At 35.6% G+C, this 135,230-nt stretch overlaps 3 protein-coding genes across 3 annotated transcripts; 2 read left to right on the forward strand and 1 right to left on the reverse strand.

Annotated features, from left to right (window-relative positions):
- Positions 1 to 8,304: 8,304 nt before the first annotated feature.
- LOC106078141 (dual serine/threonine and tyrosine protein kinase-like) lies at positions 8,305 to 55,392 on the reverse strand. The gene is made up of 13 exons (XM_056028235.1): positions 55,083 to 55,392; positions 41,847 to 42,361; positions 24,389 to 25,076; positions 23,843 to 23,995; positions 23,000 to 23,085; positions 20,670 to 20,753; positions 19,876 to 19,973; positions 19,279 to 19,487; positions 18,852 to 19,008; positions 17,045 to 17,200; positions 13,586 to 13,676; positions 12,084 to 12,333; positions 8,305 to 11,078 (listed from the first exon to the last, which is right to left on the reverse strand). The coding sequence occupies exons 1-13, from the start codon at positions 55,237 to 55,239 to the stop codon at positions 10,831 to 10,833; spliced, it is 2,892 nt and encodes a 963-aa protein (XP_055884210.1). The 5' UTR covers positions 55,240 to 55,392; the 3' UTR covers positions 8,305 to 10,830.
- Positions 55,393 to 68,889: 13,497 nt separating this feature from the next.
- Positions 68,890 to 81,483, forward strand: LOC129925819 (interferon-related developmental regulator 1-like). The gene is made up of 11 exons (XM_056026649.1): positions 68,890 to 69,094; positions 72,087 to 72,215; positions 72,604 to 72,694; positions 73,046 to 73,126; positions 75,170 to 75,416; positions 76,771 to 76,946; positions 77,134 to 77,242; positions 77,518 to 77,652; positions 77,738 to 77,869; positions 78,226 to 78,315; positions 78,469 to 81,483. Exons 1-11 carry the CDS (start codon positions 69,061 to 69,063, stop codon positions 78,556 to 78,558), a joined length of 1,314 nt encoding a protein of 437 aa, XP_055882624.1. The 5' UTR covers positions 68,890 to 69,060; the 3' UTR covers positions 78,559 to 81,483.
- A 3,672-nt stretch (positions 81,484 to 85,155) lies between these two features.
- On the forward strand, positions 85,156 to 112,061 carry LOC106078307 (uncharacterized). The gene is made up of 6 exons (XM_056026084.1): positions 85,156 to 85,209; positions 102,068 to 102,212; positions 103,102 to 103,229; positions 104,865 to 104,976; positions 107,265 to 107,401; positions 111,433 to 112,061. Coding segments are annotated over exons 1-6 (738 nt in total). The 5' UTR covers positions 85,156 to 85,208; the 3' UTR covers positions 111,648 to 112,061.
- Positions 112,062 to 135,230: the final 23,169 nt, after the last annotated feature.

Genomic DNA, 135,230 nt, shown 5'->3' on the forward strand with positions numbered 1-135,230 from the left:
GGGAGTAGCACTAAGGTACTGAGGGTATAAGGTTGTGAAAAGTAAACAAAATATGGAGAGACTTAGATAAGCCCCGAGGAGGACTCGAACCTCGTCCATCGTATCGCGTAGTAGCGACCAGGTACCACAGTCTAAAATACACAATTGACGTTCTTTAAAACTATTATCAAAAGCGTGGGCAAAGCACTTGCATTGGTAGGGCAAAATGTTTTTTAGCTTTAGGGCGAGTCAGTAGGAATGTGTGCTACTTTAGGGTGAGTCAGTAGGAATGTGTGCTACTTTAGGGTGAGTCAGTAGGAATGTGTGCTACTTTAGGGCGAGTCAGTAGGAATGTGTGCTACTTTAGGGTGAGTCAGTAGGAATGTGTGCTACTTTAGGGTGAGTCAGTAGGAATGTGTGCTACTTAAGGGCGAGTCAGTAGGAATGTGTGCTACTTTAGGGTGAGTCAATATAAAACGTGTGCACCCTGTGCTACTTTAGGGCGAGTCAGTATGGAACTTTTGCTACTTTAAAGTGAGTCAGTATGAAACGTGTGCTACTTTAGGGTGAGTCAATATGAAACGTGTGCTACTTTAGGGCGAGTCAATATGAAACGTGTGCTACTTTAGGGTGAGTCAATATGAAACGTGTGCTACTTTAGGGTGAGTCAATATGAAACGTGTGCTACTTTAGGGCGAGTCAGTATGAAACGTGTGCTACTTTAGGGCGAGTCAGTATGAAACGTGTGCTACTTTAGGGCGAGTCAGTATGAAACGTGTGCTACTTTAGGATGAGTCAATATGAACGTGTGCTACTTTAGGGTGAGTCAGTAGGAATGTGTGCTACTTTAGGGTGAGTCAATATGAAACGTGTGCTACTTTAGGGCGAGTCAGTATGAAACGTGTGCTACTTTAGGGTGAGTCAGTATGAAACGTGTGCTACTTTAGGGTGAGTCAATATGAAACGTGTGCTACTTAGGGTGAGTCAATATGAAACGTGTGCTACTTTTGGGTTAGCCAGTATGAAACGTGTGCTACTTTAGGGTGAGTCAATATGATACGTGTGCTACTTTAGGGTGAGTCAGTATGAAACATGTGCTACTTTAGGGCGAGTCAGTATGGAACGTGTACTACTTTAGGGTGAGTCAGTATAAACGTGTACTACTTTAAAGCGAGTCAGTATAAACGTGTTCTACTTTAGGGTGAGTCAGTATGAAACGTGTGCTACTTTAGGGTGAGTCAGTATGAAACGTGTGCTACTTTAGGGCGAGTCAGTATGAAACGTGTGCTACTTTAGGGCGAGTCAGTATGAAACGTGTGCTACTTTAGGATGAGTCAATATAAACGTGTGCTACTTTAGGGTGAGTCAGTAGGAATGTGTGCTACTTTAGGGTGAGTCAATATGAAACGTGTGCTACTTTAGGGCGAGTCAGTATGAAACGTGTGCTACTTTTGGGTGAGTCAGTATGAAACGTGTGCTACTTTAGGGTGAGTCAATATGAAACGTGTGCTACTTTAGGGTAAGTCAGTGTGGAACGTGTGCTACTTTAGGGCGAGTCAATATGAAACGTGTGCTACTTTAGGGTGAGTCAGTATGAACGTGTGCTACTTTAGGGTGAGTCAATATGAAACGTGTGCTACTTAGGGTGAGTCAATATGAAACGTGTGCTACTTTTGGGTGAGTCAGTATGAAACGTGTGCTACTTTAGGGTGAGTCAATATGAAACGTGTGCTACTTTAGGGTGAGTCAGTGTGGAACGTGTGCTACTTTAGGGCGAGTCAATATGAAACGTGTGCTACTTTAGGGTGAGTCAGTATGAACGTGTCCTACTTTAGGGCGAGTCAGTACGAACGTGAACTACTTTAGGGCGAGTCAGTATGAACGTGTGCTACTTTAGGGCGAGTCAGTATGAACGTGTACTACTTTAGGGCGAGTTAGTATGAACATGTGCTACTTTAGGGCGAGTCAGTATGAATATGTGCTACTTTAGGGTGAGTCAGTATGGAACGTGTGCTACTTTAGATGGAGTCAGTACGGAACTTGTGCTACTTTAGGCTGAGTCAGTATGAAACGTGTACTAGTTTAGGGCGAGTCAGTATGGAACGTGTACTACTTTAGGGCGAGTCAGTATGAACATGTGCTACTTTAGGGCGAGTCAGTATGAACATGTGCTATTTTAGGGTGAGTCAGTATGGAACGTGTGCTACTTTAGATGGAGTCAGTACGGAACTTGTGCTACTTTAGGGTGAGTCAGTATGAAACGTGTACTACTTTAAAGCGAGTCAGTATAAACGTGTTCTACTTTAGGGTGAGTCAGTATGGAACGTGTACTACTTTAGGGTGAGTCAGTATGGAACGTGTACTACTTTAGGGTGAGTCAGTATGGAACGTGAACTACTTTAGGGTGAGTCAGTATGGGACGTGTACTACTTTAGGGCGAGTCAGTATGAAACGTGTGCTACTTTAGGGTGAGTCAGTATGAAACGTGTGCTACTTTAGGGTGAGTCAGTATGAAACGTGTGCTACTTTAGGGTGAGTCAGTATGAAACGTGTGCTACTTTAGGGTAAGTCAGTATGGAACGTGTACTACTTTAGGGTGAGTCAGTATGGAACGTGAACTACTTTAGGGTGAGTCAGTATGGGACGTGTACTACTTTAGGGCGAGTCAGTATGAAACGTGTGCTACTTTAGGGTGAGTCAGTATGAAACGTGTGCTACTTTAGGGTGAGTCAGTATGAAACGTGTGCTACTTTAGGGTGAGTCAGTATGAAACGTGTGCTACTTTAGGGTGAGTCAGTATGAAACGTGTGCTACTTTAGGGTGAGTCAGTATGAAACGTGTTCTACTTTAGGGTGAGTCAGTATGAAACATGTGCTACTTTAGGGTGAGTCAGTATGAAACGTGTACTAGTTTAGGGCGAGTCAGTATGGAACGTGTACTACTTTAGGGCGAGTCAGTATGAACATGTGCTACTTTAGGGTGAGTCAGTATGAAACGTGTGCTACTTTAGATGGAGTCAGTTCGGAACTTGTGCTACTTTAGGGTGAGTCAGTATGAAACGTGTGCTACTTTAGATGGAGTCAGTACGGAACTTGTGCTACTTTAGGGTGAGTCAGTATGAAACGTGTGCTACTTTAGGGTGAGTCAGTATGAAACGTGTGCTACTTTAGGGTGAGTCAGTATGAAACGTGTGCTACTTTAGGGTGAGTCAGTATGAAACGTGTACTAGTTTAGGGCGAGTCAGTATGGAACGTGTACTACTTTAGGGTGAGTCAGTATGGAACGTGTACTACTTTAGGGTGAGTCAGTATGAAACGTGTGCTACTTTAGATGGAGTCAGTACGGAACTTGTGCTACTTTAGGGTGAGTCAGTATGAAACGTGTGCTACTTTAGATGGAGTCAGTACGGAACTTGTGCTACTTTAGGGCGAGTCAGTATGAAACGTGTGCTACTTTAGGGCGAGTCAGTATGGAACTTGTGCTACTTTAGGGCGAGTCAGTATGGAACGTGTGCTACTTTAGGGCGAGTCAGTATGGAACGTGTGCTACTTTAGGGTGATTCAGTATGGAACGTGTGCTACTTTAGGGTGAGTCAGTATGAAACGTGTGCTAATTTAGGGCGAGTCAGTATGGAACGTGTGCTACTTTAGGGTGATTCAGTATGGAACGTGTGCTACTTTAGGGTGAGTTAGTATGGAACTTTTGCTACTTTAGGGTGAGTCAGTATGAAACGTGTGCTACTTTAGGGCGAGTCAGTATGGAACGTGTGCTACTTTAGGGTGAGTCAGTATGGAACGTGTGCTACTTTAGGGTGAGTCAGTATGAAACGTGTGCTACTTTAGGGTGAGTCAGTATGGAACTTTTGCTACTTTAGGGTGAGTCAGTATGAAACGTGTGCTACTTTAGGGCGAGTCAGTATGGAACGTGTGCTACTTTAGGGTGAGTCAGTATGGAACGTGTGCTACTTTAGGGTGAGTCAGTATGAAACGTGTGCTACTTTAGGGTGAGTCAGTATGGAACTTTTGCTACTTTAGGGTGAGTCAGTATGGAACTTGTGCTACTTTAGGGTGAGTCAATATGGAACTTGTGCTACTTTAGGGTGAGTCAGTATGAAACGTGTACTACTTTAGGGTGAGTCAGTATGAAACGTGTGCTACTTTAGGGTGAGTCAGTATGAAACGTGTGCTACTTTAGGGTGAGTCAGTATGAAACGTGTAGAACATCATCTCATTTGGCTGTACAGCCCAAAGAGAGACATGTGAAGCGTATGAACATCTCTTTCTGTTAACCTTCCTTACAAAGAAGTATCGAATTGGTCTGGAACTAAATCTGAATGTCCAAAATACATGTTCACAGGGCTCACAGAAACCTTTCTTTATCTAACAATACCTGGAAACGAAAGAGGCAAACAGAGAAAGCGATGGAATGACGACATGAATGACAGTCTTATCATTTAAAGAGATTCCAATACAAAAGACTGAGAGGAATGATCAGCATGTTCATGTTGATTAGTAGTAGTGCCCCGATGGTTCAACAGACAAAGCTTATTATAAAGTGCGTTAATATTTGTTGGTTAAAAAATAGGATTTTGTCTTTCATATTTGACACAAATTTTAAAACTATATTTGAAAACTAAAAAAATATCTTCAATTTTGCTTATACCGGTATATTAAATCCAATTCATCTTTATATTATGTTATGAGGGTATGAAAATTATATCGAGAAAGAGATTTTTTTTTTCACAGTTTTATAATGACATTTATTTAGTAAGTTATTTTTTTTTTTTAAGGAAACCTCAGAATTTGCGCTATTCAGTTTTAGCTTTATCATCATAGGAATCCTTGTTGCTTTTTTTCTAACCCACCCACACAGACGTAACAGTAAGGCACTTCAAATAAATACTGGATCGGACTTCAAAGAAAACATCTTTTATTTTAGAATCTAAATATGCTATTTTACACAATTAACATTTTTAAAACTATTAGAAAAGGCTTCGGCAAACCACTTGCATTTCTGGGGAGAAATTTATTAAAACTTTATGGTGGGTCAGTATGGACATGTGCTACATATATGAAAAAAAGAAATACGCTATTTTTAATATTCTTTCCATGGGCGTAGCCGGGATTTTTTTTTGGGAGGTGGGGTTGGGGGGGGGATTTTTTTCGCTCCCCCCTTGAAAAAAAATATACATGTATGTATGTATGTAGCCTATGCATGCATGTATGTATGTATGTATGTATGTATGTATGTATGTATGTATGCATGTATGTATAAATGTATGTATGTATGTATGTATGTATATATGTATGTATGTATGTATGTATGTATGTATGTATGTATGTATGTACATAATTAATCTTTATGTACATTCTGACCATTCATTCCTTCGGAAGACGCTTATTGTGCCCTAGAATATGTTCAACCTGTAGTTAGTGGGAAAACTGTAGACTCCCTGCCACATTATTGTTTGTGACATGAATTAGTGGGAATCACGAAGTAGAACGTTTTGTTGTGTATCACGTGAAAGTGAAACCTTATCGAGAATTATGGTCAGGAAATCTCGTTCTGAGAGTTAACCCCATGGTTAGAAATCAGTAGACACCATTTTCTTGAAGCGTATGAATGTGTAATACAGTTAGATGTCATAAGTAGTTACCATGATTTTGAAAAGAGAGGAGTGAGAGGACGCATAAAGATTTAATGTAAGAAGTATAAACAGATGTACTTATTGTGCTTAATATATTATTGGATTATTATTGGAGAATTTCTTGTACTCATTGATGGCTGGACTTGCCAGTATGTTATTATTTTATGTCAAAAAATGCCATCTGCTATTCAAGCGTCTATTTCTGAATCTCTGTTTGTTGTGCTATTATAGACGCAGAACTCATTTAGTAACCATACGCGACAACAAGTAATACAACAGTATTCAAGTGAATGAGAACATCTTTAATTTCTGCATAGTAGACATCTAAATGTCTTATAAATAAATAAATGTAACACACTCTTGCCAGCCCCGCCGCTAAGCACTATTTCCGGTATTGAAAGCCAACAAAATGCATATTCTGAGGTATCTACAGTGCATTATCCTGCTATTAAAAAGTTTTATTTCAAAAACCTAATGTGCTATTCTTACTGACATAGACCCTCTCGCGCCGTTTGGCGCATTAGGCGGCAAGCTGTTTCCACAAAAATCTATCACTGGCAATGTCTGAAGCCTCTTCCCACCTGCTCTGAGGACCTCCATGAAAGTGTGGCGCCAAGTTGTAGGCCTACTAGTATGTCATCGCAACTCTTATTATGCGTAATTCATTTTGTCGGAGAACATGTTCCGCAAACCTCATGCGACGCTCTTTCACAACCTTACTATGGGGTCGACTCCCAGTTCGGCATAGGATTTTCTTGATTTCGACCCGATGTCTATAACTGACTCCTAAAGTCTGTCTTAACCATTTTGTCGAGCCACATTTAGTGTTTTTCAATTTCGGCAGATGACTATTAACTGCACTTTATTAATGGAGCCCAACCACTGGTAGAAATGTGTAACTCAACCCCCCCCCCCCATTGGTTTTGCTACGCTTAAAGAATTTTAGTGTGTAATTTGCTTTTATTTTTTATATTGAAGAGGTATTTTTTAGCATCAAACCCCTCTAAAAGGGGGTTTAAACTCAAAACCCCTTTGGCTACGCTCATTGCATTTTGAGTGCGTAATTTGCTTTTTTTATATTGAAGAGGGGGGGGGGGTTATCGCTTTAAACCCTGCTTGCTGGGGGTTTAAACTCAAAACCCGTTTGGCTACGCTCATAGAATTTTGAGTTTGTAATTTGCTTTTTTTATATTGAAGAGGGGGGTTATCGTAAATTTTGGAGGAGGGGGGGGGGTTTAGAACATCATCTCATTTGGCTGTACAGCCCAAAGAGAGACAAGTGAAGAGTATGAATATCTTTTTCTGTTACCTTCATTACAAAGAAGTATCTAATTGGTCTGGAACTAAATCTTAATTTCCAAAACACATGACGAAATAAATAATTTGATTCTACACTACTAGTTGCTTGTAGAGTGTAGAGGAACAACATTTAGCACAGAAATCCCAAATGCATTTTTCTTGTTAAAGAACCTATTATGTTTAACTTCAGAAAGATTAAGCATGTTAGACTGCTGGGGAGTGCATTGGATGCTGTCTAATCAGGGGATGGGTTCTCAATGTAAATATACACTCTGGATCTCCTTTTTGTGTGGAGAAATGCTTAGGAGAGAACTGATGTGTGGGTGACATTGTTTCGACTGTGGCTACTGCCCAGGCATTCATCTCATTTCCGTGAGATGATCCATAATCGTTTTATATGGACCTAAATTTATAATGTTAATTTGTAAAAGATCTATTTCACTGACATTTTTTTTTAATATTGGAAGAAATGGTATTTAATGTTGCCCTCTGTAGGTGCTTTTTCAAAGCTGTCATATAATTAAATTGTTGTGTGAAATAATCAATTAATTTATTAAAAAATTAATTAATTTTGTAATATTTACACAGGGACTCCACTTCTTTAAGGTCTAAGAATCTACTAACGATAACTCACAAGAAGATGTGTAACAGACAACTAAACAAGCAAATTTCTTTTATCCACTTGCAAGAGAACAAATATTTTCATGTCAAATCAGCACCTAAGTTTTTTTTAAACCTTAACTCTCTAACTAAACCTTTTCCTAACTTTCCTATTTTTGTCTTTTCTCATTCAAAGTGTCTTCTGCTTGGGAAGTTTCAGAGATGTGCTTTTATTTGGGAAACTAACGCCCTCTGCAAGCCACTATAAAATGTGAAATGACTTACAAGTGAGAAAAAAAAAATTCGGTTTATAAAATAAAAAAAGGAGGTCAGAGTGCAAGCTATTTTCTACCCACAGTTTTACCATTTGTGCAATTCTGTCAAAATGTAGGATACAATCAATGTAAAAAAGGAAAGTTTCCCTTTCAGACCTTGTGATCTATAGGGCATATGATGTAAACGTCATCTGTGTCAAGTGGCCAGCATAACGACCAACTGCCTTTACTTTTCCCCAACTAATGTTAGGTACCCATTAGAGCTGGAGGCACCCAAAAATCTCAAACCCTAAACCTAACTCTAAAAATCCCAGTCTTCATAGGATTAGAACCTGGGACCCCAAGTTCAGAAACCAAGCATTGTACCGCTCAGCCATGGCTCCACACTAAATGTAATCTATAACATTCTGTTTGTACCTTTTAACATTTAGTTTCAGTTGAAGATAAAAACATCAGGAAACAATTACTCAATGAAAATAGGGACAACACAAAATAAGACATGGCAATTGTTTCCAATAAACTTTAATGGCAAATGATGAGAAATATTCCAGTCCTCTCAAATATTGTTTCTGTAGTGAACGTTAGTTTTGTTTCATGTTAAGACCTTATTGCTGACTATGTAAAGCAGGTATTCTTGATCCTCTCTCAGCAGGGCCTCACATTGTAACTATAGATAGGGTCAACACATTATTAGCTTGAGAGTCATTATCAAAGGAATTATGATCCACTGATTTAAAAGTTTGTTTCTGAAATAAAATTCACAAATGACAACACTTAAGTGCCATAAGGCCCACATTCTCTACCAAGATTATAGAAAGATTAGAAAAGAAGAAAATAAAACAATGACAATCTGAATGAATGCTGCGAAACGTTGACCTACAAACATTCTTGATATCAGAACATAAAGTAGAAAACTAACAGAAGATACTAATGCTTTGATCTTGTTGGGGACAAAACAATTGAACCATTTCTTATAAGTATGAACAACTTCATAAAAAAACAACAAAACCTCTAGATTTGAGGACAAATAGCTATCTAAAATTGTACACAAAAATCTAATACAATACTCTAAACATTTACTACTGAATTAACTTTAAAAACTTAAGTTACAAAGTGTTATATCCAAAGCAAATTTACAGTTATTAAATGTATATTTCAATAATTAGCTTATCAACAAAAAGTTTGGAAAGAACTATAGTAATAGCATTTTTAACTTAATTGTCTTCAATAAGGTCAAGTGCACTCTTGTTCATAACGCAAACATTTTATCCATTTGAAACATTGAACAAGAGGAAAGAAAGATCAATAAAATAAAAGACTGTCCTAATAATAGATTTACTAGATAAAAAAAAAGAAACATTTCCTAACATTAGATGGTTAAACACTTTGACTGTTATTATCACCAATAAGCTCATTTTTCTGGTTAACAAAATTCAACTTTAAATTCTTATTCACTGCAAGATAGGAAGAGTTACAATACTAATTCAATAGGATATCATAAATACTGCCTTGTATCACAATAGCAGTGAATGGGTTAAAAATCAAACAGAAAATGTATTGAATTTAAAATTTGACACAAAACTAAACAAAATGTTTTTATTAAAATGTGAATTTTCTTATGTGCACATTTTTAATATTAAATTCTGTAGGATGAGCATTACAACAGAATTTTTTTTTTTTTCCTGCCATATCTTGACCTACAAAACAACTTAATCTTGACCTACAAATGTAAACATGAACTTTGTTTTCACTCACAGCAAAGGAAAGAACTAAGCCACAGGTTGAGTTGAATGAAACTTAACTGTAAACAAACAAAGTTTTGCTCCAAACAGAAGAGGATCAGAGTTACTGGATAAACAAGAGAAAGAACAATCCATTTCAAAAGAGCTATTACTTCACACTCAATATTACATGAAGACACAGACAGTAAACAAAAAACATTTCAGAATAGTTCTTTAATATCTGACTTAACAAAGTGAAATGTTTTATCTTTAATGCCTCAATCACAGACACCTCACCAGCCTTGTGATTATATAATATCTTTAAAATATAAACAAAGAAATGAACCCTCCTGTGTGTGAACATTCCAACAATTCTAGAATTTTTATGTGACAAGAGTAACCGGATACAGCAGTTGAAATAGTTTTTTAAATCATTAAAAATCTAAATTTCCATTTTGTTTATTAAAAAAAAAACAAAAAAAAAAACATAGATCTCCAACTAACAAGCTAGATTTCAAAACATCAAAGTTTGAAAAAAAAAAGTGTTTAAACATCACAATGCTAAACAAGTTTTTAAAAACATATTTTACATTGACACTAGTAAAAAAAAAATCTTAAAAATCTTTACTGATAAACATTTTTTTTTAAGCTTTCTATCTAAAAAAGCTTAAGATAATCTCACCCAACTTACATGTGGCATAATACTGCTAAGGCCTTGCTAATCCAGGACCATATGCTATATTTAATCTAAGGAGTACAGACTGTTAGTATAAAACAGATTTGTTCTAACTGAAAGATAATTGAGGAATATCACTCACTTCTATTGTAGATCGATATAAATATATACAAGCTTTAAGCACATTCTTCATCCATCATTTCATATATACACTTTTAAAAATATAATATCACTTGTATGGTAACTATTGTCTGGCATTATGTCCAGACTGGATCTACCAAGAACTATATACATTGAAACAAGGGATCTAAAGAGGAAAAAAACAAACATTATATGCAGTAAAATGATGGAAGATAACAGCAGGAAGAACCAAAACGCTCAAAGCCTGTGCCTTGAAAAAATATGTTTCACACGTAATGGTGATAAGGCATGACAATAGATCCTTACAACAGATGAAGTACATACCAAGTGGAGATCACACATTTTCAAAATACTGAAAATCCTTTATTTCCTCTTATATAGAGGTAAATTTTCACCATGAGAAATAGTGAAGTTTCAAAGCAGTTATCACAAAAAGACTAGCTTGGCAACAGTCCTAAAATAAACAGCAGAGATTCAAAGTGGGCCAATTTTTTATCTGTTAGGAAGAATCTGTTTGCTGTGGCGAGGGGATACATGTGGGGTGCGGTTCTTCTTTTCAGGAGTTCCCATTTTTTTCTCTGCTGATGCAGCCACTTTAGCCTTGTACCTTTCTAGAATCCTTTTCAAAGAATCCTCCACATCTCCAAAGAAAGGTCTTTTTGCTGGTTCACCTTCCCAGCAGCCCTGCATCAATTCCCAGCATTCTTGTGAAGAATTTGGAGGCATCTCTGGTCTTAAACCTAATTAAAAAATAAAAACATTTCTAAATTAGCATTAACGATAAAAAAAAAGAAGATATAAAGGTTATCAGAATAGAGAGCATTGTTAGAAAGCAGTATTTTTTATATAACTACAAAGAGTTCTGTTTACAAAAATTACCCACTATATAATAAAGCAAAACAGTTTTTGAGAGCTTTAAATTAGATTGTTTTGTATCTCTCATCTACTTAAGCTAATTCACTAGATCAGATGCATCTGATGTAAATGTATATTTTGGTTTTCTATAGTTATAATGCTTTGTTTGGTGTAATGCACAAATTGTAAGACAAATTTCCTAATGGATAATAAAGATAATCATTATTATTATCTAGTGAAAACAATGACTTGTGCAACATATATAAGCATTGCCCTTTATTTCCGCTCATTCTAACAAAACTGTACCCTCTCTAACATTACAAATCCCTGACCTGGCATTAACCTTTTAAATTTTTTTTTGGATACTGAAAAAAAAACAACATAAGACTACTTAAGAATGTTTTTTTTTTTTAAATTGATCCAAATGTTAAAAGAAAAAGATTTCTAGGTCATTAAAATAATTAACATATTAATTGTTTTGGAATGTTCTAAAAACTAAATGGGAGGGAGTTTGATGGCACTTTAAAACTCATTTTTAAAATTTAATCATTACATTTTTAAACATTCTGGTTTTCAAATTTACAAAATTTGTATCCGAAAAAGAATTTAAAAAAAAAAATAATTGGGTCTCACTAATTCACTGTAGAAAAAGATATTCATATAAGCTGTGAAACTATGCAACCATCTAAGAAGTTGTGAACACACTGTATGTTATTTTGTTTTAGTGGAAGTTATATATTAATTTTCTTGTTTTTTACCTACTGAATTCATTAAAAGCACTAAATAGTGCTAAACTTAATGCTTTCAAAGTTACCAAACCAAAGGTGTTGATGTGACCACTAATTAAAGTTAGCAATAGAGAAGATACATCTGAACAATTTCATTCTAACCTTTTTTAACTGCCTGAAACAGGTGGTCCTTATTAGTACACTGATCAAAAGCATTGGGCAGCCTAACATGTCCAGCACAGACATACCAAAAGAGAATGCCAAAGGCGTAAACATCCACGCTGTTATCATAGTGGCCAGTGAAAAGTTCTGGGGCCATGTGTATAGGTGTGCCCACAATGCTACCACTCATCATGGCTTCAGGCTTACAGAAACCAAGGTCTGTGATTTTTCCTCTATTCTCACGATCAAGCTATGAATAATAACATTCATAATAAAAAGGTTGAACGATTACTGAGTTTTTACATTGGAACCGTTTACAATGATTTTATATTACAATAATATTATTCAACTAACATCATAAAATGCTCAGAAAGACAAGAAGAAAAAGCACATTCCATGCTCTAGGTTTATAGAATCAGCCAAGGAAAAACAATTAATTAGTAAGGCAAAAATCTCTAATTAACAAGAAAAAAGAAAAACAAAAATAAAATACAATGTTTTTAAAAGTATGTTTGTAATTTATATATGTATCCTTATATATATATAATAAGGCTAGTCTTCGAGTCCGAAGATTAGTGAGGAATGCAGTATTTCCCATGGCTGCGCAGTACCAGCTGTGACCTAAATATTTTGCCACATCCAGGGCAAGCATAACCATTGTCCGCAGGCGGTCAATTTAGATTTTCTTTTCGCCGTCTGTGTTTGTCCACTGCAGCAGATTTTCTTTTGGTCTCAAATGTGTATCCCGCGGCCTTCGTGAGTGACCTCCAGCTGTCTCGTTCTGAGGCTGCATGCAACCAGGTGCTCTCTTCTATGTCAGTCAAGGAAAGTTGACACCTAAGCTGGTCTTTGAAGCGTTTCCGTGGGGCGCCTATGTTACGTCGACCACCTTTTAGCTCACAAAAAAAGACTGCCTTTGGCATACGTTTGTCTCCCATACGAGATACGTGCCCTACCCAGCGCAACTGTCGGACCAAAAGAAGTCCCTCTATACTGTCCATATCAGCGTTCGCAAGGACATCCATGATGGAGCGCAAGCATCTTTGGTGGAAGCGCTCAAGAAGTCTTAGATGTTTCTTGTATAGTGTCCATGTCTCAGAGCCATACAGAGGGGTTGAGAGAACCACCGCCTGGTAGACACTGATTTTTGTAGGCAGGTGGAGCGATCTGTTCTGCCAAACTGTCGCCTGAAGACGTCCAAAAGCGCTACTGGCCCTTATATAAATATATATCAGTTTATACTTATCAATTAAAAATATACAAAGTTATAAAGAAGGTATCAGTAAAAAGTAAAGTTAGATGGACATTCTAAAAGGTTTAGTCTTCAACATGGTTAGGCCTAGAGATCCTTCACTAGATAGCGATAAGTTTAATCCAATCAGCTAGGGCTACTCACAGATAGAAAAACACAGACACCATGGACAAAACCAGACAATAAAGAAACTTAGAACAGATGTAGATTTTCAGTAAAACAATAAAGAAATGAAAGACAAATCACTTACCAGGACATTCTTCAATTTCACATCTCTATGAACAAGTCCTTGGCTATGTAAGTAACGGAGACCCTCCACTACATCAATAGAAACTTGAAGTCTGTAAGTTCATAAACAGAGACCAATGAATGGTGCATGGTACAGTGACAACTAAGAGAATAATTGAACTTCAATAATTGTTATTCCTTGTCTTTATGTAGTGCCTTTGTGTCCAAAGAGTAAGCCTGCCTATGTAGTGCCTATGTGTTCAAAGAGTAAGCCTACCTATGTAGTGCCTAGGTGTTCAAAGAGTAAGCCTACCTATGTAGTGCCTATGTGTTCAAAGAGTAAGCCTACCTATGTAGTGCCTATGTGTTCAAAGAGTAAGCCTACCTATGTAGTGCCTATGTGTTCAAAGAGTAAGCCTACCTATGTAGTGCCTTTGTGTCCAAAGAGTAAGCCTACATAGTGCTTTTGTGTCCAAAGAGTAAGCCTGCCTATGTAGTGCCTTTGTGTTCAAAGAGTAAGCCTACATAGTGCTTTTGTGTCCAAAGAGTAAGCCTGCCTATGTGTTCAAAGAGTAAGCCTGCCTAGGTAGTGCCTATGTGTTCAAAGAGTAAGCCTGCCTATGTAGTGCCTATGTAGTGCCTTTGTGTCCAAACAGTAAGCCTACATAGTGCTTTTGTGTCCAAAGAGAAAGCCTGCCTATGTAGTGCCTTTGTGTTCAAAGAGTAAGCCTACATAGTGCTTTTGTGTCCAAAGAGTAAGCCTGCCTATGTAGTGCCTATGTGTTCAAAGAGTAAGCCTGCCTATGTAGTGCCTATGTGTTCAAAGAGTAAGCCTGCATATGTAGTGCCTATGTAGTGCCTTTGTGTCCAAAGAGTAAGCCTACATAGTGCTTTTGTGTCCAAAGAGTAAGCCTGCCTATGTAGTGCCTATGTGTTCAAAGAGTAAGCCTGCCTAGGTAGTGCCTATGTGTTCAAAGAGTAAGCCTGCCTTTGTAGTGCCTATGTAGTGCCTTTGTGTCCAAACAGTAAGCCTACATAGTGCTTTTGTGTCCAAAGAGAAAGCCTGCCTATGTAGTGCCTATGTAGTGCCTTTGTGTCCAAACAGTAAGCCTACATAGTGCTTTTGTGTCCAAAGAGAAAGCCTGCCTATGTAGTGCCATTGTGTTCAAAGAGTAAGCCTACATAGTGCTTTTGTGTCCAAAGAGAAAGCCTGCCTATGTAGTGCCTTTGTGTCCAAACAGTAAGCCTACATAGTGCTTTTGTGTCCAAAGAGTAAGCCTGCCTATGTAGTGCCTATGTGTTCAAAGAGTAAGCCTGCCTATGTAGTGCCTATGTGTTCAAAGAGTAAGCCTGCATATGTAGTGCCTTATTGTTCAAAGAGTAAGCCTGCCTATGTAGTGCCTATGTAGTGCCTTTGTGTCCAAACAGTAAGCCTACATAGTGCTTTTGTGTCCAAAGAGTAAGCCTGCCTATGTAGTGCCTTTGTGTCCAAACAGTAAGTCTACATAGTGCTTTAAAGAGTAAGCCTGCCTATGTAGTACCTTTGTGTCCAAACAGTAAGCCTACATAGTGCTTTTGTGTCCAAAGAGTAAGCCTGCCTATGTAGTACCTTTGTGTCCAATGAGTAAGCCTACATAGTGCTTTAACGGAGGACAAAGATTTTCATCTAATGATGATACCGTTACCTTAGTAAATAACTATTTTATGAAGAAAGATGCTAATTAGTAATTAATTACGTATGATTGGTCTCAACTCAAACTCTGTGTCTATATAGAGCAATTTTTAAAACATATTGAAGCTAAAGGTTTATGTTGATCAGTTCTTTAACAAAGTCATTCCTTTTTTTTTTATCATTTAAAATTTATTTAGTCTACATAATGTTTCTAGATAAAAAAAATGCATGTTGAGCATAGGGTTTATATGTACAATGTTAAAAAATGTCAGTTATTAAGAGTAACAAAAAAGCTTAAACAAATTAATTCCACTTATCTTATTCATGGTAAACCAGTAACACAAACTAAAAACGCAAAATACCTAGGTGTTATAATAAATGAAAAACTGTCATGGAATCCCCATATTGATGAAACTATCAAAAAATCAAACAAAGCATTAGGGTTGATTAGAAGAAATTTCTATAAATCAAATAAGAACATAAAACTAAAAAGTTATTTAACCTTGGTTAGGCCAATAATAGAATATGCATCCTCTGTTTGGGACCCCTCAACTCAAGAGAACATTAAGAAACTGGAACAGACACAAAATAGAGCAGTAAGATTCATAACAAACGAATATTCACATTTGACTAGAGTAACACCTTTAGTTAAATCACTAAATTTAGAAAGCCTTCAGGACAGAAGACTCAAAAGTAAAGTAGCAATTATACATAAAACACTGAACCATAATCTTCAAATACAAAAACAAAATTTAATAAAATACTCGACACAAAGATAAAGGCACATTCCTCATCCCATATGCTAGGACAAATTTGTACAAATACTCCTTCTTCCCTAGTGCTATTAGAGCATGGAATGGGTTGCCTGGGCTAGCCAGGAAAACCAGTGACTTGGCAGAATTTAAGTCATTGGTTAATATGCATGACTGAATGCATGACGCATAGGACGTTATCATCTTCTTTTTTGAAGTAACGTCTGTATTATATAAGATAAGAAGATGTTCACATTGACAAGATTTTTTTTTTTAAACTTAAAACATCTCATTCACTATTAAAATATAGAACTAGTCTCTATGTAAATATATATTAATGTGAGGGGTGCTGAAAGGTGTGTGACCTAACAATGAAATGTGTAGTTGTTGTTTTTTTTTCTAATAATTAATTTATTTCTCTCCCAGACACTCCCACCTCTGCAACCTGTCCAAAGAGTAAGCCTATGTGGTGCCTTTGTGTTCAAAGAGTAAACCTATGTAGTGCCTTTGTGTCCAAAGAGTAAGCCTATGTAGTGCCTTTGTGTCCAAAGAGTAAGCCTATGTAGTGCCTTTGTGTCCAAAGAGTAAGCCTATGTAGTGCCTTTGTGTCCAAAGAGTAAGCCTATGTAGTGCCTTTGTGTCCAGTCCAAAGAGTAAGCATATGTAGTGCCTTTGTGTCCAAAGAGTAAGCATATGTAGTGCCTTTGTGTCCAAAGAGTAAGCCTATGTAGTGCCTTTGTGTCCAAAGAGTAAGCCTATGTAGTGCCTATGCGTTCAAAGAGTAAGCCTATGTAGTGCCTTTGTGTCCAAAGAGTAAGCCTATGTAGTGCTTTAACGGAGGACCAAGATTTCCATCTAACAATGATACTGTAAATAACTATTTTATGAAGAAAGATGCTAATTAGAAATTAATTACGTATAATTGGTCTCAACTCAAACTCTGTGTCTATGTAGAGCAATTTTAAAAACATATTGAAGCTAAAGGTTTATTCAGACTAAAAGATTATATTACCATAATGCTTTCTACTGTACTAGATGGACACTGAAATAAACTGACCTACTTATCCAATCCAGACCTTGTTTGATAGCAGTGTACAAGTCTCTCTGCAGTCTCTCCATGACTAGAAGCACTGCCGGAGATGTCCCTCCTCCATAGTTGTAGTCTATGACAGAGCCACGAAGCATCACAATGCGATCATGCTCAGCAATGTTTCTGAAGGACAGATAATACAATTATTGTTTCTTTTACATGTCTCAGATGTTACTTCAGAGTTGAAAATAATTTATTTCCTAGGACGACGGGAGATGGGAGCAGGCAGGGTGTGAGCCCGGGACAATTGATAAGTCTGAATGACAGTCCAGCACGCAAACCACATGACCAGGCAGCCATCCATTTGATGTCAACTGTAACTCGAGAAGCATTATGGTTGATGTTTCTATGGGATACATGGAAGTATGTCTATGCAGCATATTGATAAACTCATCTTACATGCTAGGCAATGACTGGCTTTGTCTACCAACAAGTCAGTGGATACAAAATACTTTCTACACTGGCCACAAATTATTTTGTTGCTCATGCTCCCTGTGGTACATTACTTGGCTTCTGAACAGAGGTGAAGACAGGGATTTTTAATTTCAGGATTTTTAGGGTACCCTTGAGTTCACCGAATTCTAATGTGTACCTGACATTGGTTGGGGAAAAGTACAGGTGGTTGGTCGTTGTGCTGGCCACATGACACCCTCATTAACCCTGGACCACAGAAACAGATGACCTTTTACATCATCTGACCCATAGATAGCAAGATCTGAAAGAAATACTTTACTTTTTTTTACTTGTCATCGGCAATGTTCTCATAAGAAATGAATTTATTATAATGTATATATAGAATATACATAGAAAATATAAAGAAAAGCTTTTCTCAATGCCTTTTATTCCTTTAGACAAATTTTGAGAGGCATGACACTCCTAAAATGAGATTTACACTTGTCATTGATGGAATTTTTTGATGTACAACTTTCCTTGAACAAACACTTTGGTCTTACTATGAAACTGCACTAAATAAGTCACTTGTTACTATATGGAGTCTATGGACTTAACCAAAATGCTTGTTCACTACAGCGGTGTGCTGCCTGGCTATGCCAGATGGAAAATGTAGCAAAGTTCTAGTGAATTGAGAAAAACACTGCAGGATGATGTAAAAACAAACTTCACAGTGTACACACCACAGGCTCCAGGTGCATACTAAGTTTGAGTATAAGTCTGCAACCCTCCAGGTGAGTACTAAGTTTGAGTACAAGGCTGCAACCCTCCAGGTGAGTACTAAGTTTGAGTACAAGGCTGCAACCCTCCAGGTGAGTACTAAGTTTGAGTATAAGGCTGCAACCCTCCAGGTGAGTACTAAGTTTGAGTACAAGGCTGCAACCTTTTTAATCAGTTCGTAAAGAGGGATGAAATACCCAAGTACAAGAAAGACCATTGCAGTCTGCTAGCTTCATATCTGTTGGTAGCCATGAACATAAGCCTATTTTTTAATTCATTATTATGGTTGACCTCTTCAATTCTATGGTTACCCCGGTAATTTCATTAAGTATTTGTATATAATATTATGAACACCAGTACACAATGAAATAAATCCAGCATCAAACTAAGCTCAAACCTGATTGGGAAATAAATCCCTCTTTAATCACAAAGACGGGAACAATTATAGGTCTCTTTTAGTTCAATTCTTCAACTCATTGGTACTTATACAATATTTATTTAGTGTGTGGGTTTATAAAAATAAATAGAATTTATAAAATTTATTTTAAAAATTTAACTAATTCAACAAACTAAATAATACACTGCCCACAAATGTGCTACTTACTTAGTGTAGAAAAACTCTAGAGCCAAGTCATTCCAATGTTTGTCATCAGGGGGGACAACTGACTTGATGGCACAGGGAGAATACTTGCCCCAGTTGTCACAAGAGTAGACAACTCCATACTGACCTCGCCCTATCTCTCTACCCATAACAGGCATACCTTCATTGGAAAAGAAACATTACAAATGTTGAATTTGACTTTGCAGATTTGAGATTTCACTAGGTGAATTTTCAGTCATTCTATCATAATTTTTTACTGTTTTAACAACTCTTATTTTTACATACAAATTCCTCAACATTCTAATTATATTATGTGGAAATACTTTACCACTTGGACAGTGAAGCCTGAGTGTTACCAATAAATTAGCAATCTCTATTTAAAATATATACTTTGCATTTAGTGGACCCAGAAAAATGTCCAGCTGCTCACCATGAAGAATGAGATCTTTCAGAGATGTGCTTTCTAGCGCCAACTTGGCCAAGCGTGGAGCATGAACTTTTCTAAGCTTGAGACGATGCTCCTCTATTTTGTCTAACCTCCCGCTGTGCCTTTGTTCTAACTGCTTCAGGGCATTGCTGAATGACTCATGAGATTTATTTAAACGCTCTTTGATTTGGGATGAAATACTTTTTGCTAATCTGAGGAAAGAAAAAATACATCAAATCATTAAGTAACAAACATTTTTCAACAACTCCATGACTGAATGCTAAAGGGCTAAAATGTTTTGATCTAGAAAATTCTAATAAATATCTTTGAGAGGCCAATGCTTATTAAAAAAATTAATATTTTTATTATACATTTCAATTTCCAGCTAACAATTCCTGTGCTTAGAATTAAAAGTATTTTTTTTTCTGACCCGGGACTAACTAACCAATTGTATTTCATCTGAAAAAAAGTCATCTAGCAATGGCAGCTTATCATGAGAGACAGATACTTTATGTCATATTTATTGTTTAGATCATATGATAAATTGAGCTTTAAAGACATCTTAACATCAATCGCAACTAATATGGCAGCAAAACTAACCTTGATTCACTCAGGTTATTTAACATTTCCCAAGCCACTTTCTTCTTCCAGTCACTGTCTATAACAGGTGAGGACTTCCATGGCATGGATTGAACCAGCTGTTGGCAGACACACACACAACTACTTAGCTTTGTAATAAATAGGGGTTACAAGGTAAAGGAATAAAAAGGTGCTGACATTTTCAAAGTACACTTTGTTGCAGTATAACTATTGCATTTTGTATAAAACTGGCACAAAATTTCAACCCAAAGGGGAATATTCTTATTTCTCATAGAAGTTAATAGTAAATGAATTAATAAATATTCAATGACACTGGAACATTTAACTCTATTAGTTATTGTAAAATTTTATGAAACAAAAAAAATAAGAGACTTGTACATTGAATATTTCTTGATCTTAGGTGTTCAAAACTAATAGATAGAAATTCAAACAAAAGAGCACTTTATCTGTTGTAATAGGTTTTAATATTTACATGTGAAAAGAAGTCTTTTAAGAATACAGTCTGATGAAACAAGCCTACATCATTTTTCCCATTTACTAAAGCATTAATGACTGCCATACTAGTTAATTGTTTAACATCTTTTTTAAAATGTCAATTTGAGAGAATAAACCAGTAAGTAACTTTTAAACAATAAGTGAGTGAGTTAGTAAGATGTCTGTTTTAATTGGTAGATTGAACACATTTTTTAAACTAATTAAATCGAAAGATGACAGGCTAACTATATGTTTGAAATAGTTTGTTTTTTCATTTCCTGAAAATTGAAAAAGTAATTCGCCTAATGTGATAAACTTACTTGTTTCATTTTCTCCAGAATATTTTTAATGAATGAAGAGCTGGATCTGACTGTAATCTCTACAGCATAGGCTGCATTCAATATCTGAAAAATGGACAGGACGAATGATTAGACTTGCTACCAGCAAGTTTTGACACTGATTCAAATACTCAACCTAAATAATAATACAAAGAAGAACAATATTTTTAAGAAATCGTTTTAGTGTAGCATGTGTTTCAAACTCAATGAGTCCTGATCCAACCTCTTGTGTGGACACATAGTGGGAGAGGGTGTCTGGGAGAAGCTTTTTGTGCTGCCTTTGGGTGCTTGGCAAACATAACTCATCTCAAGTCAACTCACAAATTAAGAATTCTTGGTCTACGTTGGGATTGGAACTCTTATGCCCTCTTGTTTATGTCACTCTGCTATATATCCTATGATTTAATCATCGATTTAGGTAATAGACAAAGGCTGTAAAATAATAATAAAACCAGATAATATCATTTTTTAAATGCTTTTTTGAATGTGTTAAAGCCAATTTAACACATAAAAATGATTGAAATTCTTGAGCTTAGACTGAGGATTGAGAGATGTGTTACAGCTGTTTGAAAGTGTCTTTACTTCTTTGATAGGGCAAAGAAACAATCAAAAGAGAGTGATTTGTACACTTTATCTAATTTGACAACTGCACCAGGATATTAGATGATTTAAGTCAGAGTTTCCAAATCCTAGACTACCTGTCGATCATGGCAATTTAAAAAAAAAAAATTTTTTGTATCTATCAATTTTTTCATTTTAAGAAGTTTCTCTATACTGTCTATACAGACAGTTAATCTGGGCAGGGCAGGTATTCTATATGGGGGTGAACTTACGCTAAAGGCAGTCTTTTTTGATGATCTAAAAGGTGGTAGGCTTAACAGAGGTGCCCTACCCGAACACTTTAAAGACCAGCTTAGTCATCAACTTGCTTTAACTGACATAGACGGCTTTGGAGTGAGAAAGTGGAGATCGCAGGATAACCCTCTGAAATCATTAAGAAAATCCACTGCCGAGTACAGGCGTAGATGGCAAAAAGAGAATCTAAATCGACTACCGACAGAAAACAATTATGGTGGGAAGCATAGTCGAGAGGCTAAGTGCGCTTGAACTTGGCTTGTCTTGGCTACCTAGAAGGGGCTCGAGGTTCGACACCCGACTCGGACTGATTTGCGTTTACTGAGCGCCTAAAGGTAGCACGGAAAACTAACTCCTAAATGCCCCCTCCCCCCACTGGTCCACAAATGAGATTGGACCAAAGCGCTCTGAGCATGCTATAAGCATGAAAGTAGCGCTATATAAAAGCTATAATAATACTAATAATACTAATACTACTAATGTCTGCGCTGGATGTGACAAGGTGCAACTGGGGCTGTGTAGCCACATGAAATACTGCACTCCCTAAGGACTTATTTTTCTTTTTAAAGAAAAGGTTAAAGCAATAATCAAGGGTTTATTTGTATAGTTTATCAACCTATAGCTTTTACTATCACCAACAGACATCAAGTGGGCAACCCTTTAAAGCAGTTTTAATAAGCTTTGCAATCTACAATCTGCCTTGATTACCAATGAACTCTGTATTAACAGTCACCTTTCTTAAGACAAAATGAAGCAATACATGAAACAGTTTAAAAACTGCAACAAATATAAAACTACTCTCACAGAAAATTAGAAAAGGGCATTTTCATTTCTAATTATCAAATTTTCCCTCCAGCTAAAGATTTAAATAACTAACCATCAAGTTTATGAATTGCAGATCATTTGTGTTTGTCCATATTCATAGACAGATACTTTTGTTTTATATTTATGTGACTTGTCATTTTTGAGCTCATAGGACATGAGAAATGTGCTCTTCTTCGACTACAAAGGAGAAGCTATATATGTATATCTAATAAATAACACACAAAGTAAGGTGTATGTATGTACATATGAATGTATGTATATCCCGCATAGAAATCAAAACCATTAGACCAATCTTGATCAAACTTGGCAAAAATGTTCCTTAGGTCATGGCAGAGACAGTAGCATATCTCTAATGTCCTCCCACACCGGAGGGCCCTAAAAATAGAAGAAAATACCTAAATTTATCTCTTTTAAAGAGCGAACCTTTAGACAAATCGGGTAAACCTGGCCCCCAGTCCGCAAGTCATATTTGGCTAGCATATATATAAATGACTTAAAGAGATATATTTTTGTTGATAACTTTATCATGACAAAAAAAAACACTAAATCTGAAAAGTTTCCAAAGATGACTGATGCTATTAATGCTTTAAGGCATTTATTTTTCTAAACTGTTTTTTTTTTATTTTTCTTACCTGTTTTAATGCATCTGTAGTTTTGGATCCCTCAGGATTTTCTTTGTCCATTGTTTCAAGACTTTCTAGACATCTAGTTAAAGTACCTGGAATGGATACAAATGGTTGTTCTTTAAAAGTAGGTGTTCTCCTAAGTTTTGAAATTTAGTTAGAATTAAATCAAATTATCCAATTTATGTCTAATTTTAGTATTATTGTTTTGTGGGATTGAGCTAGTTTTAGGGTAAAATGGAATAAGTAGTGTTTTTGCTAAGATAAGAATGGGGAAAACTTTTAAACAAGTTCATACTATTATTAGAAATAATAAATTTAATTAAAGTAAGTAATTAAAATAGCCTCTTTGTGTTGTGACCAAGAGAAGACTCTGTTGTTTTATTGGTATTGGACAACAAGTACTTCCTTCCCTAAGAGATGCCATGAACCTAAGAAGTAGACTATGGAACATTTACCAATACTAAAAATCATTATTCTTAAACCAAAGCCTTTTTATTCAACAGCTTCAACACTTCTGCTCATTTACCATTCACTCCAGCTATGAAACCATGCTAATATATATCAAGGAATTAGATTTATGAAACAACATATAAGTCCTCAGCCTGGTCCAACTTTATTGTAATCAATAGTGATTAACTATGAATTTATGAATATGCTGAACATTAGATAGATCAAACATATGTTCCCAGGAAGTCTATTGTAATGAAGTTTAATTGCATTTTAAAATTTATTCTGTCTGACTGCATTTTAAAACTTACAAACAAAATTTGTGTCTTACTATCAAAATAAATATTTTTTTAAAAATAAATCTAGCAAAAGGTATACAAAAAAAATACAAAACTAACCAACCTGTGTATGAATCTCTCAGTATATCAACAGAACTGACCAGTTTACCAGCCACAGCATGATTTAGTCGACTAAGTACCATTTCTCTGATCTGTTCTGTACATGCCTGCAAATCTCTGGCAGAACGAACACCTCCATTTCTATCTAGCTCAATGCCTGAACAAAACAAAATGATCCAATAATAATTTTAAGGTTAAGCGTTGTTTAATTGCTAAAAAATAATGATTTTATCATTGCTTATTTCATTATAACTCATTTCAATTCAAACGATACAATTGACTTCTGGCTTAGAACTAATAGCAGCAGTATCTTCTGAGCTTGTTGCATGTAACAAACACAGTCTTTTAGCTTCAAAAAGGTGTAGGGGTCCTGTAGCTTCAAAACATTAGTTCTATTTTCAAGGTAAGTAATATGGTTTGAAAAATACAACTGAAGCCCTTAATGATGTCTCTCAAATGAGGAATAGGTTACCCATTCTGCAGAATAAAATAAAGCTACAATAACTAATTAAATTATATACATAAGTATAAGTATTATAAATATAGTCACCAATAAACTGAAACTCAGCAGCCTCCTCAATGAGACAGCTCCTGATGAAAGAGATTGTTGTGGAGATGAGTTCTTTGATCTCATCAAGTTTGGACACAGAGATCTTTAACAGTGACTTGTAGAGCTCCTCTTCTTTCTCTCTGGCAAACTCCAGTTTCTTGGGTGTTATCAGCATGTCCCTGGCCATGTCAAAGGCTGACAGAATAAACATTTGAAGGCAACGTGTGTGGGAGTGATTCAACACCGAGGCAGCGTTCACACTATAACACTGCAGCATACTCTTGGTGAAAGCAGTGAAACCAGGGTGAAAGTCTGTGAAATTCTCCACTAGGACACACTCGACATCTACGTAAGGTTTCCTGTAAGCATGCAAATCAGGGCTGCACTCTAAATAGCCGAGTCTTATGAGATGCTCGCGGATGACACTAGGGGATTTGGGAGAAAGGTTGGTTGCTGAGTGAGAAGTCACTGAAGATGTGGAAGTATGTGAGTGTTGAGATGATTCAAAAGATGACTGATTGGCGTTGTTGTTATATTGACTTGTCTGGCCAGACAGAATCGGTGGATCTCTTGGCGCCCCATCTGGCGGATCTGTATCCACTGTGCGGGACCCAGGGGGAGGAACTCTAACAAAGAAGATGGGAGCATTATTTGTGAGCTCTCTAAGCTGACTAATTTCTAGAACATCCTGTAAAATAGAGTGTCAGATATTTAAATCATCCTTCAATTACTCTAATTGATCTAATATATATCCTATGTGAAATGATTTTAGCAAAAATGCTTTGAAATGTCCTTCATATTTTAGACAAGCAATTATAATTTATTATACTGACTACTGACTAGTAGTCATATGGTTAACCGTGAATGCATCTCTCTCACAATATGTAGACTCTAGTCTAGAGCAGTGATGCTTAACCTTATTCGGCTGGGCGGCCATTTAAATTTCCGAAAATCTTGTCGCGGGCCACATAAAAAAAAAGATAAAAACAAAATAGACAATGAACCAATGTTATTAGAAACCCATGAATCTAGTACTTACATTAACAAATTAGTTTCATAAAACTGTTTAATATTATGTTCTTTAAAAAGAGTCACTTTTTCTTTATAAAACAAATATGTTGGCTTATCGGTACCAATCCATTTACCCTAATGTAGGGAAAGATTTGTTTTTCAAACTTCTTTATTTTTTTTTTTGTGGAGAGGGGAATTTTTACACTTTGAGCCAACGTTTTGGCAGGCCGGAATGAATCATATGGCGGGCCGGATGTGGCCCATGGGCCATATTTAGGGCATCACTGGTCTAATATCCTCTAATAGGAAATGGGGGAAAATAGCAAACAGGAAGAGATAAAAGAAAATAGTGGAAGGACAAGAAAATAGGGAATGCAAAAAATATTTTTAAAAATGTAAAATCTATGTAAGTTATATATTATATTACTATTAGTTAAACACACCAAAAGACTGGAAGATCAATCCCTAAAAAAATATTTTGCACTGGTTGACCGGCAGCCTAGCCTACGCCGCTATTTTGCATGGCTGGCATTAGGCCACTGCAACCTATGCGACCGCAGTGGGCCCCGCACTTTCATAGGACCCGCGCTAATTCTAGGGTGTATAAATTATTAAATTAAACCATTTTATAACTTATAACAGATTTCCCGCCGCCTCCTGTCAATTTACCAGGTGCTCCTGGAAATCTCCTGTTATTGCAAAATATACAAAAGTCCTGGAAATCTCCGGAAATTATTAAAATCTTTAGAAAACCCATACAAATCTCCTGAAATATATAGACAAAAATTGTCATTTTGGGGTGTCATTCAATATGGTAAACAATTCTCAAAGATAGATTGAAACATTTGGTAATTCTTGCTATTGAGCGTGATCTATGTAGGAAACATAATTCTTATGACATACTATATGACTTCACTACACGCAAAGCTCGTGTAGTAATTCTGTGCGTAGTAAAGAAAGAATAAAATGCAAAGACCAATATATTTTCTAATACAAACTCTTAATTTTCACTTATTACCCTACCCAAACTGGGCCTCACGAAATCCGGTTCGCATTGGGCCCACAATGGTTAAGTCCGGCCCTGCTATTTAGTGATGGGTGAATACAGAGTAGATTACTTTTTCTCTATTCCATGACTTCTTGGTCACAATGGTTAAGTCCGGCCCTGCTATTTATTGTCGGGTGAATACTACTTGTTCTCTCCCCTCCCCCTTTTTTTTCACCTCTAAAATTATGTGGGGTAACTCTAGTCTGTCCGACTTGCAGAAATAAAAGAGTGATCTTTTCATTACTTGGTGTCCAAACTCTTGAACCATGAAGAGAATCATATATATTATATAACCAAACTGGGCCCTGCGAAATACGCTTTGCATTGGGCCCCTCAATGGTTAGGTCCGGCCCTGCTATTTAGTGATGGGTGAATACAGAGTAAATTACTTGTTCTCTTTCAATAACTTCTTGGTCACAATGGTTAAGTCTGGCCCTGCTATTTAGTGACTGTGAATACTACTTGTTCTCCCCCCCCCCCCCCCATTTTTTTTCGCCTCTAAAATTACGTGGTGTAACTGTAATCCGTCCAACTTGCAGAAATAAAAGAGTGATCTTTCCTTTACTAGGTGTCCAAACTCCTGAGCCAATGAGAGAATTATATATATAAATTATTTATATCATTGGAAACTTTGAACATTTTAATAACTTTGATAACTACGTGTAATTATTGTTTATATATGTTCTTCTTCTTCTTCTAGCCAACTTTATTGCTGCTGAGCTATCAGCTCTTTTGCAGACTGTGCCAAGGAAGAAAGGTGTGCTGGTTTTTAAATATGTAAGATAATGAAATGAAATATATTTCGCACTATAAATATGGCTGTATATACTTATATAAGTTCGTAACCTATATATGTTTTAGACACGATATCTTTACTAATTCAAAGCATACAAAGGCCGCTACTAATGTAACTGTCACAGATTTACACTATGTCAATAGATAAGTGGGTCTGTGTGTGCGTAGAGGTATATATTGTGTCTGCCTGCTGGCATGTGTGAGTGTGTGTGCATAAAATTAACTGAGTTCCCCCGTGTCCCCTGGATCCAGAAAACAGACACTTGAGGCACAAGTGGACCTAACTGGGCCAGGGTGTCCCAGGCTGATAACGTTACACGTTGACCTTCTGTTGAAGGTAGATATCAGCTGGGATGACGAGGCGTGGTGTAACAGTATCATACACAGCACGCCTGTTCACTGTCATACCGGATGGGGGGGGGGGCATGTAAACACCTTTATTAAGCTTGTCACTTAAAAGGAGAAACATGGTCCTCTCTTCATGCCAGATCAGGCTAGGTCAAACTGTTCACAATGAATTAATCGTTTTCTCCATTTGCCTTAGCGACATGCTCTATTATAAAATAGCTTTTATCGGTCAGCTTTTAATCACGACATATCAATAAACACACTAGGAAAAGACTTTCTCCGATCAAGGATAAGATTCACATAATCGATAAACGATCAATATGCAACCTTCGATGTGCGCATCCCTCAGCTTTCATTAAAAAAAACTCAGCAAGGCCAATAACTCCAATGCCTTTTCTCGACAATTTAGCAGTAAATATAGACTTAACCCTTGCAGTTGGAATAACTATTCAGAGAGGCTAAATGACGGCAACTCCTTATTGAAGCAATTCATATTTGGGGCGATATAATTAACATGTATACACGGAGCACATAGCATACGTTGGAAATGTTGAAACTTGCTGCTAACGTCACAGCTCTATGCTTTCCTTACGTGTCCAATAGTCATGATCACAATGTCCACACATTTCCGAAGACAATCTCTTCATACCGACTAACTACATATCGGGATATAAACTAGACTTGGTGACGAAACAAAGTATAACTCTATGAATTTCACCTGAACATAATGTCGAGTACAACATCCCTAGATATAATAACATTTATATGCTACAGGGGGGGGAGGCAGAGGTGGAATGGTGGCGGCGGTGCAGACACCAAACACCAGGTTACAACGACCCTAACTGCGGGCCTAGCGAAACTGCTACATTTTTTTTTTTCAAACAATTAGTTCTTTAATAGTCAGAGCCAATGGTGCAAAGAGAACTAAGAACTACTTAGAGCACTGCGTTAAGTTGGGAAAGACGAATGTTCAAACAGCAGTATGAGAACTTTCTTGAAGTCTTCGTTACAGCAAACCAGTAACTAACGTTTTCAAGAGCATAACAATCAAACGTTTTCAAACAAAACCCAGTCAGTTGAAAAAACAAAAACAAAATACAAACTATTCCAAACGTGGCCCAGTGGGTTCAAAAGATAGTATAATACTATCAACCATTCCCGGCTGTAACTCAGTTGTTTTCTTTTCTATCTTAGAAAGCTAAGGAAGTTTAACATTGATAAAACAATCATTAAATTTTTTTATACAGCAACCATCAGCAGTCTAACTTTGCCATCACCTGCTGGTATGGTAATACTTTCCAAAACACTCACGATTCTTAAAGATAACCTTCACCCATTAAACTACTATTACTTAAGATCTGAACGAAGTGGTCGTCTCCTTTCCATTAGAACTAAAACAGAAAGATTTTAAAATTCCTTCATCCCACTGTCGGTCAGAGTGTTACAAGATCATCTGTCATCATCGAGAAGAACATAGAAGTCTAATAAAGCGCTGATTGTGAGTGTGTATGTGTTTCGTGTGTGAATGTTGTTCGTATCTGCATCAATAATGTTATTGTTACAGTAGTTACGCTGAGGTTGTCAATTGTTGACAAACTGAATTTTGATTCGATTGAATCAATAAAAATTATCTTATCTTAATGATTGAAGTCTTAGAAAGACAGTAGTGGTCTTTGGTTCACTGTGGTGAATGCGACTTAATTTTTGTGACAGGATTGACCCGTATGGGCCACCTATGAGTTTATTTGTTTTATAATTAACTCCCTTCGCCATATTGCTTTTAATGGAATTATATTAGTCTCAGGCTGTGATTACTTATACAAGTCCAATATGCTTAGCTGCCCGGCTAACATGTTTGTAGTTCGTCCATCGCAAGTGCGTTGTATCCTGATTGCCACTTTTACTCATTGTCAATGGGGGGAGGTATGGTGGTAGGGAAGGGAAGTTACGCGTGCGTCACACCTTGTATTTAGATTACCACTTGAACAAGGCAGACTGTCAATGGAGAGTGGTCATCGGAGTGAACCAAGCAATTCAATCCAAGCGATTCCCTCCCGCCGAACTCCCAAAGACAAACACCTCAACATCACGTGTCTTTCAATTCTATCGCTATAACCTTTTCAAAAGTCCTAGTAGTGACATAAAGAACTTAATGTTTTATGTGAGCGACGACAAAAGAAAATAGACTGGTGATATGGTGTGTTGGGAAGCTACTTACACTACACAAAATAGACTGGTGATATGGTGTGTTGGGAAGCTACTTACACTACACAAAATAGACTGGCGATATGGTGTGATAGGAAGCTACTTACACTACACAAAATAGACTGGTGATATGGTGTGTTGGGAAGCTACTTACACTACACAAAATAGACTGGTGATATGCTGTGTTGGGAAGCTACTTACACTACACAAAATAGACTGGTGATATAGTGTGATGGGAAGCTACTTACACTACACAAAATAGACTGGTGATATGGTGTGTTGGGAAGCTACTTACACTACACAAAATAGACTGGTGATATGGTGTGATAGGAAGCTACTTACACTACACATAATAGACTGGTGATATGGTGTGTTGGGAAGCTACTTACACTACACAAAATAGACTGGTGATATGCTGTGTTGGGAAGCTACTTACACTACACAAAATAGACTGGTGATATAGTGTGATGGGAAGCTACTTACACTACACAAAATAGACTGGTGATATGGTGTGTTGGGAAGCTACTTACACTACACAAAATAGACTGGTGATATAGTGTGATGGGAAGCTACTTACACTACACAAAATAGACTGGTGATATGGTGTGATGGGAAGCTACTTACACTACACAAAATAGACTGGTGATATGGTGTGATGGGAAGCTACTTACACTACACAAAATAGACTGGTCTACTTTTGTGACAAATATGGCTGTATATTTATCGAGACACAATCTCTGGTAATGAAAACGCACATTTGAACGAGTTTTCATGTCCAAAAAATCTGCTTCATCTTAATATCGCGATGTTTCGTTTTCAGGGTTGGACATGTACGTTTTATTCGTAGTGTTTGCGAAGAGTTTCTGGTTAACAACGTGTGGTTGTAAAGTGCCTGACTTCCGTAACAAAGAGTGTCGGGTTCGAATCCTGAGGGAACAGATTTGAAATTCGTTTTTTTTTAAGACACCTTGTGCCCACCTGATGTTTGTGTAAGAAAGAAAGCTTGAAGAAATGTGAGCACCGTGCCGCAGATACTCTACAATCAGAGATGACCCGCCACAACGTTACTGAATGTTTTATTTGAATTATGAAAGTGAAATAATCACTTAGCCCCAAAATGTACAAATAATTCGAAAGTCATAAAGACGTTATTTTATTTCCTTGAGTGTCTAAATTGACTTGTTGAACTTCTTGTAGCTTTAGTCATAGAACTGAAGGACAGCATCTAGACAACATGCTCAACTTCCACTTTGTCTTCACTCTGGTCATTCTTAATTCTACAATCTTGGAACTTGATTTAACATGTTTTATATTGTTATTCATGTGTTTGGTGTATCCCTGAGTGCAGCATGCTCCAGCTCAATAAAGCTCCTGCCTAAATGTTAAGGGTTGGCGAAAATAAACATTTCCAAATGATCAAAGAGATCATCGGTTGAGTTGACTTAGACTACTTCATCTAGGTTCTTGCTTGATAACAACAATATCACAAAACTTCTGCAAGCTTGCATTTACACAACCATCAAGCAATTATTTAGGATTCGAAATCCGTTTTGTCAGACATGCAGTTGTCTCGAGATTTTTTTTTTCCTTTTTTTTTTTTAATTTCTGGCAGCGGATGGCTTTGAAAGAGTTAGCTAGATTTGATTTTATTTAGCTCATCAGCACATTTTAGGCCACGTCGTGCCCTACTTTTTAATGTATTCTTTTCTCTACTCGGTAAATACAGGCGGGATAGAAAGCAATACAGACGGACATGCGAAGACGACGAAAAGACAACTTAAGTAGACCCTGCGCTTACAACGGTTTGGTCTGCAATAGATGTGGCAAAATATGCAAATCGCAACTGGGCTTACGTGGTAATCTAAAATACGGCATTTTCCCTTAATGTGCAGAATCGAAGACTATGCCTTATAATTATTTGTTATTTTGTGATTTCTGTTGAGTTTCATTACTTTCACGTAACAGTTGTAGAGGAGACACCTTGACAAACACACACACACAATAATACAAATATTCACCAATGCGTTAAAAAAATATTTTTAAACAATTTGATGGTCAATAAGAGTTAGTTGACAAAAGTCAAAAAAGTAACTTTTAAGCCCAAGGTATAAGTAGTAAGAAAAAAAGGCCAATGGACCAAAGATCTCAAAAAATGAGTGGAATGACAAAGCACTTTTCGATAAATAACTTATCTTTTTTAGTACACTATTTACAAATACAAAAAGTGTAACTCAAACAGAACTTTCTCATGTGACTTTTGTCTTCACATAATCGAAATTTCGTATTTTTCTATCTCTCTTAGCCGTTGACTATCTGTATTAAATTGCTTGGAGCATGTTTGAAAGAAGGTTGATTAGAAGTTGTCTGTTATTTCATCAGTAACATCCACATAAGAGCAGGTAATGATCTGTGCGAGGACTAATGGAAGTAATACATAATCAGGGCCTGTGCAATACGAGGTAGGAGACAATCGAGGCGTCCAGATTGATTGATTGTACAGAGAATCATGTTTATATTTTGTAAAGCTATAAGGTTTGTTTGTTTTGTTTTAAACGATGACCTAAAAATAGATTTCTCACACATCGAACCCACTCAACATTTCCTAGCAAAAAAAAAACAAAAAACAATGTTACATATGACTATGACTCAATTGGCACGTTGCAAGAAACTAACGAAAGTGACCGCGCCCGGCCTCCCCTCTCTCTCTTCTAACGGCTTTGTACAATCATTAAAGAGTGACCGCCGTGTGTCCTTGCACCCAGACACTAATGCACTTAGAGAGTGGATGACATTAAATCACGAGGTGGTAACAACAACAATGAAAGAACCGGGAATGTTTGAAGAGAATTGTTCGCAGCGAAGTTTTCACCACTCCAGGCGACACACACTGTACAGTGAGTCTATGAACAGCAGGGATTTCGTCTTACAACGATTAGATTTGACCGAACTAGTTATAAATAATGTTGAACAAATTGACCTACTCCTCTTCGACAGACTAAATCAGTGATGTGGGTCAAACAACATCCGTTTCTATATTTATTCAAGTGTTTATGCGTTAGGAAATAATCATTAACAGATGTAATGTTCAATACAGTGGGGCCTCGTTATCAATAGTATGGCTTAAAACAGTGATGCCCAACCTAATTCGACCTGCGGGCCATTTTAATTTCTGACACTCGTGTCGCGGGCCATATGAACGAAAATGTACACACACATACACAAAAAAACGAAATGAAATTTACCTGAATTTGAAACTATTAGATAAGAAAACTGTGGAGCAGTTTAAGGAATTGGATATCTGAAGTGATTTTTTTTCACGCGTCAGAAAATGGCTTAATTTCTGTACTTAAAAAAAGAACAACATTGTAGCTAGCTTTGACGTCGACTCATTTTCTTGTCGCTTTTTGGTAAATATTTCCATCAATCCTCCAATCTCTAGGCGTAGTTTAACAATCTTTTTATTCGCGGCTCAAACCAAGAATGACGCCATATTTGTTTCATAATGACGTTTATATGTTGTTCTTTTTGGAAACAGCCACACTTTTTTAAAGATCACATAAGTTGGCTAATTATCATGATCCACAAAAAAAAAGTTCAGATCCGTTCTCTTTTTCTGGTAGATTCTCATTTCATAAACACACTAATGTTAAATGTCATGGTACCAATCAATTAAAGAAAAATTAAGGGACCTAACGTAGGTAAAGATACATAAGTCAGCTTTTTTTTCGATGGGGTTGTCTACACTTTGTGCCGACATTTCGGCGGGCCGGATGGAACCACGTCGCGGGGCGTATTTTGGGCATCACTGGCTTAAAACAATTCCTGACAGGGCAGACTATCTCCAGAAAAGTCAATTTCTTTTGAATGCAAATGTGACTGAAGAATTAGGTCGATCATGAAGAACGAATTGAGCTGCTATAGAAGGACCCCCTAGGTATCATAAAAAATCGCACCACAAATGAAATTCGCAACAGGATCGTAATGGCCATTGGGTCCCACGATGACCTGTTGACCACCGCCCAAGCAAAACAAAAACGAAAACTAATACTGTAGGGTCAGATCACGAGGGGAACTGATCAAAACTTTCCTGCGGGGAACAAGACAACATCTAAGAATAGACGGGCCTGTCACTGAAACAGATTCTAGTCAAGGCAAACGACAGCGAGAAGAGGAGAATGATGGTCGACAGATCATATGTGGTGCCCAAACGGTCCAACAGACTAAGGGATGTGTGGTGGTGGAGGCACATGCAGTAGTGTAACACTCTGATGAGGTCGGTACGAAGGGTATGTGTGTTATACAGGTTACATAGTACGTCACTAAAGCATATACTTATCTACTAAGCTATAAGACAGTGGTCTTCAACGGGGGCGATATCGCCCCCTAGGGGGCGTTTTCAAGATTTTGGGGGGCGCTGAGAGCCAAAGGGGCGGTAGGGGGGCGCTGGGCACAAAATGGGGCGGTAAGGGGGCGCTGGGCATAAAGGCGGAAAGAAGAAACTAAAGGTGCTCTGAAACAGAACAAATTAAAAAATTCTTCAACATTAAAGCTGGGAAACTAAATATAGACAAATTATAGTAAACTTGCTTCTAATTTAAGAACAGAAACAGCGTTAGAAAATGAGTTCGGGAATCCCATTTTCTATTTTTAAATTCTTACGTCTTTTACTGTGATCGGAGAGTATTTATTGTCCTTGAATCTTGCGCGTATAAACGTTTAAGATTTGATCAACAAACTAGGTAATACGCCTTTTAGATTATATCTAGATATGTTAATATATTGATATTAAAATATTAATTGCAAAAAACATTAAAGGTAACATTTCAAAGAATATTTTAACTTTTTAAAAACAAAAAACATTGATAAAATGTTGTTACAAAAACTCACTGGTATGTCATGTAATATCTCCTTGAGATTTGGGGAATTGCCACTAGAACAAAAGTAAGTTCAAATTTGATGGCATTTTCAGATGATAATAAACGACAATTATTAAACATCTATTACTGACGTTCAAATTGAGTTGCATGAAAAAATAGATTTACAAAACTATGTCTTCAGTAAAAAGAATACAAAAATAGGAGACACACATTGGCGTAGCTAGGGTGAGGGGGGGGAAGGGGGAAATTGAAAATCCCCCGGGCCCCCATTTAAGGGGGGCCCAAATTAGTGATTTTTTAATTAATTTAATTAAATATTACGCAAAATGCAGCGGCCCCCAAAGATGCCAAGCCCCCTGGACCCCAAATCATGGAAATTCCTAGCTACGCCCCTGGAGGCACAACAGAGATGTGGCTGCATTTAAATGTTTCAGTAAGATTCCAAAACTGTGATCGAAATTGGAATTATGTTTTAGCTTTTCAACATACATTGGTAACCTAGATTTAGTGCGTAACAAAGTTAATGAATAAGCAAAGAAAGAGACTGGATGTACCCACTAGAGAAGACCTTCGCCTTGCTTTGGCTAACTTAAAGCTTGAAATTTCTAATATTGTCAGACTGCATGGGGCACAAGGTTCCCATTAGCTTAGAATTCAGCAATAATAATATTTATATTAAAAAGTAAAACTAAATTTACAATTAAACCTAAAACAGTAGGCCCTAATATTCCAAAATTTTAACGGAGACTATTCTTAGGATTTGAAAAAAAGTCTTTACAATTAATTTTTGTGTGTAATCACTGCAAATTATTTGACATAATTTTTGCATAATGATAATATTGCCTGTTTTTGCCTTTAATCCCGAAGATTACGGCTGAGTCCAGTGTTTCACATAACTACGGAAACCCAACTGCGACCTACATATTTTTCCGAATTTATGCAGACAAAGCCGTTGTATGCTGGCTTTTCGTTGAGTATCAAATGTTTGTCCCGCAGTTTTTTGTAAGAGCTCTCGAACTGTTTCTCTCAGAGGCTATCTGCTGCCAGAGAATGCTGCCAGGTACTTTCCTCTATGCCAGTGAGAGTGAAATGGCGCCTGAATAAATCTTTATAGTGCTCACGGGGGAGGGGTGCACCTCTGTAACTCAGTCCTCCTCAGAGCTCGTCAGTCATAGGCCAAGGAGTTCACAACAATCGCCTTTGGCATGCGGTCGTCTCCCAAGCGGGATAAGTGTTATTGACAACATAAAACTTAATAGATAGATGATATTTTGTTCAAATTTGCCTTCTCACGCTTCTTTATAACTGTTTTTCTTAGAGGGGGGCGCTGGCGAATTTTTGTAAAGAAAAAAATCGAAAAGGGGGCGGTAGGCAAAAAAAGGTTGAAGACCACTGCTATAAGATATCCCTCACCAGATACATTGTCATGACTAGGGGTATTTCCAAATCCAATTTAATTCGTGTGTCTGATAAGAAATGATGTCGTCCTACGTGTAACTGGCTTGAATTCATTCAGAGTAAACTGGTATTTACACTAGACAGGTTTTACGGTGTTGCAAAGGGAAAACAAAAATCTTCGGTAATCAGTGTTACTGACCTTTAAACATGATAGATTTGAAAAAGTACTATGAGCAAGCCATACATTCTAATTAACTTGTGTCTCCTCAACGCACAGCCGACGTGAATGGTAGTAGAGTGCAAAGGAAGTTGTACAGGAAAGCTATTTATTTTCAGCCTCTAAGAAAGGGGAGGGAGAAAAAGGGGGAGAGGAGGGTCAGGTGACAAACTTTTTTTTTTCAAGAAAACAGTTGCACTTTTTTTTAAGCAAAAGTTTTCATCCTGTCGGACATACTGGCACATATAACATGTGCAATGGCCAGGTAACAATAAGCAGCCATTTTCAAGAAAATGAATATTTTCAATTTAGCTATGGACTTATTCTAAACGAATTAAAAGTACATTCTTGTAAAAAATAAATATTTGGGGGAATGTCACAAAATCTCGAAATTCCCTCATAAAAAAAAAAAAAAGTGTTTGGCCTTGTTTGCACAGAGGTCACTGGCAACAAGACGCGTGTAATCTGTGCTAGATAATGACCTGTTATCACCCTATTACGTCAATGGAAATCGCGAAACAGAACTAATGACTAAATCTCTCAGCCAGCAGGTATTTAAACAAACGACACCCAATGTTTGACATAATGATATAGATATAACTTGCTTTTCGTTGGTGGTGCTTTCTATTATTCTTCATTAACATAAATAATGTTCGTCTTCAGATTATATGTTTTACAAATGATCTACATAATTAATATAAAAGCCGTCCAGGTACGAAGATTAGGTAAAACATTAAAAAAAAAAAATACACATGTCTGTGACCATCATAACTGCAATTAATGAAGATGGATGGACGCGACGGCTTCGGCTCTCTTTTCATAAGCCATGCTAGCATTCCTGTCTTTGTTCCAAGAGATTTCACTGAATGGGTTTTTCACTTATCAAGATCTTGGCTTTTAAAAAGAAAGTCTTGGGAGAGAACATCCACTTCAGAAAGTCCATATTTGTTTGTGTTACAAACTGGCCCGCTAATTGTCCTGACTTAAAATAATAAAAATTATGTATTGAAATTAGTCTCAGAAAGTGTGTATTAGAACTTACAGAGAGGCCATGGAGCAGGCGATCTGAGCTGCAAATAGTCAAGTGTTTATAACGACATGGCTTTACATGGTCGCACAAAAGAGGTCGAATTGGGAAACCCGCCAACTATCTAAATGTATACAAAGTTAACGAGAGAAACTAATCCCTACATTAGAACTGACTTTTTATTTTATAGCATTAAAAAATGAATAAATTAGTTTTAAAAAAATCTTTGACTATCCCAAGAAACTGTTCTACAAGTGATTATAAAAACTGCAGTGTAGCCTGTGCAACTGATTGAGAACCTCTTAATGGACTAGACGGCTTAAGATTCCGCGGCCTAAATAAAAATGATGATAACAGTGGCTATAGGTAATAATGGGTCACCTCTATCAGACATTGACATAACAACGGATGACGAGTGATTATGTACTGACTGGAATAAAGGACAAACACACACACATCGACTTTGGGAAATTCTCGGTTGTTTTATTTTTAACAGAAATATGAAAGCCTAATTTTAAAACATTACGGAAGAATTTCAAGGCACAAAGAGTGAGACTGCATCAGCCAATGAAGCAATAACATCAGCATGTAAAATATTTTGGATATTTGGCACATCGGCAAAATTTAGGCCACGTCGTGTCCCTAATCACTCAATGATTCCTTATATTTGAAGTCTCAAAGTTTCATAATTGGCATACAGAGATTATCGCCAGACCAGGAGTAGCATTTAGATAAAGATGGGGAAACTAGAACACAATTAATTCTTCACACAAAGGAAAGACATTCACATTCAACCCTTGGTGTAGACCAGCGCGTCAACTCGCAAAATTTTAAAATGAGTCAACTTTTTCAACGGGATTTTAAAATCAGTGAATACAGATACTGACCAATGGGAAGACATAGCCCTTAGATCACACTAGTTGGAGAGAGACGGTGACCAAGAAAGTTATGGACAGCGAGAAAATATGGGCCTCAGCTCTGGAAGAAAAGCGTGCCATACGAAAAATGACCGGCTCCTCTACCACCAAAACCAAAGTCAGCTTGACCTGCAATATATGTGGACTGGAGTATATATATATATATGCTTGTCAATTGTTTGAAATGAATTCATTTACTTACACGTGCGACCAACACAAATGTATGGCTTGGCCATGACCTCAGTGGTGAGCACAAAAGTTAAGACTCCACCACTTACAAATCATGTCATCGTTAAGTACACACAACGAAATGCATGAGTCATCAAGTGAAAACGTAATCGACCCCATGACAACAGATCACAAGCAGACATTGTACCATATTATCACCATTGTTAGGCTAACTGAAAGTACCCTTAAAATTTTTTTTTGAAACTTCTGTTTATTAGTAATGAGGTTTAAAATGTTCTCCAAGAAATGACAAAAGTTGAAGAGCATGCATCGAGCTGTCTAGTAGCTTTCATCTGACCAGAATGCCATTCCAAAACCTGGAAGAAGGCTATGCGAGCCCCATTACAACAGACAACTACTTAGGACTTGTAACCGCAGCCTGGAAAAGAGTCACTCACTGGAACATTTTTTTCTAGACTATACTCTCGAAAGACCATTGACAGGTTAAGTTAATTTTGTGAGAAGATGGGGTGGAGGGGGGGGAGCATAGATTGTTTTGTGTGTGTGTGTGTGAGAGAGAGAGAGAGAGAGAGAGAGAGAGAGAGAGAGAGAGAGAAAAAAGGGGGGGGGGTGGCAGCAGAGTTTAAACCCAAAACAAGTACTTAAATGTCGTCATTATGTCTGCAGACCTATTAGGGATTATGCGATGCTTCTAATTGATATATTCGGAGAAAACTTCTCACCATCATCATGACTATACTTTTTGAAATGTTAGTGTTTGTTAAGAGAAAACATGTCGAGAGACAAAAAATTACATCTGATGGTAAGAGAAGAGTTCATAACATTTATACAATGGATTCGGCAGTAGCCCTATAGTGTTGTTTTTTCCTGTTCATTTTATTCCAAGTGTGATAAACTCTTGGATGTCGTGACCAGAATCCTAATGTTAAATGTAGGTAACACTTGGTTAGGGGACGTCACAGAAGTCAATTAAAGTGCTTAGTCTGTCAGGTCGTGCTCGGTTTGGAATGCATCAATTGTTCGGGTCATTAACAACACCTGGAAACAAAATTGACTTGGATTCAATGAATGATCAAGTGGGGCCTAGACCGAAATAGTGTAGCAGTGTTGACGGTCGTTGACATGTAGCACTAAACTGCAGGTAGACTACACCGCTGTAGGCGTATTGTAAAACTTGAAATAACTGAAATAAACTTCTTTATGGACGACATTATATATAATTTTTAGTACTTTTAGAGACACATTCAACTAGAGATCAAATGAATTAAATGTAATAGACTTTACTAATGTATAAAATCTTACTACGACAACACATCTGTTCACTCGGGCCTTCTGGAGTCGTCTCCTACCTGAACGGCTGACGACTATCCCGCTTATCTTGCATCATTCACAACCAATCGTTAACTTATTCCCACCGTCACCATAGAACTAACACCCCATAAAAATAGCATGGATATTATTTACCTATATTCCTATAAGATCAGCAGGTGCGGCCAGGATCTAAAACTGTTTCAGCAAAACAGCGAACTAAAAAGACCTCGATGAAAATTAGAACTTCTAAATAGGCTCATTTTGGTTGTTTTTTTAACGACCACTTAAAATAAGATTGGAATTTCACCAAATAATAGTTTCTACCTGTTAAATATATCCTGCCAACACAGAGGTACTTTGGGCAATCATATTTTCAAGTGATAATGTTATATTCAGAAGAAAACTATAGCTTTAAAATATTTTAAAATCTCTTAAACATGGCTAATGACAACTGCACATCTTATGGCTCTCCAACTGTTCAAATATTTTAGTAAGCTGGTGAAGGAATAATAATTTTATGTAGACTGTGTAAGTCGACTAGATATACATGTAGACTTTGTCTGCATGCAGACTTAGAGAAGCCGTCTAGATGTACACACTTGAGTTAACCCCCCCCCCTCCATTTGTCAATGATGAAAAAAACATGTTTGAAAGTGAAAGTTCTGGGGTGGGTCATAGATTAAGGAGTTTGACAATTCCTTACATGACCTTACTTACAGCCTCATAGCCACTTACAAGCTTTGTGTATTTAATCGATCCTCCCTCTCTAAGTTGGAAGCCACTTGAAGGTAAGACACATAGACTTACTTATTATAGTTATAGATCTTATATATTATAGATACTAGAAAGTAAATGGAGTTGTCGCTTTTTTTTTTGCGGGGGGGGGGGAGGGGGAATCCAGCTAAAACAAACTATTAAGGCTGTATTCATCCACATCGTCTGTTATACGATTTTCAGTATGAGCGGCTGGAAAAAAAAAGGGAAAAAATGGGGGGGGGGGGGAGAAACTACCTCGAGCAACAAAAAAATCAGAGAGTTGGCTTGACTCCTCCCTAATAAACTAGTACCGATGTAAGCAGTGACAACAGACAAGGAATGATTGGTTGGATTTATTTTGTTCCCCCACAAGCTCAATGAGGTCAAAAGATGAATGTATCCAGATTTGCCTGACCAGCAAAATACAATCTCTAAGAAACGGGATTAGTGTCTTCCTCTAGGACTCGAAATGTTAGAAAACTAACAATGCGATTGACACAAAACTTCATGCTTTCCAAATACAAATGCCGTGACGAGCTTCGAACTAGACAAAGGAAAAGCTGGGAAATGGGAATTCTAACGGTTACAGTAAAATAGATAGAATAGCTACAGACCTACAGTACTGACAGACAAGTGGAAAGTCCCAGATCTAAATACAGGACTAACTGAGGATTAGGGTTGGTATTAAAATATCTGCTTGATAAGCTTGTAGGTCACAGGGACAGGATCTTAAACTGCCCTACAAAACTTTAGTTATTAATGAGAAACTTTACAATAACAACCCACACTTATATCAGGGTTAGAAAACAAAATTAGAATGATAGAAAACTTAAAACAATAAAGAAAAAAGAAAGTAAATAAATAAACAATATAGAAAAAAAAAGTGTATTCATGGAAAAACTTATGATAGTCTTGCATTAGTAGTGGAATAGTTCTAGATCTATACATTTTTTTTTTAGTCACAACACCCATCTTATAAAATAAAAGTTGGTCACCACCCTAATGAGGTGTTTAAAAAAAAAATTCAACATTTGGGTACAGAAGTCTTTGCTTACCCCATGGAACCACACACAAGAGTAAAAAGTTAAACAATAAAAATGTAGTGGTGAATCCAAAGAAATTCTATTCTACTAGTTGGTAACGCCTTCACTGTCTTGAGTGGAGTATTGACTGTTGTAGCGAAGGAAACAACTACTTCCAGCTACAACTGAACACAGGTGAAAGGCCAACAATGACATGAGACAATCAAGATGTTGATGATCAAAAACATTAAATCTGGTACTGAAGGGAATCTGTCTATGTCGTCAAAGTCACTAACTACATAGCTAAGTCCAAATACTTAGAAATAAAAGGACTTACTATTTCTGAAAGTTGATCATAAGCAAATCCATAGATAATTATTGGTGTGGCATTTTCTGCACATTTTTTAACAACCTCCTCAAAAGTGTTCTCTTCATGTGAAGGTGACACAATCACCTGAGTGCCATATCTTAATAATGAATTGTTTTGAGTTACTTCCAACACAGCTAAGCCATTAGCTATATCTGATTTATTATTCTCTGGAATCTCCAGGTCTGCTCTGGGTATGGTATTCCAAGGTCCATTGTAAGATTCTAAGTTCTCCACCAGGTCAAAATCATCTGGCAGAGTCAAACTGACTGTATTGGTATCACCATGGAATATCCTTACCATGCGTAGATTAATGTCACTGTCTTCCTCTAGCGGCGGAAAGACAGTTTTATTAAAGAGTTCGTTGACAATACGAGATTTCAAATATGGTGTCTGACCAAATACTATAATTGTAGGGGGATGTTCAACTATAGATGTTATTTCCAATTCTTCCTCTTTGAGAAGTTCAGCATTAATAATTTGAGCTGGAATAATAATAATTATAACGTTAATTATCATGAGCTTAAGAAATAAAAGAAAAGATCCTTTCCATTATATAAAAAAAAGATCCTTTATTTTACAAGACATAATATTTTAACTTAGGAGCATTTTCTGCTTCTTCATTCACAGCGGGTCGAAGCAGGACGTTTTGGCGCCGCCGTTTTGGCGCCGCCGTTTTGGCGCGAAGGTCGTTTTGGCGCCAGCCGTTTTGGCGACGGGACGTTTTGGTGCGATATACATTATGTACGTTTATTGTATTATTTCTTTTAAAAGAATTATTCATATCTATGTTTTGCATGAGTGTTTGTGTTAAGACATATTTTTCACGTATTTAATGTAAATGTGTGTTTGTGTTTCACATCATTTTATTTAATAAACATTTTGGCTTGTGTATGTGTGTTTATTAAGAGGCACACTTTTATTTTCAAAAAAGTTTATTAAGATATTACTTTAAAATTTAAAAAAAAAATAAAAAAAAATGAAACGATGATAGACTAAAAATTGATGCAATTATTTGTTTACATTAACATTGGTTTATTTAATGACTTTGGTATGTAGACTTTGGGCCGCTCTCGGAATTAAAGATTAAGGATTATAAATTCGCACCTAGGGATGTCAAGTGGAGTGCTAGAAACAGATTATCGTCTTACGCGTGAGAGAGGGGAGGGGTGGAGGAAAGAGTATATACAAGGAGTGAAATGTGAGCAGAAGAGAGGGGGCGGGATAGGTGTCACATGTAATGACCATTCCCAAGGAGATGATCGCCAGACGCATGACGCCAACGACCAGTGCTCGGTGCTGGTCTTGTCTTCATTTGTTTAACTCTACCTGCGTCAATGCGAGATGTGTCACCCAAATCACCCCTACCCAATTTCTCAAAATATATCTTTTCAAAGTATCTTAGTGTCGTGAATTTGTTTCTATCTATTGTCGCCCAGAGTGTTTGTTTATATTGGTGGATTCACGTTAGAGTTTGTACTGACCACATTCCGAGTCTTGATCTTTACTATGTGTGGAGTTATTGTCGTCATTCAGCGTAATAGAGCGTTAGATGTTTTGTTATATTACAGTGTGAGACTTAGCTAATTCGTATATTACACTAATGTCAAATAAAAAACTAAATCTTTTGGAAAGAAATCCAAAAATGTCATCCAGTGCGATTAGCAGAACTCACATATAGCATGTCATAACCATTCAGGAATCTGACTTACTATAGGCCTATATTCATGAAATAAGCAAAACCTTTATAATTAAAAAAAAACAACAATTCGCTGAACGGTGTTAGAATTCATACTATACATACAATATTATGGTAGAGTGAAATAAACATTATTATAAAAGTTACGTGCTTATTAAATTATCGTCAAATGATATCTCGCGCCAAAACGTCCCGTCGCCAAAACGGCTCGCGCCAAAACGTCCCGTCGCCAAAACGGCGGGGTCAAAACGGCGGCGCCAAAACGTCACGTACCGACAGCGGGTATATAGAAATGATGGGGCTTCACTGACAGTAAAGTTTTACAAATTCTCACTGCACAGAACCAAAACTCTGTCCAATTAGTTTCAATAATGATTAAAGCTCAGAAACTAAAGCAAACCTAACATTTTTAAACTCAAGACTTGTTCTACTTCAATTAAGTGTTTTGACCACTGGGTCAATTTAAAATTTAACTATTGAAATTGGAAATTTAAAATTTACAACTTAATTGTAGAAAGTTGAAATATTACTAATCTTGACCAATTAAATAAGTAAAAAAAAAAACTCAATGTTAACAACGTAAAAAAAAAATTAAATGTAAATTGTGAAACAAAATATAATATTTAGATAATATAAAATAAAAGGTTTAAACTTCTACTTGGTTAAAATACTATATTATATGTTATCATGTAAAATCTTGTCCTTCCTACTTCAACTAGCAGGTCTATATAAACTGAAAATGATTCTAAACGTGAATATCAACTGCACAAAAAGACAGATGAGAAAAAGAGTTTCAATTATGTCTACTCAGTCTAGATATAGTTGAACTATTATAGTATAAAACCTTATCAGTTATAGTAATGAATCTGTTGATGGTCTATTTTGTTGATGAGTATATATATGTTACTGGTGCATGCGAGTCCATATGACACAACAACAGAATGAATCAAGAATATACTTAATAACGCAGGCTGATAACTTCAACAATTTAATAAACAATAAAAAGGGCACAGTCCTCTGTCGTCGCTAGCCTAGCGTCGTCCTCTTAGGCGTCTTGTCCGTTATTCTTCTTGTTCATTATCCTACTCTGTTCTTACTCGTCACATTACTTAGGAAAAACCCGATTCACATCAACTTCTACGCATCTTGTGTCATTACATATTTCCTCCCCCCTTTATCAAAAAAAAATTTTGTCAATTTTTTTTTTTTCAGTCTAAAACACTATCCCTACTGTCATGTCTGTACAATATACATGGCCAAAATTTTGGGGAAAGACAAAACAAACATATATCTTGATCTTGATGGACATCATCATGTTTCCCATCTTCATCAGTTCCTGGTAAAATTGTCCATGTTCCTATGTCACAAAGTTCACACTGTAGTTGAATGTTGACACCAAGAAAACAATATGTACAGTTCCAATACAGTTATTGGTAAGAAAATATCCGGTATACAGTGTTCTAATCATCACTCATGTCATTGACGATGAAATAGTATAGTACAGTGTAATAGTTTCACCAACTAATAGTACTAAGTCCATCAAGACATGTATACAGTCCCCATACGACGATGCCTTTGCTGACTCCATAGGCATAAAACAGAGTTTTTCAGAGTAAATACTGTTATTGGCTATATGTACGTTGATGGTTGCCTCACATCACACCAAACCTTACCTGTCAGACAAAATGTAATATTTGTGTCAAAACAGCTTTCCAAATTATTCTACTTAACTTTTTTGTTGGGTACCAATAAGTATATTTTCTCTCCACTTACCATTTCCAAACTGACCTAGCCTTTTACTAATGGATGATAATGATTATATAAAAAAATAATGACTGTAGATGATCATACTTACTTTAATTTACACCTTTGACTTCAATTATTGAAATTTTATAATTATCTCCCTTGATTTAATAAAATTCCCAATTTATATTTTACTGAGTTATCTTCCTTTAAAGGAAATAAAATATATATAGTCCATATATAAACAACTTATTCATACCCATTGACTAGAACATATACATATATATACATGCATAAACAAATCAAAATGAATAATCATTATTTACAACAGTTTATCTCACTGTAACTCTTGACAACATGTCAGCTACAATATTAATTTCTCCCCTAATAGCCTCCAATTGAAAATTATATTCTTGTAAAATTAGAAACCACCTGTATAATCTACCATTTTTAATACTTTTTTCTTGCATAAACTTTAGAGGCCTGTGATCAGATAACAATATGAATTTGTTTCCCAGTAAATAGCTTTCCAACTTAGTTACAACCCAAACAACAGCTAAAGCCTCCTTCTCTATGACACTGTATCTCTTCTCAGTATCAGATAATTTCCTACTTACATAAATTATTGGGTGTAATTTATCATACTGTTGCATCAAACAACCTCCTATAGCACTACCAGAAGCATCAGTAGTGACATAGAATATTTTAGAAACCTCCGGTAATCTCAATATTAAATTTGTAGAAAAAATATGCTTAACTTTCTCTATAGCTTCTACACACTTTCTATTACAAGTCACTTTTCTAGGCTGTCCTTTCTTTAATAACTGGTTTAATGGATCAACTATCTCTGCTAAATTTGGTATGTATTTTCTATAATAGTTTATCATCCCTAGTATTGATTTAATCTGTTTTTGTGTTGTTGGTATTTCTATTTCTAATATCTTCTTTACATTATCTTCAATGGGACTGATAGTATTATTTTTAACTCTATGTCCTAAAAATGTGATTTCTTCTAAGCCTATCTCTACCTTTTCTGCTTGAACTGTTAGACCATTTTGTTTAATTAACTCAAAAATCTCCCTAATTCCTTTTAAATGTTCTTTCCAATCCTCATGAAAAATGCATATATCATCTAAGTAACAGATTACATTTTTTCTATGACCTATAACCGACATCATCATCCTATTAAAGGTAGCTGGAGCATTTATAAGCCCAAAGCTCATAAAGTTCCATTGGAATATTCCATAAGGAGTGATAAATGCAGTATAAGGTTTAGCTCTATTGGTTAAAGGAATTTGCCAATATCCTTTTGTCAGATCCAATTTTGTAAATACTTTAGCATTGGACAATTTGTGTAATATGTCATCAATGTTAGGCATAGGGTAAGGATCAAATTCAGTTATCTTATTTAACTGTCTATAATCTATGCATAACCTTATATCCCCATTCTTTTTCTTTGCTATAACTATTGGTGAAGCATAAGCTGAATTGGATGGTTCTATTATTCCTAGTTTTAATAAGTTGTCTATTTCATCTTTAACTTTTCCCTGTAAGTGTAATGGAATCCTATAAGGCTTCATGAAAATAGGTTTGTCACTAGTTAACTTTATGTCATGCTTTATGATATTTGTTTTTCCTGGCAAACTGGAAAAAATTTCTTTAAAATCATTGATTACATTTATTATGTCTTTTGTTTTTTCTGGAGATAAATTTTCTAAATTCAGTTTTTCCCATGTTTGATTATCTTTAGTTTCTAGTATAGGAATATTTTTAATATCATTTTCATTAGTTTCCTCATTGATTAAAACAATTAAACATTCATCTACTTGATTTTCATTTTCCACAGTTTCTGTATCTAACTTTTGAGTTTGATTTTCATTGTTTACTTCTGTATCCAAATTTTGAAATTGATTTTCATTTCTCTCATTGTATAACTTCAAATTATTTATATGATATGTTTTTATTTTTCCATTCATATTAATCTTATAGTTTACTTCACTTGTTTTATTTGTAACAACAAATGGACCCTTCCACTGTTTTCCTAATTTGTTTTTTAAGTCAATTACCAAAAGTAATACCTTGTCTCCTACCTCCAATGTTCTTAATTTTCTTTTTTCATTTAAGTTCTCATGTACTGTTTCTTTATATTTCATGTTATTCTCAAAAGCTTCCGCCCATATTTGTTTTAAATCTAAAGCTGTTTCATTGTCATTTTCCTTTTCTATTTTATTTAAGATCAAACTTTCTTTAAAAATTTGTATTTCATCCCTAGGTTTCCTTCCATGTACTAACTCATATGGTGAAAATTGAGTTGCCTCATGAATATTATTTCTAATAGAAAATAGAACAAAATTAATATATTGATCCCAGTTTTTCTGATTATTTTCTACAATTTTAGCTAAGGATCTTTTTATAACACCGTTAAGGCGTTCACAAAGCCCGTTGGCTTCCGGGTGGAATGGCGATGATTTAATGTGTTCTATACCATATTTTAATATCCATCTTTTAAATAACTCAGATGTAAACATAGAAGCATTGTCTGATAGTAATGTTTTTGGTATCCCATGTCTGACTATGAACTTTTGATCTAAAGCATTAATAATATTTTCTGTGTCTATATTGGATAATACCACTGCTTCAGGATATCTACTGAACATGTCTACTATTGTCAATATGTACTTATTATTATGTTCTGTTTTAGTTAAAGGTCCTATGATGTCTATTGCTATTTTTTGAAATGGTTTATTTGGTTCATCCATTGACTGTAATGGAGCTTTACCTAATTTACCCTTAAGTCCCCTTCTTTGACACATATCACATGATCTTATGTATTTTGATATGGTTCCTTTCATTTTAGGCCAAAATACTTGAGTTGCTAAATTTCTAAAACATTTCTTTATACCTCTATGTCCACTTAAATTACTGTCATGTGACAAAATCATGACATCCTTCCAATACTTTTGTGGTAAGACTAATTGTTTTATTTCTCTATCATTTATTTTTGTTTTCCTAAATAGTATTCCTTCTTCTATGACATATTTCTCCATTGGGTTATTATTTCTCCTGTCACTAATTCTGTCATATGTTTTCCCAATGATGTTATCTTGTTTTTGTTCTTGAGCCAATTTGTTTATTCCTTTCAATTCTTCTGTTTTCATTTCTTCAGTTCCATCTTTCTGTTTTTCTGCTTGCGTTTCGTCTTGTTTTTGACCTTGTATTTCAACTTCTTTCTCTTTATCTTCTTCACCATTAACTATTTCATCATTCATATCAATAAGTTCCTGAGTTTCTTGTTTTGGCTTGTTCTTAGATCTGGTTATTACCATATTACTAATGTAATTTTCTGTTTCAGTATTCCTATTCTGCTGTAACCTTTCATATTTCTTTTCCCATGCTTCAATTTCCTGTCTTGAACATTCCTTCAAACCGGTTAAGTTTCCAATTAACATATCATGTCTCATGTTAGGCATGGCTACTCCCTCACAATGGCCAGTGTAAAAAGGTGTCTCAATAAACACTTTAAATACTTTAAATTCCTTTATACTGCCATCTGCCAACTCCACTTTCCTTGTATATCCCCTATAATATTGCGCCTCAATGAGATCAGCCCGAACCACGAGTGTGTTACAGCCACTATCTCGGATTGCCTTTATTGGAACATTGTTAATAAAAGCTGGGTAGAAAGCAAAATTGTTTTTATTTTCCCTAACAAAAAACACTCTGTCAGAATCTCTATTTTTATATTCCCTGCTTTTACTCCTATTGTATGTGTTATTATTGTAATTGTTGTTGTAATTGCTGTACCTATTCCTACTGTCTGCTCTGTAATTATTTCTACTATCTGTCCTATTGTAATTATGTGTACTACTTGATCTATTATAATTATTCCTACTGTTTGACCTGTTTTGTGTTCCCCTGCATCTCATAGCCATATGTCCTTTTTTCCCACATCTATAACATGTAACATCCCTGTTGTTTGACCTATCTCTACTATTGCTATATCTAAAATGTTGGCTATCCCTACTTCTATTTCTACTTCTTTCATTGTTTTCCTGTGTATATCCCACTAGATCAATATTCTTTTTATCTTTACATGAAAAAAGGTTGTTGGGATAGGCATTTTTATATGTTCTTATTATCTCAGTAACATCATCCAAAACTTTGGGATTCCTTTCTTTGATAAATGATTGTAATTGAGGGTCACACTTGGCTACAAAATTATCAAGTAATATAAAATTTTTTAATCCCTCAAAGGTACTGTCAATCTTCTCAAATCCCAGCCATTTATTAAAATAGTCTTTTTCCAAATTTATAGTGGTTTGTGGTTCTATCTGATTGGAAGGTGTGTTTTCAAAATATTTTTTTCTGAATGTGCTGGCATTGTGTCCATATGCATTCAGCAATTCCTTTTTTAAAATTTGGTAGCTATTTTGTACAGTATGATTATGGTTTTGACAAATTGTAAGAGCTTGCCCTTGTACAAAGTCTAACAAAATTTGAGACCACTCTTCCTCCCTTATATTGCAATTAACCATTTTAATTTCATATCTCTTTAGGTAGTCTGAAATACAATCTCTAGCCTCCTGAAAGGGTTGTAGTTTTTTCCTCAACCAATGGTTGTTATCACTTGAAATATTAGTGTTGTTTGTGTGATTATTACTATTATTGGTTTCAATGTGATTGTCTGGGGCATTGGTAGTATTAGTATTAGATCTATCATTAGTATTATTGCTATTAACTTTTTGTTTATTTTGTTCAGCTTCAATTCTCAATTTCTCAAGATCATATTGTAATTTCCTATCTGCTTCTTCTTTTATTAATTGTGCTTCCCTATCTTTTTCTTTCTCCCTTATCTGATCAATTCTATCTCTCTCTATTGTCACCATTTGCTGCACATAGCTAGTTAGGTCCTTTCCTTTAAGTTCTAGCTGTTTAGCCTCAGCAATAATTTGCTGGCGAAAAGTCTCCATATAATCAAAGTTTGGAGCTGTTGCCATTATGCTTATTTTATTTTAAACAATGTCTCAATATAGTTTTGATATGGCCTCCCTATTGGCCTAAATTTAGTCACAATTTAGTTTTCACAAAAACTCACTTTCAAATACTTCTTGTAATATATATATATTTATATATTTAAATACCTTTGCTCAGTGTTATATCAACAAATATTACCTCAGTGGACTTACTCACAACCACAATACTTGAATACAACTCAAAATTTTATATCACCTTAATTCAGTGGACTTACTTTAGACCACATAAACAAATATCATATTATATACTTTTATCAATACCTCAATACTTAATTCAATGGACTTACTTCTTGCCAATAAATACCCCTAGGACTATTCTAGTCACTAGTCTAGATTCAATACAACTTCAATACAACTTCAAATAGATAAATCAATATTATACATCCAACAGTAAATCACAATCCAGTGATACTGACAAAAAATTTTATTCTGACCAATTAGACTGTGTTTAAACACATCTATAAAATAATGTCAACCGATTAATCGGGACAAAAGATCTATATATAAATAATTACTCCTTAGACTCAGTTGTCTTCAGGATAAAATAGATCTAAGGCTCTCATAGGTATAACAATTTAGTTAATACCTGGAAACAATCTAGAATTTATAATCTAGATTAAACGTGGCTTACCTTATCTACTTAAGATAAAATTACTAATATATAATAAGAATAGTGTAAAATAAACGTAATAAGACACAAAAAAATAAATCTATTCTAATGAGATGAGACTTTTTAGAGGAAGTATACACTGAAAGAGACAAATAAAGATAACTTCACTTGACTTCTAAAAAAAAATAAAATGTACGTGGATACGAACAAAACAAGACAATCTAAACAATCATTGAGACTTTATTAAATGGAGCAGGTCCACTTTCTAATGTGTCCTATAATGACGCCCTTATCAGGCAACCTGCTCTTAACAAAGATCTACTGTCCCTAATAGACTTAATTTAATAATAATGGAGAGAAAAAATAAACTTATCTTTAGTTAGATCCCCTTTGTTCAGTCCACGGAGCTACAACGGTCAGTTCCACACAAGTTCCCCACTGTCTTTGTCTTAGGCAAGGCAAGGTGTGCTCCCACAATGGCTACTCGACAGGCAGTACTGAGTTAGGCCAATCTCTCCTGTTGCTGCCACAGTATGGTACGGTTCTCAGATAAAGTCCTCTGGTAGGGTTCCAAGGTTCCGGTTCCACTTGATGATCTGTTGGTGCTGGCTTCTCAGGAACATAAGTCAATACTGAGACAAGCTGGTGGTGCTGTCTCAAGAGAGGTAAAAAAAAATGACAAAGTCCAACTCTCTCTTTTGATGAATATAAATGAGTCAACTTTACAAGTTGATTAGATGGTCACGCAGTGTGGTAGTAGGGTATACCATCACTCGTGTGTAGATTAGATTGTAAGCTCAGCAACACTGCAACAGTCAATTAATAGCTTGAAAAACAAACCTGACAAGGTGACTCGATCCAACGGTCAGCTTGTAGATACTAGATATGTAGACTCAGATGACTTTCCGTACTCACAATAAACAGATAAACCTGACAAAATGAGGTATCTTCACTCTTGAGGTATATAGGTAGAGGTATACTGACGACGGACTGCCCTAAATCACTTCAACGGACGAAATAGTTCTGGATTCAGACACAATAGATATAGATCTAGTCAATATAGATCCAAGTTCAATCTAAAAATATCCAACATGGCTGACAAAGCTAGACGCTGGTAACGGTTTCGAATTTTCTCTAATAGAAAGTCTAGATCCACTGGAACAAAGATGCCAAAATCCAGCTGCAGTCCAGATAATTAGCACAGACGTAGGGTAGATCTAGTAGAAATAAACGAATGTTAATCCAGTACTTCTCCAGTGTACTTCGCCAAGTGTAGAATTGTAGATAGATATATCCAGAACACGAAGTTAACTAGATTGTAGATCAAAATGACGCCCTGGCCGTCGTGGGTCGCCACATCTGTTGATGGTCTATTTTGTTGATGAGTATATATATGTTACTGGTGCATGCGAGTCCATATGACACAACAACAGAATGAATCAAGAATATACTTAATAACGCAGGCTGATAACTTCAACAATTTAATAAACAATAAAAAGGGCACAGTCCTCTGTCGTCGCTAGCCTAGCGTCGTCCTCTTAGGCGTCTTGTCCGTTATTCTTCTTGTTCATAATCCTACTCTGTTCTTACTCGTCACATTACTTAGGAAAAACCCGATTCACATCAACTTCTACGCATCTTGTGTCATTACAAATCATAACAAATATAATATTTAACTTTACACTGTAATACTGCATAAATTAATAAACTAAAATTTGAATTGCAAAATTGATAAATTATGACAAATATTCAGATAATTTAAGAACATATATCTCTAAATGGCTATAAAAGAACACTTAGATCTATATCTACTTTTTAGGTATGCCCACTAGTAAAGTCTTATGTTGTAGTATCTAGAATCTAGACAAGAATTTATATCTAATATTTGTATTAAATTACATATAGGATGTTGATTTTCAAAATGCTGGGGCCCCTAAAGAGGTCAAGTACCCCCCCACCCACCCCCTAGCTTTGCTACTGCTGATACACTAACAATGTGATACACGTAACACACATACAGTGTGCATACAATTATATATAGCTATGCTACTGCTGATACACTAACAATGTGATACACGTAACACACATACAGTGTGCATACAATTATATATAGCTATGCTACTGCTGATACACTAACAATGTGATACATGTAACACACATACAGTGTGCATACAATTATATATAGTGATGGGCCAAAGTTAACTAAAAAGTTAGAAACTTTTATTTTAACTAAAAAAAATTAAATAAGGCCATTGTTTCACTAGAAAAAAAACGTTTGGTTAAAATTGTAGTTTAATTAATTTTTTTTTAGTTACTAACTAAAAAGTTTAATTAAAATTTGTACAACTTTTCAACATGTGATCAGGGTCGAAACACACATCCCTGTTTTCTGGTCATCCATAACTTTGATTAACAAAATAAAGGTGCAGTTAACAACTATTTAGTCAGTCTGCATTTGAAGAGGGTAAAGTAAGATGCTAGTAGAAGTTATGGGAGTAAATATTTAAACTGAAAGTAGCAATATAATAAAATGTTAAACATTTTTTCCAAAAGCTTCTATGCAATATTATGAATGAGGTTGTTCCGAATTTTTTTGTGAGCCATGTGGTTTTGATCAATTTATTTGCGGCAAACAATAATTTTTTAACTGCAGGAACATCAAGTACACACTTTTATAGTCTTAAGACTTATTATTGAAATCTAAGTCTAAATCGACAGCTAGGCCTATATAGAACTAAAAGCATTAGGATAACCAACTCTAGAAAAAAAAAATCTTAATCCACACCCTCTCTGACCATAAAGTAAATAAACTGTGTCCAACTGATTTTAACAACTTGGTCAGCTAGACATACACATGTAGGCCTAGTGTACTGTACGTATGTAATCGATGATACTACAAGACTACCCTGCATTTTTTCATTACGCGTTATGCAATAGTGTTTGCTTAATGTGGAGTGGTCAGACAAGAAAATAACACACTAGCGTGTCTAGTCAAGCATGCTCATAGATATATTTTTACACTAAAATAGATACACACCCTCCCTGCCCAGAAAGTAAATATATGGTGTGTCCGACTGATTTTAACAACCTGACAAGATAGATGTACAAGTGTAGGCCTACTGAGTATGCAGTCCATAATGACAAGATCACCCTGTTTTTTTCCCCTTGCACGTTTAACGGTTATGCAATAGCGTTAGTTGTATTTTTAGTGGTCACACAAGAAAATAGCACATCGGCATGGTTAGTTAAGCATCTATTTTACACTATAAAATAGTTATACAGGTCAAATGTTTCTTAAAACTCCAACGATTTCCTTTCTATTTCTTTGATTACTAGATCTAAATTTGAAATTCTAAATCTATGTTATTTAATGAGATTTTAAACTTTACCGGTATAAGTACGATTTTCCATTTTTTTAAAAGTTAATATAATTTTAAAAAAAGAGTACCATTCTTTTCTAAAGGTTTTGATTCAAGACAAAAATACAAGCACACATATTTATTTAGACATCTTTTTTATTTTATTTTATTGTGCATAAATGTTTATATAAGAAACATATTCCTTAATACTGATTTTATTATGGATAAATATTTCTACAATGCTGCAAGTATAAGATTCGTAGGCATGCAGTCGGATGATTACATCTATATAGTTCTAGTTCAACCCCGCCGCCCCCCCCCCCCCCTGCCAGAGAGATTTAATTAATTTTCTTTGGTTAAGTTTAGTTTAACTACTTTATTTTAGTTGAAAACTAGTTTTAGCTTAACTTTTAACAGTTAGTCTAGTTGCCATCACTAATTATATATAATAATATATGATTATATTACAATATAAAATAATAGTATAAAACTAATTATAATAATAGTTAATACTAATAATAGTCACAATGTCAGCAAAATGTTTTTAAATAAACTTACAAAGCCAAAATTTGAAAATGAAACAAAAACATAATTCATATGAATGATATATTTTCTAATAGATTATAGATAGACATAGATGATAGAATATATGAATATAGATCTAGAATAGATCTACTATCTAGATCTAGTTTACAAATTATAAATCTAGATTCTTATTCTAGATCTAGATCTAGACTCTATATAATAATCTACTTTACTTACTTCCATCGAAACGACCAGAGTTGTTGATATCTTCAAAACACTTTTTTGTTTCTGACAAAATCTGTCGTAATCGGTTGGCATACCCACAAAATTTATTTAATTCGTTTGAGACGTTTGGTAAAGTCGCAGGCATAATGGAAGTTTTCTTCGCCTTCATTGGTAAAAAGTTAACTAAACATTGACTATTTAAGATCTAGTCTAGTTTAGATCTAGGCCTACAAATAAGGTTTATTAATCACATCTCACTTTCGAAGAATTAACACATCTCCTGCGTCTGGATGTCAAGTGACACAGAGAAAAAAAAAACATAGGTCTACATATAAACAGTAGGGGGAAAATATCAACTTCCAGGTCAAAGGTCAAATGAACTAATCTAAAAATATTTTGGTTTAGTTATGACTTTTTGTTTTTTCTTCTCAAACTCACAAAATAAATCAGTTAGATCTTATCTTATATAATATCTAGATTTATATTTAGATATCTCCACAAATTTAGAACAGTCATTTTAGTTATAGAAAATCATATTTTTTTACTAAATAGGCTACATTAGTATTAGACAGAAAAAAGAAAAAAAATCTATTTGTATGAAACTCAAACTGTTGTATAAATTAACGGGAAATAACCATTTTAATTTGTTAAACAACGCATTATTTCTGAGTAAACGTTCTTGATTCTTCCAAACTTGTACAGAAGACCTCTCACAGGTTACCCTGTGTCTATATGAACGTGGCATCTTGTTGGTAGCGTACATCACCGCAACTATAGAATAAAGAGAAAGCAAAAAAAAAATGACCTCCATTTAGGTTGTCATATATAATTTTAAAACACCAGACAATATCCAACAAACTATTGTCGCTCTTGTAGCTTCCGCTGCAGCATTGGTAGCCATTGGTAGGCTACGATTCATCCAATGGTCCATGTGGCTACTGGATAACTCCCAGCTGGTTGGAAGCTTCAATGGGGAAAAAAAACTCTGTCTAGTTTAATTGGGGGGGGGCGGTCGGGTGGAGGTCCCTTAAATACGACCTTAACTTTCATGACAAAAATCTTTACTTACTTAATTCCCTCTCCCGAGACTGCTTTTCTTACCTCTCTCTCTCTCTTTCTTTCTTTCTCTTTCCCTCTCTCTCTCTCTCTCTCTGTGTTCGTAACACATTTTTTGACATATATCTAGAATTTAGAAATGAAAATTTAGCTGTACAATTGAATTTATTCTCTAATAAATTTGTTGGTCTATAAATGAGAAATTTAGTTTTCAAGTTTGCAACAATAAAGTAAATGCCACAGAAAAATGCCGTATATCAAATACCAGGAAAAGAAGACGAATGAGTTTGTACTTTAGCAAGTTTACACTCTGGCTGGCAACAATGAAAGAAAAGTGTAAAGTGAGGTGAAGACACGAGAGCTGAGCTGGTTTGGTCTATTGTAAGACATGACACACCGTCAAAAGTGATTCTTCAAGGGACAGTGGAGAAAACATGAAGAAAGGGTCAGGCGAATAAAAGCTCTCTGGACATCGTAAAAGAATCGACCGACCTCTCTCTTGATATTCTGCTGACAGGAAGTAGCGAAGGTGGCAAGTGGGACAACCGACCCAGGCCCCGCGCATGAGAGGGGGTCCCGCAATCGTAGATTTCCTTGTCACCTTCAGCTTCGCAATCCAGATCAGTTCTCATTAACAAGGACTTATTAGGCCTACTCAATATTTTGGAAGCCATCCCGGCATCTATATGATACCAATGACCATCCAAGTTTTTAACATGGTATTTTGGTTTCAAATACCATTCAGTTTCGGACGATTCTACGAGGCCATCATTGTTTAACAGTTCATCCTGGCATCAATAAAAACCACATCGTTTATTTCGTAAATAAGCGACATCCAATCGGACTTGAATAGGAAAACGCGTAGTGATAAATTTTGAACCTGTTACGGACATGGGCGTAGCCAGGATTTATTCTCGGGGGGGGGGGGGATTTTTTCTCTTCCCCCCCCCCCCCTCGCGCGTAATATATATATTGCTGAGAACAAAAGAATTGAAGCGACTTTAATCAAAAGGGATAAAAAGAAAGCTGCCCTGTCTGCTAGTCCTAAATCAGAGGCATACACATGTACGAATTGTGGCAAAGTCTGCCGTTCTAGAATTGGCTTGATTAGCCACACCAGATTCTGCCCCGTCTCAAGATTAAGCCAAAACCAGTGACTCATTTGGGCGCATCCATTGACTTTCGAGACAAAAGGAGCCATATATATATATATATATATATATATATATATGTGTGTGTGTGTGTGTGTATGTATTTATGTATGTATGTATGTATGTATGTATGTATGTATGTATGTATGTATGTATGTATGTATGTATGTATGTATGTATGTATGTATGTATGTATGTATGTGTGTGTGTGTGTGTTTGTGTGTGTGTGTATAATTAATTTATCTTTATTACATTCTGACCCTTCATTCTTTCGGAAGACGTTTATTGTATACTAGAATATGTTCTTCCTGGAGTAAGTTGAAAATTTGTATACTGCCCGCCTTTGATAGCAATGGGGTCTGGGGGAGCGCTGTGATTTCCCCCAGCGCGGGCAAAGCCCGCCGTCAAGCACTATTTCCGGTATTGAAAGCCTAAAAAATGCATATTCTGATATATCTACAGTGCATTAAAAAGTTTTATTTCAAAACCTGTGGTATTCTTACTGACTTAGATCCTCCTGCGCCTTTCGGCTAATTGGGCGGCAAGCAGTTTCCACAAAAATCTGTCACTGGCAATGTCTGAAGCCTCTTCCCACCTGCTCTGAGGACCTCGATGAAAATGTGGCGTGAAGTTGTACTAGGATGTTCCTGTTTGCGATTTCCTCGTAATGGCCTTCATGTCATTGCAACTCTTATTATGCGTAATTCATTTTGTTGGAATACATATCCCGCAAACCTCATGCGACGCTCTGTCACAACCTTACCAAGGGGTTGACTCCCAGTTCGGCAAAGCATTTCCTTAATGAGACCCGATCTCTATAACTAACTCCTAAAATCCGATTTAGCCATCTTTGTTGAGCCACATTCAGTCTTTTTCTAATTCGGCAGATGACTATTCACTGCACTTTATTCAATGGAGCCCAGCAACTTGTAAAAATTTGTAACCTCTCTTGTGTTCGCTCTTGGAATTAGGTGACTGTAGTTTGCTTTAGATTTTATATCGAAAAGGGATGTTTTATCGTCAAAATCATCTGTTGTGAGGTTTTAAACTAAAAATCTCAGGAGTTGTTATTTTGTAAGAAATTCAAAACCCCATTTAGCTACGCTCATAGAATTTGGTGAGTGTAGTTTGCTTTTAGAATAATATTGAAGAGGGGGTTTTCAACCTCAAAACTCTCTGTAGGCGGATCTTAAAACTCCAAAACATCTGGAGTGGTTTTAAACTTTAAAAAAGTCATCTGGAGGAGGAGATTTAAACTCAAAACTCCCCTTTGGCTTGACTAATTTTAGTGTGTAATTTACATTTTTTTACATTCAAGAGGTATTTTTTAGCATCAACCCGATGAAGAGGGGTTTAAACTCAAAGCCCGCTTTGGCTACGCTCATAACATTTTGAGTGTGTAATTTCCTTTTTGTTTTTATAGAAGAGGTATTTTTTTTCGCTTCAAACCCCGCTGAAGATGTTTGAGTGTGTATTTTGCTTTTTTTTTTATATTGATGAGGTATTTTTCTTTAGCTTCAAACCCCACTGGGGGGGGGGGAGGGGTTAAATTTAAAACCCCTTTGGTTACGCTCAAAAATTTTTTAGTGTGTTATTTGCTTTTTTTTTATATTGAAGAGGTATTTTTTAGCTTTAAACCCCGCTGAAGGGGGGTTTAAACTCAAAACCCCTTTTGGCTACGCTCATAGCATTTTCAGTGTGTAATTTGCTTTTTTATATTGAAGAGGGTGTTATATAGTACATTTCGGCGGGGGTTTTTAAATCTAAATCTTCCTCAGCTATGCTCTTGGAGTTTGGGGATTGTCGTTTGCGTTATTTTTTGTTTGTTTTGTTTTATAGAAGAGGGGAATTTGACTGCAAAACCCCCTGTTAGGGGTTTTAAACTCAAAACCCCCTTGGCTGCGCTGGGCAAGTGATGGTTTAGTATTAAAATCTCACCTAAAATAAACAAAATCAGTCACTAAAGTTCGCCCCTCTTCCCCGCATTTCGGGGGGGGGGGGTAGGGGTTTTGGGGTGGCTACGCCATGTTAAGGATGTTAAATTATTTTTACATGAAAGAGTCATGGGTCATTTATACATATACACATAAATACAACTTTTGAAAAATTGATTTTTTAAAATGAAAATTAATAAAGAGATATAGTGTTTTCTTGACTTTCAAAGAGGATACCTCCAGCGAAATTAACATTGCCGCGGTATTTATGTTCACATACGTAGGCCTACACTATAATTGTTTACAAACAGTAGGCTATCACAAGATATCCCCTAACAAGGTAAGCTCCTAAATAACAATTTCCCATTCTCTAAATAATCTTTAAATGTTGTTGTTTTTTTTACCAGTGACGAGGAAACGATCGATTGGTCTACACAGGTTAAGACGTCGCAGGTCAGTTTTGAGTCTTACTATAACGAAAGGTATTGAACTAGTTAGTGTGCTATACTGTTATTTCGGCCAATGAGCCTATAAAAAGTTAAATGAAAACGTTTTCATTTTTTTCCAATATGCGACTGTACATATACCTACATCGGGTGGCCGTATAAAAAACAAAACAAAAAAACAAACAAACAAAAAACCGAGGGAGTATTTTTTTTTCATTATTTATTTTGAAAACCCGGTGGTAGACCGATAGCCCTTCCGCGAAAGTCGGATCTGCGAACTTCAAGGGACAACTGTAGCTCCCATCGCTTGGGCATATGGACCGCGCATCGGGAGAGAAGATACGTAATATTATTATTCGTGCAAAGCGACAAGCCAGGAAAGTTCCGTGAGCGACAAAGAGCTCAAACAACTATAGGGCCTCCGCTAGTTGGTTCACCACAATAAGCAAATGGCAGTTTTGTGGGGGATAATTGACGGATTTTGCACTTAACTAAATTCGATTCGGTTACCGCATCTGAGATTTCAGAAAGGAGAAGACCACTGATTAAACAGAAGAAATCAAACTGAACAGCGAGGCTCTTCTATCAGCCGTAATTATGCAAATCATTTCACAGGACAGGAAGCTAAATACAGTGTGATGTAGGCTATACATTTCTAAAAGTGTCAAACTTTTGGACGCATGCACTGGAAAAGCAACTAGGTGGCGAAAATGGTGAATAGAGAGGACTTCGACTGCATTAATCTTCACCGACTGGACTTCTACACTATTTCGAGATTTTTTGGGATCTACACCGACAAGAATCTCATACTCCCTAAAAATATTTGAGGTCTACACCCACTCGACTCTTGTACTCCCTTAAGATTTGAGTGGTCTACACCAACTGGACTCTAATAGGCTACTCCCTCCCTTGAGATTTGAGGAGTCTACTCCGACTGGACTCCTATACTATCTCGAGATTTGAGGAGTCTGCTCCGACTGGACTCCTATACTATCTCGAGATTTTTGGGGTCTACTCCAAGAAAAAAACAACAACAAAGAAGTGAAATGGAATACTGCAAAGAGGTCAAACTGAACATTGTGATGGATATCTTCCCACATTTCTCTTATTAAACGTAACATGAATGGTGACCATCTATCATGCTCGGGAAAGGTCAAGTATTTCTTCCAGTGGACAGGATTGAGACATTGGCTGTTCACCGACAAATTTAGTTACATCCTTTAATGTGGGATCGGGACACTTTGAGCGACACCCGGTTCTGTCTGCCTTGAGGAACGGCGTGGCGGATAGGATAGGGCTGGTGAGTCTTTCTCCTTCTTAACCACGTTTTCTAATGGACGTCATGGGCGTAGCCAGGGTTTAATTTAACCTTCCTTCAGAGGGCTTTAAGTTTAAAATCCACTCCAAATGGTTTTGAGTTTAAAACCTCACTACAGAGAGTTTTAATGTTAAAAACCCACTCTTCAATATTATTCTAAAGCAAACTACAGATCTCTATATATATGTAGGTAGTAAGGGAGAAAAAAATCCATTCCTCGAAAAAAAATCCTGACTACGTCCAAGATGAAGGTTATTTGTATAATTACGAGTTAACCCATAACATACCAATCTCCTTTTCTGGATGTTTGCACCACGGTGCCAGGCTGAGGTCTGGAATATAAAGTTATTAAAGCGTCATAAGCAGGGCCGCCGCGGGGGTTGTGGCCGCCTGCGTGAGAAATTTAAAATGCTGCCCCCTTTTTAACGTCAAAAAACTCTGGAAACGGGCGGGACTACCCTTGGCTATACTCCGGGAATCTGTTGACTGTCAGCTGATTTATTCTGTGATAAACACTAAAAACAGATCTCGTTCTGACTACTCGCTTATGCTCCTGTATTTGCGACGATTATAATTGATGAGCTGCGGTGGGAATATTACAATGAACAGCGTAAATGATCATGATCTATATACAATTTCTCGATAACTTTGACTGCTCAACAGTGTTACATGGTCTGGACGTGGATATGTTCACTTGTTTGTTATTGTAAGTTAAAGCACAATCCAAAAAAAAAAAAAAAAAGCTCGAAATACAAAAGCCATTAACAGTGGAACTTTTTCAACGTTCTGTACACTTTCATAATACGATAATTATCACGATTGTATTTTGGAGAGATCTGCATTGTATCCACAATCATCTGACATACACGGATTCAGAGTTGCCTACAAATTTATCCAACAAATGAAGCAACTCGCGCTGAATATTTTTCTTGAGTTTAATGCAAAAAAATAATCCAAAGTAGGCCTACAAGTCATTAAACAATGACTTGAAATAAATCATAGTAAGGAAATGTTTCTCACATTCCCGGGAGACGTGCCCCAAGGTAAAAACATTTTCGTTAGAGTCCCTTTAGAAGCTGGAGCCAAGAGGAGCAATGCAGGATCCCACAGTGAGATCCGTGAGTTTTTTTGTTTTTTTATAGAATGTAATTTTTAGCGGCCCCCGTAAGGGGAAAAAGCCGCTATTAGGTTTGTGCAAAATGTCCGTCTGTCCGTCTGTCCGTCTGTCACACTCAGATCTCGAAAACTAGAAGAGATATGAAAAATATTATTTCATCATTAAATCCGGCTTGAAAAGTTTAGGTGCAACGGCTACTTTTGGTTTTCTAAAAGCAAACCGTTTAATTTATAAAATTAATTATGCAAACGATTTTTTCATAAAAATACACCAATTCTAAAACAATTACGTAAATGTAAGGGAGGCAATGTTACAATATGCTAACAAAGATGGACTATTTTTGTGTATTTTCAGTATCACTAAGTCAAATATATTTTTAAAATGTACAGGAAATGTTTACAACAAATACAAATAATAGTTAAAGACGTTTTTTCTGGTCAACTAGCTGCTAAAATTAAAAGAAAACATTTCTGTTTGTTTATAAAGGCTAATAATGCACTTTGTATGTAAATATCAAGCACATTTTTTTAAATGGACTTTTTATGCAGCGATTTTCGTGCAGTAGCGTAACGTCGCAACATGATCAGGTGCTAAACCAATTCCTTAAACTTTTTTTAAAAATCAGATTTTATTTATTTTTTGTTTAGTGCCCCCATCCGAATAAAAGAAGCTTATTTTTGTGCGTTTTTTTCTGTTGGTCGGTCTGTCCGTCACGATTAGATTTAAAAAACTAGAACTCTAAAAGCTATTGAAAATCTGATTTACCCTTTAATGTTCCTCCCATAACATCTCAATAGTTTTAAGTATCTAAAATTGATTGTTCCGGATTTTTTTGTGCAAAACTAATCAACGCCAACAAATGTTTGTTTGCTCTTCTAACTTATATTACATTCAATTTCCATGCTTAAACGTTGCAAAAACACAATATCAATAATATGTTGTTCCGTTTTTTATGTAAATAGCATATTAATGCTAAATCATAATCTCTATACTGACTTATATTTCATTAAGTGTAAAAATGTTCCGGATATTGTTTTATAAAACATGAATTATGCCTAATGATTGTTTGAAATCGCATAAGGCTTTTAAAAAAAGTAATTTACTAGAATTGATTACTGAAAATTACTTTTTAGACATTTAATTTTCTTGTAAAACATAACATAGAAGTTTTGTAATCGATAAAGAAAGTTCCGGATTTTGTTTCTTACAAATCGTCGCCAGAAATTTCCGAATTTATTTAAAAATCTACTAACGCCAAATAATTGTTTGAACTCCCTCTTCTAATTAATAAACAAATAATCTTCTCATTTACGAAATAATGTTTTTACGGATTTTTATGAAAAATATTTTAACTCACTACTCTCTTACAGTACATTTAACTTTCTACCTAAAACATTAAAAAATCTAATTATCGTTAATATTATGTTCCGATTTTTAAGGAAAACAGAATCCAAACACCAAAGTAAGGTATGAAAATCTCTCCACGTGGCTGTAGTACATCTAATTTTTATACGAGACCATCCAAAAAATTTAATTAACGGTATTACATTTATCTGAAATTCTCTTTTTCTTTTACTATTTATACAAACATCCGGAACAATCTATTATATAAACTTTTCAATTGTGTTCATACCTAAAAATTATTGCGATGTTTTGAAACGTAAAATAAAGGTTAATCAATTTTTAATAACTTTTAGTTGTTTTTTTTTATATCAAGATAACGGACAGACCGACTGACAGACAAAACGCAAAAACAATGTGGCTTTGATCCTTTTTAAATAATATCTATTAGAACTCAGTGCACCAATGTCTATGAACCCTCGTTAAATATCTCGTGTAAATAAAGACATTTTTTTTTATGGTACCGGTACTAGCCTATTGTGAGGTAATGGAATTTTTTTTCTTTGACGTCACATGAATGGACTCTTTAAATGTAATGTTAGAAGAACGCACTCGGTGCACCAATGTCTATTAACCCTCGAAAAAATTGCTTGTATTAATGAAAACATATTTTAGTCTAACTAAGCCGTGTGACGTAGTGTTTTTTTTTCCTTTGACGTCACATGGAATGAATTCTATAAATGAAATGCTAAAAGAACGCACTCGGTGCACCAATGTCTATGAACACTCGAGAAATGGCTCGTGTTGATAAAGGTTTTTTAGTCTAGCTAGGCCTTGTGACGTAGTGTTTTTTTTCCTTTGACGTCATATGGAATGAATTCTTTAAATGAAATGCTAAAAGAACGCACTCGGTGCACCAATGTCTATGAACACTCAATAAAAGGCTCGTAATGATGAAGGCGATTTTAATTCTAGCTAGGCCGTGTGACGTAGTGTTTTTTTTTCCTTTGACGTCATATGGAATGAATTCTTTAAATGAAATGCTTAAAGAACGCACTCGGTGCACCAAAGTCTATGAACACTCGATAAATGGCTGTTATAGATGAAGGCTATTTTTAGTCTAGCTAGGCCGTGTGACGTAGTGTTTTTTTTTCCTCTGACGTTATATGGAATTAATTCTTCAAATGAAATGAAAAAAGAACTCGGTATAGTAATGTTTATTAAGCCTCGTTATGTGACTCGCTTTTAAAAAAGGAATGATATCTTGATTTAGATCTAATCTAGATTTTTTAAATTAAAATTATTTTAGAGTCTAGATCTAGAATTTCTAGATCTAGTTTAGACTAAAATAGACTAGATTAAGATGTAGAATTTCAATTTCTAAACTTAAAGTGTAAACAAAAAGTGTAGATTTTCATTTCCAAACGTTTTGATCAATATTGTAATGTTTTAATATACTAAAACTAATCTACTATTTTTTTATTAAATTTAAATTTAAATGTAGCCTCTATTAATATGAACATTGTGTCTAGAAACCAAATTAACGTCATGAAATTGCACTGAAATGTTGTTGTGAGTTTTTTTTTTTTTTTTTTTTTGGGGGGGGGGGGGGGGGCATTGTGTTGCCTACATCATTTTTAAGCGTTGTAAAAAGTTCTTCCTGGATGTAGATTTGAAGATACAGCAGGTTTCCGCTCAAGTCGGCAAGGGGTCTAAACATTTGTTTACTCTTTCATGTCTTAAGATCGTCTCACTTTTGCATTAAGTACGCTAATTTCATCATCATCACTTTATAACCAGCAATCAATCGCTTCACCTCTTCTTACCGCCACCTAAGAAACACACACACTCCATAACACCCCTTTTTTTTTACTTTTTAATTACCGGTAATAGATCTACTTACAGTGCAGGCTATTCGATTGAAAAATAATATTACAAACATCCCTCGAAATTCAAGGCACGAAATGAGTAGGCGCCTATGGGAAAACCGTGGGAATCCCTCTTATGCTGCTCTACTTTTTTGTTCTAGTTTCCGAGATAATTTCTAATGTACGAATAGCGTTTGTATTTTTTAAAGGATAATGCAATAATAAGTTTTTATATAAAATATTTAAGTATTTTTTTTATTTATCTAATTTTTTTAAAAAGTAACCTTGAAATAATGATTTGGCCGCCCCCTGAAGTCGGCCACCTGCGTGCAATGCACACTTTGCACAATATGTAGCGACCACGCTTTGACTGGGCCGCCGGGACACCAGGAAATTCCCGGTGGGCCGGCGGCTGCCAACTGCCAAAAAGAAAGTTATTATATTTTTAATTTTAACTGAAATTGCCGTTAATAAAGTAATTGATGCTATATCAACATCTTTAACAAACATGATGGTGGAAGAGATTAGAGGAGCCGCTATGTTTAGCGTTCAAATTGATACCACACAAGATATTAATGTGCAGGATCAGTGTTGTATTCAATCTATTGTGACCCGATATTTAACGGATACTGTACACGAACTTGTAATAGCTATAGTCGATGGCACATCAACGACTGGAAAAGGAATGTGTGATTTGGTTTGTGGCGTCTTTGCAAAGTTAGGCATTGATGTCAGTCAATGGCACATCAACGACTGGAAAAGGAATGTGTGATTTGGTTTGTGGCGTCTTTGCAAAGTTAGGCATTGATGTCAGTCAATGTATTGGCAATTCCACCGATGGTGCGTCTAATATGCAAGGTCAATACAATGGATTCAATGCCTGGTTAAATACAGTTTCTCCGGCCCAGATTCATGTATGGTCACTATGGTGTGGTGTTATGGTCACTATGGTGTGGTGTTATGGTCACTATGGTGTGGTGTTATGCCCATGTCTTAAATTTGGTAATGGGTGACGTCACTAAAAAAGCGGTTGAAGTTGTTACTTTATTTGGGGTTTTAAACACATGTGCAGTCTTTCTTCGGGAATCATATTAAAAATTTAATGTTTGGCGTGAATTTACCAAATTGAAATACGTATCTGTAATTGGTGAAACCGGTTGGTGGGCAAAAGACAGAGCTCTTACTAAAATATTTGGAAACTTCTTCATCAAAAATTCCAATCATGGCAATCAAGAAACACAAGTTATCGATTTTTTGTACATTGACATGCTACAAACATTTTAGGATATTTCTACATCAAACCAATTCAATAATGATATCCGATACAGAGCAAAAGCTCTGTTAGATTCATTGACAAGTTTTGAATTTATTCTAACGGCACAATTATTTCTGAAAATATTTGAACACACAACGCCATTATCTGAATATTTGCAAACAACTGGAATGGATATACTACGAGCCTATAAGATGGTTCAAGACAGTATCAATGAATTAAGCAAAGTAGATAGAAATGTTGATTCTATTTTTCAAGCAGCTACAAATTTCTCAACATTTGCAACCAGTGAACTAGAAACAAGAAAGCTCGACATTGAAGTGCAGACTGTTTTGAAAGAACAAAGAATTCTAGCCAACCAACCACTTGTTGAAAGTGCGAGAGATAAATTTCGTGTAAATGTTCACAACATGGTTATGGATCAAGTAATAAATAGTTTAAAACAGAGATTCTCTGAGCATGGTAGTCTTGACGCTGATTTATCTTGTTTAGATCCAAGACATTTTGCAGAAATTCTGAAAAGAATGCCCAGTGATGCACTGCAGCACCTGAGTGGGTTGCTCAAAAATTTTGATGATACTGTAACAAAAGATCAGCTTCAAACTGAATTATTGGATTTTAATTAGCGTGGGAAAATTTTCAAACAACTCTTGAAGATGAATATAATTTGATCTTTGAAATGGAAGTATCAGACTCTGTCTCAGACAACATTCAACAGTCTGATTCAGTAGATATACCAGGCAACAACCACAGAAATAAATGAAATCTTGCAAAAAAATGTATTGTTTGTTGTTATTTTGTTCTCCAGAAGTTTAATTTGCATAGTGTTGCTTATTAAAATTTGTATCTGGCTTACAAATTTGTTTTGACATTATCCTCATCACAAGTTGCTTGTGAGAGGTCGTTTTCAAAATTGATATACATTTTGAACAGATTAAGAAATTTGCTGAGCCAGTCAACTTTACAATCATTCATGCTGGTGTCTTGTGAGAAGGACCTTCTTCCAAGAATCAATAACAATGAAATCATTGATGTTTTAGCATAGACTAGTGAAACGATGAAAAAGCTGTTATGCTAGTTAACAGTGAATTGAAATTTTTGTCTCTAGTGTTTCTTATGTTAATTTTCAGGCTGTTAAAACTAGGAGTTATTTGTTGTTTTGCATAATTACGAATTTGAACATGTAATAAATAAAAACATTCTTACAACTTAAAGTAGTGTTTTTGAACTTTAAAATTTCATTATTATTATTATTATTTATATGAAATAATTATAGAAACTAAAGAAAAATATATAAAAAATAAATTAAATAAAAAATAAGTAGTAATATTAAATTATTGAAAAAATTTATATGAAACTAATGATGAAGTGGGCTGCCGCCATGACCAAATTTCCTTGGCCGGTTTTTAAAGCCAGTCCGACCCTGGTAGCGGCGGCCCTGGTCATAAGCATCATTAGATTTAGTTTACGAATATAGAAGGGATCTGGCTTTCTGCCAAGTGTGTGCTACAAGTTAGGCCTATAAGTTTTTTGTAGGTCACAGCATGCCTTTCAAAGTGAATGCTGTATTACATTTTGATATTTGCATAATATAGAGTCCTATATAGCGCCTGAACATGTGATATGAGCTTTGGACTGTCGTATAAACTCCCTAGCTTTGCCCGTCCTCGTCAAACTATCGTCTGCTAAAGGTTACGGCTAGTGCGTAAAAGTCTTCGATTTCAAATTACTGTTTGATATTTATCAAACAATACCTCCCCTCGATACGCTATATAGTTAGATCTCAGAGACTAGGCCTATAGCGAACTTTTAGAACGTCGTAGCCTATATAGGTTGAAATTATGTCACTTAACTGTGTCACGACCTCTAAACTAGTCAAATGAAATTCAGCATTTTTTAACAATTATTTTTGTCTAGTTAATTTCTTTTTTTTTTCTGTATACATTATAGCTTGCTATATAAAATATTCTTTTTCTACTACAGCTATATTGAAACTAGACGTTTCTTAATTTTGTTATTATTAATCCCAAACGTCGTCTATCAGTGAATCAGCAACACGAGTTGCTACCAAGGCGATTTACTCCCACGAATGTGTCCTGGTTTAATTTTTTGCAGGCTGTAGTCTCAAACCCTCTAGACAGTACGGTTTATATAAAATTTAAAGAGTATTCTCTTTACCTGCAGAAACAATAAATAAATTATGCTTCTTAAATTCAATATTTTTAATTAATAAATATTTTTATCTTATTTTTTTTTAAATTTTATCTTCATTAAAATATTTTAAAATGTTTCTATCGAGAGTAGAGCATTCTAAAAATATTGTGCTGTGCATCATCCCAGCACTTGTGTATCCGAAACATGTCAACTTTGTCTTACAGAAATTCTCTCCCACCTTCTTACTGCTTCCTCTGTGAATACCATATACGTTGGCTTATGTTTATAGACAATAGTTTAACTTGTTGGACTTATTTTAAAACAGTTAAATAATGCCCAAGAATAAAGTAAACAAGAAAAGAGGAGGTAGGTGTAAATAATTTCATTTATTGGCACATGTTGCGCCATCTTTGACCGTGGTGGGTATAGTCAAAACATGTTTTCGTCACGTTCCAAATCCATATGGATCATAATATGGCATATGGTAATAAAATATATGTTTTGTATTTCTTTCCCCTGTGCTTTTTGTTTATTACTTCTTTCTATTAAGACTAAATCTAGATTCTAGATCTATGTAAATCACATTAAATAGTGATATTCATCATGTAAATGTATTGATTTATTTAAGACTTCTCTAGATTTAAGATTATAATTATTAAATTAGTCTCTAGATCTAGTTCTAGGAGAATCTAGATCTGATAGTTCTAGTTATACTAGTTATAGTCACTATAGTGTTATAGTCTAATAGTAATAGTAATTAGATCTATTTATATTTTAACTAAACTAATAGAAGTTCTACTAAGTTAGTAATAGATTCTAGATAAGTCTAGAACTCTATATAGTATATAGAGTTAGAGATCAGGTTGTCCAGTCACATACGAATTGTTATAGGTATGTTACTATGTATCATTGTATGGTTGATTTTTTTAGTTATTCTTCATGATCTTGTAATCTTCACAATTACACAATTATTGTAGTGTTACAAAAGTGACCAAACACTATTTGGAATCAATATAATATTTATAGATCTAGATCTACATCAATTATCAGAATAAAAGAAAAGCTCAAAGGAGGAGCAGAAAAAAAAGGTTAAAAAAGAAAATATTGCTCTGGAATCCTTTGCCAAAGAAATGCTGTGAAATTGAAATTATAAATCTGTGTCCCTGCAAGCACAAGATAATCAACAATCTCATGCTGAAGCAGCTGAATGGGTTCTCGGAATGAACAAAACACATCGTTTATTTTATTCCTTGAGATCAAGACACGTTATCCAATGAAGAAACACTAATGCCAAGACACCGAAGATGTAGACTCAAACCGAAAAACAAACTTTGCTAAAATATGAAATGACGAAATGATATTGACAGTATTTGTTTTCCACAAAGATATTAAATTACCTTTAAAAAAATTAACGTCATGCTCTGAGAGCATATATAACATTGTGTGTGTGTGTGGCCAACTCCAAGATGTAGACTCTGGAGCAGCATCTAAAAAACTAAGAGCTATTAAGAAAGCAGCAGATAACCTTTTGAGGTGGTGGACAAAAGAATTGAAGATGAAGAGTTGGATTTATGCATTTAATTCCATATACCAGAAGGCTAGGAGTGAAACCGAATCAGGGAACATGCAGATTATGCAATAGTTGCTATTATAATCATAGATGTACATAATTTTAAAGATGTAAAATTTATTAATATGCCCTAAACAGGGTGTATCTTGTAATTATGCTGTCTAAATCTGTCTTGTACGAACAAACAGAGTAACAGTATATTAAAGATGTGTACAGAATAGGCTGAGAAGCATCATGACAAAAGGTAGAAAATTTCATGGGAATGGCTGTTGATAAAGACATTCTAGGAGTAATCCATTTGGACACAGTCGTATAGTTTGTTGATGGTGATCTTAACTAGCCTTATATGTGAATATCAAGTACATGCTAAATGTTAATATAGGCCTACATGGTAGCATAATTTTCTTTTCATGTTATAAATATCCAATTTAAAAAGTCATATATAAATTTAGTAATACCTAAAATTGTTTAAAAATCATGAACAAGTTAATTGTTATAGCTAACCATGCAGGCTACCTACTATTAGAATTGCACTTTGCTACGTAAACCCAATTTTCCACACATTATCAAACTTAGCATAATTGTAACCATTTTGAGAATATGTATAAAATTTGATTTTTCTCAAATGGCTTGTAATTTTGGGGCTTGATTGTATAGAAATCCTGGGCCAATCTTGACACCCAATCCGCCCCTGACTATACTATAGTTAACTATGGTGTCTATAGATCTACTCTAGGTCTGGAGTCTAGATAAAATCTATATACTAGAGACTAGATTACACTTCTAGATCTAGAGTCTAGATCAAGATATTTAAAAAAAAAGACCTAGAAAGAGGCTATATATCTAGATGAGATTTAAATAGAATCTATAGATATCTATACATAGACAGAATATTATATAGGTATATATAAATTATATAGACATATTTGTACTTCAGGCCAATGCTTGCCTGATGGAGGTCATGATTACAATAAAAAGTTTTTGTTTTGTTGAATGTTTTGTAATCCTACCTTAGTGTCTAGATAAATTTTATTTTTAGAAACAAATTGTAAATATATGAGATTAAAAAAAAAGCCTGCCTTTTAAGTTTAAAAACAAAAATTTTATATATAATTTAGCCTAAAGAGCTGTAAAACATGTACCTATGCATACACTCCAGTGGCAGACTGATATGGTTAATGTGTATGTGACCTACTGACGTACGTGACTCTGGCAAACGACTGTTGATGGACAAGGGACAGTACTGCTAGTACATGTTATGGTCATGTGATTGAAAGCCTTCACAGATGAGAGACAGTGTCTAAGAAAGAGCAGTTGAGCCCAAGGCAGTAAGGACGGTGCAGTAGAATGCGAGTCCTTGAAAATGTAGCTGTATGAGTCCAGGATAGAGAGACTTGTAGTGTTTAGTAGACAGTTCTCAAGTACAAGAAAGTATTTATAGTTAGTGTAGCCAATTGTGTTGTATTGGCTGTTGATGTATTTGTAATTAAACTGCTACATTGTTATTTGAAACTCTTGTTGTCAAGTTTTTGTGTTAGATGGGTTGTGTTGAGCAGTGTTTACAGAAGGACTAAGAGAGAAAGATCTTAACATTACATCATAATCATAAGGTTTTAGTAAAGTAAATTCATTCAAAACCATTATATGAATTCTCGATCATATCTTCGTGTTTTATGTTCCTTTTCTTTCAAAGACAGCTTAATATTTATTATACTAAGCATGAACCATCTTAAATTAACATTTGGCCTCTCATTATCAATTTCTAGTTTTTAGCGTTATATTTTTCAGGAGGGAAATCTCAGGATGGAGCCACAATGCCACCGCCTCGCCAGAGAAATGAAGATGATGATGATGAAAGTTTGGATCAATGGAGTACTCAGAGTGTTTTGTCAGAGAATTCAAGTTGTCCAGGCTCAAGTAAGTAGCTAAGATTATCTTTCCTGTTTAAGCAATGCGTCTTACATAAATATAAATATTAACATAATGTTTTTAACTATAACATAAAACTCATGACACAGACTTTGAGCTATCAGATTGTAATAGATGAGCTCCGAATCAACATTGCTTTCAACATACATATAGTGCTTATAAAAAAAAAGGATTTAATTAAATATAATGCCTACTTAGTACTTTGGGCAAGCCAACTCACTTGTGTCCATTTCTGTTTGTTTTCAAATTAGTTAAGTTGCTTTTTTCTAGTTCTTGACAAATTTTGCTTTTCTCCTTTAAATTTTATTTTTTAAAGAAACGTTTACTATTATAAGGATTGAGATGCATCAGCTGTTTAATATAATTGATTTTTCAGTTACAGGTGAAGAATCTTCTGAAGAAACATCTCAGCAAGAAATGTTTGAAGAGAAATTTTCAGAGTTTATGGATGGTCTTCTAGAAAAAAGGTAATTAAATTAGTGTAACATTGTTTAGCCTTTTTAAAATTTAATTTTTGTATTATTATACCTTAAGTAAACCTTAAAAGATTATTTCTATGCTACCACTTTGACAGAAAGATGACAGTAATCACTGCAAAATAATTTTGTCATTTTGTGCTTTGAAATCTTTGTTAATTTTTTACTAAACTTGTTCTTAACAAGTTTGAATTTTTAAGATAGCCTACCACCATTTTCCTTAGTCATGTATTTGACTTTGCTGTTAGCTAGTTCTCTGATTAACTTAGCATTTCACTTTATTTATTTGGTTTATGCTTCACGTGTTTGTCAAATAGAAAATGTATTTTATTACTATTTCAGTGTCAAGTCACGTATGACTGCTTTACAGGGTATCCAGAAATCACTGCAGAAAAAATATGTTGCTGAATATCTGCTTGACAGGTGACATATTTTGTATTCTCTTACTCATTATAGATTGTTTTGCTGCTGTAAATATTTGTAATTAGCTGTAGAAGGTTCATGGGCATGCAAACAATGGTAAAGGTGAAGGGTTTCAGGACAATTGGTTTACAGACAGTTGGTTCACCTAAAAAATGGTTCACAAATTATTCTCTGACAGTAGTCACCGAGCCCATTATCAGTGTCATTAAAATCTTAGGATTTTCACAATATTCTACAAAGAAAATTAAAAACAAATTGAGAATCAAGGCACTTATTGCAGCTTTAGTCTTACTTGAGAGTAGTATTTTCTTTAATTACCTAATTTAAGATCATTTTAATTTAATGATAAATAAGATGTAGCTTTCATATTTAATGACTATTGCAGACAGGGCCGGTCTTAGGCCACTGCAACCTATGCAGCCGCATTGGGCCCCGCACTTCCATAGGCCCCCGCATGATGCAAATTCTAGGTGTAAATTATTAAGTTCAACCATTTTAACTTATTATTAAAGTGTTCTTGGAATTATAAAATATAAGAAAAAGTCATGAAATTATTAAAATCTTCTGAAAATTCATGCAAATCTTAAAACAGACAAAGTTGTCATTTCGGGGTGTCATTCAATATGGAAAACGCCAATCCTACTCGTGATTAAAAAAAAAACGTCTCGTAAAGTTAATTTGATAGTGTTTTGTACTTAGTAAAATATAAATAAAATGCAAAGACGAATTTCTTTTCTAATACAAAATCTTAATTTTCACTTATTATCCTTATCACAACCCAAATTAAGCCCCGCGCAATCCATTTTGCATAGGGCCCTGCAACCTGTAGCAGACATGTCTACAGTCCCGCATTATGCAGAACCATCCCGCAAAATCATAAAAAAAGCTCACATCTTCCGCCGTTCCGCATTCTCATTTTTTTGTTCCGCCAAATCTGAATTCCGCCAAAAAAAAAAAAATTCGCCTTTTTTTTTTTCATTATTTATTAATAGTGCAAAATGAAAATACTGAATGCAAAATAAAATATATATAGGTCTGTGTTTATTGTTTACATTTCATCTCCCGCCATGTCCCAAATTTACGAAGATATGGTTGAGCTAGATCTACATCTAGAATGTCTAGATCTACTGATCTAGTAGTCTAGGTCTAGATACTAGTCTCTAGATCTAATCTTAGTGCTAATAAGCCAAAATGTTCCATTTAAATCCCTTTCTTTTCCAGACAATGGCTCTACTACTAGATCTAGTAACTAGTACTAGGTCTAGTATACCGACTTGGCGACTAGATGAGTAGATCTATTTTTAGTCTATTCTTACTAACTGAGTAACTCAACTGAACTGGTTTCTAAGTAAAATCTAAGAAAAGGATTTTTAACAAAAATATGTTATTAAAGATCTAGATCTAGAGTAGACCTAAATCTAATTAATTAACTTAGACACAGTAAGGCTAAGGCCCAAATAACTAAGGCTATAGATTTACTAATTAAAATAATTACATTTTTAATTTATTTACATAGTGATAGTGACAGTTTCTAGAAGTAGGACTAGCACTAGAATCTAGATAACTAGATGTCAATACTAAATCTAGATCTATCTAGAAATAGACTTAGAAGGGGATAGATCTCTAGATTCTAGATAATTTATATGTATCGTTATGTAATAAATTTAGTTCTCTATAAGTTTATAGATCTAGACATAAATATTTAGATCTATAATATAATTATTATAATCTGTGTTCTTAGACTTAGAGGACTTATTAGATGTAGATCTAGAATCTAGACTAGTACTAGTAGACTCTTAAATTACGTATTTTAGATCTAGAACTAGAGACAGCATCTAGACTAGAGTAGAGCCCTAGAAAAGGATAGATAATCAAGTAGATATAGAATAATCTAGATCTAGTCATTAGATTTAGATCTAGTAGTAACAAATAAAAATAGACAGTAACATTTGAGTCTAGGTCATCTATCTATTCCCTAATTTGGGTTAAGAGCTTCTTGTTACTTACATCCCTTAAAGTGTGGACATTTTTTTTTCCCCACAGAAAAGAAACACTGACAGAGAACCTTGTAAAATGTCTGCGCAAGAGTAAAGGTGAAGAGCTAGAGTTGGTAGCAGCTTGCTTAAGCTTAGTCTCTGTCCAGCTGGGTTCTGAGGCCTGCTCCTTGTTTGAGTGTATACAGCCAGTTCTTACTACCTTGATGACTGACAATTCAACACCTTACAAGTCAAGAGGGGCGTGTGCAACAACACTAGCTACTTGCTGCTTTCTTAGTTCTGATGATCTTGAGGTACATCTTGGTTCCTATATAGACCAGTATCCCTGGTGTCATGGTTTTCTTTTGTGATTGTTGTTGGGTTTTATTTGTATAATACAGTGATGCTTGTGGAACATTTTAATTTCCGGCACTCATAGAAAAAGATAAAAAAAACACAAATGAAATAAACAATTAACCAATTTTAATATATCCGTAATTATTTTCCACGTTCTGACAGAATAGTTCTTTTTTTTCACATTTGAACATTTTACCATTATGATAAAACTCAATAACATCTTTTTTTGAAATCAGAAAATGTTTATTTTGGTATAGAATTATACAAGAATGCATGCTCTTTTTATAAAACACAAAATTAAAATTTATAAAATAAAATTGTTGATATTGTTAATTAAGAGAGAAAGAGTTAAAAACCAGTGAACCCAGTACTTGCAATAATCAATGAGAAGTTTATCTGAAACCAACGTCTTATCATCAAGCTGCATATATGAGACAGATGTGGCAGCATTTAATCTACATATTTATACATAAGTCAGGCGGCGCAGTTGACACAGAAAGAAAAAAAATTCTCTGTGACTGGAACCAGATAAGTCAGATGACAATAGAAGCTGCAATAGAAAATATTTCAAAATCTGCTACCCCGTCTCTTAGTTTTATATGGAGATTTTTTTAACCAGTATCATTCTTTCTCATTGGAATGGTTAAGAGAAAGCTTCAACTGCATTCTTCTTGTTAGGCCTCACTGCAGCAGACACTTTTTTATGCAATAGCAGTCAGAAAATTGCTCTGTTCTCAACTGATAATGTGATCAATTCTGTAGCTATTCTTATAGCAGACTGATTTTCTTGTCTCTTTTTGGTAAATATGCTCATAAATCCTCCATTCTAGGCTAATTTAACAATCTTTTTTTTCACGGCTTACACCAAGAATGCTGCATTATTTTTATTTAAAAAAAAGAGTCCATGTAAGCACCACAAATTTCTATTTAGGATCAACCCATCAGTCTAAGTCATATTTTGTTTTTGGGTTATGATGTTTAATGTTATGTTCTTTAAAAATCACCACACTTTCTTTATAAGCAAAATAAGTTGGCTTACAGGGGCCCTAACATAGGGAAAGTTAATTTCTTAGCTTTTTTTTTTTTTTGTGTGGGAGGATTTTCTACACTTTGTGCGGATGTTTCTGCAGGCCAGATGGAGCCACATTGTAGGCCATTTTTTTGGGCATCCCTGGTATAATGCATAACTATATAATATTATAATAAATGTGCGTTAACATGTGTGTGTTATTGTATTTATTACACTGTAAGTTAATATAGTATTTTAATCTATTGAAGATAGTCAACATAAATTGTAAAATGTATTTCCAGAAAGCCAAATCTTTGACCAATGCCCTTGAAGACATTTTTTGCCTGGGCTATGGCAAGGGAGAGAATTCCCCAAGTGTTACACCTGAGCTGAGCTGGTTGATGGGTCAAGCTTTGAGTGCATGGTGTCTTCTGTTAACTGTAGCACCCCAATATGAAGTCCAGACACACATAATGAAGTAAGTCTACTATCAAATGTAATTATGTATTAAATTATTTAAATTTTAAACAAAATGTATTATTGGGGAAAAAAAACAAATTGAAAATCCTGGCATAGGTGAAAAATGGTCAATGACTGACTTATTTTAGATATCAACATACAAATTATCTTCACCTTTTTATTTTTATTTATAAAAACTTTTCCAGACACCTGGGCTTACTGCAAGATCTACTTAAAAATGCTGACGTTGACCTCAGAATTACAGCTGGAGAAGCAGTTGCACTGTTGTATGAATTGGCAAGAGAAACCAATGAGGTAATAGACATTACAGAAAAAAATGCTTTCCCTATGATAAGTGCTCAAAAGTTTAGTGTAGAACCAAATATTTCATGTGTATGTTTGTTTATAGTTGCTTTCTTTGACATTCTTTGCTCATGCAGAGCTTCAATAATAATTCATTCATAAAACTGAGAAAATGTATGGTTTAAGGAGTTTCAACATCTTACAAAAATGACTTCATTTTCGTACATTATATGAGTGATGAGTTTAGGTCAAAAACTAAAAAAATATCTATTTTCAAATGCATATAGGAGTTTGAACATGAAGACGAGACAAGCCTATTCGAACTATTGAAACAGCTGGCCACAGACTCAGTAAAACACAGAGCAAAAAAAGACCGCCGCCAACAAAGATCATGCTTTAGGGACATACAGCGCTATATTGTTGTGAGTACAAGAAAGTTAACAGCTTTGTTAAGAGAAAAACATCCAGATACATTTGTAGTTCATTTATTTTATATAAATATTCTAGGATTTTGAATGTACCTGTGAGACCGTGAAGCTAGGCAAGGAGAATGTTCTGGAGTTGAATAGTTGGGCACAGAGACGACAATATGACACATTCTGTCATGTGTTGATGACAGGCACTTCCGTGCACATGAAGGTAATTTTGATCGGTTTTACTCATAGATTTTCCTTTCCGCTAAATTGAATGTTTTCAGTGTTTTTTTTTTGGTTACTCAAAAATTTAAAGTATTTTTTACTAGAGAAATGTTCCTTTGCTTTTCATGCTCATAATGTCCTATCATTTTTTAATGCAAATTAACTTAATCTCAAATGAGAAGAATTAGTTTTGGCAGGGTATCTTGTTTTCAGATAATTGTCCAGGGCAGAGAGGAACATTTTATGTTTTTCTCCCTAAACATTCTTCAAACTATTTTTTGTTGTTGTTGTTGATAGTTGCAAACTGGATAATTCTAATGAGCTTAAAAATTGTTTCATTTGCTGTTTACAATGTAGATGAATCCTATCTTACGTGACATGTTTGATCTTGGAGTACCAGGGGTAGATGACTACAGCCACACGAGGTCCCTTTCCAAAGCACAAAGGGTAAAAATATGTTTGATAATTTGCTTATAAAAAAGGGCTTGTAAATCGTAAGATTTAAATATTTGTTAAAATTGTGTTAAGTTAACATTTGTATTTTATTTATGAAATATTTTATGCTAATCTCGCTAATTGATTTTATTTTTAAAATTTCAGACATTCATTAACGCTGCTGCCTTTAAAGCCAGGACTAAAGCTCGTGCAAAACACAGAGATAAAAGGGCAGTTACTGCAAATGGTTTTTAGTCATTTTACTTTTCTAGACAGGAAGTACTCTACCTTGTGATCTGGGTTAACTTTTAAATACATTGATTTCAACATCTCATTATCGAGAAAATATTTATGTAAGTCATGTATTAACAAGCATTTCTGGTATAACTTGATGTAAGGTTCTTAAAACATGCTTCTTGTTAAAAAGACCTTGGATTAGCTGTCATTAACAGAGGAAGAACATTTAAATTATTTTAAATATTCACTGCCAGTGAAATTGCTCAACTTTATCATCTAATAAAATAGAGAGATTTTTATTTCTAATAACTATTGATTATTTCTCTTTCTACTCATGCTGAGTATTCAGATTTTTATTCATTTTTTTAGTTGTTTTTTTTTTTCAGTACAGATTGGGACACTGCAATAAAATATGCAACAAAAATGAATAACAAATCTATTATGTTATCATTTTTACAAAACAAGTTTTAAATATTAATTTTCATTTGTTTATTATTTCTGTTGCTGTTTAGAATTTGGTTTCTTTTGTCTTGATTGTAAAATTGTTTTTGTTAACTTGAGCTTAGGTAAAAAAAAACAACAAGAAGCTAATAGTGTGGTATTTATTACTGAAATTATTATTTTATCAAACTTTCTAAAGCATAATTTCATTTTAAAATAATAAAAATTTAGAAGTTTCTTCATTGTATTTGTTGGATGGTCCCATGAAATGGAAAGTGTTAGCAAATCTGCATGGCAAAGTTAGTTGTGGCCACTTTGTGGTCAGTCATCAAAATGGATAGATATTTTTTTTTCTTAAAAAAAGGGAAAAACAATTCCTTCAAAGATAGGTCTAGTAGAATGGTGAGCCCAGATTGAAAAGAGTTAAGGGTAATTGTGATTGTACTTCACTGCATCAGAGTTGTCCTGTTTCTGATTGCTTCCAGTGCGCTTATGTGGTACAGAGAATGAAAACACTTGTGTTGATAGACTGTAGATATGTGATGGTCCCCAATTGGAAACACTGCTTTTGATGTTTTTATTTCATTTATTCTAAGATTTATTTCTCTGGCCTAGAAGATTTATTTATATATATATATATTTATTGACAAATGAGTGATGTGTATCCTGATAGTGTATCTGTACATAGTCCTAAACATTGTAGCCATTATGTATGTGTGTATGAGTAGAAGTGTGTTGTACAGGATTAACCACTGTCCACTTTTATTGCATAGGGATCACATCCATTCCTTTGATGCAAGTCTAGTGGTGCATAGTGTACATAAAATGTAATAGTTTGGATTGTTGACTATTCTGTAATCAGCCAAGCTCCATGTCTCCCCATCCTAGTTTGAATGATAGTGTGTCAGAGTCAAGCACATTGGTGCAGTTCTAATTTCATTGGGATATGGGATGGCAAATTTCATTAGCTAGTAAATATAAAGTGGTCAAACTAGTCTAACCATTAGATAAATGTAGACCTAGTCCTAAGTTGACTAAATGTTTTAATCCATGATAAAATCTCAATTTTATGCACATAGGCTGACATCATTTCTTGTAGTTTGTTTTATTGAATCCTTTTTTTCTTCTTTTTATTAATTTTTCTTTAAAACTGTCCTGATAATGAACAGTGTTTGCCATTCAGTGAGACAAACAATTTCTGCTTTGACCACTAAATCAGAAGACAAAGGAAGCATGATACTGTTAGCTAGGCTTGTTAGAATTTCACTACTGACTTGCAATTACACTTTATGTGTACATGTTTGTATTCCATTGAGGGCATAATAATCTACAACCTGTGTATTTCATTATAATTACATGCTTTAATCTAGTTGATGACATTGTATGTATGTGCTGTACAAGTTTACTATTGACAAAAATATGCAATTTCATAGTCACCAAATACTAAGTCTACATCATCTGATTATGTCTGTTGGTTGTCGGTTCCTGGTTTGGTAAGTTATTAATATGGATCATTGTTTCTGCATTTTTAATGAGCAAATAGAGGCAGCTTTGGTGGATTTTTAAAATTTCAAGTCTTCTTCCTCCTTCTCATTTTTATGTTGGGGTGTTCAGGTGACTAGACCAATATGAGATGCCATATAGTTTTCTTTCTATTTGGGGTGTTTTGGAGCAAGTGTCTTGCTCTGGCCTCTTGGTAAAGAATGCAGTTTTGAATTTCAACTCTGATCTGACTTGAAATAGACTCTCAGATAATCTGACTACATAATATCACAAGCCCAAAAAACTGCATCTCAACGTTTAGCTTTAGACAGAAAATTGTATTGTTTCTTTGGTAAACTTTCTGTCCTTTACCAGTCATGCCCCCTTCACTTGTCTGCTGCTGCCACTACATTTGGCATTCTGGGGAAGTTTTTTTTTTTTTTTTTTTGATCATACATTGGCAGTAATGAGATGTTTTTTGTTTCAAAATATTTGTAGTGTTGTATGCAAATAAGATGACGTTTGTCTGTATGCATGCATTGCTTTCAACTTGTATTACATTTTTTTTCTGAACTAATTTTTAAAAGAGTTGTGAAATGTATTTTTAGTTGTAAATATGACAATATATATATATATATATATACAAGCATTAGTCACACCTCCTTTTGAGTTACCTGATCTCTCATAATACAAAAGGAGCTACTAAAGAAAAAGTCTTTTACCTAGAAGTAAAATTCTGTGACTTAGGTATCTAATGTCCGACATCTAGGAGGTTTCTAAATAACTCACCATTGGATACTATTTCCCCTTGTTTGATCTGTATGTGTGTAAATACTGAAACTAAAATTGAAAAAATGATTGACATTTGTATAGGGTACTTGACAAGAGTACATGTTTGTTTCTGACACCAATTTGTGAATGTTTGTGTGGGATGTGTAGGTGTAGAGATGTGTGCTGGATGGTTTGAAGTGTTATTAGTGCGAGCTTCTTGATGCTTGAAAATAAACTTTTTCTCTTCCACATAGTGTTATTTATTTCATTTATATTTTAAGCCTATAACTTGTATATCAATAAAAGTTTGCTTATTTTATATACACAACACATTATTATGTATTATGTCACGATATCCCACTCCATTTTTTATTTAGAATTCAATATTTTATTGGTCTAAAATTGTTGACCTTACAATTGTTAAGTTTAAATTAAAAAACAACTATCTAGCGCAATTATACACGTTTTAAAACCCCGTTACAGTCATAGTACCATAAAGGCAGAGATGATGATCAGTTGGTTTTAAACCAATGGTGTTTCTTTGGTACAGGGTTAGTCAATAAAGCATTGGCCACATTATAGTTGAAAAGATGTGACCCCATTCATTAGAAAATCAGAAATATGTGGCCTCTAGATCTATATTGTTGGTAATTAAGGAAGCATGTCCCCCCTATTAGTTGATTTTGATAGAAAGAGTTTGAGCCCCTAAATATTAGGATACTAGAAGGATGCCGCCCCTGTTCAGTTGGATATCAGTAAGATGAGCTTTTATATCGTTGGATATGAGAAAGATGTAGCCCCATTCAGTTGGATACCAGAAAGATGTGGCCCCATTCAGTTGGATATCAAAGATGTGGCCCTTTCATAATAGGGGCTTATAAGTTGACTTTATACGATTAAAGAAGAAACAAGTTGCATTTACAGGGCGTCATGACCCAGCAATGACAAAAGAAAGCACCGCTCTACAGTAGCTTTGCTTCCCACGAACCAAAGTAGGACACCATTTCAAAGAGCAGTATCAACAGAAGTGAAGACGAAAGCCTTATTAAATAAAGAAAAGCCCAGTTGTCTCCTCTATTCTCACTATTCTGCATCTCTAAATGGAAGCAAATGTATTGAGCTTACGCCTACAGTTCCCCCCCCCCCCCAATCTCCTCCTCGGATACATTAAAACCACGTGCAACTTTTATATGTGAACGTAAGTGAACACACACACACACACACTATCTATTTCACACACACATGTAATATCTATTGTCTTTTTGTCCGTTTTCTTTCACTATAAGAGTAAAACATTGGTCTACAAAACGAGTCTACAGAGCACCGTAACGGGCTCAGCACGTCATAAGTATTTGTGTTGGACAAATGTGTGTGGGTCTCTGGATCTAGTCATTCATTTAACTAATGGGGAAACAGTTCAACATTTGTCCTATGCATTTGTGCTAGTCAAATATACACGTTTGTCAGTAGATTTAGTCATTTTACAAATGGGTAAAAGCCTCTAAATGATGTTAAACTGTACACCATTGAACTCAAGTACTGCTCACTTATCAGCACAATGCAAGAATACAATCGGCCGCTTCACACTGACAGATAAATGCTCGTGGCATTGTCACTAAGTGGACCATTTATTGCAATGTGCTACTCCGTTTTGAATTGGAAGTTAGTTATTCTATCGACAATCTTGAGCTGTTTTCAAAGTAAGTGTTTTACATTCTACAGTCAAAGTAAGTGTTCTACATTCTACATTCTACAGTCAAAGCTAGTGTTAATCGACATCTTTTTTTAAAACAAAAATAATGTAAGCCTACTATAGAGGGTAGTCCTTCGACCGAGAGTCGCATCAGGTTGACAGAATAAACCACGCATCTCAAGAATACCATTGACATTTATAGAGCTGGAGTGTCAAAAGAAATATAGGAAAGATATGACTATATGAAACTAGTAGTTAAAATTGATTGTTTGTTTGTAAAATGTTTTACATGTTTCGGATGTTCCTTCCGAGTTGAAGATTTTTTTTACTTCCTAGTCCAAACTTCCCGCAGGATGACGGGGGGTGGGAGCGGGAATGATTTGAACCCGGAACCATCGATAAGTCCGAACAGCAGTCCAGCGTGCAAACCGCATGACCAGGCAGCCAGGTTTACGTATATCTCTGTACCAGTCAGTAAAAAAAGTAAAAAAAAAATTTCTCACGTCTATGTTTTAGATCAACTTTTCAAAATTAGATTAAGAAGATATAGGCCTTATACCCTTCTCCCAAACAAACACAGAATAAAAAAAAAAAACACCCCTAATCTATCTCTCTCTCTATATATATATATAATTCTCTTCATTGCTCAACAGTTTGGACACCAAGAAGTAAAGAAAAGATCACTCTTTGATTTCTACAAGTCGGAAGTCTACAAGTTACCCCACGTAACTTTAAAGGCGAAAAAAAAAAGGGTGGGGGAGGGAGAACAAGTAGTATTCACCCGTCACTAAGTAGCAGGTCCGGACTTAACCATTGTGGGCCCTATTCGAAACGGATTTCGAGGGGCCAACTTTGGGCAGGGATACGGATAATAAGTGAAATTTAAGAGTTTGTATTAGAAAATACATTCATATTTGCATTTTATTCATTCTTTACTACGTACAGAACTACTTTACTAGCCTTGCTTGTAGCGATGTCATACAATACATCATAAAAATTCTATTTCCTACATAGATTACGCTCAATAGCAATAATTACCAAATGTTTCAATCTATCTATGAGAATTGCTGACCTCAAGTAATTCTTCATTTGTTTGAGGCGCGAGAAGGTTTTTTCACCAGATTCCACAATTACGGGTATTGTATAATGCCGTTTTTTTTTTTTAATAGCTCGTAGGATTGGCGTTTTCCATGGTAAGTGACATCCCAAAATGACAATTTTTATCTACATATTTCAGGAGATATGTATGAGTTTTCATAAGATTTTATTAATTTTGCATATTTCCAGGACTTTTTCGTATATTTTGCAGTTTCAGATTTTCTGGAGCTCCTGGTAAATCAGGAAATCTGTTATTAGTTACAAAATGGTTTAATTCAATAATTTACACCTAGAATGAGCGCGGGTCCAATGAAAGTGCAGGGCCCACTCGGGTCGCATAGTTTGCATCCCATGATAAGTATCATTTAAAATTGTTGGACAGCAAGATTTAGATAAGTTTATCATCTGAATCGCTATCAATGAATAACGTATCCAGCCATGTCTATTTTTATTTACATTTTCTCAGTCCATTACAATACGTCACTTCCGGTTTCGGCCATTGAAGCTGATTTTCAAATCTCGTTATTTTTTACACTTTCAAATTACTTTTTCTAATATAAATACGCTTTTCTAAAATCTCAAATTTTTAGGAACTAACTTTGATGCTATCTACTATCTAAATCAATCGCTATCTCAATTTCGAAAAAAACCTCTTCAGTTGGTCTTTAAGGCCGGTCCTGCAAAAAAGCGGCGTATGTAACGCTGTGGGTCGACTAGTATCATCTAATCAGATTCAGACGTGAACAACCGTACCGCCGTATCAAATCTTGCACTGGCCCCTCCCACTCGTCAAAACAGAATTCAAAGTTTAGAAGAAACACAGAAAACAGAGTTTCAAGGACACATTCAAATCTTTTTTTTTGGCTCCTAAAGAAATGTAGATTCTACTTTTTGTTTAGCTAGTATGAAAGATCTGTGTGTTGACTTTGAGTAGACATCAAACATAAACTTCATGACATCAAAACTAAGCGTTGCTGCAACGTGGTCTAATCCCACTTTAATGCGCATAATGGCGTGCTGATATGTTCTAGTGTTAGGGTATTAGACATATTTGACAGTTTTAACTTAGTGGAACTTGTGCTACTTAAGTGGGGTGTCGCGTCGTATCATTCACTTAAATAGCACACACCCTGTTGATGGAGAGTACTATCCAGGATCTTTTACCAACGCAAATTTCTGTCCAAGTCAGTTATAAAAAAATATTTTATTTCTCACGTCTTTTAAATACTTCAACAAGCATATAATTTTAAAGTCTATCTATCTATCTATCTATCTATCTATCTATCTATCTATCTATCTATCTATCTATCTATCTATCTATCTATCTATCTATCTATCTATCTATCTATCTATCTATCTATCTATCTATCTATCTATCTATCTATCTATCTATCTATCTATCTATCTATCTATCTATCTATCTATCTATCTATCTATCTATCTATCTATCTATCTATCTATCTATCTATCTATCTATCTATCTATCTATCTATCTATCTATCTATCTATCTATCTATCTATCTATCTATCTATCTATCTATCTATCTATCTATCTATCTATCTATCTATCTATCTATCTATCTATCTATCTATCTATCTATCTATCTATCTATCTATCTATCTATCTATCTATCTATCTATCTATCTATCTATCTATCTATCTATCTATCTATCTATCTATCTATCTATCTATCTATCTATCTATCTATCTATCTATCTATCTATCTATCTATCTATCTATCTATCTATCTATCTATCTATCTATCTATCTATCTATCTATCTATCTATCTACGCAGTAACATATCCGTCTGTTATACTATATACATTTCTTATCCCGTGGTCTAGGGAATTTCAAGCTATTTGCATTTTATATATTAATGACGTAATTACCCCCCCACCTCGCCTCCCTTCTGAAGATGAAATGTTGCTAATTTATACACAATCAAGTTACTCAAGTTCATAATGGTCGAGTAATTATTGAATAGTTCTCTTCTTCCCTAGAATGAGAAAGCTCTTTCTCTTGTGCACTACAAAATTAATTGTTTGAACAAGGTGGCAACTAAAAGCGATCCCATTTAGTTCACTTAGTAGACGACCGGGGGGGGGGATTTATGACTTATTTTTTACTTTCATTTTGCTTATTTTAGGTGAGAGTTTAATGTTAAATCATCACTTGCCTCCAGGGGGTTTTGAGGTTAACCTCCCTTCTTCTATAAAACAAAAAATGATACAAATGACAGCCACCAAATTATATGAGCGTAGCCAAGGGGGATTTTGAGTTTAAAGCCCACTCCAATTTTTTTTAAAATGATAAAATCCCGTTTTAAATATAAGACTTAAGCATCAATAGTCACAAGATACTAGCCAAGAGGCAGGGTCGGTCCTAGCGATTGAGTGGCCCTATGCGGAACGGGTTGCGCGGGGCCTAGTCTGGGTAGGGATAAGGATAAGTTAAAATAAAGGTCTTAATAAGAAAATAAATTCGTCTTTGCATTTTATTCATTCTTAACTAAGTACAAAATCACGATCAAATTAACTTTACTTTTCGATCCTTGCGTGAAGGATCAAAATTCTGTTTCCTACATAGATCAGGCTCAATAGCAAGAATTGCCAACTTGTTCAATCTCTCTTCGTGAATTGTTGACCCCAAGTAATTCTTGATTAGTTTAAGGCGCGAGAAGCTTCTTTCACCAGATGCCACAGTTACGGGTATTGTTAAAAAAATTCTGAGTGCAACAAAGTAGTTTGTGAAAGCAGTGTACATTTCATTAGTGGACAGATAAGCTAAAATTTCTACCGGGAATTTGGTGGTATTTGGTAGAATATGCCTTAAACATTCCATTTCAACTGCTATTTCTCGCCCACATATATCTGCCGACTGGTCTGTTGATGACGCCAATGCTTGCTCAAGGCTCCCTGCAAACTTTCTAATGTCCTCAAGCTGAAGGCTCTTGAAGCTGACAAGAAACCCAAATAAATTGTGGTTTGATTTCAGCTGTTCAAATCTCAGCTGCATGGATTGAATTGCAGTGTCCACAATTCTGTTGAAGTAATTTATCCTGTAGTCATCTTCAGCATTTCCAGATGTGAAGTTTTCAAAAGATTTATTATACTGCCCTTTCCTTTGACGTTTGGCTGGAAAGATTGCAACAACTTCCATGTTTTCAGCTAATTTCTTTGCTGTCACAAGAATATGAACAAACCTATCAACTCTCAGTTTCTTTAGCCAAGTCATCAAGTTGTTGTACGAGTCCATAGCAGTGTTCAGACCTACTGTTTCACCTTGCAGTTCTTTACTCACAGAACTGACTTGGAAGAGCACGTCCTACCATAACACAAGTGACACTAAGACTTTGTACTGCTTCAATGTTTTATACAGTATTTCTGATTTACTTTTAATTAACGCATCATTAGTCTCTTCAGCTAATTCATCGAGTGCATCACAAATTTCAGGTAATTGATTACGAAGTGCTTTGACACTATCTATTTTACATTCCCACCTCGTTTAGCACTGAGGTTTTACAGACAGATTGGAAACATGCTTTCTGAATAGTGACCATCTCTTTCTAGATGCTGAAAGATAGTGTACACGCGTTGTATAGTTACAAAAAAAGGTTGACGCATCAGGGCAAGTTTTGACCATGTCTGCTACCACCAGATTGTAATTAGGACACGCACATGGAATAAAAAATGCTCTTTTGTTAATATGTAAAAGCCGTTTTTGAACTCCAGAATGGACGCCTTTCATGTTTGCACCATTATCATAACCTTGTCCACGAATATTTTCAACATTTACTTCAAGCTTCTCCAGCTCATTCACTAGTACATCGCGTCTTGTCAAATTGTACTTTTCCAGCTCATTCACTAGTACATCGCGTCCTGTCCAGTTGTACTTTTCCAGCTCATTCACTAGTACATCGCGTCCTGTCCAATAGTACTTTTCCAGCTCATTCACTAGTACATCGCATAAGTCTTCCCAGTTGTACTTTCCACAAGAAGAAACTTAATAAAACGTTCGTGTACAGCCATAGGCTCTTTTACATTAACCCAATTTGATACTTACCGGATAGTTAATGACATCTGCTCTTTGTGACTTATGTCTGGGGTACAATCCAATGTTACTGAAAAATACTTTGCATTCTTGATGTCTCGAAGGATATCATTCACCACAGCATCAGCTACTATAGTAATGAGTTCGTTTGGAATCTTCTTTCCCAGGTAATGATCATGAATTTCTGCATTGGTAACACGCCGAAGATGTTCCCCCATTACTGGATCAAATTTTGCGAGTAATTCTACTAGACCTATGAAATTCCCATTACTTGGCTCTTCAAGCAAGTCTTTCAAAGGTCCCTCTGAAAGCTAAATTGCGCTCCGCTAGAAATTGTACAATCGCAACTAGTCTTGGAAAAACTTGATTTCAACCTTTAGTTTCAAAATAAAGCATCACCTGGTTAACTTTGTCAATGCCTGTTTTTTTTACTTAGTCTTGCTCCAGCTTCACAGCAACTGGTCATGGCGTCTAAATGCCTTTGCGATTTTTCATGCTCTGCTAGCATTGTGGTACAGCTTTGCCACTGGTCAAATCCTTCATTTAAAAAGGAACTTTTTTTGTTTTCCCAGTAGACGACAGTAGAAACAATAGATCTTGTCTGCTGACACAGAATATATCAGCCAAGGACGCAAAATACTTTCACCATTACTCAGTTTTCGTTTGCAATGTCTACCATCCGTATTTTTCGGAAAATTCTCCAAACTAATCTCAGATTTGACCTTTTTGTAATAAACAGTCAATACAAGATCTTTCCATTTTTTCTGGCCACATGGCAGGATCATCCAGATTCCTCAATGGATCAACCACATTTTGTTCATTATCCATAACTACGTGTTGATCAGTTGTTACATTATTGTCTTCTCTTCTTACGACATTCACCACTGCAGTTTTTGCATTCTTCCTAGAATCTGTTTCAGCTGTCTCGATAGAAGTAGGCCCTAATTATATTCTCAATTTCGGGTTTTGATCGTTTAAAAACGTACGTAGGGCGTCCATCTGGTTCTTAGCTGAAGCCTCATTGGCTTCTTTTCGCAGCCAGATACATATTTTCTACAAACATCCCTTGACCTTTGAGGTCATTTTCTATCTATCTTTCAACAAAAACCTGCTAAATATCATCTAGATCTAGTAAATTCTAGTAGATCTGAAATCGTTGTAGTAGGCCTATAGTCTAATGTTGACTGATAGTCTTAGTTTAGTCTTTATTTAATATCAAATCTGTCTAGATTTAGAACTAGACCTAGATCTATATAACATTTTCATTGTAGGCTAATTCTAGATGTATATATGTCTCAGATCTAATAATTTTTTTTTTATGAGATTGAGATAGATTTTGATCTACTTTATATGCCGGTGACTTTTAATGTAAAAAAAAAAGTATTGCAACTTCCGGTTTTTGGTAAAAATTCGCCCTATTATTATATTTTTATTTAAATATGAAAGCTGACAACGAGTTGTTTTTTTTCGCATAAGATTTGTGTTTTCCATATTGAATGACAACCCGAAATAACAATTTTGTCTATTTTTCAGGAGATTTTAATAATAATTTCCACGACTTTTTCGTATATTTTGCATCATTATGCAATAACACATATAATTAGTGGGGGGCCTATGAAAGCGCGAGGCCCACTGCGGTCGCATTGGTTGCAGTGGCTCAAGACCGGCCCTGCCAAGAGGAGTTTTGAGTTTAAAATCTCATTCAGCGGGGTTTGAAGCTAAAAACCAACTCTTCAATATAAAATTAAAGCAAACTATACACACAAAATTTTATGAGCGTAGCCAAGAGTTTAATCCCCCCTTTTCCAGAGGGCTTTCATTTTAAGATGGTTTTGAGTTTAAAACCCTCTTCAGATATCTTTGAGGTTAAAAAACCTCTGAAGCAGACTACAGTCACCAAATTCTATGAGCGTAGCTAAGGGGGTTTTGACTTTGTTTAAAAAAAGCTCCAGAAATTCTTTTTTGTTTACCCCCCCCCCCCTAACCGACAGATGGTTTTATCGATAAAACTTCCCGTTTAAATCCTTTTTCAAACGTCAATACTTGAGCCAATTGAAACTCTCCTTGTTGACTTGGTCGTCCTGTCTCCAGTGACCAGTTGAAGTGTCGCAATACTAAGACATACTAGAATGTTATTACAGCAATTGAGGGAAAGAAAAGTTGAGAAAATGTATGACAGGATCAAGTAGACTTAGATGACCATTAAGTTTGCTACTTGACATTGCTGTGTCCTGGGGACAGCACTAACTTGAAGGATGTGTAGCCGGATGGATACTGGCACTTCGGGCTCATATTTAAATCAAATAAATAAAAAAGATCGTCATGTCTGCCAAATGTTCTTGAGGGAGAAGGGAGATCATTCCAGGCGAATTCTGCGAGCGAGATTCAAAGTCTCGGACAGTTATATCGATGTAATAAACTACGTGATAAGACATGCCATGCGAAGAACAAGGGAAAATAGTGCAAAGCCATAGGCGTAGCCAGGATTCTTTTCGGGGAGGGTTGGGGGGGTCTTCCCCCCCATTTATATATATGTATGTATGTATGTGTGTGTGTGTGCATAATTAATCTTTATTACATCCTAACCCTTCATTCTTTCGGAAGACGTTTATTGTTTCCTAGAATAGGCTCTTTCTGGAATGAATGGAAAAACCGTAAACACCCCATCCTTTCCAGCAATGGGGTCTAGGGGAGGCTCGCAGCGCTCCCCCAGGGAGGTTTGAGGCTAGGCACTATTTCCGGTATTTTAAATAGAAAGAAATGCATATTCTGAGGTATCTGCAGTGCATTATCCTGCTATTAAAAAAAAATTAGTTCAAAAACCTAATCTGCTGTTCTTACTTAGGACAAGGTTACAAAGACAGTTTGTGTGGAAACATAAACACAAAATCGTCCCCCGAAGTGGTCCACTCTGGCAGGTAAAAAGGCAGGTTTCAATATTTTCAGAAAGAAAAGATAGTGAAAATCCGACATCATAATATTTTAGACCATTCAAAGTTCTGATGCAACGGCTACTTTTTTCTTTTCTGAAAGCGAAAAATCTAATCTTTTAAATCACTTATGCAAGCAGTTTTTTCATAAAAACACACCACTTTTCATTATTCACTAGTAACAAACATGGGAGGCTCTTTAGTAGTGGAGATGACTATGTACAATATCTGTAATACATTGATGAAAATGGTTTTAGATTTTTTACAAAAAAATTTTTTTTTACATTTGCATTACTAAGTTTTGTAAGTTCTGTCAAGCAAACTACTACATTTACACACAAAATGTTTTTTTAAAGAGAAAACAAAAATCTATTTAGTATACATATAAGTTGAATATAATTTAAAACAACAATTAATAAGTAGTTTTTCATATTATCGCATAAACTGCAGCGTTGTATTGCAACTATAGAACACCCAATTAAAGAATTTTATGGAAATGTGTTTTTTTTCTTGAGGATTTGAATAAGAGATTAACCCTTTACAAACAATTAGATCAATACATATATTAAACTTAAATGAATAACAGCACCAGGGACCAAGTTTTTAAGAGAGAAAGTAGCGATAACGCACCAAGCGAAACTAACCTCTAGACTCTAGACCAGTGTTTCTCAAACTGTGTGCCGCGGCACATTAGTGTGCCGCCGAAGATTTGCAGGTGTGCCGCGGGAGTTTTTAGAACGCCACACGAGCAGCGTTACACAGGTCTGCCTAATATTAAATTTTGATTTTACGTTGCGGTGACATCTCCACTTGCAATGACCAGTAGTAGTAGTGGATCTTTCCATTATGACGGAAAGGGCTGTTAGCTATTCAGGTTATGGAATTGTCCACTATACATATATTATTATAATGAATAAAATGTTGGCCGCCTTAGCAGACGCACAGCAGTTCTCGAATTGGTAACGATGTGTTTCATGTAAATTGGTTAGGTGTATGCTAATAATAACAAATTATCAATAAGCCTTATTCATTGTTATCCATGGAGAAATACGCTAGCAAGGATGAAACTGCGAAAGCGTTAAATGAAAAGCAAGGAACCAAACGAAGGTACAAAGAAGATTACACCAGATATGGTTTCATATCTTCTGAACCATGGCATTCTGTCTGATCTGCAATGCAACTCTGTTGAATGAGGCGCTTGTTTCAAGCAAATTGAAGAGACACTTGGAAACTAAATATCCAGCTGTAAAAGCGCAACCGAAGAAATACTTTTGAAAACATCAGGGCTCAACAAAATAAACAAGCTAAGACACTTACGAACTACCTAAAGCTGCCAGAAAAGGGATTGATTGCAAGTTATAAGGTTGCTCAGTTATTAGCCAAACACAAGAAAGCACACACAGAGGCTGAATCAGTCATTGCACCAGCTTTAGCAATAGTTGTTGAAACTATCCTTGGACCCAATGCTGCCGAAAAAGTTAAAAAAGTTCCTTTGTCAAATGATACTATCTCGCGCAGAATTGAAGACTTATCGTCAGATTTACAAGATCAAATCTGCGAACACTTCGACTGGGCTGACGATGACGTGTCTCTGCTGTGGACTCTTCAAGTTGATGAATCCACAGACATTAGTGGCAAAGCCCAGCTGCTAGCCTATATTCGATTCATAAAGGATGAAAAATGTGTCAACGAATTCTTATTTTGAAAAGGCTTACCAACTACGACCAAAGGCGAAGATATTTTCAAAGTGGTGAACGAAAATGTTTTGCTATTCAAACTACAGTGGGAAAACTGTCAGCGTTTGCACCGATGGCTGTCCTTCCATGAAGGGAAATAGAAAGGGATTCTTCACTCTTGTGCGTCAAGAAAATCCAAATGTATTAGTTGTTCACTGCATGATCCACAGAGAAGCTCTTGCCTTCAAATCTTTACCAAAAGATTTGATGTTTGCTCTGGATCAAGTGATTCAAGTTGTAAACTTCATCAAATCTCGACCGCTTGCATCCCGACTTTTCTCTCAGCTCTGTGAAGCAATGGATTCAGACTAGAAATGTCTCCTGTATCACACCAACGTTCGTTGGCTCTCCAGGGGAAAACTGTAAAAGCGCGCCGTCCAACTCAAGGCTGAGCTGATTTCATTCTTGGAGGCTGAAAAAAAAAGACTTTGGATTTTCTATTCATGACGAGATCTGGTGGTTAATGTGACGTTTCTCCCTGATTTATTTGACAAATTAAATTCAAGGACCATCGGAAACCATCATCACTGCATCCTCAAACTGAATCATTTGGTGAAAAATTGTCTTTGTGGCAAACTAAGATCTCGAAAGGAGTCTTCGACTGCTTTCCTACTTACAATGGATGTGCTTCAACTAAATAAATCACCCCCGAAATTCTGGACACTTTGACACAATTGCAGTCAGCATTGTGGCATTAATTTTCAACAGTTGGAAGTAATGAATATGGACGGTTCAGTTATCCATTTGGAAACAATGAAGCTACAAATTTGACAACTGAAGAAGCAGAGAAGCTCATTGATTTGAAGAAACGATGCCGTTCTTAAGTCAAGTTTTGCCGAGAAATGCCTGGATGTGTTTTAGATTTTAATCAACAAGTTATATCCTGCAATCAGTTTAAAAGCAATCAAAATAATTCTTCCATTTGCATCTTCATGGTTTTGTGAGTTTGGATTTTGAGCACTGACTGAAATCAAGTCTAAGAAAAGAGAGAGACTTCTTACAATAGACGATGAAATGTGAGTTTGTTTGTCGACTCTGGAGCCTCGATTAGATCACATTTGCTCTCAAAAACAGGCCCACCCTTAACCCTTAACAAAATGGTCAGCTAGACATACACATGTAGGCCTAGTGTACTGTACGACGTATGTGTATAGTCGATGATACTACAAGACTACCCTGCATTTTTTTCATTACGCGTTATGCAATAGTGTTTGCTTAATGTATTACTTAAAAACAGGTAATTTTTTTTTCTTTTTATTATAAAACAACTGTTGATCTTCGTGGTGTGCCGCGAAACTTTTGTAGTTTTTTTTTACTGTGCCGCCAGACAAAAAAGTTTGAGAAACACTGCTCTAGACCATCGGAATGTCCAAAAAAAAAAACATTCTTCTAATCCAGAGTCATTTCGCCCGTATGCAAATTACCACCCCAGTGGGTACGAGCAATAATGCTGTAAACGTAAACATAGAGTTGAAGCTAGGTGCTGAAACAAATGATACATACATAGATAAAACATAAATGAATTACAGCACCAGAGACCAAGTTTTTAAGAGAAAAAGTAGTGAATTTAAAATGCTACGAAAATACCCACTGAAGCTTCTATATGTCATGTGTTTATGTTGTCCACTTGTCTTTGTGAGAGATATACAATTAGAGCCATCGTTTGTCTAATACATGCCTAACGGCTGTGTCGGCTCTATCGAAGTTGTTAGTGAACGGATGCTGCGGGGGTGGGGGAGGGGCTAGCTGGGGCTTGTGACCTTTGACCACTGGGGTGGTAATTTGCATACGGGCGAAATGACTCTGGATCAGAAGAATGTTTTTTTGGACAATTAGATCAATTAGATATTCATTATAAGACATCAGTTAGGCCAGGTTCACATTTCACATTCACTTTCACCTATTCATTGGGCTGCTGGACCGCTGGGGCACCATACAAGATCTGTGAACCTTTTTTTTCCATTCTTCTTTGTCATTTGTCTTTGATATAATTTCACTCTGATGTTCTTTCTGAAATTAATGAAGTCTGCCTTTTTACCTGCCTGGGTGGACCACTTCGGGGGGCGATTTTGAGTTTGTGTTTCCACAAAAACTGTCTTTGTAATCTTGTTTTTATTCATGTATTGTCATGGATTAAGAGTGTGTGCAATCATAAGCTTTGTAAAAATAAGTTATCATTATGCAGGCTGTTTTCTTTTTGTGCGTGTGAGTGTGTGCTTGTGAGTGTGTATGTTTTTGTGTGTGCGTGTGCTTTGGAGAAATCTTTGGTATATTAAAATATTAAAGAACGACAGATCTTCGATTAGAAGCGACGTTTGAAATGCTATGAACAAAATAAAGAATGTAAAGAAGAAACATCACGAGAATAATAAGATAACTTCAAAAAGCTACTCTTCTTAGTATTTCCTGCTAAGCTCTGGATATGAATGTACTTTAAACTCATGCCTCGCTACTTCTGTGTTGAGAGTCAAGGGATGCGTCTAGGGATTTTATTTTTCTTAACCCATGGAGGAATCATGGGTTATTTCCCTTTCTCGATTTTTTTGTGTGTGCATGAAACAAAGAAAAAAAAAATAACGCAATAAATTTGGCACCAAGTCACTAGACTGACAGGCTCGGACAAGCTCAGACAGCCCGAAATTCGAGGTTTCAGAGACGCATGGTGTTGGCTTTCTGGCCAGATTTGTGACTGTCATAGTTTGGTTGTTCGAACTGATCGCCTATGTAGGCCTACACCAGCTCACTTTGGTTGTTCGAACTGATCGCCTATGTAGGCCTACACCAGCTCACTGTGGTTGAGATGCTTCAAAGGCAAACGATGGTTTATCGAGTGGTGGGCGGAGTGTAACCCTTTCGATCTTGGGGGCAGATGAAGTTGGGCTGATCTGTTTAACGGAAGACGAATAACGAGTGTGCCATGTGGCCAGGACAACGGCAAGCCGCCATGGCTTCCCAACGAACGTTGGTGGCTCGTTGGAAGCGTCTTGGGAATCCGAGGTTTACAAGCTGAGTATTTAATTATTATACAAAATATTGGTGTCTATTAATTATGTGTGTGTTTGTGTGTGTGTGTAATTAAATATTGTCTTTTTTTGTAACTATTCCTTGGGCTTTCATGTATTTCGTTATTGAGAGTGTCTTTATAGCACTCTCAAGAGCTCCTTCAAGGAATGCGATATCGACATTCACGGCTGGGAAGCACTAGCTATAGGTCGCTTCTCATGACGTGAAGCTGTAAGTCTCGGAGTCTCGAGATTTGAAGCAAGAAGAGTGGCCGAACCAACAAAAAGCTGAGAGAAGAAGCAGGCCTGTCTGCAACTGACCAAACCTACCCATGCCTCGTATGCGGCCGGCTTTACAAAGCGAGGATCGGTTTTTACAGCCATCTTCGAGCTCATAGGAAATGAGAATGTGCTCATCTTGGATCACGAAGGAGGAAGCTATATATATATATGCGTAACAAATATATATATTATATATATATATATATTTCGTTATTAGTAAAAGCCATTAAAAAAATTAATTATTGCACGTATACCCTTGTACGTTTAAAATATGATAGACTATTAAGTTTACTAACAACAACAATATTAAAAAATGTATATTGTTATAAGTTCCTGGAATTCCCACTTGTCAAGGGTCAACTTAACCTGTAATTCTTTGGTTTGGCCCTGGCTACACATTATACTCACCAGGAGTAACCATTCTACCCTCTAAGAGTCTAGACTATAGCCTACTCACCAACTAACGTGTATTGTAGTAAGGTTTTTGATAGTAGCATTTCTTCCTGCAACATAGTAAATAGATCAAGTATGTACTTAGCAAAGTACAAAGTAAATAGTTCTTGAGTGTATGTGTGTGCTAGTGCATAAGTATGTGTCTGCGTGTGTATGTGTGAGTATATGTGTATGAGTGTAGGTGTGTGTCATGACAATACTACGATACCCATTTTAATTACGCCAAAGGAAATAGAAGTTACGAACATATGACAGTAGGTAGCCCCACACACCAGGGGCATAGCTAGTAATTTGCCATCGTTGAGGACCCGGGTGCTTGACCTCTTTGATGGCCCCTGCATTTTGCGTAATATTAAATATTTAATGTAAAAATAAAAACCATTCATTTGGGGCCCCCCTCCCTCCCCCCACCCTAGCTACGCCACTGCCACACACACTACAAGATCTTAGCTCTTACGTATTTCAACATTTGAATGAGCACTTGTAACTCACGACTAAGACTCCGTTATCTAAACACCAAGAGGCTGCTATAAATTAGTAGCCACTAGAGAGCGCAGCAGTCAACAATGACTAAGGAACTACGGTTTTAGTTTTCTGTTACCAATAATCAATACAACAGAAACTTTCGTTATTTGGACCTTTGTCGAATTTGGGACACTAGTTATTGAACTGTGACCATTTAAAAAAAAATAGATTTGTGGACTTTTCTGAGAATGTATTTCAACTGTATTTATGGTGTATATATTTGTGAGTGATTTTCTTTTTTTTTTTTCTAAGTTTAAAAATGAAAGTGCTTGCTCATCAGATAACAAAAAATTAAATATGAAAATTTAATATTATTATTGGGGCTACGCGTTCTGATGAGTTTGTCACTTAACAGTATCTTTATTCCACATTGTTAGTAGCATGTTTGTTGAGACGGAATGTATAATATTTAGCGGCCCCCGAAAGGGGAAAAAACCCTATTAGTTTAGTGTGGTCTGTTTGTCCGTCCGTCCCGTTTTAATCTCGCAAACTAGAAAAGATAGTGAAAATCCTACATCATAATATTTAAGACAATTCAAAGTTCTGATGCAACGGCTACTATTTTTTTTCTGAAAGTGAAAAATCTAATTTTTCAAATCAACTATGTAAGCAGTTTTTCATAAAAATACACCTTTTTTTTTTTTTACAACTATTCACTATTAATAGTTACAAACACGGAAGGATTATTTTGTAAGGGAGCTAACCATTTATCATATTTTCAACACATTTATGCAAACGGATTTAGATTTTTTGTAAAAAAAATATTTTTACAGCTATATTGCTAAGTTACATTAGTTCTGTCATTATATTTACTACATTTACAATAAAAATCATTACTTTTATTATTAAAGAGAAAAAATGTATTTAATATGCATATAAGTGGAACATTATTTAGAAAACAATTAATACGTATTTTACCATATTTTCTCGTGAACTGATACGCGGAGGATCATTACCATACACCAAACTAAAGGATTAAAAAAAAAATTTGCTGAAATATTTTGTTTCTTCATGAGGCCTTGAATAAGAGATCGACCCTTTACAAAAAAATTACATCAATTAGCAGGTTCACATCGAACTTCACATTCTGTTTCATCTATCCCTCGGTCTGCTGGACCGTTGGGGCACCACACATAATCTGTCAACATTCTTTCTCCATTCTTCTCTGTCATTTGCCTTTGATAGAATTTCATTCTGATATTCTTTCTGAAAATATTGAAATCTGCCTTTTTAACATGTCTGGGTGGACCACTTCGGGGGCCGATTTTGAGTTTGTGTTTCCACTCTAACTGTCTTTGTAACCTTGTTTTTTGTCATTATTTATGTATAAAAAAAATTACGTTCCTGAGCTCATATATTCTCAGGGTATGAATGTGTACAGTATTACATTATATGGACTGAAAGTTTTAAGGTTTTTATTTGTATAACATGTTGGATATTATGAATTGAGAATTTAGATTTAGTTGGTTTCCTGTATAGCATGAAGACGAATAGTTTTCTGTCGCTGTTTTTGGAAATCAAATCCATTATTTCCTGTGTTCAACTGGAATTTTAGGACTGTAGTTAAAAGTATCGTTATAGAATCATTAGCTATTTCTTATCCAGACTATAATAAATAATTGGTCCTTTATAACCTTGTTTTCAAAGTTTTACGCTCGAGATCATGTAGCTTTAATCTGGGGAGGTTTTTTTGTGGCATGGTCCACCAAACAGCTTCTTCCAGGTGTCTCGGTTCTGGATGAATCTCTCCAACTGCCCACTCCCCCCAATCTTGCCCCTCTGCTTGGCATCTACTTCCAAAGCTGGTCGTCATGTATATCTGGGCAGTCACCTCTTCCTGTTTCCTTTGGGGGTTCCAGGTTTTGACTTCTAATGTTGGATGCAGGCTTGCGAAGGGTGTGACGTATCATCGCCAGTGTCTCGGTAAAGTCTCCATGGTCTGCTGTTTCGTTCTGTGCAACTTCCTCATTAGTCCCTTGGATCAAGAAACATGACAAGGATCAAGATGCCTGTGTGTAATCGCTGAATGAACTCTTTATGTTGTGTCTGTAGTATTTATGTGTACTTGTCTGTTGCGTTGTTTTTATATGAGAAAAGAGTTCTTATAATCACAACAAATTTCCGTAGGATCAATAAAGCAGTTTTAGTCTTTGTCTTATTCATCTTGTCTGGCAAAACGATCATTAGAATCTTCCTGAGGCAGGTATTGATGAATACGTGTTGTTGTTTTTTTCATAATAATGACGGTGGTTCTCCAGGTCTCTGCCATAAAGTTGTGCTGTGTATTATCTTAAATAAGCTTTCTGTATATAGGTCGAATTGATATTGGTTTAAATGCGTCTTTTGAGATTTATAAAAGAAAACACAGTAAATTATTTTGAATCCCCTTGTCTTCACGTTAAAATTGTCAATTTAAAAAAAAAGCAGCTTAATAGATCAAAGCCATTTTATCGGGGCTATGGCCGGTGTGAAAACAGAAACTAAATAACTATATTCGTGCCATATTTGCTCAAACTGAGCCAGCCTAGCTGCATATAAGTTACTGTTTAAGGCACTAGATCCCACATGGAGAGTTTCCGGATTTCCGCAGTCTCTACAGGTTCCTAACGGCCAACCCTGATCCTAATTTAGTCATTTTAGAGATCTAAATTTGTGTTTATTACAATTAATCTTGATTATGTTGTAAAGGGCAAATCTCTCAATGAAGGCATCAAAGAAGAAGCTTTTCGCCTTGGTTAAATGTCTAGTATTTTCCATCCATATATCCATATAAAGCAATGTGATTCATAACAACGAATTTGACTAGAGTAACACCTTTAGTAAAATCACTAAATTTAGAAAGTCTTCAGGACAGAAGACTCAAAAGTAAGGAAGCAACTATACATAAAACACTGAACCATAATCTTCAAATACAAAAACAAAATCTAACAAAATACTCTGAAAGACACAAAGATAAAGGCACATTCCTCGTTCCATATGCTAGGACAAATGTATACAAATGCTCCTTCTTCCCTAGTGCTATTAGAGCATGGAATGGGTGGCCTGAGCTAGCCAGGAAAACAAGTGACTTGGCAGAATTTAAGTCATTGGTTAATATGCATGACTAAATGCATGACGCGTAGGACGTAATCATCTTCTTTTTTCGAAGTAACGTTTGTATTATATAAGTTAGGAAGATATGTATGTAGTTGTACTCTATTAATATGGTTCGATACATTGCTTATTTGTTGTTGTTGTAAAATAATTTCGACTTCTATCATACTAAATGCATTCTTTTTTTTTTTTTAACTAGAGCAAACATTTTATCTAAAATATAAGTATCTTATACGACAGAAAATACTTAATTTAGTAATATCAATTTTCTTCGAAACATTATTTTAGAAAAAAAAACAATACCATCTTCATAAATGTATTAAAAATATACTGAACAATCACCTCCTTTATTAATATAACCCTGTTCATTTTTTTTTACTACCAACAGTGAATAGTTGTAAAAAAATTTGTATTTTTACAAAGCTTATATCAACTCACTCTGTCTGTCTGTCTGTCTGGTCAAAAGTTTTTACACGTTATTTCTCCGAAATCGAATCTCGGATCAAGCTGAAATTTCGCACAAGTATTCTCTCTGAACTGTCGTCTCAATGATCCAGTGTTTGAACCCTGCCTGTCGCCATCCCACGCCGTCACAAGAAGAAACAACAGGAAGAAACTTAAAACGTTCATACACAACCACAAACTCTTTCACATTAACCATTATCTGAGAGATATTGGAGTACAATCTGGAGTACAATCCAATATCACTGCATTCTTGATGTCTTGAAGGATAGAATTCACAACATCATCAGCTACTACAGTAATAAGTTCGTTTTAAACCTTCTTTCCCAGGTAACGATCATGAATTACTGCATTTGTAACACGTCGAATTTCTGGATCAAACTTTGCGAGTAATTCTACTAGACCAGGAAATTCCCATTACTTGGCTCTCAATGTTCCCTCTGAAAGCTAAATTGCGCTTCGCTAGAAAGCGTACAATTGAAACTAGTCCAACGTTTAGTTTCAGAAAAAAGCATCTCCTGGTAAACTTTGTCAATGCCTGTTGTTTTTTTTTTGTACTTAGTCTTGCTCCAGCTTCACAGCAACTGGTCGTGGCGTCTTTTTTCATGCTCTGCTAGCATTGTGGTACAGCTTTGCCACTGGTCAATCCTTCATTTAAAAAGGAACTTTTTTGTTTTTCCAGTAGACGACAGTAGAAACAATAGATCTTGTCTGCTGACACAGAATATATCAGCCAAGGACGTAAAACACTTTCACCATTACTCAGGTTTAGTTTGCAATGCACTTAAGAGAAATGTCTACCATCCTTATTTTTCGGAAAATTCTTCAAAGTAATCTCAGGTGGACCTTTTTGTAATAAATCTAATAGTCAATACAAGATCTTTCCATTTTTTTCTAGACACATGGCAGGATAATCCAGATTTCGCAATGAATCGACCACATTTAGCTCATTATCTATGACGACATGTTGATCAGTTATTACATTATTGCCTTCATTTCTTACGACATGTTGATCAGTTGTTAGTGTTACATCATTTTCTTCTTCTCTTACGACATTCACCACTGCAGTTTTTGCATTCTTCATAGAATCTGTTTCAGCTGTCTCACTAGAAGTGATTGTTCTCATTTTCGGGTTTTGATCGTTTTAAAAACGTATTCTAGTTCTATTGGAACTTTCGCTTCGGTTAAAATTCGCACTATTATTATATTTTTATTTCAATATGAAAGCTGACAATGCTTTTTTTTATTCGCGTAAGATTTGTGTTTTCCATATAACAATTTTGTCTAATTTTCAGGAGATTAAAAAAAAATTTCCACGACTTTTTCGTATATTTTGCATCTTTATGCAATTGCAGATATACTTAGCGCGGGGCCTATGAAAGCGCGGGGCCCACTGCGGCCGCATAGGTTGCAGTGGCTTAAGACCGGCCCTGCCAGCAACAAACAACTACAGCAACCATTGTTCATGATGCGTTATTACATTTTATTCTATTGACTCTCTTGCTAGTGATCTCAGCACTTGGAGTGACCGCTGTCCTAGGATCAGAGTGTGGACTTAAAAATTACCAATCCTGTTCTCATTATAAACTAGTGACCACTGACACGTTTCAAGGTTTTATTTCTGCTGGGGAAAATTTCGATACCAAATGCAGGTGAGTAGTAACAAGTTACTTAATGACTTGACACAAAAGTTATGTTCACTCCTACTCGGACTCTTTCACCTGAAACTTTTTGAGCAAACGAACTGAAACAAATGTGCTTTGTTTCCTGGAATTCTTTCGAACAAATAAGTAGCTATAACAGTTTGATAATATATATATATATATATGTTGTTGCAGTATAAATGTTTTTGACAGTTTAAATTAATGTAAATTAGATATTAGATTCGTCGTGACGCAATGAAAAGCTATTTGGTTAATAATTAATCATACGCCATCGTTTTATAGCCCATGTTATTGGAGGTAATATTTTTGTTGTGAAACAATCCAATGAAAATGTATCTCGACATACATGTTAAGCAAAGAGAATATAATGTCGATTTCTGCGGTAAAATGTTACTTAAAGGAGCAATTGCAAAAAACCCCCAGTGCATCATTTGTAACGAATCTATGAAGCCAAATAAATGAGAAGCATAGTAAATATTTTAGAGGTAAGTTATCTCGTTAGCAAACCTCTTGAGACGATTACAACGAGATGTTTAAGAGAATGCTGGTTCAATTTCGGAAAAAATATGATTTCTTTAAAAATATTAATTGTTTCTTCTCAGATGATGCTCCAAGTTTGCTATTAGGTTAACGTTTGGTACTAAATAAGCATATTATAAAATAAACAAGAAGTTTCACTTGTCTCATTTTTGTCAAGTTATTATGAATTTCTGAAGTACCAACTAAGCCACCAACCAATTTCTCAGCTTCTCTGTCATTGAACATGAAAGTAAGAAACATAAATCTAAGCAAGTTGACAACTTAACAATCACAAATATTTTGTTAGACATGACATCTTAACTAATTCATTCATTTCATGTATTTTAATCTTTCACAGTAATTTCCAAGTTGCGTTAGAATGCGCTCGAAAAAGTGATTTTCTTAAAGGGTGTAAAGACGAAGAGTTGGTGGACTTCAACATGATAGATAATCTTTATAGAACTATTTGCAAAGACTTTAAGAAAGGTAATTAGACTTCGTACATCACATACTAGCTTTCAGCATTCTACATTTCGTAGGGATGTGTTGAAACGGAACAAGAACTGACAATCCAAAAGGTCTTACCATCCACAGAATAAAAAACCCATGTAGGAGTATCTGCTATTTCATTTGAAGTCTAAGTCTCGGACTCAGTAACTTAACGAAGAGATAGCGAGTGGGAAAGCCGCCCCAAGCACTGGAACCGTTAGGTTGTAATTCTTTATATAGGTTTTGTAAATTTTGTATATTCTTACTGGTCTTTTCATATAAACTAGCCGACCCGCAGCGTAGCATACGCCGTTATTTAGTGACGGGTGAACACTTCCTGAAAGACACAGTTGTCCTAATGGGGTGGGTTTGGGCCAACAACAGTGTGCGCATGCCTGAAGAGCGAGGAAGGCGCGGGTGCGGGCGGGGGGAGGGTTAGAGAGTGGGCGTGTGTGCGTGGTGTCCCGCATGGTTGGGTTACGTAAAGAACTATATACACAGATTACCTTCACTATTGGGAGATCGGGGGAGGGGCGCTGACCGGCCTTCCTGCACACTCATTCAGCCACTTCTCTAGTTGATTTCTCTTTATAAGTCCTAAGATTATCATTGCCGGAAGTGGTTACGGATATAAGCACAGGCTTTTAATGGCATGCGTCTCTAATAGCCACTAACAACCAGTCTCAATTCGGTGGCTCAGATTTCAGGTTCTGAGTTCGGCGAAATTGTTTACACTAACAGGAGAAAGGGCAAAAGTGAAAAACTGGCGCCTAAACAAGTAAGATTCGGGTAGGAGGGGCTCGTTAGTCTTGGCAGGCTATGTAGACAGGAGAAAGAAAACTCAATTCAAACCTATGCTTCTTGCGGCTATTTCCAAACATGGGAAAAACTTCGGGAGTCAACAATGAGCTGGTGACCATTAGGCAGTTTGCAGCACACTGTGACATAGTGTTACGCCATGGCAGAGCCTGCAATGCCGACTGATCCCTAACTGTATCGGCACTTGACGTGCCTTTGAAAAGATCAACTGTGTGGAGAAGGGGGAACTGCTATGTGGGCGATATTGTTTTGACCAAAGCTAATGCCCATACTCGCTTGGCGACTGACGGATGCCACTTACGTCATAACTATTGATTGTAATGAAAGTCGAGAGTACGTCTCTTAAAGCTTTAGGCTCTTCATCTTATCTGGCCTAGATAGAAGCAATCTTTGTCTGAGCAGGCTCCAATCATTAGCATCCTTTCTACAGCTCTAATACTCATGCACTGGTCAACAAAGAGAAAGGCTGGGTAACACTGGGAAGGGAGGGGGGGGAATCATCTTATTTCGTCCCCCCCCCCCTTTTCATCATAGATGCTGTGGTATGCTCGCCATTTGGAAAACGCCCTCTTTGAGGAACAATGAGTGAGGGTTTAACTAGACTTTCTTTCATTCCTGCCAAGTGCAGTGAACTTGATTTCATCCGACTCCCCCCTGAAGTCCTTCATTCATGAATATATCTTTCCTCTGCATGCATGTTTCTACCTAGACGCCTAGACTGCGAAACATGACCCGGCCATTTGTATTAACATTTTTTCTTAGAAACTTTTGACATTTTTATGCATATTAATCTCATTATATTTCATTTTGCAGACTATACAGAAAGTTCTAAATGTTTTCAATCTTCTGAATTTAAAGACGAAGTTGAAAGTTGTTTAAAGCATTTCTACACGGCACCGAACATGGTAAATGCAGAGCGTTGCTAGTAAGTTCAATACTTGATCACTTTCAAAGCCTTGCATTTGTAAGATATTTACAACAGATAATACAAATAACTCTCTGCAGATATGTTGGGCATCAAAGAAATGTATTGACGAGTGAAATTCAATAGTCGAGGTTTTTTTTTTTTTCTTCACACTAAGAAATCCCAGACCATTCGTTCTAGAAGGCCTGAACGCTGACCTGCAACGTCACAACCTGTGGGCAGTTTAGACCAATAGCTCGTTGCCACGTAGTACAGACCTATTTATATAATACAACATAATATATATAAAATGCACCAGTATATTTGGCCTCTGCAATAACATTCAGCCTGCTAAAATTAATTTGGCTTCTACATGTATATTTAGCTTGTGCGTAAAATGCCTTAAATATTGGCTGAGGCAGAAAGAAACATTAAAGTTATGAGAGTATTTGCTATAGAAAAATGCTGTGTATGTACATTTTGGTTATAATGCACAAATTGAACGACAAATTTCCTTACGGACAATAAAGATTATTATTATTATGTTAGAAATGAACGAGTAGTCATTCTCTGGCGCTGCCAGGGTCGAGTTTCGCTAAAGAGAAACAAAATTCATCGTAGTCCCTTTAACAGTTTCCACTGAGGAATTTTCTGGTGATGTGGCAGGTCTGCAGCAGTACCGCCCTCTGACAGGCAACGAAGATGTTCCTATTATTATTATTAACATATACACTGTAATAATTTAATCTGTCCAAAAGCTAAAGAAACAAAAATTCAGGCAAAAACTAGATTACAAAGAAGGTTTGTGTTATCATACTAACTCAGAAGCGGCCCCCATCGGATCAGCCTATTTGCAAGGAATATTCAAGACATGATTTTGTTTTGATTGTCCAAAGTGATTAATTTGGCGTTGCTGTTATCTATAGTTCGTCCATCGTGGTTCGATGATTACCACTTTTGGCATCCATGGGGCTGAGGGCTTTGCAATGGGGTTTTGTGCCTCCTCAAGTTGCTGTGAGATCTATGTGAGACCGGAATGTTCGGCCGCACTCTGGGCAGGTTATTCCAGCTGGAGCGAGTGTCATTGACCTTGCTTTTCTTCTCTGGCGCTTTTCTTCTGCCAGCGTTGTTCTCTTTTCCTCAGCAATTTGTGCGCCAGTTTTTACAGCGCGACGCCATGATGCTCTCTCAGATGGCAGGGTTTATGCTGAACGCTTTCGAAGAAGCTTTGTGGGTGTTCGTAAAGCGTTTTCTATGTCCGCCTTGTGAGCGCTATCCTTCCCTTAAACAAAAACAAACCCAAAACAATCTGTGATCGATAAGACAATTTTTCGACATTTTGGGCAAAATAATAAATTCGAATGTAAATATGTAAATATAAGGGATTTCCAACAGCCATGTAACACTTATATGCTTTTAAAATAATAAAAAAATAACCTATTATCGATAGCTAGGTTTCTTAGACACAGTTAATTAATATTTATATTTGTTGTAACATTTCTTGAACATTTTACAGATATATGGATAACTGATAAAGAAAATTCACCAAAAATTAAATTTCTTTATTAACATATTGTTTAAAACTTTACATAATCTCACTTACATTTATGTACAGTTTTAGAAGTGGTGTATTTTTTTTATCATTTTTATGAATAAATCGCTTGCATAATTAATTTAAAAAGCAAAACGGTTTGCTTTTAGAAAACAAAAAAATAGCCGTTGCACCTAAACGTTGCAAGCCACAACGCATGCTGAAACACGATTTTAAATTTCTCTTCTAGTTTTTGAGAACTGATTATGAAAGACGGATTGACGGACATTTTGCTCAAACCCAATAGCGGCTTTTCCTCCTTACGAGGACTGCTAAAGATTGAAACATTATCGGGTTATTTTTTTAAATATTTTACTTATATCATATTCTGGGCACTTTTTTAAAAATTCGCTGTTCAACAGTCGTTGTGTTATGAACGTTCAAGGCATTTAAAGTATTCCGCTAGAAAAAGAAGTCCTTGATTTCATTTCCCCCTCTCTCCACAATATTATTTTTCGAAAACATTTTTTTTTTCTGCGGTGACCTTCAAAATCTAAATCAACTTTATCAATCTGCTAGGTATCTTTTCTTTTCAAACAAATAGGTTGTATTTGCAATGTTGTTAGGGCCTAGAATTTTTTGAAAGTAAAAACATTAGTTAAACGGTTCTAAAAAAAATAGATATTTTGCGCGCGCAGAAACGTTGGAATATCCTAAGAGCCCTTAACCATCGTTCATTGTGCGATTGTCAGTCACATTTTGATATATTTTATTTCAGTCTTCTTAATGAGGTTGTGACTTGCTTTGACGGGCTGAATGCTGAAGAAACAGAGTGTGCCGACTCTGTCAGGTTCCTAGCCTCTACTGTGATGCGACCCTATCTTCATCCCATTGGAAGACTATACAGTTGTCCAGGTAATGTTAACTACATATTAGGGTAGGGTTGGTGAAAGCACTTTGCAGTATTAATATTTTTATAAACCTGGTGGTGGCACAGATGGGGGTAGTGGTGTGAGTGAAGTCAGCCGACGCAAATCGCCCCAGGCCAGCGCTAGAGGAGCGGTCAACCGTGACGAGTTACGACTGTCGGCCGAGACGAGTGTTAACATAAAGGTTCGGGAAGGATCGACGTCGTGAACAAAGCTCAGGAGCGTCACGAGAGTTGTAGTCATCTGACCACCTAGAAACGTCGAGCGGCGTTCTGTCCGGTTCTAGAAGGCCATTAGGGACCCTATATAAAGAGTGAAGGTGACACAGTCAAGTCGGTTCGGATAGGAGGTTCACGCCAGGGGTTCAGAACACGGTCGACTACAGCACAGTTCAGCGGTGTGGTTCTGTACGGAGCATTACGACGGTTCAGCGAGGAGTACTATCAAGTACAGTTGAGACGAACGGCCTCTTGATCTTGGTCTGTGATCGAGTCCGACACAACGAGCCTAGTGTGTGAAGTCACTCCTGAACTGTTGAACCCAGTGCAAGCCCGGAACGAGACGGAGAAGCCAGTGCTAGAGTTGGTACGTCGGTACGGCTATAAACGGAAAGATATTTGTTATCGGAGAGCTATTTGTACTGTTCTACGTGCTGCCAATTGTACAGTATTGGCTGTTATTTATGGACATTAAACCTTTACGTTATTTTGGAGCCCTGAGTTGTCAAGTTCTTTAAGTTGGTGGTGTATGGTGCAGTTTGCAGAGAGCCTGGATAGTGAGATTCGTAACAATATGATAACTCCTCTATTGCAAGAACGAGTTTTTTTTTTTCATTGATAAAGATTATGTCTAAAATTTGTGGTTGCGATGGATATTTTTCAAAATAATGCTTGTTGAAACAATGGTAGCTGAAAGAGTCTTTTAACGACTGTTTGGCAGGAACCACTAAGTTAAATATACATGAAGAGGCTAAATATGCATCTCATCTGTCATTAGTCCTTTGACTGTCGTCGTAGGGGTAGTGTGACAGTGCGCATAACAAAATCTCTCCACTTTTCCTGGTCAGTAGCTGTTCTAAGCAGGATATCAAGGGAGAGGCCAGTCCATTCTTTCACGTGTTCCAGTCAGCTTGTCCTCGCATGACTTCGTCCTTCCCCCATTGTACCTTGAAGAGTAACTATAGGCAGTGAGTTTATAATATGATCAAAGCAGCCCAGCCTTCGTCTTTTCTTTGTATTGATGAGTCCCTCCATTTTTGCCAGACAGTGCGTTGACTTGTTAAAGTACAAACTCATTTGTCATCTTTTATCTTATCTTATATAATACAGACGTTACTTCAAAAAACAAGATGATTACTTCCTACGCTTCATGCATTTAGTCATGCATATTAACCAATGACTTAAATTCTGCCAAGTCACTGGTTTTCCTGGCTAGCTCAGGCACCCATTCCATGCTCTAATAGTACTAGGGAAGAAGGAGCATTTGTACAAATTTGTCCTAGCATATGGAACGAGGAATGTGCTTATATCTTTCTGTCTTTCTGAGTATTTTATTAAATTTTGTTTTTGTATTTGAAGATCATAGTTCAGTGTTTTATGTATAATAGCTACTTTACTTTTGAGTCTTCTGTCCTGAACGCTTTCTAAATTTCTAAAGGTTTTACTCTAGTCAAATGCGAATATTCGCTTGTTATGAATCTCACTGCTCTATTTTGTGTCTGTTCTAGTTTCTTAATGTTTTCTTGAGTTGATGGGTCCCAAACAGAGGATGCATATTCTATTATTGGCCTAACCAAGGTTAATATTTTAGTTTTATGTTCTTATTTGATTTATAGAAATTTCTTTTAATAGATCCTAATGCTTTGTTTGATTTTTTGATAGCTTCATCAATATGGAGGTCGCATGACAGTTTTTCATTTATTATAACACCTAGGTATTTTGCGTTTTTAGTTTGTGTTACTGGTTTACCATGAATAAGATAAGTGGAATTAATGAAATTCCTGGCATCTGATACTTATCATTTTTTTAGAACATTTATTCTAAGGCTTGAATTCTTCTTTCCGCTTTAGCAAGTATTTACTTACAATCTAAATATACATGTAGAGGCCACATTTATTTTTTGTACAGTCTAAATATACACGTAGAGGCCACATTTATTTTTTGTACAGTCTAAATATACATGTAGAGGCCAAATTTATTTTTTGTACAGTCTAAATATACACGTAGAGGCCACATTTATTTTTTGTACAGTCTAAATATACATGTAGAGGCCAAATTTATTTTTTGTACAGTCTAAATATACATGTAGAGGCCACATTTATTTTTTGTACAGTCTAAATATACATGTAGAGGCCACATTTATTTTTTGTACAGTCTAAATATACATGTAGAGGCCAAATTTATTTTTTGTACAGTCTAAATATACATGTAGAGGCCAAATTTATTTTTTGTACAGTCTAAATATACATGTAGAGGCCAAATTTATTTTTTGTACAGTCTAAATATACATGTAGAGGCCACATTTATTTTTTGTAGAGGCTAAATATACATGTAGAGGCCAAATTTATTTTTAAAGGCTAAATATACAGAGGCCAAATTTATTTTTAAAGGCTAAATATACAGAGGCCAAATTTATTTTTAAAGGCTAAATATACAGAGGCCAAAGTTCCACCTCAACACAGAACTTCACTTCAGCGTTCCAGTTCTCCAGAACTTCAGCGTTTGGTTCCTTCAAAACTAACAAAGATTATTACGTCCTAATCTTATGCAGGGCAGCAGGGGACGGAAGTGGGCATGGGTCGAACTCAGGGACATCGGGAACACAGTTCGAAGTGCATTCCATACGACCAGGCAGCATTGTCAAAGTTTTATCGAGTTCTGTTGTTTCTGATTGCTCTTTTTTGTTGTGTATTTGTATTCCTTGGATAGAGTGTAACTGTAACTAGCCTGTGATTAGCCTATATGTAATTAGCCTTTGATTAGCCTATATGTAACTAGCCTGTGATTAGCCTACATGTAACTTGTCTGTGATTAGCTTATATGTAACTTGTCTGTGATTAGCTTATATGTAACTAGTTTGTGATTAGCCTATATATATATATAGTTCGTCCATCGGGGTTCGATGATGACCACTTTGTCATCCAGGGAGCTGAGGACTTTGCACTGGGGTTTTATGCCTTCTCATGTGGCTGGTGAGACCTATATGAGCCCGGAATGTTCGGCTGCACACTTGGCATGTTATTCCAGCTGGAGCTAGTGTCGTGGGCCTTGCTTTTCTTCTCTGGCATTTTTCTTCTGCTAGCGTTTTTCTCTTTTCCTCAGCAACCTGTACGCCAGTTTTCACATTGCGACGCCATGATGCTCTGTCACGTTCCTCTGTCTCCCAGGTAGCTGGGTCTATGCTGAACGCCTTCAGAGAAGCTTTGAGGGTGTCCCTGAAGCGCTTTCTTTGACCATCTTGCGAGCGCTTTCCTTCGTTTAGTTGGCCATACAAGAGTCGTTTAGGGATGCGGTGGTCTTCCATTCTGCAGACGTGTCCTGCCCATCGCAGATGGGACTGCATCAGTATTGTATGAATGCTTTGCAGACCCGCTCTTCGAAGGATTTCAGCATTAGGTATTTTGTCTTGCCATTTGCCATTCAGTATTTTTCTTAGATATGTCATGTGGAAATTGATTCAGTTTCTTTGCATGTTTTCTGTACACTGTCCACGTTTCTGAGGCATAGAGCAATGTAGGGAGGATGACGGTTCGATAGATCCCTAGCTTTGTATTTGTGGTGATACCACGTCTGTTCCAGACATTTTTAGACAGTCTAAGATAGGATGCACTGGCCTTGACGATACGCAGGTCGATTTCATGCCTATATGTAACTTGTCTGTGATTAGCCTATATGTAATTAGTCTGTGATACGCCTACATGTAGCTTGTACTTAAGGCATTCTGTTTTTCTCAAGGACAAATTACTCATATTTATTTTTTATTATCATTTTTTTTCTTTTTAAAACGAATTAACAACAGGCTATGAGGAAACAACAACAACATCAACAGTCCAGACAACTACAACAACAACAACAACAACAGCAGAAATATCCACAGTAATCGACACAGTGGAGAGCGAGTCAGAACCCCTCAAGACGGAGAGATCTCGTGAAGGGAATGGAGCAGGGTCGATAACTCACTATTATCTTTATGAATTCGTAGTTTTTTCTTATTGTATATTGTGTCTATTGTGATAGTGTAGTAAGACCCGCGGCCGTATGAAGTCTATGTATACGTATTTACGTATCTTTCTAGCCACGCAGCATCAAAACATGACCATGCTTCCACATCTAAAACTACTTGTGCTATGAATGCACATTTGCGCCAGTATCCCTAACATCTTTCGTCAATTGTCTGATATTCTTAATAGTTGTAACATAACACTAGGGACAAAAAGAGACTGTTATATAGAGGCATGTAATGGTGAATTAGAAGCATGCATCCTCTACAGTTAACAGGAGACCCAGGCTGACCAGAACTCAGTCCTGACGGATTGTTCTTTTCTCTAATTTTCTCTAATTTGAAAATTAAAAATGTCTCAACTGGATTACTTGGTCTATTTCATCAGTCCACAAAAAAAAAAAAAATATGACAGTGTTTTTTTTTTTACTTCCCCGCTTGATTGTTATACTACATATCAGACATTAACATTTCATTTTCACTTATTATATTGTCATAATATTTAATGTATTCATATCTTATATTACTTTATATTCGGTTGGCTACTTTATTGCAAAAGATGCACATTTTTGTTCCATTTTAGGGTCATATCTCAATGTCAGTTTACGACTTTGTACATATGTAGATAGATTGTGTCGTACCTAATGACTCATTTCTATTCTTGTGATATATCTAAATGGAAAATGATCATAGCTAGTGATGGGCAAAAGTTAACTAAAAAGTTGCTAACTTTTAGTTTAACTAAAAAAAATTAGTTAAGGCCAAAGTTTAATTTAAAAAAAAAGTTTAGTTAAAATCCTAGTTTAATTAATTTTTTTTAGTTACAAACTAAAAAGTTTAATTACAAATTTTACAAACTTTTTTAACAGACATACCAATAAATATTTAGATCTATCTAATTTGGAGAATATATGTAATAAATAATATAGAGGAGAAATAACTAGAGGGTGCACAGCTCACTAGAAAGCCTTTTGACCTTTACCCTATAATGGTCGCTATTCCCCAATGTATTTGAAAGGCGAGAAAAATAAACGTGTTCATTATATTTCTAGCAAGTTTCGCTGCTTGATAAACCCTGATAATTCCTTGCTTCTATTGATCTACATTTTGTTGCTTTTTTTTTAAACACCAGTGTGTTCCTGTATAGCTGCAGACAAAGAATTTTGCTTTACTATAGATCTAAAAGAAATGTCGACTCTATTTTATTTTAAAACTTTTTACTAGTAGATAGATCTAGAGTCTAGTGACGTCTAGTCTATTAGTATTAGAATTAGTCTATTACTACTATTAGATCTATAGGCATAATAGTCTATATTTAATTATTTTAGTCTCTTAGTCTTAAGTAGAGTCTAACTCTTAGCCTAGTCTTAGATCTAGATGTAAATTTAAAATTATAAGTCAATAATATAGATCTATTAATTGAAATCTATATTACTTTACTTTATTAGACTAGACTAGAACTATTAGTTAGAGATTCTACTATTCGTATTCCTCCCTAGTCACGTGGTTGTGTGTATACAACGCGCACCGTGCTTAGTTTTAGTTAGTTTGTAGTGGGAATCTGAAGCGTTTTAAGTCAATATTTAGTGGTTTCAATTTACTCATTATCGCTAAACTATAATTTGTTAATAACAGGAGAATCTAGAGATACATTTTTTAATAGTTTCAACTAAAACAAATAGTTAAACCTTTGATAGAAGGTACCGAAGCGTTGGCCTATAATCTGCCATACTGAGATCAAGATTTCTTGATCTACAATGAATGACTACACTTACAGTTCTTAGCGTTCGGGTAACCAGTCCTAGAAAAAAAAAGTAACACTTTCATCCCCCCCCCCTTTTCCTCTCTGCCCAAAAGTAAACAAACTTGAACTTGAGTAGAACACTAAAAGTTGGACAGCAGACCAGTGTGTATTGGTCAGATAGCTCTAGGGCTAGTGTGTAGTCGATATGTCGACTAGTTGTTATAAAAGATAAAAAGACTGCCATGAGTTTTCCTTGTGCGTAATAGGCTTCAGTTGTTTAGCGAACAAATAACACATCTGATAGTCAAGGATAAATCGAGATCTACTCTTACAGTTACACAGGTCAAATGTGTCTTACCCCGCCCTTTCATTGTTAAATTTGGTTTCTAAGTAATAAAATAGATCTAGATCTGTTTCGTCAACGCATTTTTGAAACTTTAATGTAACATTTTGTGAATTTCTTAAAAAATGATAGAACTTTTAATAACATAATAATACATCATGTATCCAACACAATAACCGGAATATGAAATATATAACGTTAAAAAATAGCTGAAGTTTATGAAAATAACAATGTTTCAACTAATATGCTACTAATATAGTAGTAGTAGTAGTAGTAGGCCTAACTAGTATTTCTTAGATTATTTTTTGATTAAAATATTAATTATTTGATCTAGGTCTAGTAGCTAGATTTAATTCTAGATCCAGATTATGTTTCTGATCATTTCGTTTGCAGAAGATATTAGATCTAGATCCAGAATATTCTAGAATCTAGGTCGAGTTAGTTAGAGTGCAGTTTTATCATTACTTCTAAAGGTAACTTATATTAGAACTTGGACAATTACTTCTAATTTCTTTCTATAATAGTATTCTAATTCTAGTGATTCTATTAAGATCTACATCTATCCCATAAAGACATTTAAATCTTGTTTCATGTGCACAAATAAATGTTTATTACATTTAGCTAAAGAGATTGGTTGTGCTTTATATTTTTCATGTATGGCTGTTTCGTCCTTAAAAAAGGTCAAAATAGTTTGTAAAAGTTTAACTAAAATTTCTTAGTTTAGTTTAACTAATTTTTTCAATTTGTGATTAACTAAAAGTTTAATTACTTTTTTTTAGTTCAAACTTAGTTTTAGTTTAACTAAAAAAAATTAGTTTAGTTCCCATCACTAATCATAGCATTACAATTAGTAACAATCAAAATAAAGTTTATATTGGGTGAAGGGAGAGGACCTCCAACAGATGCCATATCTCTTTAAATATTACAAGGATTATCTCCCCCTTTTCTTTACATATAATTAATTAATACAACTAAAATATTAGCTAATTGATTAATTTTTTGATTGATTCGTGTGTTGTCGTCTAACTCTAATTTATATGAATTACAAACCAAATAGCATTATTTCAGGAACAAAAGTCAGATTATTTGCAGACGATTGCATAATATATAGAACAATAGAAACACCATACAGATACAGAATTTTGCAAAGAGAATTAGAAGAATTAAAGAAATGGGAATCACATTTAGGTTTGTCTTTCCACCCAGAAAAATGCCAGTTATTAAGAGTAACGAAAAAAACTAAAACAAATATAAACTACTTATTTTATACATGTTAAGCCTTTAACACAAACTAAAAAATCAAAATATCTAGGTGTTATAATAAATGAAAAGTTATCATAGAGTTCCTTTATTAATGAAATTATAAAAATATTAAGCAAAACATTAGGGTTTATTAAAAGAAATTTTTCAAATCAAACAAGAACATAAAACTTAAATGTTATTTAACCCTGGTTAGGTAAATAATAGAATATGAATCATATGTTTGGAATCTTTCAACTCAAGAAAACATAAAGAAACCAGAACTAATACAAAATAGAGCAGTGAGATTTAAAACAAACGAATATTCCAATTTGATTAGAGTAACACCATAGTAAAATCACTAAACTTTTAGAGACAATTCAGGACAGAAGAATAAAAAGTAAAGTCGTTATAATACATTAAAACAGTGATGCTCAAAATAAGGCACGCGGGACAGATCCGGTCCGCGACGTGGTTTCATCCGGCCCACCGAAACGTCGGTACAAACTGTAGAAAATCCCCCTCCCTTTTTTTTCAAAAAGAAAACGGTTGAAAAATGTTATCTTTACGTACGTTAGGTCCCTGACTTTTCTCTGATGGAATTGATACCATCACATTTAAAATGAGTGTGTTTATGAAATAGTAAAAACTAAAAGTGGACTCCGAACTTACAATCTACTAGGAAAATTAAAAATATCTTTACTTTTTTTTTTGTGGAACGTGATAATAAACCAACATATTTGTTTTGTAAAGCATGGCTGTTATAAAGCTCCAAAACATATAAACAAATTATATGACATTCTTAGTTTGGGCAGTGAATTTAAGATTATTAAACTACGCCTGAAGGATCGATGCGAATATTTAACAAGAGACAAGAAAATGAGTAAAGCTATCTACAATGTTGCTCACATTTTAAGTAGAGAAATGAAGCCAATTTACAACGAACAAAAAAAAAAGGAACTTCTAATATCCCATTATTTCATATAATTACTAGAAACACAAGTTTCTGATAAAATTGTTTCAGGTCAATTTCGTTTGTTTTGTACAATTGTGGTCACGTGGCCCGCGACACGAGTTTCGGGAATTAAAATGGCCCGCAAGTCGAATTATGCTGGGCATCACTGCACTAAAACACTAAACCATAATTTACAAATAGAAAAACAAAACCTAATGAAAGACTCAGAAAGACACATAGGGGCATTTTTCTTATTTCATACGCAAATTCATACAAGTGCTCCTTCTTCTCTAGTCCCATTTGAGAATAGAATGGGTTGCCTGAAACAGTCAGGAAAACCAACGACTTGACAGATTGACATGCATGACTGACTAGATTGACACATGAAATGTGTAAAACGTAATAAGATAAGATAAGATAATAAATAAATGTGCAAAATATCAACGTGATCGGAGAATGAGAGTGGGAGAAAAAATATGTAAAAGAATCCATCAGACAGACAGACAGACAGACGGAGAAAGATAATGTAAGCCTTGAAAATTAAAACTACCTTCTACAACATGTCTCCAAAACTTCAAAAAGAACAATGAATATGATGTACGATTCCATTTAAGACCAGATTTAAGTACAATCTACTTATAATTTATTTTGATATCAACGCTTTAACGTTGAAGAGTCATATATGGACTTTGTTTAGTGAATTTTAACCTCTTTTTTTTTCTACCATGTTTTTCTACAATGAAATATTTGTCATTTGATGGCATAGTTATCACATTATAAATAAAAATGTTTCAATAATTGTAAGAATTGTATTTTTGTGTACTCAGGTTCATGGAAGAAACCGAATTCAATAACTCCAACTTTTTTTTTTTTTCTCTCAAGACACAAATTACCAAAGTCCAGACCTAAATCTTAAACTGTTTCAAAGTTTGACTTATTGAGAACCACTAGCGATCTTAAGGTAGACTTGATCTCTACATTAGGTCACTTGATCCAACTGAAACTGGTTTTGTGTCTTCATTTTTTATGTGCCTCTCTTTTTATGTCCTGGTTTTGTTCTTAGTAGAAATGTCATCGTAAGTCCAAACGATTATCTGTCATGGTCATGTGATATGAAGCCAAGTTGTTATGTAGTGTTTTCGTTAGTCGTTTCCTAGGTGACGGTAAGGAGAGGTTGAGCGATTGGTTGGTTGATATGCAGAGTAGAATGATGTAATATGAGCTAATCTGTCATAATTTAAGTTAAGAGCAGCAGATTATATAGGAACGACGTGGCAGCGAACTCTTGGACTCCAATACCCACAGGTTGCGAGGTCACAGGTCAGTCTTGGACTCCAATACCCACAGGTTGCGAGGTCACAGGTCAGTGTTGAGGCCTTTTAGAACGAAATGGGCTCAATCCCTCTGATGAAGTGACTAAAAGGTTTCATTTGTGATTGATGTTATGATTACATCATTTGATTGCCATGTTGGAGCTAGTGGGCTTCTTATAAATTATTTTCTTTGACTAATTACATTTCTTTGATGTTGATTCAATGTCAATATTGTCAATCCTTGACAAAGTAATCCCAATGTTATTTCTAAATCTGGCAAAAACCAATCCACTTTGGCTTGTCCAAATAGGAGTTTCGGTTAAGTCACACCAGATGTCTTAATGAGGGAATTCCTGACTATACCGGGCTCTACAGTTGGAGAGCAGGGCTCAGTGGGAACAAATTCAACGCCCTTAAAAGTCAATAAAAACATTCTTCACAGTGTGAGTGTTCCGCTCCCTGAATGAGGCCATCAGGACTGGCAGCAAAACTCATCTCGCACGCGCATGTCATGAGTCCAACAGCGCGAGATTCTGTCAGTGTGAGTATTGAACGAGCGACGCAGACATAAATCGTCCAAGGCATGTGGCGCACATTTTAGTTTTTTCTTTGAAACTGTGTGCTGCTTTGTGATATTTTCCAGAGGCTAATGTTGTTCCATTTCGGATTTGAAATTAATAATACATAGCTTTCACACCAGGTAAATAGTTCTGAATTAAATCTGAGTAATTGTATTTGTATTATTTTTTTTTGGTAAAATATATCTCATCCTCATCCTTTGTGTCATAAAGCAAAAGACAGAGAGGAATGGATAAAGACGGTTGACAGATGATATGTAAGACGGTTGACAGATGATATGTAAGACGGTTGACAGATGATATGTGGACTACTGGATTTACATATAGGCAACATACGCTATATCTAAGGGCCCCACTTTCTTGGTGGACCTCCAAAATGGTACATGTAAAGTAAAGTTACCCTTTCAGACCTGGTGGTCTATAGGGAGATGATGTAATGGTCATCTGTTTCTATGGCCTAAGGTTAATGAGGATGTCAGTACAACGACCAACCACCTTTTCAACTAATGTCAACCGGCTTTACTAACTAATGTCAGGTACCCATGTACCCACCCTCTGTGGGTGGACTCAGGCGCCCAAAGATCCCGTAATTAAAATTCCAGTCTTCACCATGATTCGAACCCGGGACCCCCGGTTCTAAGCCAAGCGCTTTACCGCTCGGCCACCGCGCCTCAAAAATGGTTCATATTTTCAATTATTTTCAAAAACGACCAAAGAAAAAATTGATTATACTGATTGAAAAAGGCATATCATATAACTTGGGACCTTATCAAACTTTAACCTGCGTGTCCTGGGATAGATGAAGGTAGATAACAAAATTTCAACAAAAGTTCACGAAACAGATTAGTAGAAAAAACACAAACACACACACAATCACAAAAAAATATATGAATAAAAAGATTTAGATCAGTTCAGATCAATTTATTTTATTTTAGGCTTACACTATCTGACCATCTAGAGCAGTGATTCCCAAAGTGGTCTATATAGACCCCCAGGGGTCTACGAAGACTTCCAAGGGGTCTACGAAAGGGAAAACATAAATTGGGGGTCTATGAGAGGTCCACGGGGGTCTACGATAATAGATTTTTTTTAAACAGGTCGTGACTTTAATTTAACATCAAATGAATGTAATTCTTTTATACACTAATTTATGATATGTTGATTTATGACCGAGTTAATCCTTTAAACATTTATCCTGCTATTCAAACGAAAAATAGTTATATTTAATTTCAATACCGTACTTATTTAAAAAGCTTAATTTTGTCTACATGTAACTAATGCTTAACAAAAAGAATGTAGACTGTACAGCGTTGATTATTTAAAATTGGTATTTATTCTTTCCTTGTCCTACTAGCGGTTGCCTAATTGCCTTTTTATAACGATATGAAACCAATGACGCAGGAAGATCATTTGAGACAAGTCCACCCTAACAAAATAGATGAAATCTCTCGAAAACACTAAACATTGATTTTACCAACCGTTGTAGTTTTAAAAACTGTTTTACAAGAACCTACAGCTGATATTATTTAACGAATTTCTTTAAGCAACAATACAGTTCAAGGTCACATCGGTGGCATGAGTTATAAAATTAAAAGCTTCTTATGTAATTCTTTGCAATCGACATATATACAGTTTGGGGTCATCGGCGTCGCAGACTCTGGAAAGGTGTAGAGCGCTGTGTGTTGCAAACTGCCTAAGGGTGGCCGACTCTTTATTTTTAACAGGGTTGACCCACGAAACCTTTCCCATGTTCAGGTATAGCTGCAAGGCAGCACACTTTCAATTCAGTTTTCCTTCTGCTAGATGGGCTGCAAGCCAAGTCTAATGAGCCCTTCCTGCCCAAAGCTGACTGGTTTAGGTACTCACTAGGTACTCACCTTTACCCCTTCTCCTGTTAGTGAAAACAGTTCTGCGCAACAATATTTGAGCCACACGTGAAAGATCAATAAATACACGAGAAACTCCTCTTTGCGAAAACTTTTACAATGATACATTAGGCAAATTAATTAATTGATTAATATTTAATGTTTGAAGGACTACTTCATAGAACAACAAAATCCTATATGAAACATTTATCCGTAGCAACGGATAATAGATGTTTAAAAAAACAATCAATTTTCTGTGTTTTTGGTGATTCCAATAAAAATATAAATTGTTATTTTAATTAGTTTAAATTTGAATGTTATCACTAAAAAATAGATCCCTATAACTTAATGTGTAGCTTTATATTTCTTTGTCACTCTTTAAATCACTACAGTTAGAAATTTGCTTCAAAAATGTTTTGATGAATTTGCAAAAATACAATACAAGTTAAGTAGGGGGGTCTACCGAAAACCAGAAAACATGGCAAGGGGTCTACCAGACAAAAAAGTTTGGGAACCACTGATCTAGAGTATACATGCAAACTAATTACATCAATTACGTCAGACAATTCTTTTTCTTATTTAATGACTTATATAGGCAATGAGATGACTAGTTTTTATGATTGATACAAAGTAAGAAAAAGATACAAACAGACAGACAAACAGCAAAGTACATATAAACTAAAGTACATATCAAGTACATATAAACTAAAGTACAAATAAAGAGACATTATTGATAATTATTGTATTATATTTGATGACAGTTAGCCCAAATGAATTCGCATACATTTATGTACCTAGTGTACTATACGGTTGAATGTTATGAAAAACCTAAATACAAGAAACTTAACTTGAAAGTGTAATCTAGACATGGTCTACAAAAAGAGAGATATATAGTATATGCTACACTAACCTAGATTACTATAGCTATAAGTCTGTCTACAAAAAGATAGATATATAGTCTATGCTACACTAACCTAGATTGCTATAGCTATAAGTCTGTCTACAAAAAGAGAGATATATAGTCTATGCTACACTAACCTAGATTTCTATAGCTGTAAGTCTGTCTACAAAAAGAGAGATATATAGTCTATGCTACACTAACCTAGATTTCTATAGCTATAAGTCTGTCTACAAAAAGAGAGATATATAGTCTATGCTACACTAACCTAGATTTCTATAGCTATAACTAAACATACAGGCCTTTACATTTAGATTCTTAATGAGAAATATGAAGATTGACTGTTTCTTCTTTAAACTGCTTGACCCTCATGACCTTTGGTGTTGGAGAGATAGCATTGTGTAAGCGAAGGATTATCTGATTACTGGTCCAATTTATCTTTCCGTTAGGTTCTTTCACGAAACGTAAGAGGAGGTAGACTATGTAACAGAGTATGAGAGAAAAATATATATATATAGAGAGAAAGAGAGACAGAGGGCAGGAGAGGGGAAAGAAAGAGAAATCCGTATTTTAAGAAACGAACTAGTTTTTAGTTCAGTTATAAATTCAATAAGGATAGATAGAATAAAATAAATAGATAGATACATAGGTAGATAGATAGACAGAAAGACAGACGGACAGACAGACAGATAGATAGATAGATAGATAGATAGATAGATAGATAGATAGATAGATAGATAGATAGATAGATAGATAGATAGATAGATAGATAGATGGAAAGATAGATAGATAGATAGATAGATAGATAGATAGATAGATAGATAGATAGATAGATAGATAGATAGATAGATAGATAGATAGATAGATAGATAGATAGATAGATAGGTAGGTAGGTAGATAGATAGATAGATAGATAGATAGATAGATAGATAGATAGATAGATAGATAGATAGATAGGTAGGTAGATAGATAGGTAGGTAGGTAGGTAGGTAGTTAGGTAGATAGATAGATAGATAGATAGATAGATAGATAGATAGATAGATAGATAGATAGATAGATAGACAGAAAGACAGACGGACAGACAGACCAATAGATAGATATATAGATAGATAGATAGATAGATAGATAGATAGATAGATAGATAGATAGATAGATAGATAGATAGATAGATAGATAGATAGATAGATAGATAGGTAGGTAGATAGATAGATAGGTAGGTAGGTAGGTAGATAGATAGATAGATAGATAGGTAGGTAGGTAGGTAGGTAGATAGATAGATAGATAGATAGATAGATAGATAGATAGATAGATAGATAGATAGATAGATAGATAGATAGACAGCTCTGTTTCGTTTGTCAAACAAAACAATGTTCCAAAGTTTACTCACTACTGAACACTCCACCTTCCGAACCCAATCAATACTAAAGGAAGTCCAATTCTCTGTTAGAATCCTGCTAATGGTGTCCCCAACATTAAACCGAAGTGTTAGGGCCAAATGACTGGCCACGGTACAATGCAAGTGATGGGAATTGATGCAAGAGAGTTTGAAATGCATGGCCACTCTAATGCAAGGCTCATTAACAACAACACACAGATAGGAAATAAGAGTATTGTTTGCAAGTTATGGAACTGAGCTGTTTTATTACTAGACCATATAGACCAGGGGCGGACTGGGTTTTAAAATCGGCCCCGTCATTTCTATACACTCCGACCCATAAATTGTATATCATACGATGGGCCTCCAATTATAGGCCTACCTTTCCTCAAAATCATCAGTTAAGTTTAATAATGTATCGATAACTGTACGCAAGCTCTAGATCTATATCTTTATAAGAAATATAGGACTTATGTTGCTTTTTCATCGCTAAGTGTGTAGGCCCTAAAAGGATGAATCCTACAGTAGCACAGTCTACGGATGTAGTCTATTACATTATTTCCGAAAATGTGTTAAATTAGTATTTTAGGACCTAAAATGTAGAGTCTGTAAACGATTTTTTTTTAATCATGACGCTCAGAGGGCCACTTTTAAAAGAGAATATCATAAAACCTTTAACAATTGAATACGTGCCATAGTTGCTCTCATGAAGCCCTTTAGGTCGTCCTACAGGCCCATTTGGGCACCGGCCCACCGGGCATTTGCCCGAATGCCCATATAGCCAGTCTGCCTCTGATATAGACCAATTTCTTGCCATCTTTTGATCAACCTCATTGAATGATTTCTGGGATTTTTAAATGAACTAAATAGATCTTGTTAATACACGATGATTGAGCTGTTTGCAGCTACAACTAATCTGTTGTAGACTTATTTCAAAGCCAAACAATAAAATAATAATCAAAGTTGTTCTAACTTCTTTTTAAACAAAAAATTAGTCAATTTACTCTAAAATCTACACGTCTCTCTATCGCTCAAATCGAAGACATTCTCCCTTCAACTTTCACATCAATTGTGATGAACTTATTCGTGATTACCTCAGGGTCTACTCAACTAACAAACCAATTATCCGAACTAATTGTTCCCCTGCTTACATGCACACAGGCACTAAGGCCTCCAATCACAATGTGTACAAACTTGATAATGTAGGGTATTGATAAATGATTGATTAATTGTAGTTGACCCCCTTCCCCCACATAACAACCGTCTGATAAGTCTTTATCTAAGCATTACTGGCTTGTTTTTAGATTTAAAAATAAAATGGGATTTCAAAGAATGTAAAAAAGCTGGATTAAAATAAAAGTTTAGAGCATAGAATGCAAAGCACGCGATAATTGTAAGGACTTGGTGTAGTTCAAGAATCAAATTAGATTGCATTTTCTTACTTTATAATTTAAGACAGATTTAAAAGGGTAAAAAAAGGAGTTTCTGAAGTTTGAAATCTTCAAATTTAAAATGAATAGGCATAGAAGCATGATGGTAGCATCACACTTGGAAGATCTGCTGCCAGTGAGTAGTTCCTTGAGGAGGGTTCTGTTTATGAATATGTAAATGAACAAGGTAGCAAGAACTCTCTCTCTCTCTCCTCTCCATATACCTAATCTATCTATCTGTCTGTTTCTCTGTCTGTCGCTCTCACTCGCTCTCTCTCTCTCTCTCTCTACACACACACACACATATATATATATAAATATATATATATATATATATAAATATATATATATATATATATATATATATATATATATATATATATATATATATATATATATACATACACACACACATATATATAAATATATATATATACATGAATCTCTCTCTGTCAGATCAAGTACTTATAGAACTTTAGAATTCAACTCTGAAGCTACGTTATTTGAAAGAATGTATTAAGCAATGGAAGGACCAAACTAGTTTCTGTAATGTGGACTGTGTGTGAACAATGTTAGTTTCTCCTTTGCATTCCCAGATCACAGAGAGTGCTAAAAGAGACTTTGACATCTAGGAAATGAAAACATATTACACATGCATGAGATTCATGAGACCTTTTTTTATATATTTCTAACCAGCTATTGACAGGATAGGGAAACACATCTGAGTTGGCTGTCCCACTTGGCTACGGACAATGCAGAGAGAGAACGAGAGAAGGGGGGGGGAGAAGACAGAGAGAGTGTATGTTAATTAAAGGTCGTAACGATCTTATTATTACCAGCATGTTTTCTAATATTGAGGGAACAATATCTCCATTTAATCCATTACACTGAACAAAACTTTATTATAGCCATATTAAGGAAGACAAATCAAATATAATATTTCTTATCATTTGTGATGTGCTAAATTCAAACATAGTAGCCAAATTTCAGCAAGAAGATAATCCAGTTTTAAGATCAGCGCGTTCTCCTTCAATACCTGGGGTAGGGAGTCTCCCCAAGAAGGTTTCGGTGTTGTGCAACAAAGACATATCAGGATCGAGTCTAATATTTTTTTATCCACATTGAGATTCGAGCTCCAGCCCCATTATTTTGTAGCTAACTGGTACATGCCACTCTAGTCACACCCCCCCCCCCCCCATGTTCCCAACATCTCAGCTGCAATACATCTAGCATCCCTTGAACAACATATTGACTATTTTAGCAACACATCTCTCTAGTGTAGTGTTAGTAAACAAAAAGAGCTAGAGACACACTATATATATATATATATAGATATATGAGAGAGAGATGAAGCAAAAATGTAACACAAATTAGTTAGAAATTGATGCCATAGCGAGTTTCCTTTATTTACATTTTATCTTTTCAGATTAAAAATTTTTCATTGATTTTGGGTGGGTGGCCAGACACGGATGTCGAAAACGGCTCTAACGATGTTCGTAGAAATTCGGCAGTTTATGTATATTTTTGGGGAAAAAAACTAGCTAATTGACCACACAGAAAAAAAATCTCTGCTTTGACCAATATGATATTTCAAAATATAATAATCTTAAATTAAAAGTGGTCTTGAGGTCGAGACATTTTATATCTTGGACACACCTACGTCAGCGAGTACTTCGGTATGGATTCATTAAAGAGTGAAATAAATAGATGCTCATTAACATTTGTTCACATTTGTAACATTAGTGAGCCCTATCACTAGAATTGTATATTCCCTGGATAGATTTATTTATAGATGTGCTTAACCAGGAGGTTTTTTCGGAAGGAAGGGGAATTGGGGGGTGTAAAAATATTCCATTTAAAAAATCTATTATTCATTAGTTGTTAAGAGCAAAATAATCTCTGTTAGTGAAAGACCCCAGCTTCTTAAAGGAGGTATTGTCTTTTAAAAAAGAGTTTTTTATGTTACCTATTATTTTTACACTATCTCTATTCAAGTCACTTCTTGATGTAGGAACCTGGGTGGGTGGGCTCTAACGATTTTCCTAGACATTTAACAGTTGATGTATATCGTTGAGAAAAATATGCTCGTTGGCCACATGGAGAAAACTCTAGTTTGACCGTTATAAGTTTTCAAAGTAAAATATGAAATGTAAATTTGGCTGGAGACTTTATCTAGGTCTAGACTCTAGAGCCAACATGGCCCAGTAAGCTGTATTACCGTAATTATGCGATTACGGAGTAAATTTAAAGTTGCTTTAATTTTATTAAAGCTAATAAGCATTGCTTATATTTTTACATCTACATCTAGATCTAGAAGTAGATCTAGACTAGATCTTAAAGAGTTATAAATTAGAACTTTAGTGTTAGATCTAGAGGTCCATATGATGAACATACCGATAAATAATCGCACAAGTAGCCATCCTCGCTGGCCGAATCAGAAAATGCGTAAGTTCTATCAGTTGACAGTGTTACGCGTTCGATACCCGATTTGAATCAAAATTGTTTAAAATTATTTTATTATATTTCAAGTTTAACAATGAGTGTATTACCTTTCATATTGTGTATTTCTAATTTGTTGTGTATTATATCGTGACTTGTTTAGTTCAGGGAATAGATGTATGTCATCATGTGGTCAGTCAGTAGTTCTTGGGTTTAGTATTCAATGTATCCATTACACGTTTACTTGCTCAGTCACACTTACTCTGTCAATGATTTAATCAATCAATCAATTAATCAATCAACTAATCAATCAATCAATCAACTAATCAATGCGACTATCAGTATAACAGTAGAAAATGAAATTGTTCGAAGTTGTCTCCCTTTTTTTGTTTCTGGTGCGTGTTAATTTTGTGAAGCATGACGTCACATGTGTAGTGAGGCGAATTCAGAATTCTTGTGTTTGTGTGTGTGTGTTTGTTTTCTTTTCGCTCAATGTATTTTCATGAACCTAGTGTGAGTGTGAGTGTGTGTGTGGGTGTGCATCTTAAACTAGACGTCCATGCACCTCAAAATAGCATCTGTGTCGAAGAACAATAGTCAGAACCCAAGACCGTGTGCGTTAAAAACTTTGAAAATAAAAACAACCTTTTGAATCCTCTTCGCTGTCAGTTTCGAGAATCGCCCAACTATTATCCCCTCAACCTATTTTCCTTCCACCCAAGAAGAGAGAATAAGCTATTATTAAAATCCTAGAACACATAATATGTAGCAACATCATAAACCACTTAGACAAACATAATGTTCTTACTCCATACCAACATGACTTTAGGAAATATAGATCATGTGAAACACAACTAATAGGACTAATTGAGGATTTTTCAAAAGGTTTAGATAATAGTAAGCAAATAGATGCTATCTTACTAGATTTTTCCAAGGCTTTTTGACAAAGTTCACCACCATAGTTGGCTTAAAAAACTAAAACATTTTGGCATTAATGGGCCATTGCATCAGTGGATTAAAGATTTTCTGATAGGGAGAGAACAAACTGTAATAATAAATGCCTCTAAATCAACACCGATAACAGTAAACTCAGGTGTGCCTCAAGGAACAGTCTTGGGTCCACTACTATTTTTAATTTACATAAATGATTTACCAAATTGCATTACTTCAGGAACAAAAGTCAGATTATTTGCCGACGATTGCATAATATATAGAACAATAAAAACAAAAAAAGACACAGATAGTTTAAAAAGACAATTAGATGAATTACAGAAATGGGAATCAAATTGGAGCATGTCTTTCCACCCAGAAAAATGTCAGTTATTAAGAGTAACAAATTACAAAAACTTAAACACATATAAACTACTTATTTTATACATGATAAACCTTTTACACGAACTAAACAAGGTTATAAAGACAGTTTGTGTGGAAACACAAATTCAAAATCGGCCCCCGAAGTGGTCCACCCAGGCAGGCTTCAATATTTTCAGAAAGAACATCCGAATGAAATTATATCAAAGACAAATCAGAGATAAGAATAAAGAAAGAAGGTTGACAGATCTTGTGTAGTGCCCCAACGGTCCAGCAGATCAAAGGATAGGTGCAAGTGAATGAATAGTAACAAAAAAACTAAAACAAATTAATTCCACTTATCTTATCCATGGTAAACCAGTAACACAGACTAAAAACACAAAATACCTAGGTGTTATAATAAATGAAAAACTGTCATGGAATCCACATATTGATGAAACTATAAAAAATGAAACAAAGCATTAGGGCTTATTAGAAGAAATTTCTATAAATCAAATAAGAACATAAAACTAAAATGTTATTTAACCTTGGTTAGGCAAAAAATAGAATATGCATCATCTGTTTTGGACCCCTCAACTCAAGAAAACATTAAGAAACTGGAACAGACACAAAATAGAGCAGTGAGATTCATAACAAACGCATATTCACATTTGACTAGAGTAAAATCCTTACGAAAATCACTAAATTTAGAAAGCCTTCAGGATAGAAGACTTAAAAGTAAAGTAACAATTATACATAAAACACTGAACCATAATCTTCAAATACAAAAACAAAATTTAATAAATACTCAGAAAGACTAAAAGATATAGGTACACTGGTCGTTCCATATGCTAGGACAAATTTGTACAAATGCTCCTTCTTCCCTAGTGCTATTAGAGCATGGAATGGGTTGCCTGAACTAGCCAGGAAAACCAGTGACTTGGCGGAGTTTAGGTCATTGGTTAATATGCATGACTAAATGCCTGACACGTAGGACGTAATCATCTTCTTTTATGAAGTAACATCTGTATCATATAAGATAAGATAAGATAAGATAAGATAGGAAATGAAACAAAAACTAAACTTAAAAAAAAAAACTTTTCACAATTACTCCATTACCCACCCTCTATGCCAGTTGATTTGGCCCCAGGGTATGTCCAATGTTTATCTTGCCATGGACACCCTCTCTTTTTTCTCTTACTTATAACTTGGACCGGCCAGTACAATTGAGTACCAATTCCCCCCACAACTTCCCCCCAAGTCTCCGCCTTTACAAATAACATTATTTACACAGACTATTCTTCAGCTTCTATTCTATTTGAAATATTTGATAGGCTCTAGAATATTATTGGCTTGGGCCTGTTTGTCCTTTTTACATCCTGCAAATAGTAATGCTGACAATACTTTGGCCGTAAATCCTCCCCCCCCCCGACCTAATATTTATTATGCTTTCAATTAAATGTTTCGCATTTTGTTCCATTGAACTGCTGGATCATGAAAGGTGCTGAGTTGTTCTAGGCACACAGAAAGTAACGAAGGATTTAATTTCGTTTTTTTTTTTTTTTTTTTGTCGTCCACGGCAAGTGGGAGAATTTGTGATGAGTCAGTAGATGTCAGGACCCTTGCGCTTTACATAGAGATCTATCTATCGCCTTCAGTTGCATCATTGTTCTAGGTCTACAGCTTGTCATGCCGTTGTCAACACTATCCTACAGATGTTGAACACGCTTTCAGCGGGTATTCCCGCACACGACTCCAATGTTTCTTGCATTCAATATAGAGTTCAATAAATACGTAGACGTTCCATGTACATTTTGCGTATCGTCGTATGTAGAAGCAACTGGAAAGACTTTATGCAATACAGAAGAATTACAAAAAATTAAAAGAGTGAGAAATTATAGACTACCAAAGCTGCTTCATGAAAGGGAGATAATGTGTTTTTTTTAAGCATTAGTGTATGTTTAATTTCCTAAATAACAGACTGTTCATAAACAATTATCAATAACAATAAACAATAGGTAATTTGTCATTATTTGTCAGGACCTACAGAAATAATAGCCACGTCTACTCAGCTAAACTTTGATTAGAAGAAAAAAAAAACTTCTAAAAACTAATTCTATAACAAAATATTTTGGTCGGATTGACGCCATAAGTAATTTGTTTCTAGTCAATATGTTAGCCATAGAGGTGTGCTAGTCAGGGAGTAAGTGCTCGCGCGTGTAGACTTCTATAAATAGACGTACACTCTTGTCATAAATAGGGCATCAAGACTTCTAGCTGGAGCCTATAAACATACACGAAAAGAAAATATTGACTAAAATGCTCTAACACAAAATCAATAAAAACAATCAACACGGGAAAGCACTGAATGAATCTGTCAAATAGGAGGCTTGTATTCTCGCCTTCTCAAGACTTTTCTTTAGACTGACTAGATACGTCTACATGACTATATACGTATACACTATAATACACTTGATGTGCGCAGAGGGGGTGTACTAGCAATGTTCTTAACTTGAAAATAATATCTATAGATAAATATTAAGTAGTACTATAATGAATTAGTTTCCTTTTCAGACCTTGCGATCTATAGGGCAGATTATGTAATAGTTTCTGTGGCCCACGGTAAACGTGGGTGTTATGTGAACAGCACAACGACAAACTCACTTTGCTTTCCCCAAGTCACGTAGGCACCAATTGATGGACTCAGAGGGACCCTGAAGATCCCGAAAATAAAATCCCAGTCTGCACCAGGATTCAAACCAGAGACCCCTGCTTTACCGCTCAGCCACCGCGCCTTCCATAGTATCTCTACTGGAGTTTATTCTTTTCGCTTCACACATTCACGCACTGCCTCTCCTGGAAAAAGGGGGGGGGGGAGAATGTTGAAGTAAATTAATCACTGTGTGAACTGAAGTTGAGGCTGTTCTCCATCCATCGTTGACGTGGTCTTCCTGTTACACTAAATATACAAACAAAAACAGTATATACAATATACGTCACCTGACCTGTCGTTGTGAAAGCCTTTTGTGGCTGGGTGGGGGGGGGGGGGTGCTGGCTTTTTGGCAGGTTAGTAACTTGATGAATTGATGACTTCACTGTGTGATTTGGATTAAGCAGCATCCACAGTGAATTCGTAACCACCGGAGCCCACGTGCATGACATTAACACACAATACAATAATATAAGCCCCTTAGCAGCTTATCTCCCAAAGTCTGACTCTAATTCTTATTAAACGTTTGAATGATAAGTACAACTGGCATTTAAAAAATCAAAGTAGACGGGACTCCAATGATATATATCAGTGGTCGACAACTTTTTTTAGACTCACTGACCCTTTTAGTTATATCATCTCTTTAAAAAGGGGGCGCGGTGGTGAAGCGGTTGCCTTCCGAACCTGGGGTCCTGGGCTCAAATATAGGTGAAGACTGTGATTTTCAATTTCGGGATTTTAGGGCGCCCCTGAGTCCACCCAACTCTAATGGGTACTTGAATTTAGTTGGGGAAAGTAAGGGCGGTTGGTTGTTGTGCTGATCCACTGATATATTTGAGACAGCCTGGAGATCAAATGGCATTCCAAGATAGTAAGAAATGTAGCTGCTATCATTGAACTATTAATTTCACTCACACAGATAAGAACTAAAAAATAGTAGTCTATATTCTGCCTTGATAAGGAAAAGTTTGAAAGCACATTATTTAAAGATTGTATAAGTTTACTTGTCTATCGATATATCAAGACCGTAGCGTAAAGCGTACGTGTAACAATTCCATTTCGTTTACTTGATAGTTTATGAGTTCAAACAATTTCTCCTCAAAATTTGACATGAATAAATTTAAAAATAACCCCTGGGATAGTTTGGATCAATAGCTCGTTGCCACGTTACAGGTCTGTACTCCCCACTGCCCACCACTGGCGGATCCAGGGCCCCCACTCGGCCGACCCCCCCCCCCCTTCCTAAGGGGCTGACGAACTTTAGTATAGGATTCACACAATTTGTATACGAATTTATTACTTATGTTAAAAATATATACTGATTATTTATATTTCAACCTATTTTTAGATTATTTCGCCCCCCCCCTCTAGTATGTTGGCTGATTTGGTGGGGTCGGGAGGGGGCGATGGTATCAATCCCGCCCACCCCCAAACACTTTCGAGTGGGGGGGGGACGGTCAATTTTATTTGTAGAAATCACAGCTTGCTAACAAAATCAATTAAATATCTATATCATTAAAACTTGTTATTGATATTTTAACCGATCTTTTTATTATGTCGTTCCCTGTTTGCCGATTTGGAAAGGGGGGGGGGGACAAATACCTCTACTGCCCTTCCCACCTATACCCTTTGAGTGAGGGGGGGGGCAGTCCGTTTTTATGGAGAAATCATAGTTTGTGAACAAAACTAGTTGAATTAATATATAAATTTTATATTATGTCGCTCCTTTCTGGTATTTTGGCCGATTCGATGGGGTGAGGGGGGGGGGGGGCGATTGCATGTACTGCCCTCCCCACTCTAGCCCTCTGAGTGCTGGGGGGGGCGGTCCTATTTTTGTGGAGAATCATAGTTTGTGAATAAAATTAGTTGAATATCTATATAATATAAACTACGTATTGATATGTGACCCATTGTATATTATGTCGTACCACACTCTAATCTCAAATTGTATCATTAGTAAATTTAAATGAAAAAGGGTTGTACCAGGTGGGAGGGGCGATATAATATATATTTATATATATATGTGTGTGTGTGTGTGTGTGTGCGTGCGTGTGTTTGTGTGTGCTGTACGCACGTTTATGCGTAGGGTTAGGGTTTACTGGGCGTTAGGGTTAGGGTTTGGAAAAAAATCGCTCCCCAGTCCAAAGTTCTGGATCAGCTAGTGCTGCCCACAGGCTGTGACGTCGCAGGTATCTGTTCAGGCCTTCTGTGACGACTGGTCTCGCTAAAACTATCGGCCATCAAGCCACAGTGATAAAGCGAGAGCTTTAATGGATCGAGACCATGATTTTTTGGTTAGCTGGAGACTGTCACTACAACTAAATCGATATAGGCGTATTACATTCTGGACGAAATAAACTTGAGCAGACTTCTTTAAAAAAAACTTCAACATTATTTATATTCGTAACTATACATAGATTCAACTAGAAATGATCATTTAAAGAAATATCGAGCTCACTATACAACCACGCCTTAACTAACTCACCCTCTTAAAAAAAAATCCCTTCAAATATCACTCACGACTCATCCAGCTAGCGGGTTCGTCAGAAACATTTCCTTGTCGTTGCCTTGGAAACACAAACATACAACCATAACACCCCTTGAGACCCTGATTAAAAGGAGAGCTCCACAAACAATAAATGATTTCAAATAGTTATTCTTATGGTGTGACACACTCCTAGACTTCTTCCTCGTTAGGAGCGGTCTCCTTTTGGTGGTTGCATCTAAACATTTGCAAATTGTGCTATGGTCTACACCAGTGTTTCCCAAAGTGGGGTACGCGTACCCCTCAGGGGTACGGGAAGACTTTGGAAAGGTTACGCGTTGGACCTCATTAACTATGCTGATTTTTAAAAAAATACCCATTTATTATGGTCTGTTAATAAATTAAAATGTGGTTTGGGGCGGGGTGCGGGCGAGGGGTACTCAGCATTACACAAATAATAAAAGGGGTATACATAGGTCAAACGTTTGGGAACCACTGGTCTACACAATGCAGCTACGGCAGTGTTTCTCAAACTTTTTTGTCTGCCGGCACAGTAAAAAAAACTACGAAAATGTCGCGGCACACCACGAACAGCAACAATTCAAGAACTGCTGTCAGTGCTGTGCATCTGCTATGGCGGCCTACATTTGAGTCATTATAATAATATATGTATAGTGGACAATTCCATAACCTGAATAGCTAATATTAGCTAATACCCCTTTCCGTCAATATGGAGCGACCCACTACTATTACTGGTCGTTGTAAGTGGGAATGTCGTCGCAACGTAAAATAAAAATTCAATAGTAGGCAGACCTGTGTAACGCTGCACGTGTGGCGTTCTGAAAACTCCCGGGGCACACCAGCAAATCTTCGGCAGCACTCAGTTTGAGAAACACTGAGCTACGGCCTTACATCCACCAATCAGCCATTCATGTTCAAGCCTTTTCATATCCCAACATGCATGTTGTAAGATGTCTTGTATAGATCTTGAAAACGTTTCACACAAACAGGAACATTGAATTATTTCATGGCGGTAACAAAATGGCAGACCTAGGCTACTTGAATCAGTTGACACACACTAACCAAGCTATAGATGAGATTCTTTTGTTAGTGTTGGTTCTGTTAGCTTGATGGACCGTTCACTTGCAACCGACACAAAAGGGTCATAACAATGGTTGTGACAAGGGGCAGTAACCTGAACCGAAAGAGTAATGGAAAGTTGTGAGTAAATTTAATCAGAAGGAGAGGTTGCTTTTTTTTTCACATGGAAATAAATATTTCAACAAGCAAAATAAAAAAAAAAATCTCTTTTTAATAATACATTTTATTTAAAGTTGAAACTGCCAAATTCCAGCCACATGTTTCAATACTGCAGGAATAAAATTGCTTTTCCTAACTAAAATAATTATCACTTACTAATTGACGAACTATTTATCTCATCCATATAGATTCGTTTTTTGTCACACTATAAATAATTATGCAAAATTTCAACTTGATCTAAGAGTGGGAAAAAATAGGTAAACAAAACGTAAAATAGAGAATAAATCCACATATACAGCCAAATCTTTTAATAAAAAACATGTATTTCCTTTTTTTCAATACGAAACAAAATAATTAATTACCAATAATTAATAACTAATTGGTTATTTTTATTGATTCATGTTTTGGAAGGTAAAAAATAATAATAAAATAATTTTGTAAACCTTGATCCGTAAAATATTTTTGGGAGAAATATCCTATAAAAAAATGTCCAGACAGACATACATACAAACAGAGTGAGTTGATATAAGCTTTGTAAAAATAAACAAATAGGTATTTGTGTGTAAAGGGTTAACATTGAGTAATTTAAGTTATCCCTGTACTCCGAGTTGAAAACAATGTCTTTGCAGTTATCAATAACGCCGATATAGACTCTTTCTCGCTCTTTCTCTAATTGAAAGAAATCGCCATTACAAATGTAATTTTTGAAGAGATTTGGAATGTAATTAACCCGATAACAACCAATGGTCAAATGCTAAGACCTTTAAAAGGAACATTTTCAGAACTAGAGACAACGAAACAGTCACTTACCAAACTGCAGCCTACGTTGTGATTTGACTGATTCATTATTTGACCGAGCACTGGATTTCTTTTATTTGTCTGTCTCGCGTAACATTCTCGAGAATTCCTAAGATTCAGCAATCGATGCGGGAGCCTGGCATTATCCTGAGGGCTTTTTCTCTTATTTCCTCGTGAGCAGTAGTCTGACCTCCAGGGGTGGTACCGGAACTTCCAAGTATTGTACAGGGTATACTATACAAGGCAGGGGATAATAATAATAATAATAAAATATAAAAGATAACTTTAAAAAAAAAGTTTATATTGAGTGAAATTGCACCAATTATTTAGAATCAATCATCCAATGTATTACTAATGGATTTGTGAGGAATAGATGCATTTTGTTCGATTGTGTATATTTTTATTTATAGTTTTTGTTAAGCAAAACTTTCATGCTAATGGAATTCTTTGGACAAATCATTTTTGTGGACCAGTTTTTTTTTTTTTTGGAAGGGGGGTATCTGGGAGAAGGTTGTGGTGCTGTATTTTTTCATGCTACCTCTTCCACTGAAGTATTCATAAAAATAGAAGGTCTTATAGTCTATTGTTGGTTACTTTTCAAGAAAGACATAACTCTACACGAAACTTATCTCCCCTTAATTATATATATTTTCTATTTAAAACCAAGTTGATAAATTACGGCTAATTGATTTACTAATTTGTTAAATTTTTGTATCGATTTGTGTGCTGTCATCGGAGATGAATAATAGTGCAGAGTTTCAATTTGATCAGAGAATGAGCTGTGGGTGAAATAAAGTGTAAATATCCCAACCAGACAGAGTACGTTAATATCAGCTTTGTAATAAACAATCTTACATGTTTTATAAAAAACTAAA

The sequence above is a fragment of the Biomphalaria glabrata genome, chromosome 4 (assembly GCF_947242115.1).
Source record: "Biomphalaria glabrata chromosome 4, xgBioGlab47.1, whole genome shotgun sequence".
Classification (NCBI taxonomy): domain Eukaryota; kingdom Metazoa; phylum Mollusca; class Gastropoda; family Planorbidae; genus Biomphalaria; species Biomphalaria glabrata.

Bases quoted from the DNA above. Each gene is read 5' to 3' on its own strand.
- LOC106078141 (XM_056028235.1), bottom strand. From the start codon at position 55,239: ATGAAGGCGAAGAAAACTTCCATTATGCCTGCGACTTTACCAAACGTC. The intron at 23,996-24,388 runs GTGACTATATTT...TGTTTTGTTCAG, and splicing joins TGCTGAGTTTCAGTTTATTG to GCATTGAGCTAGATAGAAAT. The intron at 13,677-17,044 runs GTCAGTTTATTT...ATGAACTTACAG, and splicing joins GGTCTGGATTGGATAAGTAG to ACTTCAAGTTTCTATTGATG.
- LOC129925819 (XM_056026649.1), top strand. From the start codon at position 69,061: ATGCCCAAGAATAAAGTAAACAAGAAAAGAGGAG. The intron at 69,095-72,086 runs GTAGGTGTAAAT...TATATTTTTCAG, and splicing joins AGTAAACAAGAAAAGAGGAG to GAGGGAAATCTCAGGATGGA. The intron at 76,947-77,133 runs GTAAGTCTACTA...AAACTTTTCCAG, and splicing joins GTCCAGACACACATAATGAA to ACACCTGGGCTTACTGCAAG.
- LOC106078307 (XM_056026084.1), top strand. The intron at 102,213-103,101 runs GTGAGTAGTAAC...AATCTTTCACAG, and splicing joins AATTTCGATACCAAATGCAG to TAATTTCCAAGTTGCGTTAG. The intron at 103,230-104,864 runs GTAATTAGACTT...TTCATTTTGCAG, and splicing joins TTGCAAAGACTTTAAGAAAG to ACTATACAGAAAGTTCTAAA.